This window comes from Ambystoma mexicanum, chromosome 6q (genome assembly GCF_040938575.1).
Source record: "Ambystoma mexicanum isolate Mex_15411 chromosome 6q, UKY_AmexF1_1, whole genome shotgun sequence".
Classification (NCBI taxonomy): domain Eukaryota; kingdom Metazoa; phylum Chordata; class Amphibia; order Caudata; family Ambystomatidae; genus Ambystoma; species Ambystoma mexicanum.
Genome location: NC_090937.1, coordinates 1,638,878,893 through 1,639,023,071, shown reverse-complemented (window position 1 = coordinate 1,639,023,071; position 144,179 = coordinate 1,638,878,893). Strand labels below are relative to the sequence as shown.

At 44.9% G+C, this 144,179-nt stretch overlaps 2 pseudogenes; one reads left to right on the top strand and one right to left on the bottom strand.

Annotated features, from left to right (window-relative positions):
- Positions 1 to 43,009: 43,009 nt before the first annotated feature.
- LOC138515403 (zinc finger protein 84-like) lies at positions 43,010 to 44,464 on the bottom strand (annotated as a pseudogene).
- A 36,319-nt stretch (positions 44,465 to 80,783) lies between these two features.
- LOC138515402 (uncharacterized) lies at positions 80,784 to 138,929 on the top strand (annotated as a pseudogene).
- The last annotated feature ends 5,250 nt before the right edge of the window (positions 138,930 to 144,179 follow it).

The window sequence follows — 144,179 nt, the reverse complement described above, 5'->3', positions numbered from 1 at the left end:
AATAGGTTTGAGGAAGTATTCACAGACTTCAGTGGGCATGATGTGAGCTCAGAAGCGGGGAAATGATTATTTGTTGATAAATATGTGAGGGGGATAATGACATCCGAAAGTGCGTGGCAAGCAAAAACGTTGGGAGAGGTATTACATATGGCACAATATTATGAGAACAGGGTAAATGCAGAGAAAGAAAAAGAGGCAAAAGATAGAGTAACTTTGAAGACGAGAGTGCTACTTCAGCAAGTAGTGGGACACAACAGAGGGAGGGGGAATGCACAAGGAAGGAGTAATTCAAATATGCATGGAGGACCGTTGGGGCAGAATCAGTGTGCATACTGCAAAGAGGAAGGTCACTGGAGAGCGCAATGCCCACATTTGCAAAATAGAACTGGGGGTGGTCAGAGAAGACAGCACCGGGGGCACCCAGGAACAAATGGACCGAATAGAAATAATATGCCACAGCACCAATGTAACCAAGGAGGTCAGAATCAAGCTCAGCATCAGAACACTACCAACCAGAGTCAGGGCCAGAGTAACCAACAACATGGGAATACCCAGAATGGGGGAGCTAGAGGAAGGAATGGGAACATTTTTGATACACAACAAAATGCGTATTACAGCAATAGCAGTAATTACACATCAGACGATGTGTTATTCCCTCAATAGGACAGCCCAAGACAGGGGTCGGAACAAGTGTCTATTCCCGTGAATCAGAAAGGACCCTATGTAGAGATGAGAGTCGGGGATACAGAGCACCGTTTTCTTTAGATACGGGAGCGCAGAAGTGTTCAATAGATCATCACTTGGTTCCAGATATACCTCTGTCAGAGCAAAAGAATATTTCTGTAGGGTTCACAGGTATACCAGTAATTAACCCAGTGTCATAATCAGCCCCAGTAACAGTAGGTCCAATCACTGAGCATTGTCCATTTCTCTTAACAGATAATTGTGGAGAAAACCTTTGGGATTGAATTTATTGAAAAAACTAGGTGCAGTTATTCATTGCACTTCCGATGGTGTGTTTTTTTACAATTTGGCCGCAAGATGCAAAGGTGTCTGAATTTATGTCTAAACCCTTGCCAGGAGAGTTGAGTTAGGTGCCAATATGTATATGGGCAATAAATGACAATGAGAAAAGTAAAAGTGAGAGCCAGTAAAAGTGATTTTGAAAGAAGGGGTCACGCTGCCGCGTATTCCACAGTACAGAATTTCAGCTGACGGAGAGCAAGGATTGAAAAGGATTGTTTCAGATTTGGTGAAATTAGGAGTAATTGAGGAAATTGCAGGTAGTACATGCAACAGCCCCATTCTTCCGGTATACAAGAAAGGAGATAACGAGGTATCCTATCGTTTCATAATTGATCTGCGCGCGTTAAATAAGTGCCAGATGTCACCACCATTTTGACAAGGATACCTGCATCAGCAGAATACTTTAGCGTGATTGACTTAAAGAATGCTTTCTTTAGCATTCCAGTGAGCAAGGACAGTAGATATTTGTTTGCGTTCACTTTAGCAGGACGGTCATTCACATTCACGTGCATTCCACAAGGATACACAGAAAGTCCGAGTATTTACAGCAGGGCATTGAAGGAACAAATAGATATGCTAGAGCTACCAACAGGTTGTTTATTGCTACAACATATGGACGATCTGTTGATCGCTGCAGACACAGAGAAGATTTATAAAGAAAGTACCATTTTAGTATTAACACACTTAGCAGTGCATGGCCACAAAGCCAGCTTGAAAAAATTTCAGTATTGTCGAAAGGAGGTGGCGTATTTGGGTTACTTACTTTCGAAAGAAGGGAGAAGACTAACGCCAGAGCGAATAGAGAGCATTTCTGGTATGTGTGCAAATGATGAGGTAACCAGGCAAGTAAAATGCAGCTTTATTGTCTACTTTCTGACAGCGTATTGTGAGACCCCCACCACATCAACATCCAGGGTCCAACTGATAATAAGTTAACCAACAACAGTATCATACAATAACATTCTACAGTTATGACATAACGAGAGATCCAATATAGAACATCACAGTGTAATTGCAGGCACTGACATAAGCTGCAGATGTTGCTGCAGCAACAAGTAAACATTAATATACACAACTTATATACAACAGTATGCCTATTCCAAAAACACAGAAAGGAGTCAGAACCATAATAGGCATGGCTTCTTATTGCCGGCAGTGGATTGGAAACTTGGTTTCCAATTGGTGAAACCACTGGTGGCATTGACGAAAAAGGATGCTGTGATGCCTTTGCAGTGGAATGAAGAATGTCAGAGAGCATTTGAGTTGTTGAAAATTGGATTATGTTCTGCTCCAGTTTTGGGCACACCAAATTATGAGAAGATTTTTAGACTGTTTGTGAGCGAGAGTGAAGGATGTGCATTGGCAGTTTTGACACAGGAACAAGGTGGAAGAAATAGGCCGTGCGGCTATTTTTCTTCCGTGCTGGACCCTGTAGCGCACTGCCACGATGTTTGCGAGCTGTTGCAGCGGCCGCTGCGTCAGTGAAACAAATGGAAGGGATGGTATTGGGGCACACTTTCATTTTGATGGTGCCACATGCCATAGACGTTCTACTAAATAGAACACAGACGCAACAGCTCACCTCTGCTAGACTGACTAGATATGAAATCATCTTATTCGCGCCCCGTATCCAAATTATGAGGTGTAGCACTTTGAATCCAGCAGAATTAATGCCACTGCCCACAGAAGAACTTGGTGACAACGAATCACATTCCCCATGATTGCTTTTATGGTTACTGAGGAAGAAACAAAGGAGAGAGTTGTTTCAAGTGACACCCCACAGAAAGAGCCAGATGGAGAGTTATTTTGTGACGGCTCCTGTTTTAAATTACCTGATGGCACATCAACTGCCGCCTACGTTATCACTACCCTAGAGAGTGTTGTAGAAAGCAAAAGAATCCCCTACAACTCGGCACAAGCCGCAGAAAGAATAGCCTTGACCAGAACCTGTGAGATTTCTGAGAATTTAAACGTGAACATATATACTGATAGCCAGTATGCCTTTGGCGTGGTTCATAACTTTGGCCGACTCTGGGCTGAGAGGGGTTTCTTGATATCACATGGGGCCAGAATCAAACATGGCCCTTTGATTGTACGATTGCTGTCTGCACTCACGTTTCCAAAGCACCTAGCAATAGTGAAATGCGAGGCGCATAAAAGAGTGACATATAAGGTGGGAGAGGAAAACGCATTTGCCGACAGGATTGCGAAACAAACTGCCACTGATTTAAATACCAAAATGATGACAGTACAGTCTGAGGAAGTGCCTTGCATGATAGAAGATGGGATGGCCACTGTCAAAGAAATGCTGGCCGAAGCTACTGCCGATGAGATACAAGGGTGGGCTGAGGGCTCTGCTGAATTAGATTTGGAGGGTTGTTGGGTGGACAAGAGAACTAAAAACTGGATGTTGCCCAATTCCTCTGTAAATGCAATGGTCACAATGGCCCACAGCCCTACCCACATATGTGCCAAGAAAATAATCCAGCATCTAGCTACGGTATGGGAGAATGTAAACATAAAAGAGAATGCAGAGAGGTTGGTCCAGAACTTCATCACGTGCTTACAGCACAATGCAGGAAAGGGAACGGTGACTCCGACAGGAGGTTTTGGCCCTCCCTCTATGCCTTTTGAGGTAATCCATTTTGATTTCATAGAAATGGAGCGATGCCACAACTTGAAATATTTTCTAGTGGTAATATGTGCATTCAGCAAATGGGTGGATGCATATCCTTTAAAGGACTGCACGGCAATGAGCACGGCAAAAGTAATGCTAAAGGAATATTTTTCCCGGTTCGGCCTGCCCCGTGTCATATGGTCAGATACCGGTCCACATTTTGTGGGCGCAGTGACATTACAGATATATGTGCAGGTCTCCAGATGGATAAGAGATTCCATAGTTCGAGACATCCGAGTTCGGCCGGTCTTATTAGACGCCATAATGGAATCTTAAAATCTAAGATCAGTAAGATATGTGCAGGAAGCAAGTTGAGTTGGGTGGACGCATTACCATTAGCGCTATTGTGCATGAAAGAACCAGACGACCAGAAAGAAACAGCAGCTACAGAATCGAAAGACACTGTTGCCAGTCTCTTACTGCAGAATCTGCCTAATCTTGAAGTGAAGCTCGAAGTGAAGCCTGGATGGATTGCTATAAAGGAGAAAGGGCAAAGAGTGCCCCAACGTTGGCCAGCTGAATCTGCATCACTGCGGGCCGACACAAAGCATGTAGCACTTTGGCGCCCACCAGCATCTGGCATTGTGCCACAGCCTGAAATGAAATCTGCATCACCGCTGCGGCACCCACAGCCACTTGTTATTGCGCCACAAGACTCCGAGTTTGAGTCTGGGAGTGCACCGGCACTATTCATTGACCACACTGTACCAGGAGCTAAACGGTACAATCTGCGGCTTCGAAAGAAGGAGTGATCAAATCTGCATTTCATTGATCTTTCATCATTGCCTCTGGTTCCCATCACGGTTGGAGATGGAACTGGAGGTCTAGAGGAGAGAAGCGTGAGAGTTGTGCAAATCGGGCAACTCAAGACTTGCGGATCCTCGGTGCGATCATAAAAATCCATGTGTCCGGAACCCGAGTGAACAAGCGGGGCGCACATGGTACAAAGGCAATTGATAAACTGCTCTGGAGTTCTTTTGAGCAACATGCGAATGCATAATGATCTTGCCTAAACGAGTAAGCAATCCAGGCTGCTAAGCATTGGCAGAATGAACTGTTGACATTTGTCAAACTTGTTGACATTCGGACGAGTGCCACAAAGAGAGATATTCACAACGACCACTGCGGAAGAAGAAGGGCTGTGAAAAAGAGAATGCCAGAACCAGCTTTAGCCTCCTCCTGCACCGCAGCTGATAACAAATTAGGTATAAAGACTGAAAAGTTAGAAAAAACACATTGTTGAAAAACTGTATGCTGATCTTAACGATAGTTATGTGTGTTATGAGTATGTTAGCACCAATAATGACAGCGTTGATACTATGGTACGTGGAAGCAACGCACCCATTGAATATGCTCTTGCCGGTAATTAATATCTCCACCACTGAAAGCCCGGTTCATGTAATTACTTACACCTTGTCCCCAATGGAGGAGAGGCACAGAGAGGGATATGGGAATAATACCGTATTGCTCATAATGAACATAACACATGCAATTTTGAAGAGAAATAATTGCTGGGTATGCGCCCATTTACCGCAGCATGCTGGGAAGGGAATAGGTTGGTATGTGCAGCCATTACCATTACGTTCTGCATGCAGTGCATCACTGAGTGCATTATTTTATGGGAAATGGAATAAGAGTAATACGGGTCAATTAGATAAAACAAACATGAATGAATTTGAGGAAATAATTATGAGACCCGTAAACTGTTCTATATTTCATAAAGCATGAATGATAATCCAAAAACCTACGCCTAAACCTGTATGACGAAATAGATTGTCTCCACCATCCAAAACATCAGTAATCATGTTTCGTGTTAGAGCAGAAGAAAGTAAAGATGCAATGCCCCCTTCCTATACAGTGAATTATAGCCCACAAACTGTCCCTTTTTGCCTAAAGAAGAAAGGCTCCTATTCAGTAGGAACGTTTACTGGTTGCATGAATACAGCAGTTCTCAAAAGAGAAGCAGAACCAGTGTATGAAGGTGATCCCGTTTATTTTATATGCGGAGAAAAAGCATATCCCTGGTTAGCCAGAAACTGGGGAGGCACATGTTATTTGGGTCTACTGTTCCCAGGAGTGTTCCTCTTGGAGACAGCAGATGTAGCTAGGCTATCCAGATCTAGGCTGCGAAGAAGTACAGAAGGTGCTTTGATTACAGAAGACTTAGCAAAATCATTAGTACCATTTTTGGCCCAAGCAATAAATTCCTATAACATAAGGCAACTGTCCAGAATATTAGAGAATACAATAAACATAACAACAGTTATACTATACAACATGACGCTAGAAAAGAAGGGGATTAGATTAATGACATTGCAAAATAGAATGGCTCTTGATGTAATCCTGATTCATAGTGGGGGGGGGTTTGCAAAATCGTGGGATCAGCGTGCTGTGTATTCGTAAATGGCTCCTCCCCTACGATATTTGAAGCGATAAGAAAGTTACATGTCCTGAGTTCTGAACTCCATACCATGAATGGGAACTGGGAGTCAGGGTCCTGGTTCTGGGAGATATTACGTGCATGGGGATGGAAGTTAATTGGAATACTAGTAGTAGTGTTTGGAATATTTATGACTTGCTGATGTTGCATACACTGTCTGCCCCTAGTTTGCACTGAGATAAGTGAAGAGTGTATGCATATGGTAACCCAAAAACAAACATATGGCCAAGATCATAAAGTTACTCATGAAATGAAAACAATAGAAGAATTCATGGCCATAAATATTGGTGAGAATGAAGATGCATATAGTGGCATGCAAGATTCAGGTTCAAATTCAAATTCAGATACTTCAGACACATCATCAGAGGAGGATGCAATCTATGCATAAGGCGTTTGGCAATTTGCCAAAAGGAGGAGTTTGTCAGTCTAGAAAAATAGATATCTATCACGACCAATGGCAATGTATCATATTGGCCGACGACCAACCGTCTCATGCACTAAACGTCAGAAATACAGACTCATAAGTTTGACCAATGTGTGGTCATTTTGATTTAGCTAGAATCGACATTTTGTTCTCAAACGTTCGCTCATTGCTTTTTGTTCAAAACTGCTTAGCCGAAAGCTTATTCTGCTTATTCTGCTTATTCTGCTTCACTGATTACTTTGTTGTTCAAAGCGAAAGAGGAAGGCCGCGAGGCTTAGAGTTATTAATTGAAACATAACGTAGGCAGCCCCAGAGAGGAATGCCCAATCCCCTCCCGCATATAGCCATGGAGGAGAGCACCACGGCATTTAATAATTTCACTGATGCCAGCCAGTCTCGTTAATATGGTAGAAATGCTAGAAAGAAACAGCTAAAGGCTTGAATTATGCTTTTCTTGTGGCCCCCCTTTCCTAAACCCAGCAGAGCGTGCTGACACCCAGGACACGAATGGCAAATAGGAGATGGCAAGGCCTGGAATGCAACTCTTCCCCCGTATGCAGCTTGAATGCAAGAACAGAAGCACTGTGTTCTGTTCAACAAAGAAATATGTCTCTAGACTCGCAATGTTGCATATTGTCGCTAAAATAGATGTTTGAAGGTGTCATATTCGTCAAAATTGTCAGTCATCAGACCAAGTTGAAAGAAACTGTACAATAAGCGTAATGAACATGTCATGACTGATTGCAGGATGTCCATTTTGTATATGTGTAACTGATGTACGTTATTTGCTCTCTTGCGTCCCACGAGGTCTGGAGACACACGTCGCGGGGCATGAGACCGAGTTGGCCAACTGAGACTATTTGCTTTGCAATAAACCCTAGCTTTTGGGAATACAACCTCGTGGCTGGTGTGTCAGTTTGTGTGTGGTGATTTGCCTTGTTTCCACTACGTGAGGGTCCCCTAGGCCCCCATAAATGGTTAAAAAGCAAAGCCTCCACCATTCTCCCAATGAACATCAACTCAACCACACACAAGATGAAACTTGCACACCAAATGCTGAAACTCTAAACATTTTGTGTAAAAGTCCATAAAGTACACGTTGGTCCTGTGGAAGAAAATGTGAAAGATATTTCACTGTTCAAAAATGACATTTCTGTCATGTCAAACAATAAAACAATGGGAACTAATCTCTACAGAGCCCACCTTAAATACAGTCACATCTGCCAAACTTCAAGCTAGATACGTCCTTGATAACCTCTCAAGAACAGGCCTCAAATGATATTTGAATCCAAACAAATAATTCCAAACATCCAGTCCACCCTCTCATCCTTTCCTTCTCCTCCTTCTACTCTCTCCTCTACCTACGGTCCGCCTATGGCCATCTCTCCTCCCTCTTTCTCTTCCTGTCCTCTGTTCTCCTCTGACGAGGTTTGTACACAAGACTGATCTATTAAAGTCTCGTCAAAACAGGTTCTTTCCTGTTTTCCAAAACCATCAAGGACCACATTGACACCCTCGCTCCTGCCCTAGCTGACTTCTGCAACCACTCCTTCACCACTGGAGCCTTTCCTTCCCCCCTGAAGCACTCTCTTGTGCCCCCTCTTCTCAAGAAACACTCATCCGACCCCTCCTCTTGGCTAACTATGTACCGATTTCCATCACTCATTTTATTGCATCACAGAGTGTAAATCATGTGTGTCCGGTGTCCAGCGCATCCCACACAGGCTCTTACGTTATTAACCGATGACCCGTCATGGCGGTCACAATCGATTGTCACTCCCGGGAACCCCGCCTTCACCCGCATCCATCTGCTTGGTCACCCACAGCGGACACTAGCAAGCTCTTAACATCCCCTATGGCCAGTGGGACACCTGTAGTGTTTTTCTCAAAGGCATATATCCATTTCCCCGTCCCTCCCAACAGTGGAGGCAGTGCTTTTAACAAATTAGTTTTCTCCATCAACGCCGACGGTACATAGTGGGGCCTTCCCTCTCCTTTGTATATGAGGGGCATCTGTAACTTTGTCTTCTCCTTTGTCTTACTCACATTTACTCCTTTCTTTTTTGTCAGTACCATGTTCCCTACCCTACTCCTGAGTCTCCCCTGTCATCTCTCCCTTAGTGGCTCTCCTTCCTACGGCTCCCTTCGCTGTGGCAGTGGCAAGCCTGCTGCAGCCACTCCTTATTCATACTCCTCTATATCGCTTCAGCACTCCTCTTTTCCCTGTCAGATGCTACACTCCCTTGTTCGTCACTTGCTTTGTCACTCCTTTGATATACACATAGTACTTTTGTTAAGATGGAAGAAGAAGTCTTCTGACTTCCACTCGACCTCTCTGTTAAACTGGAGGGATTCTTTGATGGAGCTGGCAATGGTGTTTCCCCACCCCCTGGCAACATTTGACTCCTATCACACAGCGTCCTCAGCCTTGTTAACTCTGTTTGGGTGGTGGTCAGTTGTCGTTCTAAATCCCTAAATAAACCTGCAATGTTTACTGGTGGCACGCATGTGGGACCATGCAAACCTGTACGATCATAATGAGCCGGGGGTGCTGCTGCGGGTGTTAAGGATACGCTTGGCTGAGGTAAATACGATAGGTCACTATACCCTTCAGAAGGCCTCGTTAGAGGTGGGTACAATTTTTTGGGCTCCCCACCCTTGCTTACTTCCCCCCCTACGGTCGGACCAGATACAGCCTCATGTATTGCTTCCTTTACTGCATTAGCTGCCGGAGGTATTTCTTCAAACATCCTCCACAGATCTAGTACCTCCCTTCTATTTTGAAGTTGTTTCCATTTGTATTTGGCTAACAGATATGTTGTCATGACATCTAGTACCCTTTTATCAAACAACCCTCCTTCTGGCCACACTTGGGACAACCCCCCCTTAATCTCAGTAAGCCACTAATCATGGTACTTTTTTATATTTTCACTGTACAGAGGGTGGTGGTGTCAAATATGCATTAAATGTGCATTTGTTCCCATGATTTTGTCCTGCTCACTGCTCGTGTCTTTGTGGTAATAGCACTAAAATTGCATCAACCGACCTTCGGATGTTTACAACATTCCATCAAAAAAGGTATATATCACAGTTCTAAACCCTTTCACTCACACCTTGCTCAATTTGAAACACTTCATGGATATGATCAAAACAAATATAACATAAAAACCATTTAACGGACACATCTAAACGAACTGACATACTTTCACTAACAACAATAAACACAAAACAAATATCTACAACACCTTATTTTTTAACCCTTCCCTCTTATGGTACTGTTGAATTCTTTCATCTCATTCACCCTTCACCTTCACCTCTCCCTGGGCCCCTTCTGGGCCAACCTCTAAAAGAGTTGGTCACACAAGAAAAAGAGTTTTCTAATATTTCCTGAGTCTACTCAATAAACAAGACTCCTACGTGTTATCCTTTTTTATTTTCACTTATATCCTGCACTGGTCGAGACAATGCTACATGGTGCTGCCTTCCACCCCTTTCAGAGCTATTCTCTTTTTATACCGTTACCTCTTCAAAAACCTATTTGTCATATAAGAAAAGAGGAAAAAAAGCACACTAGTTAACACTCATGCACTCCCATGCACACTTAATCTGACTCCCAGGCCGTTCCCTCACCATTAAACTTATACCTTTTTTACCCCTTTAACTTCCCCTCCTTTAGGTTTCTCACAACCAATAATCACGGGTCCGAGGTGATCCGAGAGCCTCAGTTCACTGTCTATCCACAATCAGGGTGTTACCCCCAATCAAGCCATGGCCGGCTCTGGCGAGCAGTCGGGTATTTGCAAAAAGCCAGAACCCTTGGAACCTCTCTGGTGCGCACGCTCTGTTGGTCAGCCGTAGGTGGCACTCGTCTTGATGGGGGCATCCCGGATCTCGCCGCACTTCCCTGGGGGTCTCGTCGGGCACCGCAATCAAGTAGCCGGAGTCACCAAGTGAAGGTGGTCATTCCCCAAAATCAATTATAGACAAATAATAAAGGACACACCCCAGTAGGGAATGAGACCAGCAGAAAGGTTGTGAGCAAAGTAAAGTCTTTATACAGATAAATGCATGCAGAGGACTCTGCTGCCTCGAGAGCGCTCTGACCAACAATAAAGAATTCAGTACATTATATGCTTTAGAATCATCACAATGCATGAGGATTGTTGGAAGTCGTTGATACATTATGGCGATATATGGGCTGGCTCCACACGATAGGCTGGTGCAGTGCTGTTACTTCAAGCAGCACGTGGTCAGCTGGTTCATCTGGGTGGTGTGAAGGTCGGGTCGGTTCCACAAGAAGAGGTCACTCTATCTAATCTATGCTACATACCATCCCCAAACACTCGATGAATATTACAGAATATAAACTATGCGCTAAAATTGGGGATACTGAAGAAGGGAGGCCACACCGATAAAGTAAGTACTTAGTTTAATAAACGGAGCTCGCCGGTCGCCCTCCTCACTCCGAGCTCACATTCGTTTTTTCCTCAACTGCCACTGTCCGCTGCGGTCGCGCGACTCTCGCTCTAAAGATAGCACGAGAGCACGCGCGACCGCCACGATACAGCTTAACATTCTCTACACATCTTCCCCCTCAAACAGGGCAAATATGTTTTAAATAATGCTCATAACAGTAATGTAAAAACTTAACAACACTTCAGAAAAGTTCATCAGAAAAATTGTCTGAACTGGGCAGAATAGAAAGTCAACAATAATGCACAGCTTGCACATGACCTGAGAAACCTCAGTGTTCATTTACATAATGAACATCTTACACATGACGTGAGCAACTTCAGTGTCAAGTTTCGTAATCCCTCATCCACACCGGCTTAGACCTAGCCCTATGTGAAGAATCTTCTTTGACCTTTGACCTTTGAAGGTCATCTTCTCTGACCTTTCCACCTGTATTTTCCATGTTTTCATCCGGCACCCCTCCTTTCATCTTTTCATTCAAATTAGAATTATCCTCCTCCACATTTCTCAACTGTTCCTCACATTTACTCCTTTCCCCATCACCCGCTCTCGCCAACCTTCCTTTCTACCAAACTTCACCATCTTCCAGAACGACCACATTACTTTTTACTGCACATATCTTCTTCGGACCCAGAAATCTACTTTCCACACACTTGTTCACTAGTCTAGGATTTTTGACATATACTTTTTCCTCAACCTTCCATTCACATTCTTTCACTCTCATCCTGTCGTCAAACAGTTCCTTATTTCTTTCCTGACTCAATGCAATTAGTTTCATAATATGATTCCAATCAACATTAACCACTTTGGCCATTCCTAGCCATCCTGGACAAAGCCTTGTCCCAGGCTCCCTTCCCTTCATCGAAACAAATGGAGATACTCCCGTCACAGAATGTGGCGTAGTGACATAATTCCATGTCAACATCCTTAATACTTCCCTCCATGGTTGCCTCGATTTCAAGGCCATCTGCAGGCCCCCTTTTATGTACCTGTTTATTCTTTCAACAAGTCCATTGGCTTTAGGATTATACAGAGCAATCCTTGTGTGTTTTATACTGTATCCCGCAAGAAACTTTTTCATTGCCCCAGACACAAATTGCACCCCATTATCTGACACAATTTCAACCGGCACCCCCTCCTTAAGAAACACTTTTTCCAAGAATCCAATTAACTCCCTTGCCGTGACCTCCTTTACAGCTTCCCACTCAAACCATTTGGAATGAAAATCCACTACGACAAACACAAACTTCAAGCCTTCTCCCAGACCCACTACAGGACCCATTATGTCCACTGCTAACTTGCTCCACGGCTGGTCCGGTACCACATTTGGAATCATTGGAGCCTCCCTCACCACTCTGCATTTGTCACTCATTTGACAAATTATACAATCCTTGACATACCTTTCCGCACACCTGTCAATTCCCGGCCACCAATAATTCTGCCTCAATTTCCTCTTCATAGCCGCTTCTCCAGGATGCCCCTGATGAGCCAGGTCAACTAGTACCGACCTAAGGGAATGTTGAGGAACAATACACCTCCCTCTCCTTGACCTATCCTCACATAGATTTAACTCATTTTTTACTTCCCACCAAGTATTAAATTTACAATCCAAGTTTTTTTTTTCTGGCCATCCCCTCACCGTCCAACTTTTGACTATCTTGAGATCATCATCAGAATTTTCTTCTCTTGCCCATTCCTCCTTACTGACCGCACTTTGTAACTCCGCTACTACTGACTCCTTCTCTGTCTCTCTGTCCTCCATAGGTTCACCCCTGAGAGGTAGTCTGGAAAGGCAGTCTGCCACAACATTCCGCTTCCCTGGCAAGTAGCTCACATCAAAGTTAAAGTTTTGGAGCCCCAGACCCCACCTGCTTATTCTTGGAGAACCCATGGCCCATCTGCCACTCTCAAACATCTGAACCATGGGTTTGTGGTCCGACCTGACAACAAATCTTCTTCCCCACAAGAAGAACTTAAAATGATTTACTGCCCAAAACATTGCCAACGTTTCTCTTTCAATAACTGAATATTTGCTCTCTGCCCCTCTCAGCGTCCTAGACGCAAATGCTATCATTCTCTCAGTATTTTCTCTGTTGTACTGCACTAACGTCGCACCCAGTCCCAACATGCTTGCATCTACTACCAAAACAGTTTTGTCCTTAGGGTCAAATCTACCTATGGATGGTGCCTCACCCACTGCTTGCTTAATGCACTCAAAAGCCACATCACATTCTGCAGACCATTCAAACTTCACTCCTTTTTTGAATAACATTCTGAGGGGAACTCATACTTTGGCAAAATCCTTTACAAACCTATGATAATATTCGGCCAAACCTAAAAATTATTTCACTTGCTCTTTATCTTTGGGTACAGGTGCACATCTCACTGCTTCCACCAAATTTTTTTTAGGCCTCACCCCTTGCTCATCTATCTCATGCCCCAGATACTCCACACTGTGTACCGCAATCTTACACTTGCTCCTCTTCACCGTCAGCCCTGCCACACTCAATCTGCTTAACACTTGTCTCAACACCTCATCATGTTCTTCAGTAGAACTAGCATATATCAACACATCGTCCTGGAGCACAATAATGTTCTTTACTCCACTCAACACCGTCTCCATGACCCTTTGGAATACGGCTGCGGCGGACGCAAGCCCAAATGGCATCCTGCAGTATTTGAATGAACCAAACACCGTGATAAATGCTGTCAGGTGTTGACAATCCTCCTTCAGCGGAATCTGATGGTAAGCTTGTGAGAGCTTTTTTCTCTGGCCAATAACCGAAAACACTTTTTTCTCTGATCAATAACCGAAAACACTTTGGCATTGTTCAGTACTGATAGCTGGTCACCTATTATTGGTAGAGGATGTCTATCCATTAATATGTCCTTGTTCAGATCTCTCAGATCCACACATAGCCTAATATCTCCATTGGCTTTAGCTGCTACTACTACCGGCGATAGCCATTCCGAACTTTCACTCTTCTCTATTACTCCCCTTTGGAGTAACGACTCCACTTCCTCTTTGAGTTTCTCATTTAATCCGTGAGGTACCGGCCTCACCCTGTGCACTTTCAGAGTGGTCCCTGCTTTTGTTGAATTTCATGTTCAAAACCCTTCAACATCCCTAGTTCCTCCTGAGACACCATAGGATACTCTTTTTCCCATTTATCCTTCAGTTCAGCTACATCAACTGGTCTCTCCGCGTTCGCCTGTATTCTAATTCCCAACTTCCACTGTTCTTCCCATCCTAGAAGTGAAGAACCTTCTTGGGTGACATACACCTCTGCTTCGCAACTCCTCCCTTTATACTTGATGGAAGCCTGGAACATCCCTATAATTCCAATTCTAACGTTTCCATACGCATACGGTTCTATGTTGTGCTTCTTCAATTGTGTCACGTCTCCTTGCATGCAACTCAGGAATGTCACCTTTGACATCAATGTCCATGGTGAGCAACTGTCCACCTTCATTGTCACCACCCTTCCATCGACCATGAATACATCTGTAGGCGCACCTTCCTTGCTTGAGACCTCTGTTACTTCCAGTACATGCTTTGTTTGGTTGCTCTTTCCCATTTCCAGATCCTCACCTTGTTCAGCCATTCTTCCACTTGCTTCAATGCTCTGCACTGTCCCTGATTCACGACAAACTCTCGCGAAATGCCCTTTCTTTTTGCATTTTAGACACAAGATATTTCGGGCTGGACAAAACATGCTTGTGGAAATATGACGGTTACTACCACACTTGTAGCACTTAACTTCCTTGTTGGAGACCCCCTTGCGAAATCCCTTCACAGCAGCCACTTCTCCTTCCGACTTGTCTCCCTTCATAGTGGTCATATATTTATGGGTCTGTTCCATACTCCTTGCCATGTCTATGGCCGACTCCAGCGATGCATCTTTAGATAGTAGCCTCTCTTGTATCTTTAAGTTTTTGTGCAACAAACTAATTGGTCCCTTATAAGAGAGTCAGTGAGCAGCCCAAATTCACACGTATGACTAAGAGGCCTCAACGCTGCAATGAAGTTCTCCACCGGCTCTTGTGGATCTTGTACTCTTTGGAAGAACTTGTGTCTCTCAAATGTTATATTTTTCTTGGCTTCGAAATGAACTTCCAACTTCTTTTCTGCCATGGAATATTAGTCCACTTCTCCCTGGCCTTGCTCTGGAAGATCAGGTAAACCATCATAGACACTTCTGCCTTCGGTTCCCAAATTGTGCAGCAGGATCGCCTCTTTTCTCGCTGCTGCAAACTTATCTCCTCCAATTGCAATCAGGTACGTGTCAAACAACTTCTTCCACCTATCCCACCTTATAGGTGGAGCACCAGGTTCTGACAGGAACGGTGGCGGGGGTGACATACTAGCCGCAGCCATTTTCTTGCAAATAGTGGCTTATTCACCCCAATTATCCCCACTTGTGTTACTGTGCCCTTATCTCCAATCCTATTCACTGTTGTTATCTTTTTCTCCTACTATTTGTCAGTCTTATATGTTTAAACTTTCTTAAGCACAGGTTCACTGTATTCCTTTGAAGCACAGTCTTGTGTAAAGTCTATGCAGATACTTTACTGTCCTCTGGGAGGCAGTCTCCCTGTGAACACTGCAAAGACTTGAATGTCCTCTAGGGGCTCACCGCTGCTGCAGCTTTAATGTCCTGGACACACTCCCCTCTTATGATGGCTCTCATTGGCTCTGAATTTCCCTCAACTGTACCTCCTCCCTGGCTGTGCCCCCAGCCCCCCTCTCCCTGCTCCTCACCTTCGTGTCCAATGAGAGGGGGAGTGGTCGGCACCCACCAGGAGAAACAGCCTTTTCTTGTGTGGCCGCTCGAGTGAGAGTGGGGAGAACGTCCCCCTGCAGCGCCACGCTCCGAGGCGCCGCGGATACAGTTCCTCTTCAGGCCCCCACCTCTCCACAGGCTTCTTCCTGTCCCCGGACCTGTTCTCCGTGCTACAAACGGCGCGTTCCGTGTAAAGGGAATCGTCGCCGGGCTCCACGGCAAGCTCCGTGTGCCCCCTCGTCGCCACTTGAAGAAGGGAGGCCACACCAATAAAGTAAGTACTTAGTTTAATAAACGGAGCTCGCCGGTCGCCCTCCTCACTCCGGGCTCACATTCGTTTTTTCTTCAACTGCCGCTGTCCGCTGCGGTCGCGCGACTCTCGCTCTAAAGATAGCACGAGAGCACGCGCGACCGCCGCGAGACAGCTTGACATTCTCTACAGATACCTATGAATTGTAAATACTTATTTACACACTCCCTCCTCAGGCCTTTGTAGTGACAGGTTTGGGGTCTTGCCCTCCAGGTGCTCTATCAGCGGCTTGATCTAGGATTTATTTGCCCTGGCTCCGCAGCGCTTGAATAAGGGGATTGATAGGTGTTGGTTTTAGGCGGGATATATGATCAAATGAGCCCAAGTTATATTGGGGGCACTTTAGGGTGGTCAGTGGGGAAGGGTCACACTTCTGCTACATCAAAGAAACCATGGAGGGGCAAAAGGTTGAACCAGCAGTAACTTCCAGAGGTGGGGGTGAGAGGAGCAGGAGCAGATTTGTGAGGACGGTTGGGTCACAATTGAAATTTACCCCTGGTCACACACAGGGCAATGAGCTCAGAGGAAGGATAAAGAATACAGTTTCTGTATGCAACAATTTGCCCCACAACACCCGTGAGAAAGAAGCCTAAATGGCACAGACACGGGAGGAGGAGGTGGAGGCTATCTGTGTGCGTGGAGCACAGCGTTGCAAAAGGGAGAGGAGGCTTTGCAGGGCTTGGGATGCGGCCTAGTCCAAAATGGAGTCTAGTTATGCACAAAATTGAGTCCTAATGTGTCTTGCAGGAGCCCCGCCTCCTCTGTAAGCAGGGAAGGGCAAGGAGGACGTCTCCCCACTATTGCATGAGTATTAAGTCTCTTTTGTGCTGAATGTGCAGGGGGGGCAATTCGACCCTTCCTCCCTTACAGGTGCAAGGGAGGAGCTCGGGAGCAGAGCCACAAACAAATGGATAGGAGAACAGATACTACTGAAACTGCAAGGGAAAACAGATGGAGAGGCATAAGGGGTGACAAAGGCAATGGAGGGGCTGAAGAGAAGCAGCGAAGCATCAGAGTGGGTAGAGATAATGGATGAGAAGTACAAGAGAGAGAAGGAACGAGATTAGAAACGAGAGGAGAAACGAGAAAGAGAGGGAGAGAGAGAGAGGGAGAGAGAGAGAGAGGAGAAGGAGAGGAGAAGAGTAGAGAGATTGAAAAGGGAGGATAGGGAACAAAGAAAGGAGGGGGAGAAGGAGCGCATGGAAAGGGAACGAGAGGAGAGGATCAAAAGACACCTCAAGGAAAGGAAGAGTGGGACAGAAAGACAAGGAAAGTGGAAGAGATCGAATGGTGGAGAGGAGTAGCAGAGCGGGAAAAATTCAAGTTAGCTGAGTGGGAACAGAGGAATTTACAGTTGGATAGGCTGGCAAGGGAACGAGTGCGCAGGGAGGAGGATGAGTGAGCAATAAGTGCGGTGAAGACACAAGGAGCTCTAGACAGAGGAGGCAACAGACTTGAGTAGGACAGAAGAAAAGAACCAGACAGCACAAGCTCACGAGGCAGGAGCACAGTATAAAGGGAAGGAGCAGGACTGGGGGCCTGGTGAGGAGGAAGCAGGAATGACTTGAGAGACAACAACCTCAGCACAAAGTCTAACACAGACTTGACACCGAGGAGACTGAGTTTCACAGATGATTTTTGTAGTAACATAGACACAGGATCTGACAACGAGGACAGATACAGTGGGAACGAGAGGGGGGAACAGTTCCGATCCCAGTCCATGGGGGCAGTGACAGACAAGTGAGTGTTTTAGGAGTTTAGGACGTACACAGGGGAAGAAGGAAGGGGCAGCTCATGAGAGCAGGCACGGCGAGCGAATGACTTGCACACTTTACATGACACCACTACATTTATCGATAGGCTTAGAGACCTCCCAGGATGAAGGTAAGGGGAGACAGCAATGGCTTGTTCAAGGGGACGGTTGACAAGGTGATATGACGATAACATCAGAGTACCCATACTAGAACCAATAGATGTATGCGCAGGCATCGGGAGAGAGAGAGAGGACAGGCAGGTCAGACTGACTAGGAGAACGCACAAGGAGGAGGCAGTTTTCACACAGATGCCCTTATTACAGAGGGGAGGGGTGTGTCCTCAGTATGTACCATGGAAGCATACAGACAAGGAGGATGTGAAGTGTAGGCTAACATCGATGAGTGCAGGGGCTGAGAAGTGGATCTATTAGATTGATAATATGACAGCGGGACATGGGTTATCCATGGAAGCCGTAAAGGGACTCCTAGTTTCAATCCTAGGAGATGCTTCTGATGACATATGGAAAAGGGCAGGGTTCCCAGGGGTGACAACACGGAACACAGCACACAACTGGTCACCATTTGCAAACTGCAGGGCAGCAGTATGGTTAGCACTGCGGACACAGTACCCAAACACATCAGACAGTGGGGCGATTACGTCTCGGAAAATGAGGGAAGACGAAGACCCTGTGCAGTACATTCACGAGTTTCAAGAGCTTTGGCACCTTGAAACTCGAGAGCCGTGGGACAAAACAGTGGCAATTTTTTATCACATATTAGTACAAGGGCTGCCAGAACCTGTCCAGAAATGTTTAAGGAAATTGGTAGGGATGGAAGCAAAGGGGTGGCCAGAGATACGGCTCATGATAGTACATCATTGTAGGCTATGGCAGGAGAAAAGTAAAAAGAGGGACGAGGACAGGAATATAGATGAAGCAAAACTAGTATAGAAAAAACTGTCAAAGTATGCAATGGAGGGGGCGGTCTTGACCAGCCCCACCCCACAGGCACCACAGCCGCAGCAGCAGCTACAACCACAGCAGTCTGCACCGCCCATGGTGGGAGGGTTCAAGGGCGTGGCCCACAGAAAGAGTTCCGAGGAAGGGGGTCTAACAAGGGGGGCGCAGCTTCAGAACACAGATGCATCACAACCAAGCGGGATTTCCAGTTTTTTTTTCTTTTCTCAAGGATATGGGCAACAGATGCAGAAACACCCAGGGGATTTCTGTGGGCAAGTAGGACACATTTCAAAGAGTGTGCAGGTACAGATGGATGCAACAAAATTGGTGAATGCAGGGCCAGCAGCCCTATCAAGGGGCTCAGGGCGATTACTTTGCACAAGACCAACAACAACAAGGACAGGTGCAGGACACATATCAGAAGATCCCACAAGCGCAATCTCCACAAGCACAAGTGCAGGTACCACAGATGCCAGCAGCGCAGTACGTGCACACACCACAGATTTGAGGGAACACACCCAATTGGCACAGATACAGAACAATGATGCAGCAGCACAAGCAGACTCATTTTTATGTTATGTTATGTTATGATATGTTATTTGGCATTTATATAGCACTCTATATATCATTGATATCACCTCAAAGTGCTGGTAGATGGAACGCCCTTGGGAACCGTAGTCCGGGTCGGTTGAGAGAGTAAGGTGTCGTAGGGTGCTTGGGTGCACCAATTATGTGGGCAGCCAATGCAATTGCCTAATGGTAACTGCAGTTTACCGTTAGGTGTGGTGGTATTTGGTAGCAGTTGAATGCCTGCAGTCTGGATGATGGACACCAAGACTGGGGTCTGGCTGCGTTAGGCCTGTGTAGGACACTTATGTGTGCAGCTAGGCCATTTTTTGTTGGCTATAGTTGCGTTTTATTAGAATGATGAGGTGTTCATGGGGTAATGTTCGTATGTGGGCATCTAAACTGAAATTGATCGAGGGGTGTAGCTGCACTCTAATTGTGTGTTGCTTTTGAATAGAGAGTAAGCATAGTGATATTGGAGGTGAGTGTTTGGATGGAGTTATAATCTATGGAGCTTGTTATTCTTGATTTCAAGTATGTGATTGTTTAATAGTGACTTTATAGCGTATTGAGTGGTGTCATTGCTTGGGATATCCTTGAGCAATTGTCATCGGATTGCAGGTCTTAGTCGCCTCAGATAGTCATAGCTGGGAGTGCGGAAAGAGTCACGTTTTTAGAGATTTTCGGAAGGTCATATAGTCTTGGGTGTCTCGAATATGTGGGGGAGGGAGATCCACAGAGTTGTGGCCAATGTTGAGAAGGCGGATCCTCTGAGCCTGACAGAGTTAGAGGTTGGAATCACTAGAAAGAGGGCAGTGCTTGATCTTAGGGTGCGAGATGGGTGGTAGGGTTTTATCTTCTCTTGTAGGTACTTTGGGCCGTTCTTGTGCACTGCTCGTGAGTGATGCATACGGTCTTGAAGGTGGCTCTTCGTCCAACTGGGAGCCAGTGGATGGTTCAGAGAGTGGGTGAGATGTGGACTCTGTGTCCCAGGGCAAGGAGCAGTTTTGCTGCAGCATTTTGGGCTCTTTGGAGTTTGCCGAGTTGGTATGCCGGTGTTCCCAGGTATAGGGAGTTGGCATAGTCCAGTCTCAACATCAAAACAGATATAATTTCAGCAAGTCTGTTTGGGTAGGAGAGGTAGGAAAAAATGCATCTGAGAAGTTTGAGTGGTAGTAACAGCATTTTGACACGTTATTGATCTGACGGGGAGAGTTAGGCCTGAGTACATAGTGCAGCCTAGGTTTTTTACTATTTCGTGGGAGGAGGGGGGCCGAGGGAGGGGGGGCATGGGAGCAGATGTGGGAGAAGGGCAGTATTGCCTCACACCATGATTTTGGTTTTATCAGGGTTCAAAAGTAGGCATTTTTTTGTCATCCTTTGGTCAATATCATGGAGACAAGCTTCAAGGTCAGGTTGAGGGTTGGTGCTTGTCTTGGGGATTCTTAGGATAATATGTGTATCATTCGCGTAGTTGTAATAGAATAGGTTGTGCGTGCGGATGATTCCTGGTAGAGTGGTTAGATAGAGGTTGTAAAGTAGCGTAGATAGATATGCGCCTTGGGGTACTCCGGTGTTTACCGAGTGAGCAGTTGAGACAAAAGGGAAGAGGAAAGTTATTTTATTCCTATTGCAGGAGAAGGAGGCAATCCATTTGAGAGCAGTGCCACGGATTCCTAGGGAGTGGAGGCGGTCAAGGAGAACTGAATAGTTAACCATGTCAAAGGCTGCAGAGAGATCGAGGACAATCAGTGCTGCGCAGCCCTCAGAGTCTGCACTGACCTTGAGATCATCCCAGATCGAGATCAGAGTGGTTTCTGTTCCATATCATGGTCTGAATCCTGATTGTGAGGGTTCAAGGAGATTGTTGGATTCTACAAAAGAGTTGAGCTGGGAGTATGCAGTCCGGTCAATGAGTTTCCCAGGAAGCCTGCTGTTGGAGATTGCGCTATAATTCTTAGGGTCAAGGGGGTCAAAGGATGCCTTTTTTAGAAGTGGTTTGACATGTGCTATTTTGAAGGCTTCAAGGAAGATGGCAGAGGTGAGGGAGTCGTTTAGTCTCTCGCATGTTCTCCTGCACAGGTAGAAGAGAATATTTCTTTCAGGACAGCGGCGGGGCAGATGTCGAGGAGTGACCCGCACGGTTTACTGGCTGATAGTAAGTCAAGGAACTCATCTCTGGAGATGGGTTTGAAGGAGTCACAAATAGGTAAAGAGGACTTCGGGGCAATGGGAACAGGAGTGGTCGGTGAAGGGAAGGGAGAGAGCAAGGACAGTTTAATTTTATGGGTTGCCATCCTGTCAATTACGGTGTTGAAGAAATAAAGGAGAGGGAGTCACAGAGTGATTGTGTGGGGGTGGATTGAGCAGAGGTGCACGTGGGTTTCACCAATTCCGAAATAATCAGGTGGAGTTCTTTGCTGCGGTTGCCACAGTTGAGAATTAGTTTATTGTAATAGGCTTTTTTGGCCTTTTGGATTTCGGATTTGTAATTACGGTGGTGCAGGGCGAACATGGATCTGCTGAGATCGGTTTTAGATTCTAGCCATTTGCATTCAAGAGAGTTATTTTGTTTTTTGACATCACTCAGGTGGGTGTGAACCATTTGGGGATGGTCCTTTGTGTGAGGGTGCGGGGCGCGAGGGGGTGAGAGGAATTAGTGAGTCATTAAGCCAGGAGTTGAAGGCATCAGTGATTAAGGATTTGTCACAGGGCAGCGTAGCAGGGGGGTGGAGAAGCAGGGCTTCGGCTAGGTTGGGAGGACCTTCAATTTGTTCCAGCATTTGTGATCAGGGGTGGGTGCCGGGAGAGGTGTAGGAGGAGGGGCAGGAGTGTGGATAGAGAAAGGGATAGCAAAGTTGTCGGACCAGATGAGTGATTTGGGACAGGATATATGAACCAGATCATGGGAGATGAAAATTGCATCAAGAGTGTGCCCACCTGAGTGGGTTGGACCAGTGGTATGTTGGGAGAGGTTGAGCACGTCAAGACTATCAATGAGCAGATGAGTCATGGGGCTGGTGTGGGCATATCAAACCAGATATTGAAATCTCCCAGGAAGGTAGGAGAAGGGTGATTTACCTGAATGGTAGGTATAGAGTCACAGAGATTGTTGGCAAAATGTCTGTCATAGCCAGGGGGGCAGTAGATGAGTAGGAAGCTATGGGAGAAAGTTGATGGTAGCAATAGTTTTACCAGAAGGGTTTCACAGGAAGCATTGGATGTCTGGGATTCGACGAGTTAGACAGAGAAATGGGATTTGAAGAGGATTGCCACTCCGCCACCTGGAGGGTCTATTGCGGGGGATAAGCGAGTAGCCAGGGGGAAGGCTGTGTGCGCTACTGGGGCAAAGTCGTTGGAGAACTAGGTTTCGGTGATAAAAATGAGGTTGGGATTGTCAGAGAATAGGCGGTCAAAGATGGCGTGTCTATTTTTTGCTATGGAGCGGGCATTAAAAAGGATGCATGTGACTTTCTGAGGGGAGGTGGTTTTCGTGATGCCCATCGCAGGTGGAGCTCAGCGGACATGGGTGCCAGACTGGGTGGTTGGTGTGGTAGGATCATTCAGGGTGTTTGAGACCGGTTGAGGTGGGCTAGGGGAGCAGGATGCCTGTGGACTTTGAGTGTTGTGTGAGAGGCTTGCGTCGATGGGGGTTGGGAAGAGTAGGCGGGAGGAGGTGGGAATGTGAGAGATGAGGGGTCGGTTAGGGGGGTTGGGATGGTAGAGAGTGGATTGTTTGAGGTGGGGGTTTAGGCGGGTAGGTTTTGGATTCATCTGGCAGGTGCAGAGGGTTTAGGTGTTTTGGTTGAGTAGTCAAGAGCAAGGGTGTGGATAGTGGGAGAGAGGAGAAGGGAGTGCTTGAGGGTAGAGGGGGAAGAGACTGGGAGGTTGGACTGAAACAGAATAGGTGAGGTGTGGAGGGTCAAGGGAGAGGGTCACTTGTAATTCCGGTATTTTGTGGGTTTTTATGCCATGGGAGTGTGACAGAGGATGGGAGTGGAGGGGGAGGGAGAAGAGGCTACCATTCTAGCAAGGGTGAGATGAGCTACTTTCAGAGACGGGAAGGGATATGAAGGGGGGTCTGTTGGCGGGCGTCGAGTAAGGGTTAAGCGTGAAGGAGAGGGTGGCTTGGGAGGTAGGTTGAGGGGGTGGGGTTTCTCCACTGGGCTGAAGGGGAGGGAGAGGGCAGCATGGGGGATAAGTTGAGAGGGTGGGGAGTTCCTCGGTGGGCACAAGGATGGTGTGGTAGTGGAGGTGGATTTGTGTTGTTTGGTGGGCCAGAGCGCTCCTTTGGTTTGTGAATTCGATAATGGGCGGGGGGTATGAGGTAGTTTTCAACAGATGGCAGTGGCAGAGTGGATGTAGATGTGTTTGGTAGGGATGAGGAATGGGGGGTGAGCGTTAGATGAGGCAGGTGTTTGGCACACCAGATTGCTCCTCTGATCTTAGAGTTGGACGAGGAATGGTGTAGGAGAGTGGGCGGGCGGCGTCTGGGTGTAATGTTGTAAGGGTGTGTTGTAGTTTGCGTCTAGATGGGGGACAAATTGGGGGGTCGTGAAGTTGGGTGCTAGAGTGCAGGTTATGTGCTGTGAGGTACTCTAAAGATGGGTACAATGCAGAGTAACCACATTTTTCTAGGCATGTGACACGGGTCTAAAACACATTTCTCCTAGAGGAGGACGCATGTCCGTATTCGTGCACTGTCACAAAGTGGGATTTCTAGGTGTGAGTCAGTGTACCATTAGCAATTTCTAAGTGTGCCGCATGGCTAAGTAAATCACAGTACTATCTCAGTGGGCACCCTCTAGATGTGAATGAGACCAAAAAAGAACAACTCTAGGTGTGTAGCGCAGGCAAGTACGTCACAGTAATAGCTCAGTGGATATTTTCAAAATGCGAATCAGACAAGAACAATTTTAAGGTGTGTGGTGCAGATAAGTAAATCACAGTGCTATCTCAGTGGGCCCTTTCGATATGTGAGGAAAGCTAACAAGAGCAATTCTAAGTGTGCGGCGGTGTACAGTAATATCACAGTGGGCCCTTCCTAGATGTGAATGTATCTAACAAGGACAGTTTCTAAGTGTGTGGTGCAGGGAAATGAGCCACAGTACTAGCACAGTTTCGCACTCTCATGGTTATGAGTTAAAGCGGTACTAGCAATTTTCAAGAGCGCAGCGCAGGCCAGTACGCCCGGAACTGTTTTAAAGTGGGGTGGCAAGGTGGTGCTTAGTCTTAGTACTTTTAGCCTGGCCAACAATGTTCTGAGGGTAGGTAGAGTGACAGGGCCTCCGGAGTAGAGTGATTGTTCTACTCCACACCCAGGCCACACCTACCTTGGTGGTTGCTGATGGTTGACGGCTGGCCACTGGCTTCCCCTGCTGACACCTGCAGACACTATCTGGAACCACCTCTGTGGGAGCCACCCTTTACCTTGGGGTCCTTAGCCGCAAGGGTTACACCGGCAGAGGGCTGCCCTGGGAAGGCCAGTACTATCAGGGGAGGGGGATGGGCTCAGAGGTGGGAGGAGGGAGCGAAGGCGAAGGAGATACACTGATGGGGTCTGGGAGAGAGAGCGCTGCACGCAGAGTGTGTTGGACAAAATGATATTTTGGCAGAAAAACCAAGGCCCAGGAGAGTTTTAACCACAACAACTCACCTGGGAGTGCATGTGGGAAATAGGCAAAATTCCAGCAATACCAGCGACTAGGCCAGGCAACAAGCGCAATAACAGCCTATCAGGGGAGGGGGCCGGGCTTGGAGGTGGGAGGAGGAAGGGAAGGCGAAGGAGATACAAGGGGTTGGGGAGAGAGAGCGCTGCACTGGTGACAGTTCCCACCAGATAACTAGGAGGAGTTACCATGGTGGGGAGAAACCTGTGTACAGGGAATGAGATGTCTCTGTAGCCTCACTAGGACAGCCCACAGATGAACTTTATGTGTCCCATCCTGTCGATCACACTCAACCCTGCATAGGAATCTCACATAGGGGTGGCGATCGGTGACAACACTTTTTCCTTTCTTGTTCACACAGGGGCAACTGGGTCCTGCTCTAGGAAAGGAGCATTAACGTTGTCCGGGAATGACATGAACACTCAAGGATTCTCTGGGACTTGTGAAGTGGTTATTTTCACAGACAACATCTCACTTTCTATAGGAGATCACGATCTATCACTGCCTTTAGTTTACTCTCGACAGACACCTGTAAACATAATGGGATGAGACATTAGGAGCGACTGAACATGGCCATCTCATTTACAGACAAGGGAATAGTGTGCTCCACACCAGGAATACACATGCATAATGTAAGAAAGATAGTCCAAGCACATTGTGGATGCAAGGTACAGAGGGGGGTGCCAGTGGACGCCGGAATGTCCACTGCACAGTAAAAATTCATCCAAAGAGTGTAAAAAGAGGCGGGGTCATAGGAATGGGAGGGAATGGGAGGAAAAGCCCATTGATTTCACTTTGCGATGGGCGTTAAATGGGTGGGACACATAGTCAAACTAGCATATATCCATCCACATATGCCAGCCTGTATTGAAAAGCATTACAACAAACCCGCATTCAAGCTCTTATTTTAATGACAATAGTTTTGGCTTTATAGCTATCGCTTTCAGTGCCATGTAATAGCCGAAACTAAAAATGGGGTCCTTTCCTTTCATCCAACCAGCATAGAAATGAAACAAGTTACAGCGCCACTGACTAAGAAGTTACTCTGCCCCACATGACACTTGTCCCGCACTAAAAATGGTGCAGGGAGTGTAGTTTCATGCGAGAATGCTCAGAACAGAGGAAAAGAAAGAAGGAACGATTGAAGAAAAAAGATTTGTCCAAAACTTGGGGCAACTGTACATTTTAAACATTGTGGTTATCTGCAAATGTATTCCTGTCCCTCAGGTACATATAATTCAGTGTGTCACGAAGGAAGACTGAACATGTCCTTTTTTTCTGTTAAAATGTTCCTTTCTTTAAAAGGCATGAATTTTGAGGCTGGCTCTGCACCTACTCTTAGGTGACCATGCATGTATGTCTTGATAGGCTGCCGTTTATGACATGCTATATCTTGTAGGCATGGCCCTTGAAAGTTCATTTTACGCCCCCTTGCTGAACCACTGCATGCTCCAAAAGTGTCTTGTCACTGTGCAGGTCCACCATGTTGTTTTAATGACCTAGGCCATTGCTGTTACACCTGTCATATGAGTAAAAAAGAAAGGTTTTCTTTTACCTTCTTTTGCCTGACTCTATGCCTAGCCCTGTCCCTTTGGGGCAAGACCATTTAGTCAGCATCAGAAAGGTCCTGTTTTTTTGTCAGTCCTTTGACAGATCCATGGAAACTGCCCCGGACAAAACTGCGCATAGCGAGCTCGGGCAAAAAATGGATGCGGTAAGGCATACTGAGGAGCATATGTGCCGCCAAATCTATTGTCACTCGCACTCCAGACCATCTTCCTTGAATTTGGTATCTCCTTGTGCATGGCGAGATGTCCCTTTCAGGGCAAGCTCCTGGAAAAGCTGGGGCCATCTCCCAGCTTAATCTTCACACTGGTTGTCTCCATGACCATCAGTCTGACTTCAGAGCAGCCAGAAGCACGGAAACTGCACTCCTGAACATCCGTGAAGACCTGCTCTCTAACCGTGATTTTAATCTCTCTTCTGCATTTGACACGGTGTACCATACCATCCTGCTCAATCATCTCTGTATTAACCTGGGTATCACTGATCAGGCCCTGGCCTGGTTGACCTCATTCCTCTCTGATCGACCCTGCCAAGCCTAACTTGGTTCCTTCCTTTCCTCTATCTCACTCTCTACCTGTGGTGTTCTCCAGGGGTCTAACCTATCTACATGGCTGTTCAACCAATACCTGGCACCTCTCGTCCACTGCATTGCCGCTCTCTGCTTCAACTTTCAGTGCTATGCAGATGACACTCTGCTCATTTTCAGGCTACCTTCAGCCACCTCTTCTCCTTCTCTCATCTCTGACTGTCTGGCTGCTATTTAGGAGCGGTGTGCCGCCAAATCTTTTCTGCCTTAATGCCAGAAAGACCAAGATTCTCCTCATTGGCATACCTGCACCCTCCTTTCCTGTCACTCTCTGGCCAGCCTCCCTTGGCCCTCTTCCTGCTCCCACCTTTTCTCCTCACATCTCTGACGTCTCTAAGAAATCAAACTACCAACTGCACCTCCTCAGAGGTATTCTTCCTTTCCTCTCCTTCCCCTAGACACTCACTGGGCCTCATTTAGAGGTCGGGAGGTCCGGAATTAACAGTGGCGGTAAACCCGCCGCCACTGTTAATTCTGGACCGCCTGATCCCGAGTCCTGCAGGCGGGAGGTGATGTTCCCGCCAGGTCTGACCTGGCGGGTTTAACACCGCCCGCCTGCAGGCGGACGTGGAAACACCAGCACCATCACGAGACTCAATGAGAATGGGGATTTACCGAATTCCGCCTCTGGAATTCCCAGGACACCAGGGTCATAACGCCCTGGTATTTCCAGGAGTCACGGAGGCGGAATTGTAATACGAGTCAGGCGGTAACCGAGGTGGTAAAACCGCCTGGTTACCGCCGGACTCGTAATGAGGCCCACTGTCTCTAGAGCTCTGGTTCTCTCTAGTCTTTACTACTGCACCAGCCTCTTCCTAAAATGGCATGCTTCTACTCTCTGCCCTCTGCAACTCATCCAGAACAGGACTGTGAGACTTGTCCTTGGCCTCAAGCCCAGGGATCGCACCTCTGCAGCACTGAAATATCTGCATTTGCTCCCAGTGGCTGCAAGTATTAAGTTCAATACCCTCTGCATTGTCCACAAAGCCTTTTGGGGCATGGGGCCGCAATACCTCCAAGTCTCTCTTCGCAAATACCTTCCTACTTGAGCTCTTCGCTCCTCCACCTCCAACTCCCTCAGGGACAGTCACTTCTCAAAGCAGCGAGTTGGTGGTAGATCTCTTTCTTCGACTGAGGCCTCCCTCTGGAACAGCTCTGGAACAGCCTCCCTGCCTCTCTGAAACTTGAGGAGAACCATCTGCGATTCCAGAAGCACCTCAAGACCTTCCTCTTTGTTGTCACCTGGCTACCCTCTGATTCCGGGCACAGGTCTCTACCTGCCCAGTTGCACACCCGCACTGCCTCCTGGCAACCCTTGCACTTGGGTCTGTATCTGTAACCCTACAGTCCCCTTATCTGTACTTTTGGACACCTGCTGTCTGCACTTACCCTTGCACCTGCCACCTGCTCACCGCACTTCTTGGTATTGTTTTGATCCCATGTACAGCACTGCCCTCTCCCCTTTCCCCTGGCACTATTCCCCTACCCGTTCCCCGCACTTGCGCGATCTGATTGTCACTTGGCCTAGTAAGATTGTTGTCTCTGTCCTCCCTCTGTTCCCACTTTCTTGCCTCGTCGCGCCTTGGAACACTTGTGTATAGGTGCGTTACAAATGCCATATCATATGGGTATCTCCAAAATGTGTCTCCTGTTCTGGCCAAAAGAAAAATATTGCTGCAAGGTGCCTTAACATTTCTCCCAGATCTGGCCAGAAGAACCTCTTACAAATGGGACCAAAAAGAAAACCCTTTTGAAAAGACATGAAAAGTGAAACACGTTGCAAATTTCAATTGTGTCACCATTTCCTTGAATCACATTGGAAAAGAGAGTGCCGTCCCTTCGGAACATGATGCCAGACAATATAGATACTACCTCAGGTGCTACTCCCCATCCTGTCCTGAGTAGGAGACGGTTGCTTCGTTGGACCTTTTCGTTCGTTCCTCTCTCTTGACATGAATTAAGACCCACAAACACGATGGGCCTCATTCCAAGTATGGCGGTAAGGGATAGCGGCCACCGGTAACGAGACCGGTGGCAGTGATCCCTTACCGCCATACTCCGAGTTGCCTTTGCGCCCTCGCCCTTAACGCCTGCTTTGAGCAGGTGTTAAAGTCAAGGGCGCAAAGGGGCCTCCAAGCCAATAACGGTGACCGTAATGAACGGTCACCGTTATTTGCATCTTCCCCATTCCCATTGAGCCCTATGGGGGCTCATTTGGGAATGGGGAAGAGCCTTGGTGAATGGGGAATTCCACCATCCACCAAGGCGCTGCCGGTTCGGGTACGGCGTCAACCAAGGCGTTAATAGTGCCATTGGTTAGCGCCGTACTCGGAATGAGGCCCGATATCTGATCGCACCACAATCCAGCACTGTCTCTCAGACGTGCCTAGGGCGAAGATCTTCGCCATAAGAAAACAACTGACGTTGGCAGTACAAATTAGGGTTCTTTCCTACAGTCCTCTGCAGGAGCACTCGCAGGGAACAGCAAACAAGCCGCCTACATCCCAACATTCTGTGTAATCACCATCATCACACACAACTCTCCTGACTTCACCATTGTTGTGGAGCCTGCAGGGGGCACAGAGCTCCCAACAAACTCTGAGTCTCCATTTGCTCTGAGCCCCGCAGCGTTGTGCTCAGCTCTCAGGCATCCCACAACCAACTCTCTGGCTCCTTCACCGCACTTCACCCTGGTAAGGTCCACACACACGGAAAAGGCTCTAGATAGTAGCCAGATCACCCAAAAGCAAACAGGTGCCCTGACCTTCATGGCAGACAGTGCTAACTGACGGCTGTCATGGCAGCACTTATCACATCTCACAGGCATGAAGTTCACCTTCATTGTTCACTCCCAGAATCTTTCAGTGCCAGTGGCCAGGTGCTGTAAGGTGGCCCCACTAGTGCCAGGTCTTCTAACTACTACCAGCAGTTTACTGCAGTAGTCAAGAAATGTCAAGCTGGCCCCAGTGGGCAATACTATTCCAGTGGCCAAATGACTGTAAGGTGGCCCCACTGGTGGCCAAAATTCTTAAAGGTGGCCCCACTGATGTTCCAACCTAAACATACAGTCAAATCCCGCCTTCAGCTGCCCCCTTCCTGCCTTGTAACTGCTATTGAGCCTTGGGACAGGGGTCAGCTCACCTCTGGCCCGGGGGCGTTGGATGTCCCCGCCTTGGTCTCAACATCTTCCTTCCTTGCTTCTAGGCACTAATGACTCTGTACAGCTGCAACTTTCTTGCCCTTCTCTCAAGCCAGCTTGTCGCCAGTGTTGCAGGGTGAAATGAAAGTCTGATACTGCAGGTAAGGGAAGTGAACTTCTTTACTAAGTTCCAGTGACAAGGTATATACATCAGGTAAGTCCAAGGGTAAGTAAGTAGGAAGGTACACAGGAGACATCCACCGGCCTCCTCACTCACAGGCTGCTTCACTCCAACTGAGCTTACAGGGGCACTCACCCCAAAACATTCCACAGGCATAACATTCCATCATGCATTCTCTCAGGAAAGCATTCATGCAGGACCAAGGCAGGGAACACAAGACACAACAGGTACCTAGATTAGCTCCTAACTACCCTGTGCGCCGTGAGCTCACGTTGGGATTTGCGGCAGAAGGACTGGTTCTTGTGACAGGGTTACAATGGGTAGGAGTTTGGTTCAATGTTCATGCTGGTTTGACCCGTCATATCATGACATGTATGATGATCAGCAATGCCTGGGTGTCTACCGCCTGGGTAAAGCAGGCAAAGAAGTTCTTTAGGTCTATCTAATGGTACAGTCTATTTTACCAACCCAAGCTCTCTAGACTCAAAGAATTATCAGCAACTGAAGAATACTCTGATTAACTTCCAGGCCATCGAACGTAAACATAATGAACTGCAAACACCTTTCGATAGAGGTTATGCACGTGTGTCCTCAAGCCATGTTCCTAATATCTATGGTGGGGGTAAGTAGAAAAACTAGCTGTGTCTAATCACTGATGCTAAACCTAACCGCCTACCCTTGAGACGAGTAACAGTCAATTGGTTTAATTCCCAATCAATGGTTGAAAAATGCTGTTTAATGTGTTATTCACCAAGGGATGATTTAATGCTCTTTCATTTGTTTTGGCAAGCATATGTCTATATTAGAAAATTACACCGAGCCCAATCTTAAAGCAGGCAGGATGTAAACAGTGTCTCCCTTCTCTTTGTTTCCCATTGAGGGATGAACAACCTGCTATCGGTTGGTCATTGTTATGCTATGTCATGTTCCACAGGCCTTACATGTGTTCTGCCAGGAATTCTAATCATGAACGATGCCTTGTGACAGTGATGTGATGCTGACGGAATGTAATATTGACGTCAGAGATGGTTTTCTAAGGTTTTACATGTATTTCTTTAATGGATATGTAATTGCGAAATACACCTTGATGTACTGAACTTCTCAATCACATCTCCTTTCACAGGTACATTAGCGCCACAGCCACTCCTTACACTACCTTACCTACATACCTGCCATACAGATACACACACTCAATCTGCAGAGCAACTTTCACTCCTATGTCAAGACCTCACCTGCTCCACCACTAGTCTCCACAAGCTGCCACTCCCTTCTTCTCCTTGCTGGTCGCTCAGTAATCTTCCACAACCAACCTCACCGGAAACATCCACACTTCCTGCTTTCTGTCTCCTGCTTATACCACCCCCTCCCCTCTATTGTGATTGGGTGTCTTTCCCTAGTGAACAAGCGGTGTGTATCTGTAGCAATACTTTCTTCAGGTGGGCCTGCCACGCAACAAAGATGGCCTGATGAGGCCCATTTTAGAATTTGTGTCCAAGGACCCGTTCAAGAGGGGTCTCAGGGGAAGTCTGTCTGGGAGGGTGGGGATGGCTCCCTGTTATGTCCCTGGTGGTCAAGGCAGTCCTGGTGGGCTGCTGCCTGCATGATAGTGTTCCTTCGTGCCACCGCAGAGCCACGCTGCCTTTATGAGGTCACTAATTTCCTCTCTGCAGGTGCTAAAATGAATTCCACTTTCAGTGGTTTCTACCTCTTTCCCCAAAGGAGAGTATCTTTTATTCAAGACAAATTGAGCTTTTTTTCTATCTGTCTGCTTGATTTATCTGGGAGCTCTGCTCGTAGAAAAGTCCTAGGCAGTCGAAATGCAAAATTTAGCTTTATCCAGCTGTCAATTAAAAATAGAAAGAATTGATTGATTCTGTAAGTTTGCTGTGTCTCTACTTCCTATTCTTTACATATTATACCATTCTTCTCTTGCAGGCTGTCCCTTTAATGCTAGGCGGAAAGGGCCCATCTCAGGATATTTACATGTGCATACTATTGACAACAGATATAGGTCTTTTATCTCAGACACTGGTCTCTGCCTTAAATGAGTAGCAAGTATAACAAGTGGATATATTATAATAGGTCATTATTAAAAAACAATCACTCAATCTCTTAAGGTCTGATAAACATCTCAATCAACCGAAACCAGAACACACCTTAGGTGGATGCAGCTTCTTACAATAAGAAACTCTACAATGGTTTCCAATTGTATCTTAGTCTTTTGAAATATGTGTTCTTTGTATTTGGAACACTGAAAAATGTAATGCTGCACAAGCGTGCTGTCATGTGTTGTCTCCACTCTTAACAGGTAGATCTAATCTGAATCATGTTCAGTGAGTTGGTCTTAGTCAAGAATGAAAAGTAGGCCTCTTTCTGTGTGCCTGTAAAGCTATTCTTGGCATTGCAAACCATCCTGCTTAACATTGCTCCGTATAGCTCTACACTTTATGTCATAACAAATAGAACTTCTCAATGCTAACAATGCCCCCTGTATTCTCACTAGGAACTCTAAAATATGCTAACAACGGCTCCTGTCTTCTCACTGGGAACTCTAAAAAATGCTAACAATGCCCCCTGTATTGTCACTAGGAAATCTAGAAAATGCTAACAAGGCCCCCTGTATTCTCACTAGGAACTCTAATCCTGTCTTCTCACTAGGAACTCTTAAAAATGCTAACAATGCCCCCTGTATTGTCACTAGGAACTCTAGAAAATGCTAACAATGCCCCATGTATTCTCACTAGGAACTCTAAAATGCTAACAATGCCCCCCGTATTCTCACTAGGAACTCTAAAAAATGCTAACAATGGCCCCTGTATTCTCACTAGGAGCTCTAAAAAATGCTAACAACGCCCCCTGTATTCTCACTAGGAACTTTAAAATGCTAATAATGCCCCATGTATTCTCACTAGGAATTCTAAAAAATGCTAACAATGCCCCCTGGATTCTCACTAGGACCTCTAAAAAATGCTAACAATGCCCCCTGTATTCTCACTAGGAGCTCTAGAAAATGCTAACAACGCCCCTTGTATTCTCACTAGAAGCTCTAGAAAATGCTAACAATGCCCCATGTATTCTCACTAGGAACTCTAAAATGCTAACAACGACCCCTGTATTCTCACTAGGAACTCTAAAATGCTAACAATGCCCCCTGTATTCTCACTAGGAACTCTAAAAAATGCTAACAACGCCCCCTGTATTCTCACTAGGAGCTCTAGAAAATGCTAACAACGCCCCCTGTATCCTCACTAGGAACTCTAAAATGCTAACAATGCCCCCTGTATTCTCACTAGGAACTCTAAAAAATTCTACCAATGCCCCCTGTATTCTCACTAGGAGTTCTAAAAAATGCTAACAAAGCCCCCTGTATTCTCACTAGGAGCTCTAGAAAATGCTAACAATGCCCCATGTATTCTCACTAGGAACTCTAAAAAATGCTAATAATGCCCCATGTATTCTCACTAGGAACTCTATAAAATGCTAACAATGCCCCCTGTATTCTCACTAGGAGCTCTAGAAAATGCTAACAATGCCCCATGTATTCTCACTAGGAACTCTAAAAAATGCTAACAATGCCCCCTGGATTCTCACTAGGAACTCTAAAAAATGCTAACAATGCCCCCTGTATTCTCACTAGGAGCTCTAAAAATGCTAACAACACCCCCTGTATTCTCTCTAGGAGCTCTAGAAAATGTTAACAATGCCCCATGTATTCTCACTAGGAACTCTAAAAAATGCTAACAATGCCCCCTGTATTCTCACTAGGAACTCTAAAATATGCTAACAATGCCGGCTGTATTCTCAATAGGAGCTCTAAACAATGCTAACAACGCCCCCTGTATTCTCACTAGGAGCTCTAGAAAATGCTAACAATCCCCCATGTTTTCTCACTAGGAACTCTAAAATGCTAACAATGTCCCCTGTATTGTCACTAGGAGCTCTAAAATGCTTTCCCTTGTATGCCTTTCGTGGCACCTCTTTCAATAATGTTAACTCATAATTTAATTTCAAAAGCACATGTATGTTTCTTAAAAGATAATTAAAAAATAATTAGATTCTGTTTTTGTCTTGGCTGGCTCATACCTAGGCCTTCAGTTGCAGTTTTGGGTATTTCAGCTTTCTCAAGATTTGCTAAGGTTCTTCAGATCATCTGGGAATCTTCTATTAGCTCTGCTAAGGTTCTTCAGATCATCTGGGTGCCTTCCCTGTGCTCTGCTAAGTTACCTCAGATCATCTGAGGTCCTTCTCTGTGCTTGGCTAAGGTTATTCATATCATCTGGGCACCTTCTCTGTGCTCTGCTAAGGTACATCAGATCATCTGGGAACCTTCTCTGTGCTCTGCTAAGGATCTTCAGATCATCTTGGAACCTTCTCCGTGCTCTGCTAAGGTTCTCCAGATCATCTGGGAATCTTCTATGTACTCTGTCAAGGTTCTTCAGATCATCTGGGAATCTTCTATGTGCTCTGCTAAGGGTCTTCAGATCATTTGGGAACCTCTCTCTGCTCTGCTGAGGTTCTTCTGGTCATCTGGTCACCTTCTCTATGCTCTGCTAAGGTTCTTCCGATCATCTGGGCACCTTCTCTGTGCTCAGCTAAGGTTCTTCAGATCCTCTTTGAATCTTCTATGTGCTCTGATAGGTTCTTCAGATCATCTGGGCACCTTCTCTGTGCTCGGCTAAGGTTCTTCAGATCATCTGGGAACCTTCTCTGTGCTCTGCTCATTTGGGCACCTTCTCTGTGCTCTGCTAAGGTACTTCATATCATCTGGGAACCTTCTCTGTCATCGGCTAAGGTTCTTCAGATCATCTACACACCTTGTCTGTGGTCTGCTTAGGGTCTTCAGATCATCTGGGAACCTTCTCTTTGCTCTGCTAAGGTTCTTCAGATCATTTGGGAATCTTCTATGCACTCTGCTAAGGTTCTTCAGATCATCTGGTTACCTTATCTGTGTATAATCTGGGAACCTTCTCTGTAATCGGCTAAGGTTCTTCAGATCATCTGGGCACCTTGTCTGTGGTTTGCTAAGGTTCTTCAGATCATTTGGGCACCTTCTCTGTGCTCTGCTAAGATTATTTCTTCAGATCATCTGGGAACCTTCTCTGTGCTCTGCTACGGTTCTTCCGTTTACTTGGGCACCTTCTCTGTGCTCTGCTAAGGTACTTCATATCATCTGGGAACCTTCTCTGTGATCGGCTAAGGTTCTTTATATCATCTGGGCACCTTGTCTGTGGTCTACTAAGGGTCTTCAGATCATCTGGGAACCTTCTCTGTGCTCTGCTAAGGTTCTTCAGATCCTCTTGAATCTTCTATGTCCTATGCTAAGGTTCTTCAGATCATCTGGGCACCTTCCCGAGCTCTGTTAAGGTTCCTCAGATCATCTGAGCACCTTCCCAATGCTGTTCATGTCTGACTGGTGGTGGGGCAGCACCTTGTCATTTTTCTTAGGTTGTTCTGAGGCTGCTGTCTCATAAACTGATCTTGTGCCCCCTTTATATACTATTTTTGAAGCTCATTGAATATAATCTCCAGTACCAATTGCTGATGCTTACATTTCTTCATCGGTCCCCAACGTAGTTTCCAAATCTTGGTTACCAATTGGTCATATTTGTTTATTAAACAATGTCCCTAAGTAATTGGGTCTCATATTACCTCATCAAAATCCTGGCATTATTCCAGTGTCCTATGCATTGTTAGTTATTTTATTGTATAACAAATGTCCCTATATTAATTGGGTCCTAATTGGCCGATTGCGCCTGCGCCCTTTCTGCTCCTTTTGTGTTTCAATTTGTTGCAAACCTCACTTGTCTCGTAGCCCTGTGCGGTATATGTAACCGAGTCTGCCTACTACTCACCCAATTTGACCTGCAGCCTTGCGCTGGAGCATTTAACCTAACATGTAACAGCTTGATTTGTCCGATAGCCTTACGTTATTCATGTATGCTTATCTTTCCCATATCTTATCTGACTTGACCTGCTGCATCATGCTGGAAACTTAACCTTACCTGACTTAATCATATTGTATCTGACCTGCAGCCGTGTACCTTTACCCTACCCGCTATGGCTACGTCACACCTATCTTTAACATTCTTGTTTGCTTACACAACCGAATGTGTCCGATATGCTGCTGGAGGTTGCCCCCATACCATGAGGTGAGGTGCCCCAGTCTGTTTAATTCTTACCAATTTGCCCTATATGCTGCTTGAGGCTGCCCCCGTACCACGAGGAAAAACCATGAGTTGAGGCTCCTTAGTCTGTGTAATTCATACCAATTTGTCCTATAAACTGCTTAAGGCTGCCCCGGTACCACATGTTGAGGCTATCCAGTCTGTGTAATTCTTACCAATTTTTCCCATATGCTGCTTGAGGCTGCCCTGTACCATGAGGTGAGGCTCCTTAGTCTGTGTAATTCTAATCAATTTGTCCTGTAGACAGCTTGAGGCTGCCCCCGGTACCATGATGTTAGGCGGCCCAGTCTGTGTAATTCTAATCAATTTGTCCCATATGCTGCTTGAGGCTGCCCTCTGTTAGATTTATTTAGGGGTTATATCTATTATGTTGTGGTATTTTTTGTGGGGTGTAAACCTCGGGTATTTTTATAGTGGTGAGATTAATTTCAGAAAACGGACTAATAATTATATCACTAGGATCACTAACAATAAACAAATACTGGACTTAATACACTCTGAATAGATAGCTCATGCCTTCCTGTGGTATCTTATGTACAATACCACATTATGCTCTTTTGGCTGAGTTTCAGCAAATGTAAAGCATGCAATTGAAATACAACACATTCATTCAACCTCTCTAAATAAGAAAATTCACTACGGCTACTTTACTTTGAAATATTTCTTACTGCACGTCTGTATCTCTCTATGCATGTAAAATAAAAGGGACTGAGTGCAGAATAAATATAATGAGAACAAATTACTTTTTTAAGCTTTATCATAAAATAGAATTAATCAAGTTACACAGAGTGACACTTATGCCCACATTGTATTTCACCAAGCAAGTACGTTTCTCTTGCAATGGCTTTCAGCGCTCTATCTGTGCAAAGCTCTGCCAATTGACCTCGGCTTCATAACAAAATTTACCATGGTAAATGTGGGGTGTGTATCTGTAGCAATACTTTGTTCATGTGTGCCTGCCAAGCACCACAAAAGGCCTGATGAGGCCCATTTTGGAATTTGTGTCCGGGGACCCGTTCAAGAGGGGTCTCAGGGTAAGTCTGTCTGGGAAGGTGGGTATGGCTCCCTGTTATGTCCCTGGATGTCAAGGCAGTCCTGGGCAGCTGGTACCCACATGATGAACTTAACTATCTAATCTACATAGTATCATTCACTTCACCAGCACCTCAATTAACCTCATATTTACCTAAATCTGTTGGCGATATTCCTGACTCAGCTTGGCAGTGAAATCTTCCCCAGCCTTTCTGCTTGCCCCACACAGGGTGAACCCAGATAAGGATTCTTGAGACTGCAGTTTTTTTAAGGATTGCCAACCCGGGAGAGAGACAGCCTCAATTTCAGCCTCAGCCCAGCAGACAGTCGGCTTTCAAGCACCGGACTCTGTCCGCTCAGCAACCAGCACTTCTGCCTCTTTCGTCCATCAGTGCCAGAAGAGGAATGCACCACAACTCTGCCTCAAAACCCTTTTTATGAAACCCCCTGTCAATCACGAGCACCTCCCCTTGTCCAGCTCATCCCACTAAGAATCACAGGAACTGCATTTCTTATTGTGCTAACTGCATTGCTGAAGATTGCGCTTCCTTCTCCAAAACAAAGCCATGTTTTTAGCAGAACGGATCTTCACATTTTTCAGTTTACCACACAGTGCAGATTCAGCCTGCACGTTTAAGGTTCATTTTTCTTTCTCATTTCCAGAGCATTATGCATTGGCTCAATCTGCATCCAGTTTATTTCAGCAAGGACTAATTTGCACTGAATGTTACTATGGGATTCAGGTATATGTTAAATGGGGTTGGGTTAATGTGTATGCTAGATTATGTTAGTATTATATTTCAGTGCAGTTCAGTCCATTGTCAAGTTCAGTTCAATTCCTACTTCCTACTACCTGTTCAGTCAAGTGATCAATTCCTACTTGCGGCTCTCCAGCCTGTGTAATTCTAACCAAATTGATATATATATGCGGCCTGAGGGGTCCCCCATACCATGAGGTGAGGCTCTCCAGTCTGTGTAATTCTTACCAATGTGTCCTATAAGCTGCCCGAGGTTGCCACCGTGCTATGAGGTGAGGCTCTCCAGTCTGTGTTATTCTTACCTATTTGTCCTATATGCTGCCTGAGGTTGACCCTGTACCATGTGGTGTGGCTCTCCACTCTGTGTAATTCTTACCAATTTGTAGTAAATGCTGCCTGAGGTTTCCCCCGTGCCATGAGGTGAGGCTCTCCAGTCTGTGTTATTCTTACCTATTTGTCCTATAGGCTGCTTGAGGTTGCCCCCATACCATGAGGTGAGGCTCCTCAGTCAGTGTAATCCTTACCAATTTGTCCTACATGCTGCCTGAGGTTGACCCCGTACCATGAGGTGTGGCTCTCCAGTCTGTGTAATTCTTACCAATTTGTAGTAAATGCTGCCTGAGGTTGCCCCGTACTATGAGGTGAGGCTCTCCAGTCTGTGTAATCTTACCAATTTGACCCGTATGCTGCTAGAGGCTGCCCCCGGTACCAGGATGTTAGGCTCCTCAGTCTGTGTAATTCTTACCAATGTGTTTTATATGCTGCCTGAGGGTGTCCCCGTACCATGAGGTGAGGCTCTCGTGTCTGTGTAGTCATACCTATTTGTCCTATATGCTGCCTAATGTAGCCCCCTTCATCCTGAGGTTAGGCTTTCCAGTCTGTGTATACACGCCAATTATATCTGAAACCATATGTGTCTTCTTGCACTTCTTCACCTATGCACCTTGCACTTTCTTTTAAAAGCACCTACATGCCTCAAGGCTTTGTGTGCTGAAATAAATGCAAACAAAAAATGTAAATAAAATATCACCACATCAGACACTTGACGTTATTCAGACCACCCGACCATTAGCAGAGACTCCATGTTACTTTGCGGGAATATGGGGAATTGCAGAAATAGCATGCACCAGGGAGCTACTTGGGGGTGCAGTAGCACCTTGTAAAGTCTTGGAACAGGCAGTCCCATGCCACACTGCTGTACATTTGTTTTCTCGGGGCCAGGGTGTGTCTTCTTAGTGTAGTTGGCTGCAGCCCAAGATTGTATTTGCTCTTAGTGCACTCTGTCCTCCTTGCACCATGGGATCCGACCCCCTAATGAGACAATTAAGGTGAGTGGTTAAGTCTTTCTTACACGCTAAGCTAACTCTAACTTTCTTCTGAACTATTCTCTACATTCCTTAACTGTGCTTGTGGCCACCAAGAAGAGCAAGGCATGGACATCCCTATCAATCAAACGTGAACAATCTGGAGAGCCAATCTTATAGGGGGTGGAAGGGGTGGGGCAACACATCCCTCTGTATAGGTTTTAATGATGTCCCATGGAAATAAAGGTTCTACAGTTTTACTCCAAAACAATAACTACCAAGCCCAAACAAGCATCTGGAGCCTATTGGCCCCACACCCTGGGCAACCTATAGAACTTTAAGGGTTGTCTTGCTACAAACCTTAAACCCCAGCACAATACCTCAAAGATGTGTCCACAACCAACCATGTTACACATAACATACAATTCAGTGGATTAAAAGTCAAGCATCTATACTCTCTGCATCATCTTTCAATGTTAGATAAGGAGAAACTGACAAGAGTGCCAAAACCACTCTACTTAGTGCGTTTGGATATGGGAGAGGCTTGAGATGTGTGGGAACCCTAGGTGTACCGCTACACCCAGGAAGCGCTTGCCCGCCCGTTGGACATCAGAGAGATCTGCATGTGTCTGACCATCCAAAGTGAGGTTTCAATGATTAAAGGACACATTGAGATGTTGTTCTTAGGCTCAATCCTTCAGCTCGTGGTAAAAATCCTGACATCCATCTGGACCAGTAAAGCCACTAACACTGGCCCATTGCCACCGACTGTCGTGACATTATCAAGTCCTGTCAGAGCAGATAATGTGCCTGTCCTCCGTTCATCAACCTCAGCTGACTGATTAAACACATTGTAGGCGCATTAAAAAAAAACTGGTTTCCCACTAATCAAACCAAGCTGTACTTCAAGAAGGTCAGGCATATATAGGTCCTCATTATAAGTTTGGTGGTCCAGAATTAACGTGACAGTAATTCAATTTACCATCACGTTCGCATATGGGAGGGGGTGCTGACTGATTTCCCTCCAGCAAAGTGTTAAGAGGTAAATCAGGCCTCACCGGCAAAAAACAATTGGTTTTTACTGGCACCAGTAATACCAGCAATTCCCCCCCATGGATTCCTATGGGACACCACGGAGTGGGGGAATTACCATTGGTGCCGGCACCATTAATACCAGCATTTCCCCCCCATGGAGTACTATGGGACACCATGGAATGGGGGAATTACCATTGGTGCCGGCACCAGTAATACCAGCAATTCCCCCCATGGAGTCCCATGGGACACCATGGAATGGGGGAATTACCACCATTGCCGGCAACAGTAATACCAGCAATTCCCCCCCCATGGAGTCCTATGGGACACCATGGAAAGGGGGAATTACCACCATTGCTGGCACCAGTAATATCATAGAAATTCCGGGATATCATGCACCAGTAAAGGTAGGTACGTTTGCCAGTATATCGGGTTACTGGCACACCTACATTGACCACCATTGATAATATTACCTGTGGTTGCAAAACAAATCCAGAAGGGGCCATTAGAGGTGTTTTCCTTAGGACCTGTGGCCGGGGACCAGAGATGTATCTTACTGACTTGGCTACACTTAGTGATTCCCTCAAGCGCACCATGTTCTCCAAGTGGTAGGCGTGGCAGTGCAGCCCAGCCCCAGTTCCCAGGAGGCGTAGTGGGGTGGTTCACCGAATCAGTACACTTTTTATTAATACCAAGTAAGAGAATGTCTGAACACTATATTGTTCTATAAAATTATAATCTTTATATCAGAAATGGAAAAAGAGAAACAGCAATACACACATAAGTAGACTAAATAAAACAAAAGACGCCACAATCTATCAGAAGAGCAACACAGTTTTAAGTAAGAGTTTTTAGAGTAATAAAATGAGTCCTTCTAGAAAAGAAACAATAGCAACAGGTATTTAAAATACTTTTCTGTCTAGGCTGGTAAAGTTTAAGTACAAGTATTGTGAATATTGGTAGTCTTTGGCTGGAACGTTCTCATTTAGTAAAAGTGCCTAAACGTGCAGTTTCTGCAGAAACGGTGGAGGGAAACCCTCAAGAGTCTCTGGGATATGAAGAAAATGCCAGAAGATGAATACTTGCAGGATGAAAAGACCCATCAGTAGTGCCAGAGAGGCAGGAGAGCACTACATAGGACTGAAGACGTAGTTCCGCGGGATGTGGTTCATGGTTCCCAGTGGAGGCAGCTGTGCAAGTTCTTCAGAGACCCCCAACAACCAAAAGCAGGTTAGTCAGAGTTCAGTTTTTCTCACTGAGATTCCATTCATGGACAGATAGCCCTCAAAGTTTAGTTATGCCTCTGTTAAGCTCCCAACATAGTGTAAAAGGGTCTGAGGGTTGCAGGGGTACAAACTGAAGCAGGAGTAGATTAGCCTATCCAGGGTCAGTACCTAAAATATTAAGGCTAGGGGAGAAGGCAGAACCATGGGGCGTGCCACATCCTGTAAGCAGGAACTTTCCTAACAAAGGATGCATGTAGCTGTTTATTTTCCATCCGCCTGCGAGGACTGTAACAAGGATTAGGCTGTGTGCCGATGCTGGCATCCTTTAGACTAAGTATAATGTAATAGACAATTGCATCAAATGCAGCTCAGAGGTCTAGGAGAATATTAGGTGGATCCCACATTCACTGCACTGATGTGGTTTCTCATCTGTGTATGCGTTGTGGTACCAACTACACAGTAGACTACTCATTTAGTGCTAGGACTCTTCTTGGTATGACCATGCCACAGAATATTTAGGGAGGGTCTATAATTACTGATTCAACCATCGTGTATTTTGACATTTTCAAAATGTTGGAGGGCATTAATCTGCCAAGGCCATTAGTTAAAGTGATCCATAGGATGGGTGCCGTAACACAGAATGCAACGTGCCCATTCTAATATTCCAAAAGGGGTGTATTCCAACCCTCAATGATTCAACCATTTGAAATCATCAGCTGCCCGTGAGCTATGGCCTCAGATTTTTGCTAACTAGCCAGACTCATTTCTGTCAGATTAAGAAAGTTTCCATGCCATCTAAAACTTCTTCAACTGCAGCCGAGGTTTCCCCACCTGCATGTCCTTTCTCATTGCAGATGAGAGCATCCTGCCTACTGAACACTTTCCCATATTCTTCACTTGTACATTTTGTCTGGTGTCTAATAAGTTTCCTTTTTTTCGCTGAAGCTTTTTCCACATTGAGTGCACTGATAAGGTTTCCCGCCTGTATGTGTTCTCTGGTGCAGAATTAAAAAAGACATGTGACTGAAGCTTTCCCACATTTAGTGCAATGGTGAGGTTTCCCACCTGTATGCGTCCTCTGGTGGTGAATTAAAGAACCTGTACAGTTGAAGCTTTTCCCACATTCAGTGCATTAATAAGGTTTCTCACCTGAATGGGTTCTCTGGTGGCGAATAAGACTTCCCATTAGATTGAAGCATTTTCCACATTCCGTGCACGGATATGGTTTCCCACCGGAATGAGTTCTCTGGTGGAGAATTAAAGAACACTTACGATTAAAGATTTTTCCACATTCAGTACAATGATGACGTTTCCCACCTGTATGTGCTCTCTGGTGGTGAATCAAAGAACCCTTACAATTGAAGTTTTTGCCACATTCAGTGCACTGGTATGGTTTCTTACCTATATGTGTTCTCTGATGGGGAAGCAAACTTCCCTTTAGAGTGAAGTTTTTCCCACATGCTGTGCAATAATGGGGCTTCTCATCGCTATGTGTTATAAGGTGGTCAATCAAAGAGCCCTTACGAGTGAAGCTGTTCCCACATTCAGGGCACTGATAAGGCTTCCCACCAGTATGGGTCCTCTGATGGCGAATAAGACCTTCCTTCTGGCCAAATCGTTGTCCACATTTAGTGCACTGATGAGGTTTTCACCCGTATTTGTTCTCTGGTGGCAAATAAGCAGTCCCTTCCAACTGAAATGTTTCCCACAATCCATACACCGATGAAGTTTCTCACCAGTATGTGTTCTCTGGTGGAGAGTAAGATGTCCCTTCTGAATAAACCCTTTCCCACATTCAGTACACTGATGAGGTTTCTTACCTGTATGTATTCTCTGATGCCGAATAAAAGAACCAATAAAGTTAAAGCTTTTCCCACATTCAGTGCACTGATAAGGTTTCCCCCCTGTATGTGAGAACTGATGGTTAATAAGACTATGATTGTGACTGAACCTTTTACCACATTCAGTGCACAAATAAGGCTTCTCACCTGTATGTGGTGGCGAATAAGCTGTACCATTCCATTGAAGCTTTTCCCACAATCAGTGCAATGATGAGCTTTCCCACCTGTATGTGCTCTCTGGTGGTCAATCAAAGAACGTTTACGCTTGAAGGTTTTCCCGCATTCATGGCATTGATTAGGTGTCCCACCTGTGTGTGTTCTCTGGTGGTCAATTAAAGAACGTTTACGATTGAAGGTTTTCCCGCATTCATTGCATTGATTAGGTGTCTCACCTGTGTGTGTTCTCTGGTGGCAGGTATGTGTATCATGCACACTGAAGCTACTCCCAAGTTCAATGCACTGATAAGGTTTTTCATCTGTGCTTTCACTTGGGAAACATGTGTATTCTTGGGATGGCAACTTTTCCAACATTGTGCAATGGTAATTGTTCCCACCGGTCTGTAATGTCGGGTGCTCAACAAGAGGACCCTAACCACTGAAACCTTTACCAAACTTAGAGATCTAATGAAGTGTCTCATCTGTAGATGTTTTATGGTTTTAGATACAAATGGCCATTCATATTTATAGCTGCTTTACAAGACCCTTTAAACAAACTACACTTTAATTCAGATTGTGTATAAAATAGCACTCACTTTTGTCCCGTCAGGAAAAATAGAGAAAAAGATTTTGTTTTCAAACATCGTTATTTTGATTAGTTTGTATTTCTTTATATTTTTTGTAGCTCTACGTTGCTGGATGGTGTCACTGACGTGTTGGATGGATTGAAAACAGCAGGTATTCAATGGGCTTCGGAAGCCCAGTTCCTGGATACTAAATACTACTGGACCCCAGACTTGTATCTAAGGTGTAGGGCTATTGCACATTCCATCAACAAAGCTTTGCACTGGGAATGTAATCACAGGGCCTCATTACGACCCTGGCGGAAAGTTACCGCCAGGGCCGTGACTTTACCGCCATGGTGCTAACTACGTTAACGCCATGGCGGTAAGGGGATTTACCGCCCCATTCCGACCTTGGCGGGGCGGTAAATCCCCAATCCCCATTTACCCTTCCCCATTCCCATTTTTGCCCCATAGGGCATAATGGGAGTGGGGAAGGCGTTAATTACGCCACCGTAAATTACGGTGGCGTAATTAACACCAAGTTCCCTTACCGCCATGGTTTTTTACACCCGCTAAAAGCAGGTGTAAAAACCGCCATGGCGGAAAGGGAACTCGTGATTGGCGGTAAGGGGTCGGCGCAGCTAACGATGGCGCTAACCCCTTACCGCCAGGGTCGTAATGAGGCCCTGTTGCTGCATTTCCTGAGGGATCAATCACCTATTGAAATAAAAAGAGATGCACATTATTAGTTTCCACATGTTCACAATCACAGCGGCAATCACATGTAACAGGCAGACTGGTTCTCAGTATTAGTGATATGCATTAATTACTCATACAGTAACTAATAATACTTTGAGGTGCCATCTATTGGGGACAATCACCCTAATGGGTGGTAAAGAAGTAGGGCACCAATGATAAAGTATAATAGAGGTGATACGCAGCAGGAATCGTGAGTTTCATTAATATTTAGAACCTTTTAATATCCAATAACCTGAGCACAATAATCAGATAGGCTGGATGAACATTGGAGGTAGATTTTCTTACTTATTAGGGACTTGCATATATGATTTAACATTTTATTCCTTCAGAAACGACTGATCTAGTACATAGGATTTCACTATTTCTATGTACTAAGTAAAAGGATGGAGTTCACACTAGGTTAACACGTTTTCTTCCCCTCGGTGACAATGACAAAAGCCATGCTGTTACTACATTCAAACACTGACTTTGTACCGATAGATGCAAACACAACATTTTCCCCAAGCCCGGATGGACAGACAAAGCTTGATTATTTATTTTTCCATTTATAAAAACGCATTTAACCCAGTGGCATCAAGGCGCTGTTACATAACAAGTTACTCACAAAGCAAAACATGTACAAAAAATCAGTTTATCAGTTTCATGATCAGCATTTAAGCAAACAGCACATTTCTTTGTTATTTTGGTAAGGTTCAGTATGATTGCTCGTCTCGCAAGTTTGACAGGAGTAAGTTTCATTCTTTGGCTGCGATAGTTGTGAAGCTCGAGCCTCCAGTTTTTGCACATTTAAATTTGGGTTGGATGAGACGGTGTGCATAGGCTGTTTTAGTGGCTCTGGACACATTTTCTTTCAAGATTTTTTGAGAGAAGTAGGGGGGAGCCACGTTGGAGAGACATCTGTGCGCGAGTGACAATGTTTTAAATAGAATCCGCTAGCGAATGTGGAGCAAGTGGGACTTGCTTCTTGCTGAGTTGATATGCTCTAGTTTGGGGATATTGAGAGCTGCATGAAGTCTGAATAAACTGCATCTTCCGGATGTTGTGCTCCGAGGTGCCTGCAAAGAGTGCATTACAATAGTCGAACCTTGATCCAATGATTAGCTCGGGCAATTGTAAGGCAGTAGTCCAGGGATAGGAAAAGTCTGGATGCATTGTTCAATTTTGTAGTGTAGGCGGTAGAGGAGGCAATGGCATTCACTTGTCGAGTGAGCGAGAGAGTAGCATCCAAATAAACTCTCAGTGTCTTCACTGAAGATGAGATAGGGATCGGAATGCAATCAATGTTGGAAGAGGTATATTTGGCATCAAGCTTCTTGATCACCAGCGAGGGACCTATCAGGAGGATCTCGGTCTGTTCATCGTTCAGGCAAAGGCAGTTATGGCCATCCAGGCAGAAACCCGACTGGTGCATACCCAGGATGTGGTTAGCTTCCAGATAATGCTGAATTTGCCGATAAGCTACTCTGTCCAAGATTTTCAGTAGGAAAGGGACCGCTTTAATTGAGCAGTAGTTGGTTGGCCTTGTGAGGTCTAGTGAGGGTTTCTTAATGGGGACTACACCCGTGGAGTAGAAGGTGTTGATAAAGGAGGTGATGAGGGTTGCCAGGACTCTTGAGCAGTCCTTAATCAGGGCCGCTGAACATATGTCCCCTTTGCATCTTGAAGGTTTAATATCCTTTAAGATGGTTTTGACTTCAGCCTCTGAGACATTGGCGAAGCGATACATAGGAAGGTCTAGATGAAGGGCAGGGTTGCTGTCGAAGACTGCTGAGAGGATTTGAGTGTGGATTGCTGGAGGTCAATGTTTGTGAAGGGTGTAATTTTTGACAAGCATAGCATATTGAATATTAGAGGTTTTCTAGTTCCTTGAGGATTGTGAAGATCTCACAGGTGTTGGACTTTGCATTGGCAATTCAGGCATTTCAAGTATGTCAGAGACAGATACATTGGCATTGTTGGCAAAGAGGCAATGTGCATGAGACACCCCCTCACCTTCCAACTATCATCCAATTTGCATTCCTAATTCTTTTTACCAATGCCATACTGCAAAGTATCCATAGTTGATTTGCCAAAGTGAGACCACTTTTACTGTTCTATTCGAAATATCACTGTGTAGTTTTCTGGAAGAGGACAATAAGTTCTATTTATTGTTACAACGTGAATGTAAATGTTCCTGTTACTTGCCAGTTTCCCAATCCCACTCCCATCTTTTTGTGTCTTCAATCTAATCCTATGGACCATGGGTTCCACCTCAGCAAGCCTCTGTAGCCAAGAACTCATTACATTTACACTGAGAAATTAATTCATCATGTCCCAAGGAACTGGTGGGCTTGAATCTCCAGAATTGTTGATTTCACAAGATTCCTGATGATATACTGTTAACATTCCACCCACCTCTGACTCTGGGGGAATCTGCCCTACGTAATCCGTATGATCCATGAAAATGTAACAACGTTGTTTATGATCCATTTTACAGTGAATCTAGAATAAGATTTATGCATGTGTGAATATTATGGCTAGATTGCCACCCCAGGAACTGTCAATTAATTCTAGCTTATTGTATTGGAACATGCCATCACAACAGCATATCAATTTCCCTTTTTGCCTCCCTCTTCTAGAAATTTGAAACAAAATAAAAATAAGTGTGCGCCCTTGATGAGGTGTGTATATAGCTATGAGTTTTGCCTGCCATTGCACCCTCTATCCAGAAAGTGCATGCGGTCGTGGTCAGCTAAAATGTTAACAGGAGCACAGAGGAAAGTTGGCCAGTCAGGCCTTTTTTATTTTTGTGAGCAATGGAAAGATCTGAGTGGATATTGTAGCCCACAGGATGAATCTCTCTGGCACCACACTCAACCGATACATCTCCTTTCTCACTGAAAGGACAGTCTCCACGCACCCTTATTGACCCCACTCCTGTCCTGCAAAGCTTCTCCTTATCTTCAATCTCTGCAACCTGTTTGTTGAATCCCTTGGACAGACTCTTAGCAAACACAGCGTACACGTCCGCCAATACCCAGATGACATACAAATATACTTCCAAATGTCATCCCCTTCACAACTCCACCTCCACACCCTCAAAACCTTTCTCTCCACCATCACCAACTGGATGGCCACCCACTTCTTCAAACTCAACCCGTGATGTGAAAAATCAGAGTGTGTTTCACAGCCTAGTCCCCGGGGTTCCCGTACTCAGGTGGCCAGGGAAAGGCCATCACTTTTGGATCCCGACCCTGGGAGCAGACATGTGAGGGACGATTACCTGAGGGTGATTACCTGAGGGTCTCCTCGGGGAGTGGGGGTGAAGAACCTGATGGTGAGACATGGTATCCCCCTTTTCCCACTGACCATCGAACCCAGAGGTCTTCAAATTGTGTATTGCGCCTCCACAGGGATGGGGGGGCATAGCGAAAGCCCAGCATGAAATGTAAAAATTAAAAAAAATGTATATTTTTTTTTAGATTGTAAAAAACGGGCAGTGACGGCTCACATGGTCGGACTGGAGCATAAAACTGTCTCCTGCACCAATGAAAAAGTGGCCCACAGTTGCAAATGGATATTCATTCCTTTAGTCACAGTCTGTTTGAATATTACCCAAGGGTTTTTCTTTTTGTTCAAATGTAAGCAAATTGTGATATTTAAAGAATATTTATTCAGCAACAATTGTCAAAACTACTAGCTGCATATAGTGAAGTAACTCATCAAAACTGGCCCAAATTATCTGCAAAAGTGGACCATTTTGACTGGCCCACACTAGAATTTTGCATTTTAGGTGCGGGAATTGCCATATTGCTCTATAGGACAGTCCAAGCCTGTTGGCCCATCCTTAATGCGCGAGGGGACATCCATCCAGTGGCCCCTCATGCATTATGGAGGAGCTGAGGAGCCAGGAGGAGCCAGCCAAGTGAAATCCCCAGCTGAGGGATTGCTCCGGGGCTGGCTGAACTGTCAAAGGGAAACAGTGTTTCCCTTTGACTGAAACACTGTTTCCCTTTGACAGGACAGTTCAGTTCCCCAGATGAACATGCTCACCATGCAAGGCCGGGGGTGTTTTGCTTCGCCAGCCTTGCATAGCTCATTGGAAATGTTGGCTGGGGCACTGCATTTCTGTATGTTGCGAAGGGGAGCTCCTGCACCTCCTCGCACATACGGACAGAGTAGCCTGGAGTGGGGTGGTTCAGCACCCACGTGCAGGTCCCTGTAGAGGATACGTTTATGTTCATTTATTTTTTATTTAAATATGTGTATGGATGTGTTGTATGGTGATGGGCGTGTGTGTGTGTATGTGTGTTTTTTTGGGGTTTTTTTTGGTCCATTGTGCTGATTTTGGTGAGTGGGAGGCAGAGGTGGCGGCCAGGGGATAGGAATGATATTTTCTTTTTACTGGATCTCTATCATAGATGTCCAATCAAAAAAACATGCTTTCCCCCATTCCCCCCCAGCGCCTTGCATATACACACAATCATGTTGATTGTGTTAGGCACTGTGGGGTCCATGGGACAGGGATAGTATCTTTTTACTGGACATCTATCAAAGATGGGCAGTAAAAAATATCATGCCTGTCCCCTGGGCCCCCCAGGCGCCAATTGCAAACTGCTCTAAAATGCAAAATGTTAACCCATTGTAGAGGAGGAGCCAAGTACCGCCACTTCAACCACCTCACCTGTATTGCCTATATGTTGGGAGCCAGGATGTGAGACACGTGCGGTACCAGTGAAAATACTGATACCTAAGAGAATCCTGGAGGCAAGGTTCCCATTAAGAAAACCATACCTGCATACAAGAAAATATGATGGCTGTTTGAATGAAATCCGAGAAAGAGCAGAGCAAAATAGACAAGACGAATGGTAACGTCACACAGAGCAGTGTTGATGTAACTAGAACAGATACAGAGACTAGAGAATGCAGATATTCTACACGGCATCAAGAACGTATCAAGGATAAGTGACATCTTGGGATCAGGGTGAAGAAGCTTATGCCATAAAACAAACGGATGAAGAAATCCAGTTAGTTTGCACATGTACATATGCAAAAGAAATGCAAGCAGACAAAGGGCCTCATTACACGGTAAGCGGTAGCCATGGCGCTATTAGCGCCATGGCTACCCCCTTACCGCATTCCAGGTCCGTGTTCCCGGAATAGGGATTTACCGGGTCATTCCGACCTTGGAGGACCCGGTAAATCCCCATTCCGGGAACCATTCCCCATTCCCATTTGAGCCCCGGGCCCACTATTAGCGGGCCCGTTATTAGCTCTGAAGTCCCTCAACAGGTCCCTTCCATAATGCCTGGTAAAACCAGGCGTTAGTGAAGGGACCCGCTAAGGGACCTAGTAGTAGGGTGGTAAGGGATTACCGGCACTGGTGTCCTTACCGGTGCTAGTAATCCCTTACCACCTACCATGTAATGAGGCCCAAAGTATTCTTAAGGCTGGCTTTATAGTGAATAGATTGTGGCATACACCATTATTTACATATATGTATTAAGGATAAACTATGGATGTTTCCACTACGTGTTATATCAGAGTTTGACTACAAAATGGAAGGCCTCCTCTTCAGCGTGGCACAGTAAGAAAAGCACCCAGTGGGTGCTGTGTCAGTATATTTAAAAAGACTAGTAAAGCCAATTTAACTTTACATTCTCTGGGAGATAGTAGTCAGTCCCAGAGAAGGTATTTAAACTTGGGGAAGTCTGAAATACATCCCTGTGTCACTGCACTGAAGGTGCTGTGTGACACACAGTAAAAGATGATGCCTATGGAGTTGGTTTAAAACTCCATAATCAAAGAACACAAAAGTAAAACACACACAAAATACATGGAAGAGTGGGTAAAAGGGCTCACACTCTTCCCAGGTAAAAAAGAAAAATCAAATCCTAGAAATCCAGCAAAGTTGCTGGGGGTCTCAAAAAGTAATGGAAATTAGCACATGTTGAAAATTCTCCCCAACACCAGTGGATTGTCATGAGGCCGCTTTAGAAAGGGAAGGCAGTAGCCGTGGGCTATTGTATCCAGAACCCACGCATCCAAAGTAATGGCTCGCCACTCTTCGAGATGCTGAGACAGCATGCCCCCAACCGGCGAACCGTCGGACATCGCCTCATGACTGTTTTGGAGTGGCTGTGGCAGCGCATGAAGGCATGAATCCAAACCCGACTGAGGGGATTCGCACATGGCATCCTTGCCATCCTGCACGAGAGCAAGGAACCCATCCCTTTATTCCCCCTCGGGAATATGCTCAGCCTCTCGAGAAACACACTCCACAGAGTGTGTGAAAACCTAGCTAAGGCACAAGTGGAGTTGGCTGATTTCAACGCCATACTCCCCACAGAAAATACCTTGCAAGCCCAACCGTTGGAGCGTTTGTTGTCCCTATCCGGAGGGATGGTAGGGTATGCTGCATGCCTCGAGGTGGCCATAGCCTCCTGAACCACCAAACTCTCGCGAGTGGGGTGAGTGGATAAGTAGCTGGGGTCTCTAACGGAAGGGCAGTACTTCTTTATCAAAGATCTGTTAACAGCCGAAAGAGATTCCGGTGACTGCCAAGCAGCTGCCATCCTTTTCTGTAAAGTGAGATGAAAAGGTAACACCGGGTCCGATTACGGACCTTGATCTAAAATGTCCATTAGATCATCTTGTAAAAAGTCTTCAGGAGGCCTGGATCAGCACAGATACTCCGAGACCCTAGCCATGAGCCGCCTGTATGACGGCTCAGCATGAGCCCCAGGTCTGCCAAATTCCACTTCTGGAGAAGTGCTCAACCCACTGGCATCATGAAGGGTTTGCCTGAACTCCTCCAATTGACTGTCTCCAGAAAAGACAGGAGCCACATCATGCTCAACAGGGTCCTCAAAGTCAGACCTTTCTTCCTCTTCATATATGTCGTCCAGAGGAAGGTGAAAACACCATCCTCACAGACTTAGCAGTAGCCTTCCTTGGAGGATCCACCAGATGAGGGAACTCCAATGGTACATTTCGGGCAAAAATCCCACAAGGCGTTGAGGGTGCTGAAGGCTTTGACGCCGAGAGCGTCTACAGCTTTGGCATCGAGAGCGCCGAAGGCGTCGGCACTGGTGCCGACGGTGCCGTAGCCTGATAAGAAGGCAAAGCCTCGACGCCTGAGTCGGATGGACACAGAACCAACCGAGTCGACGCCGGCTTCAATCCCTTAGCAGGTTGCAGCGGTCTTGCTGGGGACGAGGACCTAGACCTGGAAGCACGTCTCTTGCGACTATCTGAAGCCCTGTCCGAACAGGACCTCGAAGGTTCCCGATGCGAGTCGCGTTGCGGACCCGAGCCTGAAAGCGTGCGAGCCATGGTATGAGACCATTCCTTGCCAGCTTCATTAGAAGGAGCGACCGGAACCGTGCCCTACGATTGAAAAATCACCAACATCTGCTCCTTAAAGGCAGCCCATTCCTCCGGAGTCGAGGACTTCGTTGGGGCATGCCACTCTCCTCGCAGCTCCATCCTCCGAGGAGGACAGGGAAGGCGACCGGTGACAGCGATTCCGAGAATGCCACGACGAGGAGGAAGAATGGCGGGAACCACTCCGGGACCGAGAACCCCAGGCCTCCTCCTAACACAGAGAGTCGTCGGTGGACATACCTTTGGATTTCGACTTACATTTACGGGACTTACTGGGTTTAGAACACCTACCTAGCTGAAGTTTCCCCTTACGCTCACGCAAGGCCTTAGCAGTCAGTGACTGGCATTTTGAACAGTCGTCGGTGTTGTAACTCTCGCCCAAGCACCACAAACAAATGCGATGCAGGTCGGTGATCGACATTTTCGACTTGCAGTCCCGGCAAGTCTTGAAGCCAGACCGCAGAGACGGAGGGGTCGAAGAAGAAGACATCTCCACGATGAAACACACGAGGCGTGCCGAGTTCTCGAAGAAAACACGTTTGCAGAAAAAATGGTACTGAGGCTACGGGCACCAAGCGTCCTATTTATAACAACCAGTGATGTCGCCCTCGATGGAGGCATTCGAGGGACATCGACCCGACGTCATCAACACAGGACGCCCTCTGCCGAAAAAGTTTCGGAAGTGCACAGCCAAAGATGTGGAATACTTTGGAGGACACAATCCATTCAAAATAAATGGGGCTGGACTCAAGGCCTGTTATATCCGTTTATATACATGTGAACCCACAGCTGGGAAAAGGCAAGCAAGTGCTTGGCCGGGGAAATAGCTTACAAGGGGTCCAATAGCAGGGAGAGAGGGAGGATATAAAAGTGCGAGGAGACCGGGTAAATGTGGGTTGTTCGGATGAAGTCAAGGGAGGAGTAGGAGGTCCATGAGAGCAGGTGGAGGAAGGATGGCATAACAGAGCACGGAGAGAAATTGTCAGGAGTGTGTTCAAGGTGAGGTATTGGCTGCTAAGAGAAAGTGGTACTTGGGTGTGAGACTGTGTGAAAGAGGAGAAAGTGAGTGAGATTAGGGGTGGGAGGAGGTTATTGAAAAGGGTGACTGGGAGATTAAAAGGTAGGTGAAAGAGGGTGAGTAAAGTGTAGAGTAGTGGAAAAGGAGCATAGTAGTGTAGTGTGGAGTGGAGTGCAGTGGGAGGAGAGTGGAGCATAGCAGAGGAGTAGTAAAGTGGAGTGTGGAGAGTAGTAGAGAGTAAATAGAGGAGAGTGAAGAGGAAAGAGTGGAGGGAGATGGAATACAGTGGGAGGAGAGAGTAGCGGAGCAGAGTAGTAGTAGTGGAGGGGAGTGGAGCGCGATGGAGTGCAGTGGGAGAGGAGTGTAGCGGAGCCAACCAATAGTAGAGAGGAGTGTACAGAGTAGTTGGGAGTACATTACAGAGTACATAGAAGAGAGTGAAGTGGAAAGAGTGGAGTGGAGTGCAGTGGGAGGATAGTGTAGCAGAGCAGAGCAGTAGCAGAGGGGAGTGTAGGGGAGATTAAATAGAGGAGAGTCAAGTGGAAAGAGTGGAGTCAGATGGGTGCAGTGGGAGGAGAGTGTAGCAGAGCACAGCAGCAGTAGAGGGAAGATTAGATATTAGTGGGGGTGTAGTAGAGAGCAAATAGAGGAGAGTGATGTAGGGTGAGATGGAGTGCAGCAGGAAGAGAGTGTAGCGGAGCAGAGCAGTAATAGAGATGAGAGTAGTGGAGAGTGTAGTGGAAAGTGTGGAGTGAGAGGGAGTGCAGTGGGAGAGAATAGTAGTAGATAGTGCAGGTGAGTTGTAGTGAATATCGGAGATGGAGTAGTAGAGAGTAAGCTCGGAGGGTGTGGGTAGGCAGTAGATTGGGCAGAGAGGTACAGTAGAGGGACAGCAGAGGAAGAATTATGTTGAAAGCGGAGTGACATTGGTTGGAGTATCAGGGACGAAGGGGTTACAGAGAGATGAAGGGAAAGTGATATAAGTGTGTGATGAATTGACGTCTGCCCTGCAGGACTACAAGGGTGAGTATAGGCTAAAACACCCACTCAGCCCTCACACGTCTACAAACCAAGAGCCAACACAATCATGAAGTCAAAACAGGTACAGTCAGTGTCTTTTGTGGTAACATGGGCCGAGGGAAGGCTATACTCTTAGGAGCAGTGTGAACGTGGTTCAGTAGCGACAAAAACAGTCCAATCAAGGTTCTATAAAAATATATACACTTTAATTAAACACAACATGTACAATAATAACTAACTAGACAAACACTACACAAAACCCACCCCAGGGGAAAGAGCACATAATAAGCAAAGGTAGTAGGTGCAGCACTTTGGGCAATGAATCAGGGGTGAAAGGCAAGCAAAAGCAACAATCGTCTTGAAAAAAGATATGTACTTTTGTGCATAAATGGTTCAAAGTGACCTAGTTATCTAGGGCTCAGAAATAGACCAACAGGCCAGTTAGCAGTCAATAGCACCTTCTTTGCAGCTCTTGGTGGTTTGACAGCACCAAACCAGACTTCTTGGCACTTCTCTGAAGATCAGAAGGGAGAGAAAAGCAGTACTAGTGGGTCCTGCTTTTTTGAACAGTCCATGAAAAACGTGCTCTGTAGTCTTGGCTCACAGGTTGCTGTGAGACCCAATGTAGGGCTCAGAGAGAAGATGAGTCCTTTTCTCGTGCTCCCAGACATGGGGGTGGCAGGCACACAGCTGCAGTTGTCCCCCAACATGGTGAGGTCCTGGGTACTGCTGTGGCTGGTGGAGAGCAGGTCCTGTTCCAGCAGAAGACCCCCTTAATACCCACCAATGGTCCCTGGGGATGGTTAGGGGACAGAGCTTGCTTCTGCCTTTGGAACACCTGCCTCTTCCTCACAACTGCTGGAATTTAGAATGTACTGCTCTCTCAGCAGGGTCCAACAAAATAGTTCAGTATGGTTGAAGAAGATTTCAAGTGGTGGCAACCTGTTCTTTTATACGCACAAGTCTCCAGGTGATTGGACTAAAGCTAGCCTGCTTTAGACGGCCAATCCTTGCACTTGAAATGATTGGACCATGCCACTATAATATTACACCCAAAGTGCTTCGCTCCAGAGGAAGTGTAGGTCACAAGAAAGAGAAACAAAGTGAATCAAGATGGCAGGACCTTCCAAAACTGTACAGACCCCTCTCTGGCTATCCTAGCTCCGCCGCTCTCTCTCTCGATAGGATCAAAGGCCTTTAGAAGTGCAGTCCCCTGGTGTGAGACCTGGCTCTTTGTGAATAGGTGTGCTTGCTGATTTCTGTTCCCAGGACAGCCACTCCATGGGACGCTGGCCCATGGAGTAGCTGTCCTGGGGGAAAGGGTGTTCCCTACCTTTACAAAGGGACAGATTGTGGTAGGTTGTCCTCCTAGTCCCACACTCTGGGTGTCTTCCTTCTGGCCCGAATCCTTGGGCCCTCTACCGGTTCTTGTCAGCAAAGTGAAAAATCTGGGGGTTATTCTCTCGGCCACTTTGACTATGGACAAACAGGTTACAGCAGTCTAACAAGCTGGTCATTTCCAGCTTAGAGTTCTTAAGCAGGTTCTTCCTCTTATTCCAGCTTCACTGCATCCTCCAGTGGTGGCAGCCATGGTATTTATTATCATGTTTAGATTATTGCAATTCATTGTATCTGGCTCAATCTAAGGGCACATATAACTCTGGTGCTCCGAGCTCTTCATTGGCTTCCGGTGACCAAACGGATTGAATTCAAGGCCCTGTGTATAGTCAATCGTGCCCTGACTGGCCAGGGGGCCGAATATCTGCAAGCTAAATTCGCCCGGTATTGTCCAAGCCGTAACCTCCGATCAGCTTCGGCTGACTGTTTAGTGGTCCCGAGTTTCAAGCAGGCCTGGGTGGGCAATAGGATTGTCTCAGTAGCTGCGGCGGTCTTGTGGAATAATCTCCGCTACTCATGAAGAAAACTGCAAACTATCTTGCCTTTAGAAGGGCTGTCAAAACATACTCATTTCAGACAAACTTAGTTCTGCCACCGCTCCCCCTCCCCTCTCAGCGCCAATATACCTCCAGGTGAGCGATCGCGTAACAAATTGCATTAACATAACATAACAAAGAGCAGTAGTCCCCCAAGGCTAGTCCTTTCAGTGGACAGTGGGGGGCCTAGTCTGGGAGGAATCCTTCCGAGTTCAGCTGCAGAAGGATAATTATTTCCACAGCGCTGACATATGTGTGAAATAAATCTAATTTGGCTGGGATAACCCTGAAAGATGCTGGCCTGCACACCGAATCGTTTTTGGAATAGCGGTGCATAGTGCTGCAAAGACTTGGGTGTCACTGCAGCTGTCAAGAGGGCACCTGTGGCCTCTGAACCTGCTCTATTCCACTGGTAAAGCAGGCGCTGCGAATCAGAACACTAATGCAGCAAGGCACAAGTACACACTATGCTTATGGCGTGGAGCTTATCAAAGGGTAACCCGATTATTAGATTTCCCTTTCAGAGATGGAATTACGCGCATCATTTTATTATTTAATACGAATAAAAAAAACCAGGACTTTCACACTGTTGCCAGATGGCAAATTCATCACACAGTGCACAACAGAAAAGCAGAAGTGGAGCATGGATATCTGAAAGGAACTGTGGTGAACTATTGTGATTTTTGTTCTTGTGGGATCTTGGTTAGGATTAATCTAGATTGTTCTAAGAGGTGAAGGAAGAGAGAGGGTGTTTGTCCTCAGGGCTATCATCAACAGATGGCCAGGTAATTCGATAGTAGGGGTTATCGATCGCTAGTGACATCCTGGAATTCAGGGAACCGCTCAGAATAAACGAGATACAGGGACAGCGATTAGCACGCCTCTCCAACAAATCTTTACTAAAAACCCATGAACCTTCTCTACAGGTTGGTGTGTTCCTGGTGTGCTCCTGCTGGGCCAATGATGAGGAAGAGGTAGACCGCCCAGTGACACCACCAGGCAAGGATCTCAGACCTAGGGAAAAAGGTCCACAATAACACATATGGAAGATCTGTTGAGAGCCCTGCTGGACAGCCAACTGGCTAGAAGCTGTCAACACGCGAAGACTCTTATGACCCCGCAGGGGGCTATTATGGAGGGAGACATAAACAACCGGCTGTACCAACTCTGATTGTTCAGAGACTGGGTAATGGAGAAGATCCCGCTGGGTACCCGAGACCACAGGCTGGCATTATGAGAGATGGGTTTGGCACATTGCCCCACTCCTAACTGGAGAAGCGCGGCTGGCTTTTAGGGCCCTTGTTGCTTCGGTGCATTGTATGATGTTTTCCCATCGGGCTTGAGGGCCTTAAAGGCCTGCTGGGCATCTCCAATTAGGAGTGGGGCAATGTTCCGGGCCTATCTGCCGCAATGTCAGACGGCACTTTTGAAAGATTGGAGTAAGACTGGGAGCATTACAGAATACAACTAAGACATCCATGCTTGTGACAAGAGGCGAGTCCTTGCCAGATGTCCAACAGTGTAAAATGCACACAACTCAGACTAAGTGAAGTCCTTCCTGCTCCACTAACCAACTCCATTTAATTTGCATTTTTAGAGTTTAATTACACCCTAGCCAATGCCCACATATTTAGCCTTTTTGCCCTCAACCATGGCTCTCCCCAGAAATAAAAAAATAAATAAAAGAGTAACGCTCCCATAATACTGGCAACAAAACAAAAAAACACTCACCCAATACTCTTGACTCTGCAAAATGCAACTATAGAACTGCTTTTATAGCCTCTCTTATTTCCCACCTCCTCACACTCTCCTTAACCCCTGGAGGCTATTCATTCAATAGAGAGAGGGGCATTAGAAGCAGTGAGAGGGGGCATAAGAGATAGTGAGAGGGGGCATAAGAGAGACTGAATGGGGGCATGAGAAGGTCAGAAGAGGCAGTGAGAAAGGGATAGAAGCAGCGATGGAAGAATAGAAGAGAGGGCGAGGAACACCTTGGGCCCAAAAAGAAAATGCATGGGGGAAATTGAAAGTAGAGGCTTAACAGAATGAAGAAGCCAAAAGGAAGTGGGAGAAGAGTGAGGTAAGAGAACCGCTAAAGCAAGAGGCTAAAGAAGCCAACAACCGAAAGACTGGAGGAAGTGAGAGCTTGCCAGAGATGGAGAGATCTTAGATAACAACTTGGAGGGAAATAAAGCAAAGGTATTCCAAAACGAGACAGAGAAAGAACAGATCAAAAACAGAAGAAGAGAGGAGACAAAGGACGGGAAGGAGAGTTGGAGGGCACAGCGTAATAAAAGAAGAGACAGCGCAGAACTTGAGAGTGGAGAGCCTGAACAACGGACACTAAATGGTTGATGAGAGGGTCGATGGAACAGAAGGGACAAGGAACCCTCATGAAGTTTGTTGGTGGGCTAGATGGCCTACATGCATACTGCATTCCCACACCCCCTCATAAAAAAATGTTCTTAAAGAAAAATATAATATGTATAACTTTGTTTTTTTCAGAAGGGAAAGACAACTGTTATTCTTCAAAGACTGAGAAATTGGGCAATAATGCTTTGCAATAACCATGCTAAGAAGAGACCGAAACCCTGGCAGCAAGCACAAAATAAAATCAAGTAATTAGGGGTTAGTCTGGGGGAACGTCACCCCAGATTATTCCTCAGGGAGTGGGGTCTGACACAAACCTCTGGTGAGCAATGAGCTATAAAAGTGATATCACAGTCATAACCTCATAAACTGCAACAGGGACATTAACGAAAGATTAATAATGACCATGTAATAAAGTGCAGAGTTATCTCTGCCATGTTTCAAGCCTGTAACAGTTTCTTGCACAGAACTCTGTGGTGAGCACTCAACTTTCTGAGCCATCTCTTCTTAGTTTACTGATGGGTTGTTGCAGCAATGCAGCCCAGGTTGGGAGGCCTTTTGCACATCTGCTGAGCTTTCACACGCAGTGGGCACACTAGGATGTGGAAGGTTCTAGGTGTTCTTGCTGGCAATTAGATGCTGGCCACATTTCTGTCCACCACCGCAGCAACACTCTTTTCCTGCGGTGACACACCTTTCCTGCAGACAATCCTAACCAGTGCTGCTTCCAACAATGCCGCCTCTCTCCTTTCTAGGGGTCCCCTCAAACCCATGTGTCAAGTGTCTCCTTTGACCCAAGATTCCTCTTTCCTATACCTTGGCCCCTAATCTGTCGGTAGTGGGTGTATGCATGACCTTGCGCTGACCTCCATCATTTACCGGAGTTGATGGACTTATGAAGACCACATAGAGTCTCACCTTCCGGCCATTTACTTTACCCGACTACCTGTCCCTAAACCCGTTTCAAACCACTACACATGCCTGACCTATAGCATTTGACATGCCTTACAGATGCATGGCTATAGTGGAGAATAACCGGAAACCCCATAACTATTGATCATAAGTATTCACAGCACACAGACTCACACTCTTACTTATAGCAATGGTTCTGGTCATATACCCCTTTAGACAAGGGCAAACCTAAACCACTTCATTATTGGCACTCGGGCTAGGTAACCCATCTGATTTCTGTGTCTGGAGTTTGATATAAGCCAGTAAATACAAGGCCCAAACAATTTCGCCTTCACACCTTAGAGGTCAGTGTTAGAAAATGGTGAAGCCATCGCTCATCCACACAACACTGAGACTATATGACCCAGAAGCTGCCTTCACGCACATCTGCATTCCTAGAAGAGACACTGTCCTGATCAAGGCTCTCGTGGGGGCCTTCAGGAGGAAGCTTGCCTGAAAGTGAGGTTTGAGATTGCTTGCAGCCGGCCAACAAACATTCGGAGCAGAGGGAAGTGAGAACCAGGGGTTTTCCTTATCCAACGCGGGGCCTTTTTCTGAACCAAACGTTTGCGCCTCAAATAAACTTTAGCACCCACGAACATTCGTGAGTGAAGTCCCCAGACTGCACCCTCCCCCTGTCTGCCAACTCTAAGATCCTTTTTGCAAATGGGGTCAATGTAGTCACCTAGGCCATAAAAAAGACCTGCCCGAAACTGACCATCGCAGCTTCTGCTGTCTTTCCCCAACCTTGTCAAACTAGTTCTCAGTCACACAGAGTTCAATTGCCCAACCAAGGTTTTCAGCCAGCACAATTCCTAACTTTTCAGAGAAATCTGTGGCAAAACAGAGCTGTATATTCATGCTGCCCAAAACCTATTTCCCTAGAGACCCCCATCTATGTGTACCTATACATGCATGTTCAGGACTACCGCACCCCCTCACACTGATTTTCCCATTGCAAATCTCCCACCTCGCATGCACATGTAGAGCTCCTCGCTGCCTAGTTGTTAAGCGCTATGTGGCCTGACAAACCTATATTGCGTTTATATTGTATCAGCAGTTTTGACATTTACCTTGCTGCGAACATGCAATTTGAAAATGTATCAACTAAAACACAATCAACACTAAACATAATGCCTATCTCACTCTCATTAGCTACACTGATTTAATGCTAAATTGACACATTACGTCAACATCGCTATCACGTTAGCCACCAATATGGCGTGCGCAATTGCGCACTTGAATTGCGCCCTTATCAACTACCACAGCACATGTGACGTAACCCCTTATTACTTTTGTGGGCATGATAGAATGATGTTTTTCACATGAACCCTTGCTGATTCTCCACCTCCTTCTCAAGGTTCTGAGGATGCTATGTGTAATTGTGGGATGCCATGTGTTCTTGTGGGATGACATGTGTCATTTTGGGACACCCATAAGTCAGCAACTACTACCAGCTTTTCAGGATCAAACTCATTGGAGTAAGCCAAGTGCTGGCTCAACATCTGGCACAAAAATTCAAAATATATTTCACCATGGCCAAATAATCACACCTTTAAATGTTTACTGCAGTTGTAGCAGTGGGACGTTTTTTGTGTTTGTTTTTTTGTGACACAAGCACTTTGGAGTCTTTCCACATTCTCTATCTGTGAGTGGGTGGACCCACTTTCAAAACCTTTGTTGACCGTAGAGTGCCGCAGAGTACTGGACTCTGGGCTCAGGATTGCAGCCAGCGATACCCCACTCGCTGGAAACACTTAATGAACAGACGACACGATCCACAGAAGTGCGGGCCATGACTGGAGCAAATTCGGTCTTGTAAATCCAGATTGAAGTCCACCTAGTGACGACAAGGGAGAATTGTATGACCCCTCAACATGATTTAAGTGACTTTAAACTGCTCTCTGATAGAAGCACCTGAATCAAAAGACTCAGAAGTGGAAATAGAAATATCTGAGATCACGAGAGACCTCCAGAATGAGACATTTGAGGAACCATTAAAAACCTCCAAACTCACCCAGAAATCTTCCAAGGGTGATATGAAGCTCACAAACATTGAAAAGAAGATGAGCTTAGAGGGAATAAGTCAAACACAATGGGGAGACCATCAGGACTTGAAAGGATGAGGAAGCAAACGAAGAGGACAGGCCACCTACCTAAAACTCAACCTCAACCCAAAATCATTCAGCCTAAATTAAACAAAAAGTAGCAAAACACTCAAATGCAATTGCGCACAATTAGAAAAAATAACCACCTTCAGCAGACCCCTAAATGTGGGAAAGCGATCCCGTCCTAACGGAGTGAACTTTCAGATGCAGGAATTCTGGAGGGAGTAGAAGATTTAATAGAAGGAGAATTTGAAGATAACGGCAACCCTCAACTACCTGCATTACCCACAAACAGAAATATTGTAAATAGTCACAAACACAATTCAACCCTAAAAAGATGCCTTTTTGGGAAACCCCCCGCCAATGAAGTAGCATCACAGGTCAAGATTTTCAGTGGAAACTTAAAGCCAAATAACAGCACGCAGCCGCCTTCAATAATTCCGGGAAAACAAGGCAATGCAATACTGGTTCCAACGGCCTTAAAACAGGCAAATTAGTCACTAAATCGGAAGAACAAAAGAAACATCAACCAACTAAAATAAAAGACATTTCATGTCAGACTTGGACATCCAATGAGAGAATGCTTGTCATAAATGCAGACCAACTCTTGGAGGGCATAGTAGAGAAAATCAAGACAAACACGAAAGAAAATGTTGATGCGACTCTGATTATAAGCATCCCTACTCAACCACAAACACGCCAGATCCTCTTAACTACTCCTTTATGGAACAAGAGACTGAGTGAGATCCCTCAAACCATAGGAAAAGAAACATCAAATAAGAAACCAGACCTATTTGCCATCATGTCAGCTGTAACAATCGCTTTAGCGCCATTTAGTAAGTTATATGAAGATCTAAACAAGACTTTAAAAGATCACACAACAATGGCAGCACTAATGCACACTAAACTGACATATCTGGAAGGATATATAATGGCCACGGAAGCTTGGAAATCAAATACGAGAGAACAAGGCACCTCTACTCCGGTTACACAGAAAAGAGATCAAGTGACAGAAACGACACAATGCCAAATTACTCAAAGTAAGATAAGTATGCAAACAGTGTACACCCAAACATCAGAAGTTCATAGAACACTAGCTAATACTGAACAACTGATTGCTGAAGACAGGGAAGCTACACCCTTAGTGAAATCTTCAAATAAGCAGTCCAAAAATAAATCACAGAAGTTGACATAAAATACGATGCCGCAAAAACATGCAGTGCCCCTACATACCTATACAAAAAGTGTAAATCCAGCAAAACAAGACCTTAATCAGGAAAAGAAGACAAATGGATGTACGGTGTTAAAAATAAGTGAACAATTACATTTAATACCGGAATTAACACAGTCAGTAAACGTGAAACCAAATTCAAAAGGAAACACGAAAACTGACTCAAAGTGTGATACCGCCCCCTCGCTAAAAGCCCAATCACTAAAAGAAGCCAAAATGGCTCCCCTAAATGAGTACTCTCAATCGGGTCAGGGCCAGAAACAGAAAACAAGAGTTATAAAAGAAACGCGACTGGCGCCATTATTTGAACAGAGGACAATACTACGAGGAATTCAAACATTGGTACCAGCAACAGTACCTTCACCTAATAATACAGGGAAAATAAACATGTCTGTGTCCATCATAGACGAGATGGAAACTTCAATTGACGTAATGGAAGTCAGCCAATACACGATAGAAGAATCAGAATCCGATCTCCCTGAGATACTTCAGCGGAAGCAAAAAGCAGACCCAAACATGCAGAATTTGCTGCGTTTGGAACCTAAGAAAATAGTAACGATAACAGAACCTGACTCTCCAATCTTCCTGACAATGGATGAGAAGCGGCATATGCTCTCGAGAAAACAAGAAGAGGTGCACAACTCCTCTCACGTCAGATATTCACAAGAGCATAGGCCTAACGCAAGAGAGCATAGGCCTAACGCAAGAGATAAAAGAGAACCAGCTCAGAGAAATCAAGAGTCGGGGAGAGGTAGACATAGGGCCTCATCACGACCCAGGCGGTAAGTTACCGCCTGGGCCGTGACTTTACCACCATGGCGTAAACTATGTTTACGCCATGGTGGTTGGCGGACTTACCGCCCCATTCCGACCTTGGCGGGGCGGTAAGTCCCCCATCCCCATTTACCCTTCCCCATTCCCATTTTTGCCCCGTAGGGCATAATGGGAGTGGGGAAGGCGTTAATTACGCCACCGTAAATTACGGTGGCGTAATTAACTCCATGGTCCCTTAGCGCCATGGATTTTAACACCTGCTAAAAGCAGGTGTTAAATACGCCATGGCGCTAAGGGACCTCGTACTCAGGCGGTAAGGGTCGGCGCTGTTTACGGCGCCGTAAACCCCTTACCGCCTGAGTTGTAATGAGGCCCATAGAAGTGGAAAAAACAAAATCATATATAGCGCTCAGATAAACCGTAACGATAGTGCAATCGGAATGATAATCATTCAAGGAATCTTTTACCTGTTAAGGATTTCAATTCCCCCCCGCCCCTCCAAACAAGAGAGAAAAGCGTTTTTGGGAAATTCTACACTTTTTAAAATGAGAGTTGAAAATGACTTTGTGAAACAATGAAAAGTGTGCAAAAATCCTTAAATTGATATAAATTCCTATGGGAGCAACACTACAAAGATTCTAACACACATAAACTACCATATGAGGAACAATACACACTTTGAATCAGAATGGGAGTTTGGAAATACTTTGAAAGGGAGAACACACGTGTAACACTTTTGCAAAAATGTAAATTCTCGCCTAAACTTTACTATGCGATTTTTAATAGAAACGGATCAAATACAAGGTTTTGCAATGCAGTTTTTGCTTGTGGATGTAGCTACGGGTCTTAGGTTTTAACTCAGAGTTGAAATTAAGTCTCTAGCTACATAATTGAAGAAGTTATGCAAGTTTGTATGAGAAATGCGTTTTTTAAAATAAAGGCGCGAAAATGAAAACAGAAATCAGTTTTTACAAAGACAATTATGCTCTAAACTAGGGTATTCAGGCTGGTTACCAGTTTGAAACACAGTAAACTCAAGAGTGGTCTGCGGAAACCAACCCCAGCACCTCTGTGTCCGCCTTGGAGGACTCAGTCAGATTACCCGTGGGATGATTTTAAGGGTTTGGGATTTCACAAGACAACAAGGATTTTAAAGAAATTATCACTAGCACAAGAAATCAACGCAAGGTTTCAGACTGGTGTGACACTATCACAAGTTCTTAATTGAAGGAGAGGATGGGTTGAGATTGGGGTAGGACAAGGCAAATATACTATGGGTCACTATGATTCCTGTTTATACTTACAGTCCACTTTCATTTAAGATTGGACCGTCAGGTTCTGGTCATCACGGATCGGGTATACAGGCAGCAAGGCACTTCTGGTGGGATGGTCAGCTGGGCGGTTCTGGTCAATTGGACTGCACCTCAGATTGGATTGGATTGGATTGGCCCTTCTGATCACTTGACACTGTAGATTAAAGGGATGGCGAGTTTCAGCAGGCATGCATTAATGGTAGCAAACAAGACTGGATCAGAATGATTTCCCTTAAGTTTGGGATGGTTCAGGATTTGGGCCTAGCTGAAAAGAGTTCAGCAAATAATGAGGCCTTTACTTGGTAAAGTAATCTGGAACAGGAACAAGATGAAGAATTCTGGAACAGGGCATCACGCGGACATCAGGATGGAGTCAGGAATCAGTGTGTCTGTGTATGGTGAAGTTCCCTTATTTATCATGCCAAGTGACATCACTAAGTTTATGATAGGGGAAGAATTACAATTCACACCCACAAGGCTGTGATAGGTCAAAGCCACTTGCCTTTTTCTGGTTGGAAGACAGAAAGAGCTGTCATATTTTATGATGTGACTTGGGAACTCCCACAGTTATTTGCACCAAAATCTAACTTTCCTACAAATACACATTTCTATAATTATGCCCTCTAATAAAATCGGACACATGCATGACATATTTTGTGGGTTACATTTATTTCCAACTCCCATCTCAGTGAGAGCTGGCTTTGTCGTTCTGTGGAATGTTGTCAATTTTAATCATAAATGTTTGGCCTAACAATTCCTAATTCAGTACATATCTGTGCAATCACCCCTAGGACACGGGTATTCAATATTATATTTGCAGCATCAATAGTCTTGGTACAATTATTCTTTTTGTGTAACTTTTGTTCCTTATGTATTACAGGGTTCAATCAAGTCTTCACAGAAAGAGCGTAAAATTAGATTTACAACTACCAATTTTTAGATTTGTCCTCCTTCATATGGCAAAGTTAAAGGTTTTTAAAGCTTCATTCCAAATAGGCATTTAAACAGCAAATGTCCTTCAGCAGCTTTTTTTACTTTTCTTTCACTGGCAACAGCTGTCAAATTCCTTTGATCAGGGTGGGCTGTCCTCTTCCTTGAGAGGGAAGCTTCCGGCCCCTCCACTGAAGGGATGAGTGTTCAGCCTGCCATTGTCTTTGGCTGGGCCACAGGCGAATGTCTAATGAGTTCTTTGTACTGAGTATGCGAGAACCTTCCAGCAGCAATTAGTCCTTTCCAGTCAGTGGCGAGGTGGCCGTCAGCCCAGAATTAAATATTTTAATTAAATCAAGACTGGGTTTGACTTTAAGTTACCTACATCTTTCATTACAACATATAGGTGAACACAGTTTATAGGGGATTTTGACATTTAAAGAATTAGGCCTTTCAACAAAAACATGCTTTTAAACAGGCGATTTTGCACTTCCTTTCTGAAAAAGCACATAAAACTGAGTCCTTTACATCAGATTTTCCTCTGCAGCACATACATCTTATTCAGCACCAGTTCTTTCTTTGAGTGCTGGAATTTGTCTGCAGTCTGGATGTATGTATCCAGCCCTTGCTTGGAGTGTTCTCTGCACAGCTGAAATTGTTACATGTTGCCATTTTTAGCCAGTTTTTCCCCGTGGAACGGAAAACAATGTTGCTGGGCTGGTTTTTCATGAGATACATTTCTTAGCTGCTGTCAGTCAATGAGGCCCGGCTCCTCTGAGCCACCTGGATGATCTGTAACCCTTTTAATTTCAATGATTTACTGGAAAATAAATGGATCTAGCGCCAAAACAGCACTTTAAGGTTGCAACGCTGTATTTTAAAAGGCATTTTCATTTTTTTAGCGCAATTCTGCGGCCTTGCTTCATGTTGAATGGATCAGAGCCCACTGGTATGCTCCTGCAGTGAGAATTCTGTTTTCACCCCCACTTTGATTGTCTGGCAGGGGTGTGCAGCCTTTTGTAGTTGTAGTCCACACACCGTTTTGCAGATGTTTGCGCACACAGGGGTTAGCGCATTCATGTTTAGCTGTTTCTTTCCCCATTTCTAAAGTGGTGCAGTGGGGCACATTGGCATGGGTGAAAATATCCCACATTCCCGTATCCAAGAATCGAGGCCCTAGACAAACAAAAAGGGACTCAACGCCACTAAACCACATAAAACGATCAAGTAGGACTCTCAAACTGGAAAGAATACTGGATCAAGGAGACGAATTAATTCTCAACAGAAAAACAACAATGGATCTGCTCCAATCTATTCCGACCCTCAGACAACTTCGGACGGATGACATAGACATCATTGAATTTGGTGACAGACGCCAGATGGATAGTATATACCTACATATTACTTCTCCAGTGGTGAAGTCAATGTTACTGAAAGCAGCTGAGAATTTACAAATGTTAGGTTATGATATAAAGGAAACCAAGCCGGAAGAACGAGAACATGAGAGACGAAGATCCCCGGAAAGAACTGAGAGTCGCTATCCATCACCAAAAACTCAAGCATTTAATTACAGAGAGATGTAAAATTCAAGAAAAAGAGAAAGTGGTTGACGAAAATCACCAACTGAATTAGAATCACAATGCCACTGGAATACTGAAAGAGACACAAACAAGGCACCTCCTCCAAATATTCTGGCCAAAGACCGAAGGGGTCCGATAACAGAGCCAGATCTCATTCAAGAGAGAACGAAGGTTATGAATCTGTAGTGGACACTGATCGAATACCACACGGACCCCTACCAAATTAAAAATAACAAATGATCAGACTCAATCGAGTAATCGTTGTGAAACAAAAACAAATTCCTTCTTAAAAGGTCTAAAAGAAAAGGAACAAAGAAGGTGGGCATGGATCCCGGAAACTTTAGCAAATCAGTGCAGAATGTATCCATCAAAGCCAGTGTACCATCGTCAGGGGCAAGGGATTAATGGAGTCGAAAGCCAAACACCCCAAAATGTATAAACTCTGGGATCTTGGAATACGTGCGGCTCCATCCATTTGACAATCCCCGGTGATGTAAACTTGAAAATTTTGATCTACTCTGCCTACAAGAGACATGACTAATGAAAAGCCTGACTTTGGATGGATATGAAAATGCAACCTCGCCAGCTGTAAAAGGCCAAAAAGGGCGGCCTACTTCAAGACTGTTAACAGCTATATGCTCAGGAAGCGATCTACATCTCCAAAAAGTGCTTCTCTCAAATACATTTATACTAGCCTCTTTGGTGACTTGGAACCATTCAGAGCTATCAGCCACAAACAACAAGGTAGATCTGATGCTGATAATTAACACCTACTGGAATCCAAAAGCACAATCAGACAGAAAATTCCTGAATGAAATTAAAAAGAGTCATTGACGAGATGAGCACAGAAAACGAAATCACCCATATCATAATTGCAGGGATTTAAACGCGACCTGCACAGATATCGGTGTAGAAGAAAGGAAAGAAATAAACAAAAAGAAGAAGAAAAACACAACTCAAGTGGTAAATAAAACAGGATCAGCCACAAGAGGAATCCAATGGACTGAACTAATGGATTCCAGAGACCTCCATAACCTACATTCAATAATTGACAAACAAACCAAACATCCCCATATGGGAACGCGAGGGAAGAGGAGCAACAATTGACTACATATATGTGTGTGTCAAAAGGTTTGCTCTCCCTCATATCATAATTTAAAGTAAAGAGAACATCACACAGTGATCACAACATCTTGATCACTTCATGGAAAGTCCTAAAATCTATGAGAAAGCAAATGGAGCCTCCAATAGAAACCTCTGATAGAAACACTCGATTAAGGCTGACAAAAGAATCAATAAGAGAAATAACAGTGATAGACAGAGAAGGAAGGGTCCCTGATCCATTAAGGGTGGACTATCGGCCTTTATTATCTCCTTATCAACAAACAGAGAAAATCCGGCTCAAGCAATCAAAGAAGCCCTCTCACAAAAACAGCTCACTTTTAGTGGGGAAGAGAAAAGTGGTGCGACAAATAACAAGACGTGCAAAAATAATTCCGTCTATGGAAAATATAGAGAAAGCAAAAACAGCAATTAAAGCCTACAAAAACTGGCTAAAGACTTACCGGACAATATTGTACCAAGAAGACTCAGAAGCAATGCTTCAAGTGGTCTGCAGAAGAAAATCAAAAGACTTCTGGTCGTTAATAACCTCGACATTTCATAGAAATTCTACGACGCATTGCAGAACAATGTAGAACAAAAATGGGCGACATACTTCTCAGACATCTTCCGACAGCCGCCTGGAGATTCTAGCACTTGCCATCAATCATTATCAAAATCTTGGGACATCCAATATAATGACGATCTGAGAAAAATAACTAAGCTTATTTGATCAAGAGCTGCAGCCACTGATGGGATCACACACATTGATTTGAAAAACCATCCAGATGAATGGGTACACTTTATTGCGGGAGTAATTAAAAAATGCGTCACAACACAATCAATTCCAGAATCTTGGAAAACCGCAAATGTAGTACCAATTTTCAAAAAGGGCAAACAAATAACCCAAAGAACTATCGTCCAATAGCTCTTTTGGATGTAAATGGCAAACTCTTTGGCTCCTACCTACTAGATAAGTTCCAAAAATGGGCTAGGCAATCGGACTGTATGGACCCTTACCAAGCAGGGTTTGTTAAAAACCTGGGCATAACAAAAAACATCATGCAGCTAAGTACACCAAAGACAAAAATAATGGAGGGAAGCCTTGAGTGTTCCTGGCCTTCGTTGACCCCCTCAACCGACACCCACAGCACCACAGGGGAAGCAGGAGCGCACAACAGGCCACCAAGAAGAAGAGGGGGCCGCAGGACGGCGATGGAGACCAAGGCACAAACGCACATCTTGGCCTGGCAGACCCCACAGAGAAAAAAGCAGGTCAAAGCTCAGACAGCAGGCTCTATCCAGTAGAACAGAGGGCCCTCTCGGGCAATCGTGGGAATGGTGGCCAGCGGAGCAACCCTCACGCCCAAGCCGGCAAGCCATGAGCTGACGGCCATGCATAGCAACCCCCTCGCCTTCAAGGAGGACACAAGAAGAATGCTAGACACAAACCCATGCCTGGGAACAACCGCCCCGGGCCACCACCCACTTCCAGATTGGCCCAGGTTCATGGTCCCAGGAGAGACAGGGCCACTCCAGATATAGAGTGTGGGAACTGAGGGTTTATGAGCAACCCCCATGCCCAAACAAGTAACCATCGGACCCCAGTTCGTTCCACAAGGGCTCCAGAAGCACAACAGAACCGCTGTACCACACTGCCGCCCGGGGCACAACCACCCTGGGCCGACATCACCCTTAGACATGGGAACCAGGAAAGCCAGGGCCGCCACCTGAAAAAAATCCTTGCCTTAGACTGGGACGCAACTGCCCTGGGCCAACATCACCTCCATACTGAGGACCAGCTCTGTGGTCCCAGTAGAGCCTGGGACACCCCCAACTTGGATGGCCTGTGGAAATCGAAATAATATTGTACCTCCTATCGCATTGTTTTGAATGTATGTTGGCCTACGCCAAGTTGTCTGAAAACATCGTGTACATAGATTCCGCGGCAAGGTCTTGACCTTAATGTATTGTGTAAATCGCCATCTTGGATTTAGCCGCCATTTTAGGTTCTCTTGTAGTGTGGAAGTCACCCTGAACAACAAAATGGAGGCCGAATGACATTTCGAGTGGGATTCTGGCCGTTGCGACCTCCGCACACATGAATAAATAATATGCCCGCAGGCCACTTGTTAGGGTCGCGAACTGAGACCTTGTCCTATCCCTGACCTATGTGTAAATGAACAACTGTATCAGCGGAACTGATCAAAATGCATACATTATGGGATTGACCTGGCTACGAACCATAGGTTTGGTTCTGAGAATGGTTAACTTGCGAGGGGGTTGGCCAGAGCTGGATAAAAAGTATAAAAACCCGAGTATCCCATGTTCGGTCTCTCACACTAACACGGCGAACTACCGTTGATGGTTCGTCCTGTTACTCTGAGGGCCGAATAGCTATCCGTATGTCAAATGACTTTTGGTAATTGTTGTATCTTTGAATAAAGCGCTTTGTATGTCCTTTGTAACCTTGTTGGTGTGTTTCCTTTGGGCTTCCCGGCCTCATATCAATTTTTCTGTTTCCACAGGCCCCCACAACTGACACCCATAGCTCAGCAGGGAGGGCAGGAGCGCAACCGGGCCAAACCCACACAGAACCCTGCTCAGCAGGGAACCACAAGAGTAGCCGTAGTGAGCAGACGATCCGCCGCTTTGCAGGGGGCGTACGCCTCACAGGAGAGAAGAACGTGGCTTCCCGAAGCTATGTTTATTTGTTTGTTTGTTTGTTTGTTTGTTTGTTTATTTGGTATAGCGCAAAACCAAACCCAAAGGGTAGCTGGGCGCAGACATTACAAGGATACTTGAGAACTTGGTTACAGGAAATTACAGTTATGCAGTTCAATTCGAAGCAGAGTACCTGTACAAAACTGAGTACGAAGATACAGTTAAAGCTAGTTGACCAGAAACCAATTGACATAGTTACAATCATCAGGGGTCTCTGGAGCGTGTGGCAAGGCGAGGGGTCCTAGTAAGGGGAGGAGGTCGAGCTACATGTCATTGGAACGTATCCAGGTAAGGACCTTCCGCCTGAAGCTAGGGTAATGGTGGTCCATTCTGAGATCTAGAGGGAGTTTGTTCCAAGTTTGTGCAGCTATGACCGGAAAGCTGGAGCCGCCAGCTGTACTCTTTTTGTATCTGGGCACCACTAAGGTGTAAGCATTAGTTATTCTTGTGGGGCGGTTTGAGATTCTCTTGTTGACTCTATTTACCAGGTAAGGGGGAGCTATGTTGTTGAGACATTTGGAAGTGAGAGAGAGGATTTTGAGGGCAATCCTGTCTTTAATTTTTGGAGGTGGAGATATGAGCTCTATTAGGAATATTTAGATCTACTCTATTAGCGTTATTTTGGAGTGTTTGGAGTTTATCAAGAATGTACTTGTTAGATCCTGCATATAGAGCATTACAGTAATCCAACCTGGATATGATGAGTGCGTTGGCTAGTGTGATGCAGCTAGTCTCAGTTAGGAATGGTCTGCATGCTCGGATCAGTTTACAAGTATATGCAGTGGAAGATGCTAAGGAATTAGTTTGTTTCTTAAAGGTGAGCGCTGAGTCAAGATAGACCCCAAGGGTTTTGACTGCAGGCATCACTTTGATGACATTGTTGTCAATGTTGAATGAGGCATAGTTCGGGTCAAGTTTTTTGATCGCCATCTCTGAGCCAAGGATCAGTAACTCAGGTTCGTCATCATTCAGTCAGAGGCCGTGAGATGCCATCCATGCCTGAATGAGGAGATATATCTTGTTTACTAAAGCCGTGTCTTCCAAGAAGTTGCCCGAAAGGGGGATGAGGATCTGAGTGTCATCTGCGTAGTTGGTGTAGATGACACACAGTCTGTCCAACTTGTCAAACAAAGGTTTAGTAAAGATGTTGTACATCATAGGAGATACACATGATCCTTGAGGGACACCGCAGGAAACTTGTGTGGGATCAGCGGCTGCTAAAGGGGAGAAGACTCTCATTGTCCGGTTTGCAAGGAAGGATTGTACCCAGCTTATGGCATCACTTAAAGAATGGGCGGTGGAGCTAAGGTGATTGCATAAGACTGCATGATCTACCAGGTCGAAGGCCACAGATAGGTCAAGGAGGAGTAGCATAGCTGATTTGCCATTGTCCTTCAACTCGTCAATATGGGTCTTAAGGTCAATCAGGGCTGTTTCAGTGCCATGAAGGGGACAGAAGCTGGATTGACGTGAGCCTAGTAAGTTGTTGGTTTCTAAGTAGTCCTGAATTTGCAGGTAAGCTACTCTGTCAATGATTTTAAGTAGAAATGGGACGGTGGTGATGGGTCTGTAGTTTGTCGGTATTGCGGGGTCAAGTGTCTGTTTCTTTTGCAAGGGAAGCACCCAAGATTGTTTTAGGTTATTAGGCACTGGGTTGGACTTAAAGGATGCATTGATGAGTTTAGAGATGAAGGGAGCTAGGTCTCTAGCTGCATCTTTTGTGATTTGGGCAGGGCAGTTGTCTCCTTTACAATTAAAAGGCTTTAGAGAGAGTATGATTTTTTCTGTCTCTTATATGGTTATTTCTTTGAAACTAAAGGGGTGAGGGGTGTTGTTAGGCTGGTTTAGAGGAAGCTGTGACCGAGGTGTAGACTCCATTGGCAGGAGCAGGGAAGCTTTTTTATTGGCAATTTTCGTTTGGAGCAAGCTAATTTTACCCACCAGGGCATTTTGTATATTAGTGCACGAGAGCTTATTTTTAGGAATGTTATCAGTCGGGGGTATGGGTGATTCCATTTCACGGAGGATGGAGAATAGTTCCTTGGTATCTGATTTAGCCTTGGATATTCTATCATTAAAGGTATTCTTTTTAGTGCTTATGATTTCCTTTTTGTACTGTTTGGCGAGAGTGGCTAATTTAATTTTGTTCTGCTCGGTGGGCGAATGTCGCCAAATTGACTGCAACTTTCTTTTTTGAATTCTGAGGTCTTTCAACTGTGGTGTGACCAAGTTGTTCAGATGAGAGAGTTGTTTGCTTTTACGGATTTTGGTAGGAGCAATCAAGTCAAGTGCCTTAATCATCGTACTGTTGTAGGCTTCGACAAGTGATGTCGGGTCTGTGATATTGTCTAGGTTGTCGAGAGTTGGGAGGAGGTGAGGTAAGAGTTGTTCTGCTGTGATATCTTTTTTACTTCTGGTGGGGAGTGGCAGGGCCATAAGTATTGGTTTGGGTCGGATAAGGTCAAGTGAGGCAGAGAATACAATTAAATAGTGGTCAGTGCAAGATTGCGGCATTATATTGGTGATGCTAATGTTGCAATTCCGATCGGCAACCCAGTCTAAGGTCCTACCTTTAGAATGAGTACGGGTGGAGACTTTTTGTGTCAGGCCATAATCATTCAGTAATGAAGCAACAGATAGGGCATGTTTGTCATTATAGTCATTAAAGCCAAGGTTAAAGTCTCCCAATAGTAGAATTTGAGCGTGGTCTTTTGTATTATTGGTTAGGATACTAGTTAGGTTGTCTTCAAAGGATCCTAGTGGTCCAGGTGGTCTGTAGATGACATACATGGTAACGGTACGGTTACAAGAAAGGTGGAGTTTAGCAGTAAGGAGTTCACATGATTGAAATAGCAAGGTAGGAGCTAATCTGATGGGTATGATGGATTTGTGAATGATGGCGAGGCCATCTCCTCTGGTATTGGGTCTGTCGACTCTTAGTAGTTGGTAGCCATCAGGTATTGCTAGCATGATGGCAGGGCCAGCCGCCTCATGAAGCCAGGTTTCGGTTATGACCAGTAGGTCTAGGTTCTCATTGGTTAAAGTGTCAGAGATCTCTGTAGCGTGGGCTACCATGGATCTAGCATTGACGAGTGACCCAGTTAGTGATAGGGTGCTAGTTGGTATGGTAGTGGGGAGTTGTTTATTTTTAGTTAGGGTGACTCTTTGTGATGGTGACTGGTTAGTTGCTGTGAGGACAGGGAGCAGAGGGGTAGACTTGAGGTATTGTGAGCGTTTGTTTGCTAGATCGACAAAGCCTCTATAGGTGTGGTAGGATGATGGTTCATGGAGACGGGACAGTCTTGCCCTCAGTCTCATGTTTCTATCCTTAGGAGGGTATGAGGCAGCGGATGCAAGTGCCATGGTGGTGAGGAGGCTCAGTACAAGGTGTAATGTCTGGTATTGAGTGATTTTCATTATGGTCGTGGGCATTTAGGTGCTGGTGATATGCTCAAGGAAGGAGGCTGAAGAACTGCCCAGGGAATACCTGCCGGAGTCAAGAACAAGGAAAAACTATTGTGGCACGTGTCGTGTTCTTCTTGCTGATAGATTTTATACATCAGCTGTGATTTTTGAATACAGAGGCTTGAGCCACATTATTCCATCTTCTCGGGTTGAGTATGTAGTCGTGGGTTAGGATTCTTCTTGGTCTTGTGCACTTGTCACAGTAGGGCTGGTTTCACAGGGTCTTCGCCGTGATGGGCCGTGGGTAGCGGTTGAAGGAGTTTGCAGTGGTGGCAGTGAGTCTTCTGATCAGAGGGGTGGCAGGCTCTTATGCCCGGAGGCAGGACTACAAAAGTAGAAAATGAAAAGGCAGTTTTGTAGGAGGTGGTCATCTCAATGACTAGTACTGGGATGAGGAAGAGGGACGTGGAGGTAATGGCAAGAAAAACATCAAATGGATGAGAAGAGTGGGACACGTTTTATTGGAGTGAAAACTTTCAAGAGTGATCACAGAGGAGGAGACAGAGAACTAGTTCTTCGGAAAGTGGAGGAGAGGAGTATCTGCAAATAAATAAAAACGCCATGCTGGGTCTCCACACAGATCCTTGCCCACATTTTCTATTTATTTTGTATTTATTATTATTTATCTGCTCTCCTCTGCTCCGCACTTTCCACTCTCCCCCTTCCATGCACTTTTTCCCTTTTCCCATTCCCATGCACGTGCACGTTCTCAATGTCACTGGGCCTGGTAAGATCGTTGTTGTTGTTGTGATGTGTTCTCCCCTGTTCCCCTCCCTTGCCTAGTCTCGCTCTGAAACACTTGTGTACGAGCGCTTTACAAATAAAATATCATATCATATCACGAGATGGCTGTCTTTTTGGAGTAAAATGTATAATACTGCACGGGGCTAATGTCTGTTTAAATGAAGACCAATTTTTTTCCGGATACTTTGTGTGAACTATTATGGGTGCTATTGCATACTTACCAACATTCTGTGACCAACAAGATGTAGGATTTTTCAAGTTTGAAAAATAATACTTCCCATAACAATGACATCACAGGAAAATACAAAACATACAAACAGCACAACATGGAAAGATGTTAAAATGTTAAAAATTTCTAATTCTGAATGCTAATACCAAATTGTCAGCAGATGCTGTGTGATGGTGTTACCCTCTGCCACTTGCTTTCACTGCTGGTTCACCTAAGGGCTGTACTGGCAAGAGTGCAGGAGAGAGTCACGTAGCTGACAGGTCAGTGGATTGGTCTGAGCCCAATCAAAATAATCACCTACCAGTCCACTGTACACACAGACTAATGTGTTGCATGCTTTGTCCTGGGCTGGTCTCAAGCAGTCTGACTTGGAATCACATAAATTACTTGCCACTGTAAAAAGCAGTAGGATCTGTCACTGAAATCTGTAGGCGGTAGGGCTGCTTCAAAAGCAGTAGGCTACTGCCTAAATCTGTAGGGTTGGTGTTAGGTTTATAAGTTCTCACTGTAGTTTAGTTCATTGCATTGCTATGTTCCTAATGATGTGTATACATTCTGAGAATCTCCAGACTGCAGGATTAATTCAGAATGTATACACAGAGTGTTGTGTTTGAAATACGGGCAGTTTATTCCGAGCATCCTAGGCTTTGGGTGTGTCTGCTGCTTGCTGTTATTTTACTTGAAATAAACTCAACTTTATTCTTATCCCAGCTTTGAACATTACTTAACATTGGTGACGAGGAAGCCCCGCATGCCCATTCAGCCTCGGTCTCCTCACCCGTCCTCATTTCAGGACCCGACGCCCAGACACCAAGGCCGAACAGCAGACCTCGCAGCCGTACCTCTGCAGTGCCACTCCTCCCTGCCCCGGGAGTACTGAGCGGCGCGAACAAACCGCGGCCCAGCTGCAGCGCTGCAACCCTTCATCCCCTGCGGATCAAGCAGCAGCCGCTGCGTCGACCCATTGCCAGGTCAGAGGGTGCAACCGCAATTGGGGGAGGAGGTTCCACGTCAGCGGAAGGCTCCGCATATCATAACATTGCGCAGCCCATTACACGCACATTTTGGGACCCGCCCACGTCATCACGTGCGTGGAGGCAGACTCTGCTGTAATGGCTCTGCATTTGTTTACTCTCAAAAGTGCTGCTCATTGTTACTTGGCAACTTGGCAACGCGCTCACAGAGGCGGGAGGCAGCAATTGCATGTGTTCCTTTATGACTTCCTGGAGAATGTTGCAATGAGTGTTCCCATTACGTTCCACGCTAAGAGCATTGAATTCTGAGGTGGCCCATTGTGATGTCACAAGGGAATGTTAAATGTGCTTTCCCATTACATTCCACACAAGGGGCATTGAACTCAGAAGAGACCCATTGTGATGCAACAGTAACCTCTCGCTTGTGCACTCCAGCAAACAAAGTGCCCTATTGACTTAGCAGTTCAGAGCCATCTCCATTGTGAACAATATATACAGTCTAAGAGTGCGTCCACGATCTCAATAGTGCTGAATCACTGGCTCAGGCACCTCATTGGTTGTTAAAATTGACGACATGGCTGCAGCAATTCCTCCTCCAGCTCCCTTTCTTTCCTAACCAGGACGGCCTCCCGTGAGATGGGACAGATGGGTCAAGATGTTCGAGAATTATATTGAGGCCATTGGAGGTGACAGGTACAGCTCTGCCAGGAAAAAGGCACTACTTTTACACAATTTAGGGCCTGAAGGGCGCATTGTGTTCAATGGGCTCACGCATGGTGCAGAGGAAGGCGCTGGTGATGCTAATGAATACGTCATAGCTTTGAATAAGATTGCAGACCATTTCGAGCCCAAGAAGAACGTAACGTTCGAGAGGCACAAGTTCTTTCAGCGTGCACAGGAGAGTGCAGAATCAGTGGAGTCGTATGTGGCATCCCTAAGGACACTGAGCCACACGTGTGACTTTGGCAATCTCACTGATTACCTTATCAGAGATCAATTAGTGCGGTGTACCAATAGTCTTAGAGTTCAGGAAAAGCTGCTTGCCAAGGATGTCTCTTTAGAACAAGCAGTAGAATTGACATGCAGTATTGAGCAAACCTCGCAATATATGAAAGTTATGAAAATCGACAAACAGTCCGTGCAGAGTGCAGCACAAGGTGTGTGTGCAGTGATGCCAAGAAGGACGACAACAACCAGGAAGGAGTGGTGGAACCAGAAGTGTTCTAGGTGTGGCAATTCCAGGCACTCGGTGAACTTTCCTTCTTGCCCGGCAAGATTGGCAGAATGCTACAGATGCAAGCGCAAGGGCCACTTCGCGAATATGTGCAAAGATTTGTCTGTAAATTGTGTGCAACAGAGAGACACCGAACACCAAGCTACCACCCAACCCTTGCATAGAAATCCAGAGGAACCATCTGTTCACGAGAAGAATACTAGACACGTGTTCCAAATTGATGCCGTGTCCGGCGATGCCAAGGGACCGACTGACCATTTCTTGATCGATGGGTGTCACATCAAAATGAAGGTGGATTTGTGTTCGCCTTGGACCATAATATCGGAAGATACTTTCAAAACAGTTCTAGGCAGAACTTCTGATATCCTTGTTCCTTCTGGTGTCCAACCCTGCGGCTGTGGGAATTCGGACTTTACTTTGACTGGGGAGTTTTACAGCAAGGTATTGTATAAAGGAAGAGACTGTTCCGCAAAAATATTGGTTGCAAGGAAGGGAGCATCACTCCTAGGCAGGGAGGAACAAAGGAAATTGGGTGTCCACATTCAGGCCAATGCTGCAGAGCCCGTAACAATTGCAGAACTAGAAGACAGATGGTCCAAGGAATTTCCTGAGGTCTTCACTTCGAATCTGGGAAGATTGAACAACTTCGAGCACAACATAAAACTGAAAGCGAATTCACAACCGGTGGTGCTCAAAGTAAGACCAGTGCCATTAAAATTGCGCCAGCAACTTCACAAAGAACTTGAGAGTCTGATCCAGAAAGGGGTGATTGAGCATGTTGAAGGGACTGAATGGCTCTCCCATGTTGTACTTGTCACGAAAAGCAACGGGAATTTGAGACTCTGCGTCGATCTTAGAGATCTTAACCAGAAAATTTTCATCGAAAGGCATCCACTACCCATAATATCAGAGACTCTTGCCACCCTCGGGGAACCTAGTTGGTTCTCAGTAATAGATCTATCTGCAGTTTATAATCAAGTGCCCTTATTGGACAGCTGTCAGCATGTAACTGCATTTGTAACATCAGAAGGCACCTTTAAGTACTTATGAATGCCCTTTGGATTAGCATCGGCCGCCTCAGTATTCCAGAGGGTCATGGAGGAAGTGCTCCGGAGTCTTAAAAATGTCACTGTATTTCAGGACGATATATTGATTTACACTAAGTCAGAGACTGAACATGATGAGGTATTGAGAAATGTATTGCAAAGGTTGAAAATGTCGGGTCTTACTGTGCAAAGGGAAAAATGTCGCATTGCCCTCAGGGAAGTTGAGTACTTAGGACATAAAGTGTCTGGTCATGGTCTGTCACCAAAAGCCAATTTAGTGCAGAACATTTGTGGGGTACCCGCGCCTACTGATAAAGACCAACTCAGATCCTTCATGGGTATAGCGGAGTTCTACCAAAAGTTTGTAGAAAAATTTGCCACTATCTCATCGCCCTTAAGAAATTTATTAAAAAAGGGAGTATGTTTCAAATGGTCTGCTGAGTGCCAGAAGGCATTTTCTGCAATAAAAAAAGGCATCTCAGGAGCTCCCTCTTTGCATGGTTTTGTAAGTGGTAGAAAGACAGTGCTCACCATAGATGGCAGTTTAACAGGTTTGGGGGCTTCACTGTGCCAACTAGACTCGGGGAAATAATCACATGTGATCGTTTTCGCTTCAATGCCCCTAAGAGGAGCTGAGCGTAATTACTCAGTAATAGAAAGGGACGCAATGGCTGTTTATTGGGCCACTTTGCATTTCAATTTTTTTCTTTGGGGACAAGAGTTAATAAAGTCCGATCACAAGCCACTGGTACAACTGAGTAGTTGTGACTGGGCAAATGGCTCCCCAAGGGTCGCTAGATGGATGGTGGGATTGCAAGGTTATAATTTCAAGATCATCCACATTCCAGGCAAAGATAATGTTGTTGCTGATTGCTTGTCTAGGCTTCCTATGGAACACTCTGAAAACATATCAGGAATGGTAAATGAAGAAGACATGACTATTTCTGATATGACAGCGTGTGCTGTGGGAAAAGAGGAATGGCTAGAAGCGGATGCATGTGATACTTTTCTCACCAGAGTAAAGGAGTGGACAATAAATGGATTGCCCAGCAGAGATGTTTTGGACAGGAATTTTGATCGGCTATATGAGGTCAGGCTAGAATTAAGTTTGTCTGAAGATGGAGTGAAACTAAGAAGGGGGTCCAAGATAATTCCTCCTTCAAGCATTAGAGCCTGTTTAGTGGACTTAGCTCATCAAGGTCACCTAGGGTTGAATGGTACCAAAAGATTGTTGAGACAATCATATTGGTGGCCTGCCATGGACAGTATGGTGGAGAAGAAGGTGCGTAATTGTAATGAATGTGGAAAAGCAGACAAAGTGGAAATCGTCAGAGAGGTACCTCTCAGTCATGTTCAAGTTCCATGTGAACCCTGGAAAAAACTAGCCGTTGACATAATTGGCCCTGTACAAGGTTTGGGTGATGGATTCAGGTTTATGGTTGTGTTAGTAGATTATCACACCAAATGGTTAGAATGGAAAGCCCTAAGGGAGGCCACGACCAATGAACTGATCACATTTTTAAAAGTTTTCCATAGAGGTTTTCCTACAGAAATTATAAAAAGATAATGGGGTGCAGTTCTGCTCTCAAAAGATTAAATAATTTCTGGCACGGTATGGGATCAAACACTTGAGAACCGCTCTATACCATCCCAGGGCAAATGGGTTAGTGGAAAGAGCCAATAGATTTATGAAGGGGGGTATTCAATTGGCACTTAATTCTAGTCTTGAATGGTCAGAACTTTTAATTGAAATGGTGTGGAATTTTCGCATCACTCCACACTCCATAACCAAAGTGTCGCCGTTCGTGTCATTGAAAGGTCGGCAACCAGCTACCAGACTGTGCCCAGGATGGCTAGAGGCATCTGGTTGTTTAGAGGTAGACAGACAAAAAGTAATTAATTTAATTCATGACGCCCAGAATGAATACAGACAAAGATTCAATACCAATTTTAATGTAAAAGATGTGATGTTGTCTGTAGGAGATTCAGTGTTGATTAAAAATCCACGCTTTGGTGTAAAATGCAAAGAAAGTAAGTTTATAGGTCCAAAGAGAGTGAAAGCTATACGAGGCAGTGTGGTCATACTTAAGGGGGGTGAATGCTGGTCAAAGGCTAGACTGGTTAAAACACATCCAATTATAGCAGTGAAAACATAATGAGAGATAATGTGAATTGTGAAACCCAAGGAGAACAGGAGGAAATGTATCACAATCACAATCAGACAATGATGTTCCAGAAGACACAGAGTCCGGCAGCGAAAATCACTGCAAAAGAGTAAAGAGACTGCCAGATCGCTTAAAGGGCTATTATCTTGAATAGTTATAGCAAAATATTTGTTCACGTGTAAGGAGGGAGGTGTGTTAGGTTTATAAATTCTAACTTTAGTTTAGTTCATTGCATTGCTATGTTCCTAATGATGTGTATACATTCTGAGAATCCCCAGACTGCAGGATTCCTTCAGAATGTATACACAGAGTGTTGTGTTTGAAATACGGGCAGTTTATTCCGAACATCCTAGGCTTTGGGTGTGTCTGCTGCTTGCTGTTATTTTACTTGAAATGAACTCACGTTTATTCTTATCCCGGCTTTGAACATTACTTGACTGTTGGCAAGTATGCTATTGATGCACATCTAGGGGTCTTGTATCAACAGCCTTCTTAAGAGTCATGTAATATCACTCTGTTAAGGTTTCTTTATACCTTTAATGTGTGCTTGACCGGTGCCACAGGGGTCGCCCTGTAATCGCAGGTGCCGTCCCAGCACGAGCCTTCAGCTGGAACCGGTGCTCGCTGTGAAGGGCACGCAGACATTTAGAGAGGGTTGCACAACGATGGCATAGCTCTCAACCATTTGTGTTGCAAAGGCGGGTGAAATCGCCCGATTTTGTTTTTGGTGGGTGAGACGCCCATTGGAATGAATGGGCGTGCAGGAGGCTTGGCGGGTGAGTCAGCCGTTTACAAGGCAGGTGACACCCGCCAAAAGCGTGTGAGTTGAGAGCTATGCGATGGGCTCTGATCTGCTGGTATACATGCATCATTCCCTAAACATGGCGCGAGTGTTCAGGCTGGAATCAGCATTTACAAGTTGCGCACTTTAATTGGCTTCAGAGCCCCGGCCAGGGGTTGGATTCCGGGTTCGCGGACTGGCCTCCCCTCCTGAGCCCTCCGCTTTGTGATTGGTCGGTCTCGTGCAGCGCGTGCGCGGGACCGAGCACGCTGGTATTCGGTTTCACTACAAGGAGCGTCGCGCGTCAAAGCGGCGCTCTGCCTCCGCGGGATCGTGCACAGCGTGCCGCGTCACGTGAGCAATAGCGAAACTGGAAGCCAATCACACGCGTGTATCTTGCCTCTTTGGGCTGAGGAGCTTGCGTCTGCGGGCTCGTGCACAGACGCAGCGTCACGTAAGTGAAAGCGAAACTGGAAGCCATTCACACGCGGGTTGCGCAATCTCGCCTCTTTCATGAGCTTGCGCCCGCGGGCTAGCGCACAGCACGCCGCGTCACGTGAGTGAAAGCGAAACTGGAAGCCAATCACGCGCGTGTTACGCAATCTCGTCCCTTTAAGAAGAGGAGCAATGGCCGCCTTTCTTGGGTTTCTTGGTTTGGCTAGTCCTATTGATCGTGGCACTCACGAGGTTTGGAAAGCCCCGGGCGACTTAACGGACGGTCTGTGCACTACACTTTATGCTACGTCATTCAGTCGCTTGAGGTACTTTCCACTTTTTTATTGCAGTAGTACACCAAGCTCTCAACTCACACGCCTTGTAAAGAGCGGGTTTGCGCGCCCATTCATTTCAATGGGCCTCTCACCTGCCAAAAACAAAATCGCCTGTTTTCACCCGCTTTTGTGACAGACATGGTTGAGTTATACGCATGGTTCCAGACTCTCTGGCATCGGTTGTAATATAGGTTTTGAACTTTTAAATGTGATCACATTTTTTTCGATGCTCTTTTATTCTTTTGTTTTATTTTTAATTCTTTATTTATATATTGCAATACAAATAAATAATTAAAAAAATAAAAGCACAATATCACGTGCTGCGTCGAAAATACATTGTGCTTTTATGTAAGATGAATTCCTGACTGAGGTCTGGTCAGTAATATGTTGCACACATAGGCAGTGCTTTAAGGGGTGTGGCCCAAGTACGTGTATTAGGATACGTCCCCTTGCTTAAATGGGTGGGAGGTCAGTGCACTGCTAATAACTTTAGTGCCCCCAGCCTATAAAAGGAGGGTCTGGCTGCACCAAAGGTGTGACCCCAGTGTGCAGACGCAACAGGAAGCACTTTCATTCATGGAGCCGTGAGGTTAAAAACCATGTGTTCCTTGAGTGAAGGGTCTGCCTGCTGCTGATGACTCTTTATTCAGAAACCGGAGGATGGCTGCAGCACATTTGATGGCTTTTTAGATATTCTGGCTATCTGATTTAACATCATAATCTGGGATAGTTGAATTTCCATATTTGGGGCTTCAGCGCTTACAATAACACCATCTGACTTCCATTATTGGTTGTTCACTGTTTGCAGTTTTGCAAACAACATCTCTAGTCAGGGCCATTTTGATCAGTTGCCTATTTAAAAGGCAATTCACATATTTCCACAAGGCTTGTTTTTGAAGATACGCAGGATATTCTTGGTCTTTTTAGCTTCAAGAGCTTTCCTGTATTTTTGCCGCAGATGAATTGGAATAGAGGGTGGACATACCATACAAGCCGTTGCCACAGACTCGGCTGACATTCTGTTACAGTCATACGGGTGATGGATTGGTTTGAGGGGGCAATACAATTGTGACAATTTCAGGAACCACATTTTTTGTAGTGGGTCAATGCGGTGCGTTTACTTGAGGGGGCGCAACACGTGTCACTTGGGCTGGAACTGTCAAAACCTCTTCAACTGATACTTCATTACACGTTCTTTCATGGTCATTACCATATACAGATGGAACTCCATGGAGCACAATCAATATTTTCAAATGTCCTTTTTTTTTTAGTAGGCAACCTTTGTACTGTGAAAGAGGTGCTGAACATCCTTTGGGGGCACCATGCAAATTTACTATAAAATGATCAGTGATGCGGCTCTGTGACACAGAAGAATGGGGTTTCTCCTCTCGAGGACACTAACAGGACTAGGTGGGACTGGAGTTCGGAATACCAGCACACGTGGAGGCTTAAGAGCCTTTGCTCAGAGACCAATATAACGGCAAATTAATAGCCAAAAGCATCTCTTGATCATTTTGTGGGGCCAGATTTGTGTGTCGAGACTGAGCCATCCTTTTGATACTCCACAGATCGTACATGGGCCACCAGGAGGGGTATAGTAAATGTTTCTATAAGTTAATACTGTAGAGACAAATACAAATTGTCTAATATTGGTCACTGGTTTTATAGTCGGATAGCTCTGAGTTATACCCCAACGGCTGAGTGAATACTCAAGCAGGGGGTAAAAAGGAAGTAATGATCCCATCTGGACATCCGTGTCACTCACGCGCAGGGTAAACTACACTGCTTAACTGCTACTACACTCTGCCACACGTTTGTTTCGCGCTGTAGGCAGGATTATATCCCCGCAGGCATAATGGCTGAACACCGAGCCGACCGCTCCTAGGCTGGTAAGTAGATTCCTGCACACTTGAGTGGGCCAGGCAGAAACGTTTGATTGTTGTACACTGTGTTTCCAGCAGTATCACAATAACACGAGGGAGAAACCAAAAGCAGAGTTGTCTGCTTAACTGCTTCTACAGTCTGCCACACTCTCACTCTAAATGAGTACAGCATGGGAATGTACCTGTTAATAGAATCGGGCAATAATGCATAATCGATTGAAAGGATAATGAATACAACTATTGGTTAAGACACAACTAGCAGCAAACTAACCTGGCACGTTTGCTGCTGGTGAAGATGGGGAAAATAATGAATCGTTCCACGTCTCATTTACCTAAAGGCTGGCACTTTAGTAGTTGGTTATCCTGGAATCATCCAGGTCCAACTGGTTGTCAAATGTGTTCTGGTGCTTAGGAATACAGTTAGTGACCTGGCATCCCTGGTGCCCAGGACAGTGATGTAGTCACTGGATCTCATGCTCAGTGTCTGCTGGCTGTCACATATGGCCCCAATAACTCGTTGGTTGAAGCTATAACAGAGGTGTATCGAAGGTGCTTCCCCTCAATGGATTTGTGAAAATAGGCATGAAGCCAGATGGGGTGTCAACACTATGTGACAGCTGAAAGGGCAGTAAGTGACGCTAGGGCAGTCCCTCTCTATCTCGCCTTCCCACAATCCACCTCCCTAGCCCATGCGTCCATAAACCTGGTTAGTGCCATCCATTATTGACCTGCTATTGCCTAATGTTTGGCTTATTCTAATGAGGTTTCTCTAAAGGCCTGCTTGCTGTCTCCCTCTGGTACTTCCTAACTTTATCTACACTGCCACAGTTTAGTGTACTAATTGGCAATGGTTGTACTCTGTAAGGTTTACTTTGTTCTACGAACAACCACTGTTCCCATGCCCTTCTACTCGACCTGCCTCATCTCCCCCACCAACCTTCTGTGCCTCCGATGTTCCATACCACATGTCTCCTGCCATACTCATGTTAACTCTTCTCCATCTACTCGCACTCTTCTACCACTCCCTCTCCACTCTACTTCTGCTATTCGCTTTACTCCCACACAAATTCTCCTCTATACCACTACTACTCCTCTCACACTACTACCCCACACAACCCCTCCCACACCATTGCTACTTCTCCAACACAACTCCTCCCAGACCACTCCTCTGCCTATTTCTCCCACTCCACAAACACCCTCCCCTTACCCTGTACCGTTCATTCCTTACAATAGCTCCTATTTACTTGCCATGCACACTCTTACTGTTGTACCCTTTTGCTCACTAAGTCCACTTTATCCACTAAACACCTACACTTCTTGGTCCTCCACTGCTGACATCCCCCACGCTTTGTGTGGGCTGGGTTGTATACGAATTGTTCATTTTACAACTGTTGGAATGACAATTGACCTTTTCACAATTGACCGATTGTTAAGGTCAATTGTACCATATATGTGCGGGGATACCCCCTACCCAACGCCAAACCCCCCAACACCCATATATATATATATATATATTACATGGCCACAGTAGTGGCCATGTAGTTATGGTAAAGTTGCTGTTTCCGTAGGAAGAGCACTTTTTGGGCGGCTTATAACTTCGCTCTCCCTGGACGGATCCTCACCAAACTTTGCAAAAAAAGTAGTTGGGTCACTCTGCATTTTTCTGCAAAGTTTGGTGAGGATTCGTCCAGGGGGGGAAAAGTTATAGGGGGGTCCCAAAACTTTTTTTTTCCCATAGACTGAATGGGAAAAAACTTTGCGCACGGCTACAGCCCGAACCGCTGGACGGATTTACACCAAATTTGCGGCAGGAGCGGCGGCCTGGTCCCAAAAGCGTGCTTTTGTAAATTTAGTGTAAATCTGGCCAGGAGTTTTTTAAAAAATGACAAAAATGTAAGGCAAAAAAATTAGTGATATCTGCGTTCGCTTCGCGGACGGACTTCCCTGTTCACTCTGCGGACAGCACCCCGATTGGCCCATGGCCTTGCGTCATATCCGCGGACATGTGACGTGTTCGCTGATTGGACGGCGAGGGGCGTGGAGCACGTCAGATTTTCTGTGGCGCCCGCTATCTTGTTTTCGCAGTCGACCGCGTACAGCGCAGTGAAACGTGGATAAAAAATTGTATTTAGTGCCGTGTGTTGGTGTGTAAGAGTGTTTGGGGAGGGTGGGGGAGTACGAGATAGGTTCAATGTTTTTTTTTTTTATGTGCTAGACCTTTTTGTTGCGTTCGATTTGTCCGCGGAGAACACCGCTGTTCTGACATTTTGTAAATAAACTAAATGGTGGGGTGTTTAGAGGACGGAGTATGTGTCATTTTTGTTAGCAAGGAAGGTAAAAATGAGCTATGAACACTCGCGGTGTACTTAATTGTTCGTAAATACACAAACTGGGGGTGTCCTCAGGACACTGTCCGTATTGTAATCTGTCTAGTTGAATGTGTTCTAAGAACACTCGCAGTGTCCCGAAATGTTTGCAATTACACAAAATGGGGGTGTTCTGAGAACGTTGTTTGTATTGTTTGTTGTCAGGGTGAAAGTGTTTTAAGAGCACTCCTTTTGTTCGCTAATAGTACAATTTCCTAGGGGCGTCAACCGACTTTTTGTCCACTAAAGAAACGATAAATCCGGCTGTGTGCGCCGACATTATGTGATAATCCTATGACTGGCGCTATTGACCTGGCTGACTTGCTTTTGCGACACTAAATCATATCTCCCGCCCCTAAGCCTGATATTATCAAAGCATTCATATTCCCGCCTTTCTCCGTGACGTTACAGGGTGCGTAATGAAACGCGCCCAGTCGTCTCCAGTACTACGCGACTTTACACAGAACCCGGAAGACAACACACATCATGTCACAACACAGCGCGCCACAATTCGGAATATGAAACTGTGATTTAAAAGCAAAGAGCAAGAATGTAAATGTTGTAAAGTACATTTATTTGACATCAAATGTTTAGAGAATATTCAGCAATTTGCATTTGTCTTTGTTGTCGATCCGCAAAAGTTCATGTTGAGACACGCGATGTTCCTTTGCTGTACAGAGAGTGTTAGATCAGCTTACAACTCAATGCGCCACAATTCGGAATATGAAACTGTGGTTTAAAAGTAAACAGCAGGATTGTACATTTGGTAAAGTACATTTATTTCACATGAAATGTTTAGTGAATATTCAGCGATTTGCTATTGTCTCTGCTGTCGATCAGCAAAAGTTTATTTGGAGCCACGCGTTGTTCCTTTGCGGTAGATAGGCTGTTGGTTTATGATAAAAGCAGTAAATGGTCGCTCTGATAATCGGAAGGTTGCTCCAACAACGAGCCATTAGACCACCCTATTGGTTGGTATGTTGTTTGTAGCCGCTAGTACTGCGTAAGGGCATATTGGTCCTTGGCGATTGTCCCATAAAATGGTGAGGGTCATGAAATTGCATATTTGGACTTGCATCTGGCAGTTGAAGACCCCATCCGCTGGAGTCTGTAAATCGTGACATAGACAAAATGGGGCCACGTACCTGTTTTAAAAAACATAAATTAGTCTCACCAGCCGATCTTCATTAAAAATCATAATTTTATTTATTAGGGCGTGAAACTATTTGCTATCGAAGATAGTGCAACAGAGTATGTTAATAATAAAATAATAATATTTTCCCATTCATATAGCGCTAAAAACCGTGAGGTATGTAAGCAGTGCTTATTATTAACCACGGTGTGTGGTGCTCATTTATCGACCATGGAAGGATGAAAGGCTGAGTTTGGCATTGCGGGGATTCAAACTTGCGTTAGCAAGCTGTGCACGGATGTCAAAGCGAGCGCTGTACTCGCTGTGCCACTTGACAGGCTACAGTGAAGTGGCACAGCGAGTAGAGCGCTTGACCGCCTATAGACCGGTTAAATTATTTCTATTAACCCACCCTGTGTCGTCTGCCTTTTTCAGAGCCCTCTAAACGACAGGGGATCAATTCGGCAGTGATAGTGCGCGATAGAAAACATTATGCCACTTTCAACGAACAAGTTCAACTTGAGCGGTCTTTAATGCTACGCTATTGTAATTATATTTGGTATAAAGTAATCTAAAGGGTTACTTACAGTACAATTGCAATTTCCATTGTCTACGAGTGGTGCAGTCCCAAAATACGACTCCGCATGTGCCAACGATCTTTCGTATAGTGATATAGTATATAAAAGTGGTTTCGTTTCAGAAATTTCATCTTTATCTTCTCTTACGTTTTAGCAACACTGCTTCAAGAGAAGTCTTTCATCACAATCTCTGTCTGTCAAGGTCAAAACACAATACAACCTTAGAGTCCGCTTCGTGAGCCTCTCCGGGGCCCGAGAAAAAAATGGAAGCAGCTGACCTTCACTGTGAACGAGCATAAATTCTTACTTTGCAACATTCTGTGTAAAGCCATTTGTAGAAGTTGTGGAAGCAGCTGACCTTCACTGTGAACGGGCATAAATTCTTACTTTGAAACATTTTGTGTAAAGCCATCTGTAGAAGTTGGTTTTTGCACGCCATGTTTGTATATTGTTTGCGTGATATTAAAAAAACTTTGTTAAAGGGACGTTATGGTTAAGTTGCACTACTAAAAACCTATGAAATTCAGTGTAAAAACTTTGTTAAAGGGACGATATGGCTCAAAGTAAAACCGAAAAACTTCCTGAAATTCGCCAGTTATGGTAACATAAGCAACCATAACTCACGCCACCGTGCACTGCTAACACTAACACCCAGGACATCAAAGATGACATCACAAATGTCATTGATGACATCACTGATGACATCACATGGCTGGCTCTCCCTTTTTATCCTTTACTGACATATCAAAGCCACATAGTTTTCTTCAGTAACAGTCAGGAAGTAAAAATTGAAAAGGTACTATATTTGTAGACTTAGGGTCCTGTCACATCATATGAAACATATACATAGCGAAAGATACAGGCTTGAAAGAGAGCAATCCTTTCTGTGCATGAAGATAATCATTATGGTTATCACCACTTTCTCATAGTTTTATTTTTATTACTCTACCTTCCCTCTATATGCTCATATTTGTATACATTATACTCACTCTCCATAGAGTGAATGGGAAAAATGTTTTGCTCACGCATAAAGCCCAAACCGCTGGATGGATTTCCACCAAATTTGGACCAGGAGCAGCGGCTTGGTCCCGAAAGTGTGCTTTTGCAAATTTGGTGAAAATCAGTCCAGTAGTTTTTTTTTAGGTAAAAAATAATTAGTGATATCTGTGTTCGGTTTGCGGATACAATTCCCTGTTCGCTCCGCGGAAAGTGTCCTGATTGGCCAATCTTCTTGCGTGATGTTCGCGGACATGCAAAGTGTTTGCTGATTGGACGGCGTGGAGCGTGAAGCGCGTCAGATTTTTTGGTAGCGCCCGCCATCTTGGATTCGCGGACGTCCCCGGACAGCGCGGTGAAACTTTGTTCAAAATGTGTATTTTGTAGAGTGTGTTGGTGTGTAGGAGTGTATGAGATAGGATGAAAGTTGTGTTTTTTATGTGTTAGACGTTCTTTTTGTGTTCGATTTGTTTGCGGCCATCACGGGTGTTCTGAAATGTTCTAAATAAACTGACTACGGGGTGTTCTAAGGAGTCAATATGTGTCCGTTTTGTTCGCAAGCAAAGTGAAACTGTTCTAAGAACACTCGCGGTGTCCGGGGAGTGTTCGTAGGTGGTGTCCTGAGGACGCTGTCCGTATTCTTCTCTGTCAAGTTGAATGTGTTCTAAGAACACGCGCGGTGTCCTGAAATGTTCGCAAATAAACAAAATGGGGGTGTTCTGAAGACGTTTTTGAGAACACCCCCGGTGTCCTGAAATGGTTGTAGGGGTTGTTCTGAGGACGCTGTCCGTATTGTTATCTGTCAAGTTGAATGTGTTCTAAGAACACTCGCGGTGTCCTGAAATGTTCGCAAATAAACAAAATGGGGGTGTTTTGAAGACGCTTCTAAGAACAGTCGCGTTGTCCGGGGAGTGTTGGTAGGGGGTGTCCTGAGGACGCTGTCCGTATTGTTCTCTGTCAAGTTGAATGTGTCCTAAGAACACTCGCGGTGTCCTGAAATGTTCGCAAATAAACAAAATGGGGGTGTTCTGAAGACGCTTCTAAGAACACTCGCGGTGTCCGGGGAGTGTTCGCAGGGGGTGTCCTGAGGACGCTGTCCGTATTGTTCTCTGTCAAGTTGAATGTGTCCTAAGAACACTCGCGGTGTACTGAAATGTTCGCAAATAAACAAGATGGTGGTGTTCTGAAGAGGCTTCTAAGAACACTCGCGGTGTCCGGCGAGTGTTCGTAGGGGGTGTCCTGAGGACGCTGTCCGTATTGTTCTCTGTCAAGTTGAATGTGTCCTAAGAACACTCGCGGTGTCCTGAAATGTTCGCAAATAAACAAAATGGGGGTGTTCTGAAGACGCTATAAGAACACTTGCGGTGTCCGGGGAGTGTTCGTAGGGGTTGTCCTGAGGACGCTGTCCGTATTGTTCTTTGTCAAGTTGAATGTGTCCTAAGAACACTCGCGGTGTCCTGAAATGTTCGCAAATAAACAAGATGGTGGTGTTCTGAAGACGCTTCTAAGAACACTCCCGGTGTCCGGGGAGTGTTCGTAGGGGGTGTCCTGAGGACGCTGTCCGTATTGTTCTTTGTCAAGTTGAATGTGTTCTAAGAACACTCGCGGTGTCCTGAAATGTTCGCAAATAAACAAGATGGTGGTGTTCTGAAGACGCTTCTAAGAACACTCCCGGTGTCCTGGAATGTTCGTAGGGGGTGCCCTTAGGACGCTGTCTGTATTGTTCATTGTTAAGTTGAAAGTGTTGTAAGAACTATCGCGTTGTTCTGAAATGTTCGTAGGGGGTGTCCTGAAAACGGTGTCCGTATTGTTCGCTGGCAAGTTCAAAGTGTTCTAAGAACACTCACATTGTTCGCGGACATTAAAAGTTTCCCATTGATCATAGTTGAAATGTTTGACTCTATAGATGTGATATGCTGCGGTGGTTGTTGCCAGGGCATAGAGTCTTGCACCCAAGATTGTATGCCCTGGCAACAACCACCGCAGCATATCACATTCATATTTGCTTATAACTTTGGGTGAAAAACAAATGTATAAGGAACAAAGGTATTAGATACTATGGATGTGATATGCTGCTATGGTTGTCCTTATTATTGTATACTTACTGTTTGGTCTAGTAATGGGAGTCCATGTTTTTCTTCTTCATTTCTGTGATAAAAGAAAATAGCATTTTAGTATTAGTATGTGGTAATGACTTATTACATTGTATAAGCAATGTACTTTTTTTCGACCCTCATATTTAGTAGAGTACAAATCAGAGTACTGTGCAATTTGCTCAGTTTCTGTATTTGTTGCTAAAATCATTGGGTCTGTGGGAGAAAAAAACATCCATGTTGGATTAAAAAAAAACCTTTTTTCTGTTATGCTACAGTTTATTTGTTTATTTGTTTTCAGTGTTCACTTGTTGTTTCTGGCTAATGCTTTATACTTTGCTTTGTTGTATTTATTTTGGAGCAGTAACAGATTCTTCATTTGTTTTGATATTATAAAATTTTGGAGCAGTTAGATGCCAATTGGTGTATTCTAACTGTCTATTTTTTTAATATATTTTAGTGGTTTTGATTTATCTATTTGGATATTGTTAAATTTTGGGACAGTTAGATACCAATTGGCGTATTCTAACTGTGTATTTTTTGGCCTAATTTAGTGGTATTCATTTATCTGATTAGTTGTTGTAGAATCGTTGAGCTGTTAGATAGCTTTTGGAGTATTCTAACAGTTTATATTTTTGTAACACAAATTTATTTAAAGGTTTAAATACAGTTTATTTATCAAATTTTGGTATTAAGAACATCGAATAAGCGTTTGTAAGATTTGCTGGTAATCTCTGCTTTAGAGTAATGGTACTATCATTACATTCAAACCATCCACATTTCTTTTTTATATATGCAGTGTAGTGGCCTGAATTGGTTGTGGTTCCTGCGTGGTAGATTATACCTATTGTTGTGAAGGTTTTCTTACCAAGTGATATTTGACCATGTGTGACTCCAGTCAGCTTGCAGTTGTTTTTGGTACCATCTGCATTGTAACGTAGAAGCATTAGTATTACGTATTTACTATGTGTTTGTATAACTAACGTGGAGCGATTATCTGAATTGCAGGTAGAGCATAATCTACCATGGTTTGCATTTTGTACAAGTTGCTGAAATGGAATGGATTCACAATTTGGTATTGATATATATATGAAGCGTTCATTGGGGATTTCTTCTTGTGTCACATTGTTGCAGAGAGTGCATGTATGTTTCCACATGTATGAAATCTGAAAGATTTCATTTATAGGTATGTTTTTGTTTACCAGTACTTGTAGTAAGTACATTAGAAATTCTTGTGGATCTTCCTGTGAGTTTATAGTGAATCTCACCGTTCCAGCACAGTAGTCCAATTGTCGTCTTATTCCAAAAACACTACATGTGTTGTCAGGATTGTTTGCTGCATTTCTGTGAAGTACTAACATTTGCAAACACAATGGGTCTGTACTGTGTGAGTAAATGTTGTCAACAATTGGTGGTAATTGAAATAGAATATTCATTGCTACATTTGCATAGCAACTTACACCAACTATATTTGAGAATTTAAATGGTCAAGGTAGTTCTGTATCTAACTGCTTTTTTTGGAGTTTGTCTTCCTTCTTTAAATAAGTACCTGGTTTACTTTCTCTAATTGATTCTTTTTTGTTTGTGGTACTTGATGAAGTATTAGTTTCTTTTACTCTCTTTGGAGGATTTGCAGTGACGTCCTGTTGCATTTCTGTTTGATTTAGTTTTCTTTTACAACGTTTTAGTTTTTGTGGAACAGAATATGTGTTTAGATGGGGTGTGTAGTGAGCGAAGTCTATTATATTCTAAAATGCAAGGAATATCAGCGTTTAATTTACTTGCATCAAAGTTGATTAGAAATAGACTGTCAAGTGTACCTAAGCGTGATAGTGCTACGTAGCTCATGCCTTCTTTAAAGACTGTGTTACCAATATCTATCATTGCTTTGTCTAGGGTAAGACCTTGTGATTTATGAAGCGTGACTGCGTATGCAAGAGTTAGAGAAAATTGTTCTCTGCGTACATACATATCTTTGAAGAGAAGGAATCTAGCTGTTGAGCGTCCTATCCGTTTTACTTCTGAAAGTTTGTCAATGAGTATATTGACAAACTGAATTTTGTTGTCACGTGGGTATGTTTGAAAGCCAACAACTGTACCCAGTGCTCCATTAACTAGTCCTTGGTCCACGTCAAGGTTACGTTTAAGCATTACTCTGCAATTTAAGGATAATTTTAACATCTTTTCTAAGCCTGCTGTGTTTGAGATTGATTTTTCTAAATATTTATTCTTGTTGTGGCTTGGTCACACATGGGTAGTGTCATACCATGTACATCTAGTTTGTCTGTGGCGCTAATTTCCATTATTGGTTGCATTTCTTTACTTAGCGTGATTTCATTGAATTTGAAACAGCTTGCAAGAGTTGGCATTAACGCCATACAATTGACATTTTTGTGGGCTAATTGTTCCATAACATCTGTAGCACATGCATTATCACCATAAAGTGCATTAATGTGCCGGGTTTTCAATGTTGCTTCTGCTTCTTTAGAAAGTATACCAACTCTCAAACTTTTTAAAATGTTGGCATAAGTTAGATCTGCAGATTGACGCATGTTTTCTGTTAATTCTCTGTATTGGAAATGTTGCCAAAGGTTGACATTTCCAATGCTGCCAACAGTTTTACGGAAGAGTTTGTGCCCTAATGTTTTAAAAATAGGTTCACCTTTTACTGGTGTTAATTGAAGCAGATCTCCAAAAACAATAATGTGTTTTCCTGCAAAGAGCTCTTCATAGTCTGTTTTGAGTACTTCTTGTAATCTGAGGTGAATCAAAGCTAACATCAGGTTGGAGACCATGCTCACTTCATTTATTAGTAGCATTTTCATTTGTTTCAATACTCTGCGTAATTCCATTGCAGCTTCTGCAGAAAGTTTGTAATAGTCTAATTTGTTCTGGTGTTCTACTGGTAATAGTAGTAATGTAAAACCACCTATGTTGTAGGCAGCTAAACCTGTGGGGGCAGTGACAACAGCTGACAGTTTGTTGTTTGTCAATTGTTGAAGGAACTTACTAATGATTTTGATTAGGAATGTTTTGCCAGAACCAGCTTCACCACTGACGTACAGTAGTATAGGTTTATAATTATGGCAGGAACATTCTTTATTTTCATGTTTTACACCATGTGCAATTTGTTTTGTTACTTCTTGAAAAATGCTACTTTGCTCATTGTTTAGTTTTGATTGTAGTATAGTTAAGTCTTCCTTATCTTCATACTGACACATGGTGTTTTCTAATTCTATCATAACTAATTCTGCCTCATTTGTTATTAGTGGTTCTCCCAGTGGTTCTTGGCTTCCTGTTACAGAAGGTTGACTACTGTCAGGAGTATCCTTATCTAGTTGGGCTTGGAGTTCTTCTTCATGTTGCTGTTCATTGTGCAACATTGTTTTGTACTGTGTAAAGTTTACATCAGTTATAGTGCTTTCATTTGCTTTGAAAGCATCCTCATATGAGTCATAGTTATCTAGTAATTGTTCTTCTTTTCTCCATGGTTTGAAGAGTTGTAGCAGGGACATGTAATATACTTCTTTATGTTGAGGAGTCTTCAATGACAATTTGATATGATTAATTAAATTTGGTTTAGTGAGTTTAACTAAGCTGCCTTCACCGTCTGTCACTCTGTATTTACCTTTTTTTTCATCGGGTTTCATATTATTTTTGTATGTGTAGTTTTGGGCTATTTGATATAGACACATGTTTTCCAAAGTATTACTTCTGTTTGGGTAGTATGTGTCCAATAAATTGTTTTTTAAAATGTCTTGGCTGTTGGGTTCATGTTTGGCTATTGTTTCTATATCTTCATATGATTTTAGAACTCTTTTTCTAGATTTAGCTCGACCGAGACTTATATACTATATTTTCAGATTTACCATACAATGAAGTACCAGTTAAACGATCAGCTGCTTCATAAGATCCACATTCTCTATTGGTGAGCATTTTTATGCCCAAGCTGTATAATTTCTGAGATACTGTTTTATCTGATGACAGGTCATTCCAGAGGTCTTGGAGCTCTGTCTTTTCTGCTTTAGTTAAGTATGCTGTGACATATCGTGCAACTGCAGTAGAATTGTCTGCAATGTACTGCACATCTATGTTTGCATTCCATAAGTGGGCAATGATTGCATTATAATCATTGATATATTTTTCTTCTTCTTTTGTTTTTATGTAATATTTATTTTTAGGTGACTTTCCTTTAACAGTATGTCTAACTGAAGACATGAGGATGTTTACTTGACCTGTATTTGTAACTGGTCTAGGGAAACCAAATCGGCATTTGGTGTAGTATTTGCCTTTGTTTTTGTATTTGCGACGACAATATTTTCCACATTTGTGTCTTTGAAATTGTAAAATTTGTGCACGAAGATCACTATTTGTGGCTTCTGATGGAATTTCACAAGTGACATATTTTTCAATAAACTGTAAAACAGTGGCATCCCTGTCTTGACCAAATTTAGGAGCATCTTTAATCTATAAAAGCATGTGGATATGCGGTGCTCATTTGGCTTGGTATTCTTTTCTCCAAAAGAAGTGTTGCACTTCTCCAAGGGGAGGAACAGTTTTATTACAAATAAAATGTAGCATAGCAATGAAGCGATGGTGAAAATATCTTGAAACATTAACAGGATCCAAAGAACAAAGTTCTCCAGGTGTTAGAATATCTATGTTTGTTTTGTTTTTATTTGATATGCGTAGGAAATCATGTAAATCTTCCCATGCATATTCTGCACAACTTAATGTAACAAACCAAGTGGGTGGGCCAAGGTTTCTGATCATACAACGTACATCTCCATGACGTCGAAACCAGTACTCTTTAGTACCACGCATATTTGCTAATAGATTTGTAATATTTGATTGTAAAACCTCATCCTTTTGTTGCACTTTCTCTAATAATTGTTTTGCTGTCATATTTTGAAAGTGTGATCCTGATTTTAATATGTGTGCAACTCCGTAACATAACGTTGCTAGTTCACTTTCAAAGAGTAGGTGGAATATGTATTCCACATTTTGTCTAAATCTGGGATCTTCAGAATACATCCGTAATGAGCGGTATTCTGAAGCTGATATTTGAATAGGTCTATCATCATACCTTCCTCCTTTGCCAGTAGGAAAGAGTAGAGGCAAAGCATGTGCTTCTATACTTTTTTCCCATATTCTGATTGCCGATCCTTTTGTTTGACGCATTTGGTAAGTTTCTAGTACATCTTGTACGGTGTCATTACAGTGCAAAGGATGAATTGTATAATGGTCTAAAGTATTTGATATTGTAGCAGGATCTAGTAGCTCAAATTGAACAGCTTCTTGTGTTTCTTGAATTATTTCAGTTGTATCTTTCAAGTTTTCTTCAATATTAATTTCTTTGTAATATTCATTATTCTCTTTAAGATATTGGAAGGCTTGTCTAACTTTATATAAATCTACCAGCTGTTGCCATATTTTTTTGTGTTTTGTAGGTACTCCATTTACTAATATAATTAAAGATTGCTGCATTGGACGTTGCACTCCTAGAGTATGCACATTTTCTTTTAGATTTAATGGTAAATAAACTACTTTTCCACGAATGCCTTTTACCAATTCAGTGGGAGGTAATTTTGCTGTTTTTGGTTGAAGGCGTATTATTACTTGAAATGGGTGCACTGTTTGAATTATGATGCTCTCATATAAATTAAGTTGTTGTAGAGGTTTTGGTACTGGGTATAATACCAAATTATTTGTGATAGAACGTGAAGGAGTTTGGTTGTTGTCAAGTTTTGTAGTGCAATAACTGCAAAGTATTAAGGGCTCAGTTATTTCATATTTGTTTTCTGCTAGAAGGTAGAGAGCTAATTCAAACCATTTAGAATCTTCATTGTCTTCTATTTTGTATGATAGGTCCACAGTTTTTGTGTTACTTTTATAAAAAATTCTACGGCAACATACACATATATGGTTTGGTACTTCAGCTGATGTACTTTTAAATTTTAGTATTTCTTTTTTGTATGTGTTTAGCAAAAGGTTGCCATGTGTAGAATTGTTGCTTAATTGGTTTAAAGCTATTTCATTCTGTAAAAGGCTTTCACTTCCAAAACATTTTTTCTGGATATAGTGAATTTCTTCAAGTAGGTCTTTTGCTGTACCATGTAGATGGATGTTATTTAACTTTGCTAGTGCTAAAGCAGGACTTTTAGCATAGTACAGTTTATAGACTAGATTTTTATAGTTGAATGATTTGTTGATATCCTTTTCATATCATAGAAAGTGGTTTTACAAGTAGGTCCTGTAATGCAGGCCAATGAATGTCCTTGTAGTCCTGTGTACTTGCGCACTGGACAGGTATCTATATTTTGCAGTAAATTAATTTTGATTTTGTCTTTGCTTTTTACATATTTATTGAGGAATTGGTGTAAAGATTTGAAACATTGTTTGGGAATGTTACACATTGACGTGCATGGCCATTTGTACACTAGACGTTCTGATTCAGTTGAATGGAGGGGTAATTCTAAGTTTAAGTACTTCTTGTTCCATTATGGTATTATTCACTTTTTCATAACCTCGACCACTGTTATTTATGGAAATTGTATTCGTATGCTTTTGTTTGTATGCTTCTTCATTAAAATATGGTTCTGTGCTCATAGTGTGATTCCATTCACCTCCGCAGATACTTAAGAAGTTCTTTCTGTTGACATTTCACTTATTGAGAAGTCTTTTTTGTAATTTAGTTAGTAGTTTTGTTAGTGGTTTCATTTTGTTTAACAGTAAAATAAATACATTTCTTTTGAGAAGAATTGCACTGTCCATCAATGCTTCTAAGATTAATTTCCTACGATAGGTTTTAAGCTTTGAACCTGATTTCTCTCCTGTTTTTATAAGATTTTGAAGGACTTTGTGACGGTATATTTTGGCTAAAATACTTTTCTTGGTATGCTTACTTTGCACTATATTAAAATTTGAAGAAGTAGTTTTATCTGTACTGATAGCTGATTTTCTGTTAATTATTTTTTGGTTTGTTTTACATTTTGATAGAGGAAGCGAAGTTGTTGTACTTGAAACTTCTTGTGTTTCACTAAATGATTGTATTAGCTGTTTTGTTTTAACTTTTTTTTACAAATTCTGCTAGAGATGGATGCTTATGTTGGACACCTTTATTTTCATTTGCTCTAATTTTGCGTTGCTTTCTACGGAGTTGTCTTTTGGTAGGCATTCTTTAGGGTCTGTTGAAAAAAATAAAGAAGATATGGGTTGGGGTGTTCTGGAATGTATGTGTGCTGTGTGCATGAGTGTTTGAGTAAGATGATAAAGATGTATGTAATGGTGTGTGATTGTGCATTGGGAACTAAAACTAGTAGGGATAGGTATTCTTGAATTTATGTGTTACTTAACTGGGGTTCAGATGAAAAAAAAAAGTAAGATAGTGGTGTGGAAAAGTACAAATAGTAAATCTAATGTATACAATTAAAACAGTTGTTTGTTCTATAATATGAAAATTGTAGTGGTTCAGTTGGCTAATTTGTGTGTCCAAAAATAGAAATTTGTGGGCCATTCTGGTTGTAAATCGCTGTTTAAGACATGGACATTTTTGGACAAAATGGTACAAAATCTCTATTTTAAGAAACCAAAATAGCTCGTATTAATGTTATAGTATATTTGATTAATAATAAAATATTATGGTGATATTGTACTTACTTTTTTTTAAATTAACAGGTAACTTCTTAGTTTTTCTTTCTTCTTCGAATTCGGCTGCTTCTTTTCAGGAAACTGGTCTTCACTGCAACTGTAAAAGCTTCAAATTAGTAACTTTGTTTGAATATAGCACTGTTTTTAATTTAGATATTGATTTTTTTAATTGAAATCCTCTGTGCCTTCTGTAAAACCATTAAACTAATTTATTTACATAAAATACATTGCATCAGTTCAGTACATATGATATGTTCTTAATGAACAAATTGTATTGAATGACTAACTGTAGCAAAAATAAAATATCTTTACTATTGTGAAATTTATAATATATTAGCGAATACCACTATTTCTGTAAGTAAACTGTTCTAGATAATAGCGCCTCAATGTCATGTCTAATTTAAAGTAATTAAGTAAATAAATAAATAAAAACAAAAAATATGAAATTGTATAAGTATTTTTATAAAGGTTTAAACATAGATTGTGTTTGCAAGCAATTTTGTTTGAATATATGTAGTCTATATATTTCATTTAAAAATGTTTAGTTTAACATGATTTGAGTGTGTGTGTATAAAAAAAATTAAAAAGTATAAAGGTGTATAAGTGATAGTTGATTTTAGGAAATTGAAAAAAGTACAGTAAATTCATTTTACAGATTTTACAAGGTAAAAGTCTGTTTGAAAATGTGTTCATCTATCATAGCTCTCAACTCACACGCTTTTGGCGGGTGTCACATGCCTTGTAAAGGGCAGACTCACCCGCCAAGCCTCCTGCACGCCCATTCATTCCAATGGCCGTCTCACCCGCCAAAAACAAAATCGGGTGATTTCACCCGCCTGTAAAACAAAAATGGTTGAGAGCTATGTCATCTACTATACAGAAAATATGCATACCTGAAGTTTGTGTTCATGCATATGGATATGCATGGAGCTGCAAGTAAAAATCTTGAAGACTTGTACAGTATTTGTGGTAGATGCTGCTTGCCAATGATATGACCTTTGTACTCCGAGAGATTCAGAGTACATTTGTAGTGCTGATCTATGATGATGCAGTTAGATGTAGAGGTCTTGAATGTGATTGGTGCATGGTCATGTGATTTTTGAGGTACATCCAATGAGGGAATGGCAGAGAGAGTGTAGTGGAAATGGTAGAAGGGCTGTTCATGTTACGATATGTCCGCGGACATGGCGGTAGTTCTCGGACATCGGAAGTTACATCCGGGGATTTTCGGGTTCAGAAGTCATGCAAATGAGAATAAGCACTGAAAGGGATTGGTCAGGAAAGTTTGGTGGGTGCGTTGTGCCAGGAGAGATTTTCTCAGATACTCTTTTTGCTGAGAGAACAAAAGATAGCTATGGCTGTGTGTTTCAGAAAACAGATTGTTTGGATTTTAGGAGATTCATGGATACATTGGTTGAAGGTGCATGCAGAAAGCTGTGGAGTAGCTGTAGATCTTGGATTCCCACATGTGGAAGTACACTGGCATGGAGTACGTGGAATGAAGTGGTTGGACTTGCTACCTCTCTGTGCTACTTTGGAGACAGAGCAACATCCAGACATAATTGTAATTCATTGTGGAGGGAACAGTTTAGGACATGTGACTGGAATTCTTTTGCAATTTGCTATGAAAGAAGGACTGAGGAAGGTTATGGACATGTTTCCTAATTCTCAAGTGATATTTTCACGGATTGCGCAGAGACAAATGTGGCTTCGTTCTTCTTCATTTGGTCCACAAATGGAAAAAGCAAGGCGCAATGTTAATAAGGCTGTTTGTGGCTTCCTAAGAGATTTTGGCATGTCTTCTTTTCACAATGAAAATATTATGTTTTGTAGTACATACATTTTTCGCAGAGATGGAGTCCATCTAACTTATGCTGGCAATCAGATTTTTCTGAGAAATGTACAAAATGCATTGCGACCTTTTTTGGAATTACAACAACGATTTGGAAGTAGATGTTAAGTATTTACAATTCTTGACTTACAAACACACCCAAAGGCTCTTTTCAGAGCCACCACTTCTTTCCAAAGAAAATTACAATGTTTGTGATGGAGTAGTAACCAAATTTTTTTAATGTTCGCGAACTGTCCGCCGACTTCTAAAAAATACAAAGAGCCCTGCTTCATTTATTTTCACTTCTATTTTTTAACTGGGAAAGGCGGCTCTGAAAACAGCCTTATTTTTTTTTGATTTTTGTAATTTTGTATTTTCTTTTGTTTTTCAGACATGACACACTAGGAGAGGAGGGTAAAAGAGGGTAAAGGGGGGACACCAACCACAGGGATAAGAAAGGGCTAGCTGAGAGAGGAAGATGTAGAGTGAGTTTTATTTGGGTAGTGAGCAGGTCTTCTCGTGCTCTGAGACGATAGTCTCAAAAGCACTCCGAAGTCGCTCCCCCCTGCAGAGTACTGTGTCACAGTACATACATACAACTGTGACCCTCGAAAGGTAAGGGTCATCAGCATTCTGTATGGCCTGTGAGGCAGCTTGAGAAAGACGCTGTCCCACAGAGGTGGTCCTTGTGGTGACAGGATCAGAAACAGAGGATGAAGTAGAGGAAATCAACCTGCTACGTTCTTTGCAAGGGACAACCCTGCAAATAGCCCCAGAGTGAAATGACCTCAGGTGTCGCTTCACAGTAGTGGTCCCAAAGCTGTAGTTACCATGCTTCCCGCGACTGAGTATCATTTTGCACTCATTGCAGGTAACATGGTTCGCACAAGCCTTAGGACCATTTCCATGAATGGTAAATAACCGCCACCCCCAAGACTCACGCCTAGTGCGGATAGTAGGGATTTCCTCTACCTCATTCTCATCATACTCTTCTTCCTCCTCCGCATCCTTAGTCCTGTTCCCCTCTTCAGGCCCTTGGGGAGGTGATGGTGGTGGCGGGGGTGGTGGTGGGGCTGAAGCAGGTGCAGCACCAAGTGGCAGTTCAGCAGCCAAGGATGCCATGTCGATGATGGTGTAGTCTGCAGGTGGCAGCAAAAATCACTGTGTTCTGAAGAATAGCCAGAAACACAATGGGAATAAGCTCTTGGGCGTGGTCTTTTATAGGGGTGCTTGTGCGCGGTCCACGGATCGAACGGGCAGATCGAACACAAAAAAAGGATCGGAAAGTTTCAAAAGGTATATAGAAACTCAAGATTGCTATGTGGGACTTGTGGCATGGTGAGATTTTATTGAAAAATATTATGGATTAACTGAAAATGTACTTTTAAATTGTTCGGGGACACGAATGGTGTCCGCATTTCAGGACACACGATGAGCGTGGGCGCGGTCATATGATCTGTTTGTGAACTAGTCTACGAAGGAAGCGCCTGTCCGCAGGACACCAAGTGCACGGAGATTGGTTAGCGCATGCGCATTGATGTCCTACGGACACTGTTCGGGTTCTGAAGTAATTAAAAGTGCGTCACATGTGAAACGAACATTTCAGGACACCACGTGTGTTCTTAGAACAGTTTAAAGTTGGTAGCGAACAGTAAGGACAGACATAGTGTTCTTCAGGACACGTGTAATTTAGTTTATGTACGAACATTTCAGGACACCAATTGTGTTCTTAGAACACTTTCAATAGGGTAGCGAACACTACGAACAGTTGTACTGTTGTTCTGGACACATCATTTTCGTTTATTTACGAACATTTCAGGACACCAATTGTGTTCTTAGGAAAGTTTTAAGTTGATAGCGAACATTACGGACAGATATAGTGTTCTTTAGAACACTTTAATTTTTGTTTCTTTACGAACATTTCAGGACACTACAAGTGTTCTTAGAACATTTTGAACTTGCATGAGAACATTACGGACAGATGTAGTGTCCTCAGGACAGTTACATTTTCGTTTCTTTACGAACATTTCCGAACAACCGCGGTGTCCGTGGACACCTAAATTGGTTTTATTACAAGGAACTGAAAGTAATTACAACACAATATAAGAAAAGTAACTTTATTTCATATATATATACAATTATGACTGGGAAGGTGGGGCAGAAACGGAAACAAAAACAGGAGAATTAGGGATTTCTAGATAACTGGGATCAGTTGAAGAAGGGAAGGAAATCTCATTGAAACGCTTTCGTCCATAGACAAGGTTTGGGGTTAACTGCGTGGGATAGGGTGAGGGGGGACAAGTGCAGGTTGGACAATGGTGTGCTGTTGGGGGTTTAACATAATTTTCCACAAAGTTTTTTAAATCCATAAAATTTTGCATAAGGTCGTCCATTTTTTGATGAATCTGCTGTAGAGTGATATCCTCTGATTGTTGTTGTGAGATGCTTGGAATTTTTGTATGGTCTGTAATAAAAAAAAATGTATATATTAAATGTATACAAAATAATATTTATTAATTGGTTTATATAGTAAAGTGTGTACCATTAGGTGGACTATTTTCTAACATTTCCTCTCGTGGGAAATGCTCCTCTAGCCAGTCGAGAGTACTACACATTTCTGTGAGAAAACAAAAAAGTAATATGTTTTTTTTTCTAATATAGAAAGTTTATAAATATATGAGTAAAAAGAAGTGCACTTACTATGTCTGGTGAGATATGTAATCAGTAGTGTTTACGTCTGGTCTTGCTGTTAGTTGTGGAGCGTCTGTGAGGTAATTATGATGGAAGCCACTTTATCTTCTTTTGATATATTCCTTTTTAAAGCATATTGTATTTACATGAATGGTTAGTGTGTTACATATATGGGTAACATTTTTTTTAAGTATTACTACATATACTTTGTATGTGTGCTGCTTTGTGAATTTGTTAAATAGTCCTATGTTATGATATAACTATTACACATACCTCCCCGGAGTTTTTAGGTGGTGGTACTGTTCTCCGAACATGTCCGCGAACATTAAGTAAGTTCGCGGACATCAAGTTCATAAGAAGAGATCTAGTCAGTTCCATATGACATGTATATAAAGTCAAAGTCATTATTGTTAAGTTGTGCTACTAAAAAACTATGAAATTCAGTGAAAAAACTTTGTTAAAGGGACGTTATGGTTAAGTTGCGCTACTAAAAACCTATGAAATTCAGTGAAAAAAACTTTGTTAAAGGGACGTTATGGTTAAGTTGCGCTACTAAATGATGTCAATGACATTTGTGATGTCATCTTTGATGTCCTGGGTGTTAGTCTTAGCAGTGTACGGTGGCGGCGCGAGTTATGGTTGCTTAGCTTACCATAACTGGCGAATTTCAAGGGTTTTTCGGTTTTACTTGGAACCATAATGTCCCTTTAACAAAGTTTTTTCACTGAATTTCATAGGTTTTTAGTAGCGCAACTTAACCATAACGTCCCTTTAACAAAGTTTTTTTTCACTGAATATATATATATATATATATATATAAAATCAATTGTGACCCTTTAAATTCGGTTAATTGTTCATTCGAACAATTGTAAACAATTTGGGTAATACCGTGGGCTGTACTTCTAGACTGCCTCCTCTGGTGATGGGTCTATTTTCCCTTACCATCCCTCTGCTTTCCCCGACCTGAAGGTGTTCCCTTTGGCAAAAGCATTATTTTTAAAATTATTTTAATGTTCTAGTTTAAAACTTATAAAATAACACATTTCATGAACATGCATAGCATTGTAAAATACACATTTAGTAAAAAACAGACTAAAATCCATCCGTTAAAACATTTCTGAGCCAATGTCTAATCCAAAGATCTGGGTCTGTCAATGCTCAATGGAGATTGTTGCTCTTAGTGTTCGTACAGAATCTCCAAAAGGACCTGGATATATTCCCCCAAGGTCGCCCATGCAAGTTAGCACGTGCTTGGTGGACTCTTAATACATTATTGGAAGACTGTGAATACAGAGCGAAATAATACATCTGTGCAGATTCATCAAATAAGGTTGCAGTTTCTTATGAGCATTTGGGACACATGTGCATATGATATTTAGCTTTGCCAGATGGGAGAAATGTATACCGATCCCATTGTTCAAACATTTTGTTTACTCCTAATAGACCACTTCCCGAGCTGGACAAAATCCCTCTTTGTAGGCGACTAATAACCTATCCCTCTTTGTAGGTGACTAGTAACCTCAAAGCTAAAGCCTCCCCTGCGCCTAGTAAATTTAGAAGTTAACTAAACCACCATCTATGCACAGTAATGCATTCTGTAGTGCCCTGCCTCACCTCAACAACCAGGTATCTGTAGCAGTTGGTGTATTCCACATTGCCTTGTGTGATTGACAATCTGGGTCTTATTATCTTCCGACTCGAGAACAGGATGATCTGGGCTTTCTTCCTCGTAATTTGTTATTTATAACGCGCTTAATACCCACAGGCTTTCATTGCGCTGACCCAGGGATCGAACTTGTGTTTCTCTGCATAGTCTTGATTCCAAGGTGAGCGTGTTGCCCCTGAGCTATCATCCCGAGACACAATAGATAAATGATTAGCTTCAGCGTACTTCCGCCACTTTGGCAATTTTAACTAAGCCAGAGAAGGTGTGGTCGACTATCACAAGATCATCCATGCATACTATATGGCAATATTCAATCTTTGGGGTGCAACCAGCAACTCTGCTCAGACATTTAGGCAGATCAGCCTGGGACAAGTTGGGGAGCCAAGACACAGCCCTGTTTAATCCCTTTGGCTGTGGAAACAGTGCCCGTCAAATACGCCCCGCAAGCCAACTTGACTGGAACTGTATTTTCCGCATTAAAATACTTCAGGGAGTGTAAAATGTAATCTGGGCAGCCTTAGACCAAGTATCCGCAATAGTTCTCCCTACATACTAAATCGAAGGCTGCTTGGAAGTTGACTAATAGTGCATACAACCCAGGATTGTTTTTTGTCCTTGCTCTCTCCGTCAATAAATCAATCAGCCTTATATTGTGGATGATGGATTACCCAGGCCTGATCCACCTGTGGGAATCTGATATTGATGACAATCATTTGACCAACTGCCTCCGGGCAGACACCATCAACCTCTACTGCTAGGATTTAGTCCTCACAGTTGAGTATTGACCCTTCTGGCAGGGAATGAATGTTTAATACCAAGCATCAATCCCCCATAATCTACCCATATCTCCCTTTCTAGCTAGAGTTTGAGTAATGACCAACATAAATGTTTGTCTTAGCCAGGTCTCTTGCAACAGAAATATTTGACATTGCGGCACTAGTTTTAAAGATTTCCTGGAGCCCAGGAGGTGCCTGAATCTTAGAGTGTTCCAGAAAAGGATTGGCCAAATGCATTGATATTGGCTCCTCCCATGTGCACATCAGGGTTTGCTTTATCCACAACCAATTTCAGACCCAAACTCCACAGTTGCGAGTGAATCATCGCTGCTGTGCCACTGTTCCTACAGTGGATGCATGCAACATTAGGATTTATACATTCAAGTGGCTCAACAAATTAGAAATCATCCGTCACCAATACACGCAAGGGAAGGATTTGCTACAAAGCCTGCAAAAAGATGACATGTTAATAACATAACATTTCACCAAGTTTGCCACCTTCAACCTTATTGGAAATGATGCCCATGTTATCGCCTTTAACCAAATCAACCGGATTAGACTATTTAGGAACCACAGGCTTGGTGTGTTCCAGGGTCGAACTACAGTTGGTACTGCCCACCCTGTTGGTTACCGAACTGTCTAAATCCTGTACAGTGTAAGGTTCTCATGGTGGCAAAAGTAAAGACACACAAATGATCAATTCTAGGGTGTTTATTATTCAGGTTAAAAAAAATGCCTAATCTAACCTAAATCTTAGATGGGAGCAAGCTTCGGCCATCAAATGAAAAATATTCAGTTCTTGTGGCATCTGGTCAAAGTAAAAGGGCATATACTACTATTGTCAGTCCTTAACAACTAATATACAAAGAGTGTGGGCTATGGCTTACAATAACAAAAGAAGTGTTCACAAATAAGTCAGAATGGGGTTAGCCAGGGGTCACCCTTCACAACTTTTTGAGCACGGGTCAAGGTGGCACTGAGCTTTCCTAGCACAAGCTGACAGTACCTTTCACGTATTGGGTTATTCGTTGGGTAAATCTCTTTTCACAAACAGTCTCTGCCCCTTGATGACCCGTATCCAATATAACAAATGACAGTTCTTTTCCAATCGTCTTTATGGTGATGTTTATGCACCCCTGGGTCCCCCCTCTGCCGGGCTCAGACCCTTCTCGACAGTTTTGCCTCCCTCTGACGGGTTCACTTACGGCTTTTCTGAATAACATTCTCCTGTTGTTCACAGGTCTTAATGTCTTTTTGAAACAATACATCGTGGTCGTCCCTCCATCGGGTTCACTCTTGTCATCACAGTGTACTTTAGGGCAAATTGCTTTGCCCCTTCCTGTCGGGTTCACTCTTGCCAACCAGAGTTCCTTCTCCATTTTCACTGATCAGGAATTACTTTACTTTACTGTCCTGATGGTCTGCTGGTCAAAGACTTGGCTGTACAGGGGGTTTTGCAAGACCCCTGTATGAACCACTTTGACCTCTTGTTTCCGGCTTTCCTATGTCCTTCTGGTATCAGGTTTCCACACATGCAGGAATCAAGACTTAGAGTGAGCACCCACGTGGTGCCAGACCCCTATACAGCTAGTTTTCCCTTTACATTGAAGTTATTTGAACTCCCCTTCTTTAGCCACTTTGCGACTTTCATTCGACACAGTTCGGTCTGCCCTCCCCTTGACTCACTGGCTGTGCTGAACCGCTTGGCTTCTGTTATATCTGGAGTCAAGGACAGGATCAGGCGTCTTTCTGTCCTTTGTACCAGTGTAGGCATGCTCCATGTTCCGTTGACATCTGCCGCAACACACGGTAGCTATTCGCAGACTTAGAGTTCTTGCATGGACGCATCGCAGGACATGGTCAAAATGGGCAGGGTTGTTTCTCTCCTTGTTGTCCCTTTGGTTCTTGCCGCCTTTCTCCTCATGAATTGTTGTGCTGGGTTAGCGGTCTTGCCATGCGGTCTTCCTTGCTCATATTGTGCTATACCTTTTATCCCTGTGGGGAAGGGAAAGGGCTGTTGGGTGTGTGATTCTGGTCAATTGCCTGACCCTTGTAGTGGGGCATTTTGTGTGTTTTGTGTGAGAAGTGGGGGGGCATCACTTCTGAATGTCCTACAAGGTAGGATGGGGGAAAAGGCATTGAAAGAAGGGGGATACTGCATCTCACACGTGGTGTTTAACTTCCACTCCCAGATAGGGGTGTCACGGTATTAGTTTTATGACGGAACGATCACCTTCTTGCCAATTGACGGTATATCATGGTTATCGCGATATAGCAGGTGGAGTTAACTAATCTTAACAAATATGTTCTAAAAGGTCATACATTGACAGATTTATCACCACAAAAAAAACCAGGCACGTAGGGTCAGAATTGGGCTTTTCAACATACTTTCCACTGAAATGTCTTGCTTTCACCAAACACACGTGTGGAGAGGAGGAGAGGGGGGGTGCCTGCTGCAACTGGCAAAGCAAACTGAATATCTTTTCTTAAGTGGTCATTTAGGCTTTATGCTCCCCCACTGGCTACTGGTGAAGATGAACGTGTTGCCATCTTGATAACCTGCATGCCACCGATCAATGGAGGCTGATGGTAGTATACGCTTGTGCGCATATACACACACACACACACACACACACACACACACACGCATTCTCTTTACGTTACAGCCTTTAGTTTATTTGCGGGCCAAAAGGTGTTCAGTAATCACGGACATGTTACCCTTTGGTATGGCAGCAGAAAATACCCACAGAGATGAGTGAATTTTGCAGTGTGACATATTGTAACGCTCACCTGATTCCCACGGAGGCGCAGGTCTGGCTTTGAGTGCTGGTGCTTCTTCAATGATGAAGCGCAGGACCCTGAAGATGGACAGGAAGGGCCCCTCTACTCTGGCTTCTCTGGCTTGCAGGAATATTCCCCTGTGCGTGAAAAGGGAGTATTACCTACTGACTGAGTTATGCTCAAGCCTCCCACTCTCCTCCAGCCCTCCACGATACCCTTCCACGATTCCCCGTGAAGTCTCACCTTAGGGTCAAGAAGGATGAGCTCTCCATCCTGCTTCTGATGCAGGTGCACGTTGAAACCCAGTTACTTCACTGGATTGAGGATTGATGGGAGTTCAGGTAAGCTTGACTATTCAGGTAAGGCGCTGTAAAAGTTCTGCTGCAAGTTCTAAAGTCCAAGCTTAAAAATAATGTTCATTGTCTTGTTGCAGAATGCCGGAGATATGGCGCCGACCCGAAGTGAAACGTGCAGTTCCAGTAAATGACAGGTAAGTTCCGGATGAGCGCTCGGGTAATGTCTTTGCATTCGCTCATTCAATGTCTTTGTCTTTTTTCCCCATAGTGGCCGGGGTCCGGAAAATGCCTGGAAGCGCCAAGACCCGAAATGAAATGGGAAGGACCCAACAGGTAAGTCTTAGAAGGAAACTGAGCTTTTCCTATTCCTTTCCTTCTCTCACCTTGTTCTTGTCTTTTTCTCTCTAGGCTCTGGGAAGTGGCTGTGGATCCGGATGATCGCTGCTGAAGATGGAGGAGTCCAGGATAGGTGAGTGAAATGCAGCGCTGCAGCGATCGTAGCGAAATGATTTTAAAATGATGTCTTCCTTTTCAGGATCATCGGTGTGATGTCTCCGTGGTGCTGATTTAGCAGGTAAGGTCTTTTGTCTCCCTTTGCAGGTGACCCAGGATGCTGACAGGCGTGGCTGAAGTCCAGATGCAGGAGCTGACACAGTGAGCGTCCAGCTGCGAGGAGCAGAACAACGCGAAGCGTGAGTTGCTGATCGGGTGTGGTTTAAATAGCTTTGGAAGAAGTTCCCAGTGTGTATCCTTCCACCGATCAGGTATGTATCCTTCCCCGACCACACCCGGGTGAAAAGTAGTCCCACAGGTAAAGTAGTTCCATTCAGGCCTCAAGAGGGCCTGGATGTAGCAGCATGGTCTGCATCAGGTAAGTGCACATTAAAACACTTGAACACATGTCTAGCTTTATGAGCCTGGCGCCTAAGGCGCCAGGACAGGGGTCCAACATGAGCCTGGCGCCTAAGGCGCCAGGACTGCGTCCAAAGGGCCCCAGCTGGGGCCCGCTAGCACTCCCCTGGGGGAAATGATGCCTGCCTCTGTGGTTGCTGGGTCGGACCTGGCTCCTTGGAGGTAGGCATCATGACACTTATTATATGTAAATTCAATGATAGAACCTGAGAAATACCCGATTGCCATATGTTTAGAGAACATTATCCATTATAAATATATAAACCCCAAAGCCGCCAACCCAAAGTAGACCCTTTTCCTTCTTGGCACTGTATCTATTCTTCCTATTGCTAACATATTGATTTTGTGTCAGGCACGTGTGGTTTATGGAATGGCATTAAAAATTGCTCCAACTGAAACTACTTGGCTGATGGCACATCCAACAGTGCAAGACCAAGACTGCGCAGCACTTTCTTACTGCAGCCTTTCCAAATCAGATTGAAAAGCACACTTTATGGTATGAACGGTATAACGGTATAAACAATGTGACAGTTATTATTGTTCAATTAAGTTGTTCACGGTATCTATAATGGTATACCGTTATACCGTTACATCCCTACTCCCAGAGGACCCCCTCTTCCACCCAGGTGATCCTCCCTCACTGATCCACCCCCAGAAACTGGATCCAAAAGTGGTGGCCTTGTCCTGGCCATCTGGAGGACAGATCCCCGAAGACTGGTCAAGGAGACAACTTGAAGTTTATCACATGTCACCCAGGACCTCGTCTATACTGTTGCTATCTGCTTCAGCAAACAACTGGTCACGGTCCCAGTATTTTTGGATTGCCTTTTTCTGCGGATATAATTTTCTTTCTGGATTTCTTTGATGCTTTCCCCACTTCTGATCAGTAATATCTGTCCATCTAGCTTGATATTTTCTTGTTACTGATTTCACACTTAAGAAGTGCTAATATTCTTTGTTTTCGAGGCAAGTAGATTTTGGAGTCCGACGGTTTGGACTCAGCCCCCTCATCCCCCCTAACATCCCTCGTCCACATCTCGTGTACAAGATCCACCCACTGTCAGTGGAATTTTTAAGAGCTCCCACCTTCAGTTTTTCTGAGGGACAGGGGCTCGCTTGTTATCATAACAAGAGCCTTGGTCCAGGGCAGCAGCAGTGGGGGTTTATTTTGAGCAATATTAGGGTCTTAAATTGTCATGCATTTTGCCACATTAATTTGAAAGGATTTTCATAGCAAATTAGATTGGGTCCATAAATGACTAGATTTCAATAAACTGTTCTACAACATTCGCCTCTTCTAGAGGGCCCATAGTCAGAATGGGGAACAAGATTGGGGGAGACTGTTTGGGCCCCCTCCCTAATTATTACATTTGTTACACGCCCAGACCCTGGGGTATCACGGCGTATCTTTAGCATTGATTTGGGATATTCACTTACATAATTGGTACATAGACTTTTAACATACATAGGATGAAACCATACAGGAATCCTAATTATTTACAAGATCTGGCTCGAACCTCTGTCTTTCTAGACCTAAGGAAGCTGACTAGAACGAAGGAGGCTAACTGAAGTTGGCCTTAGTGTCAGTTTGCTGAAATTGGTCAAATAACCAGGCTTCTTTTTTCTAGCCAGGGAAGGACTCCTCCTTTTTTATGTTTAATGGGAGGGAGTTCCAGTGTTTAGGGGCCATAACGTGGAAGCTGCTACCGCCTGCTCCAGTACTTTTGTAGCGAGGAACCACAAGGAGCGAGTTATTTACTGCTTGTTCACCTACTTCCCCCAGTATGTAAAACAGCGTCACATCCACTGCAGCAATACTCTACTGCAACAAGTAACAAAGATCGAATAGTTATAATATTTTCTAGATTAGAGCTTTCCTCATTCCCCTGACCTCTAGGATATGTTGCATTTTTTTCACTATTGCCATGTCTGGAGATGGCTTGCCTCGGCAGTGGATTCTGCAGGCTTTACATGGTGGGGGGCGCAGATGTAATTTCCCCCTTAGAATTAACCCTCTGTTTGCAGTTTCATGCGCATTGTAGCACTCTGCGGGAACACTGGCTAGTAAACAAATTCAACAAGGGAGGCCTTCCCTTTTGCAGAAGTTAGATCTACTGGCTTTGGTTTTTATTTTGATTGGCATTATTCGTATTTTATCAGTTAGGATCCTCCACCTCCAACGGACTCTTGCTTACTACTTGTAGCATTAGTCACATGATCTTCTTCAGTAAATCTTTGGAGATATATCTCGCTCATACACAAGTGTTTCAGAGCGAACGAGTCAAGGGAGGAGCAAAAACTATCTTAATAGGCCCTGTGACATTGAGAACGCGCAAGTGGAGATGGGAAAGTGCAAGGGGTAGGGGAGAAGAAAGTGCTAAGCAAAGGATAAAACTGGTAGTGCTGCCAGCAGGGTGGCAAGTGCAGGGTGTAACACACAGTCATGGGGTGTCTGATAAGGGCAGGTAGGGTTACAGATACAGACCCAAGTGCAGGGGTTGCCAGCAGGCAGTGCGGGTGAGTAGATGGGTCGGCTGGGACCTGGTCAGAGGGTAATCGGGTGCAGGATACAGAAGACCAGCAGGGGAGGGAAAGAGCGAAGGCGGAAGCAAAGAGGATGGTTTTGAGGTGCTTCCGGAACCGCAGGTGGTTCTCCTCGAGTTTTAGAGGGGCCGGGAGGCTCTTCCAGAGGGAGGCCCCAGCCAAGGAGAGCTCTACCCCCAACTTGTTGCTTGGAGAAGCGACTGACCCTGAGGGAGTTGGAGGAACAAAGAGTTTGAATGGGAAGGTATTTATGGAAGGAGATATGAAGGTATTTTGGACCCAGGCCCCAAAAAGCCTTGTGTACAAAAGGGTCTTGAATATGATCCTTGCAGCCACTGCAAGCCAATTAACAGATTTCAGAGCTGGAGAGATACGATCCCAGGGCTTGAGGAAAAGTCTCAATCCTATTCTGGATGAGTTGCAAAGGGTGGATGGTAGAAGCAGGCAGATTGAGAAAGAGGCTGTTGCAATAGTCCAGCCTAGAGAGAACCAGAGCTAGAGAGACGGAAAGCTTCTCGGGAAAGAGAGGAAAGGCAGAATACCTTTGAGAAGGTTAAGTTGGTAGTTTTGGAGACGCCAGATGTGAGGAGGAGAGTGGAGTCGAAGATGACCCTGAGGTTCTTAGCCTCACAGGTGGGAGCAGAAAGGGGGCCAAGGGAGGCTGGCCAGAGTGACGGGAAAGGTAGATGCAGGTGTGCAGATGAGGAGAATCTGGTGTTAAGGCAGAGCTCATTGGCATCACACCACTCCTGGATTGCAGATAGTCAGATAGTCAGATGAGGGAGGGAGAAGAGGTGGCAGAGGGGAGCCTGAAAATGAGAAGTCACCCGCATAGCACTGAAAGTTGGGGCACAGCGGAATGCGGTGGGTGAGAGGTGCCAGGTATTGGTTGAAAAGCCAGGGAGAAAGGTTACACCACTGGGGACCACCACAGGTAGAGATATGGGAAAGGAAGGACCCAAGTTGGACCTGGGAGGGTCGATCTGAGAGCACCGGTCAGCCAGGCCAGGGCCTGATTGGCAATATTCAGGTTATGAAGGAGACGGTTGAGCAGGATGGCATGGTTGACTATGCCAAAAACAGAAGAGAGCTAAAGTAGGATGAGGACAGAAGAGATGTTAAGTCAGGGTTTAAGAGCAGGTCTTCACGGATGTTCAGGGGAACAGTTTCCATGCTTCTGGCAGCTCAAAAGCCAGACTGATGGTCATGGAGACAACCAACAGAATCTGTGCGCAGATTAAGCTGGGAGATGGCCAGTTTTTCCAGCAGTTTGCCCAGGAAAGGGGTGATGGAGATCAGGCGATAGTTAGCCAGGCAAGAGGTGTCGGCTGTGGGTTTCTTGAGAAGGGGGTGCCCGAGTGCTTCAGAAGGGTGGAGGCAAAGGAGAGGTTACAGAAGTTGGTCAGAGCAGGAGCAAGGGTGTCCATGTGGTCCTTGATGGTTTTGGACGAAAAGGGAAGAACCTGTTAGATTGGACTTGTCTAGAAATGTAAGAGAAAGTGGGGTGGGGGGGTGGCCAGCAGTAGGAGGACCAGAGGTAGGGGAGAGAAGGAGAGGACAGGATGGTGGACCGGATATCCTGGGTTTTGAGATGCAATGAGAGGAAGGGGCCTGGGAGGAGAAATGAGAGTTAGCGACTGCAGCAGGTTTAGCCAGCTCCTTGCAGATTTTAAAGCGTTTGGCAGAGTTGTTAAGAGGCCATTGACGCGGGCTTGGATGTGTTCCTTCTAGTTTGCACAAGGAGCCGGTAATGCCGTTGGTGCAGGCGGCAGGCCAGTTTGTCAGAGGATTACACAAAGCCCGCCATTTCCTCTCAGCCACCCTACACTTGCGTTTAAGAGTAGCCAGGTCGGAGTCATTCCAGGAGTTGCACTTGGCTCTGGGCTTCAAGCAGATCCTCATGACAGGGGCATGAACATCCAGAGTAGCTGGTACATCTGGTAACAATCCTTTAAGCACAAGGGCAGTCACTTGGATTACTCTGCTTCTGTTGCCAGCTAATGCGTGTCCGAATTGATTTTATAACTTCCCGGTCCTGGGGCGGGACTCCAATACCTGGACCAATTAGATGAATGAATATTGTGCCAGCCAGGAAATAAGGATATCGCCATTGTAGAAGGTGCAGCGGGCAGAATTTTCCCTGCACTCACTCCAATGCACACGCAGCTAAACCCTTCCCACTTTCTCCATGCAGGCTTGTTGCCTAATAAAGGTAATGGTGGCCCGGTATAGGCAATGTTCCAGTATGTGCCTCTGGGTTTCCCCAGAAATATAATCCTCTTGGGCTAGTCTGGGTCTGTCCCAACCTTCCTTGGTGTCCTAGGGGGTCAGTTGTGATTTACAGTATCCGCTTGTGTGCGGGTGATCACCGATGCACCTGGGCAGCAACATAATATTTCCCTGAATGTCGTGTCGGCTTGCGTCTCTCTCCTATTTTGGCGGAGCTTCTCAGCATTGACTCAGCTGGGCATGTGCTGCTGGTATATCAGGTAAGCAGCTGATTTGTGTTTGGGGGTTCTCTTCACCCCTCTTTCTTATACATATCTGCAAATGCAAGAACCAGCAATCATTTTGGCAGTGGGGCATTGCATGAAAGGGGTGCTAACTTGGACCCTCTTTTCTACCATTGCCCACTTTCGGGCCAGGACGGCCTCTAGAAGCCTCCTTTCTCCTTGAGCTCCATGTGAAGAGGGTTTCGTGCACAAAGGACTGAACCCTCAGTGAACTGTTCAGTGTGTCTCTATCGCTGCACCATGGATCTCCTTGCCTTCGGGTAGCCAATGGCACGTTTGAATGGGTTAAAGACTGTGTTTGGAATGCAGATGTGAATTAATGTGTAATGACCCCAGTGGGAGGAAAGCGAGTCAACCTCACAATGCAGATTTCTGAATTGCTTGGGGGCACACCCTTTGTAAAAATGAACATTCAAAGTCATAAGGGCAATTCATTCTATGCCGTAATGTTTTACAGATCAACGTACATCCAGCTGTGGGCCACCCACTGCATCACTTTTTGAAATAAATGCGAAAAAGAACTAAACAAGCACACAAGCAATCCCACCGACCAAGGAGTCACGAATCTGGACGTGCTCCCGTTTCAGGTAAGTGTGCCATGCATCAAACTACATTGCCTTGTCTTCAGTTATTTTGTAGTCATTCCTACCCATGTCTGCCTTGTTGCCTCTTAAAGAAAATCATGTTTGCCTCTCCCCAGACTAGCATATAGATTGATGTGCCCTTCGCTGGCCGTTAACCCGCGGACCTCGAGAACTTTTTGCCTACAACCCCCATGGTCTCCCACCTTTGGCTATGCAGGATACGGCAGATGAGGAGTCGTAGGTTCAAACCTCTGCAGGATAGCAAGCTGTGCACATTAGCACAATGCCTGATTTTGAATTTGTATTGGTGCCCTGTGAGGGGGGGTGTGGCAGCCTCCCAGCCAATGGGGAGGCACATAACACGGCATTAACTGACGGTAATCCTGCTGCCTGAAACCTCCTCAGGGCTGGCAGCCGCCATCACCCCTCGCCGGGGAAGCTGGTCCCCCACTCCCCCATCCAGATTCCCTCCCAACACCACATACCTTCTTTCCTGTGGTAAAAGTTCAGTCCCCAGCGTGTCCGCTCCCGTCCTTCGCCAGACCGTCCTGGAGAGAAAGAAGGGACTACATGTAAACTGGCTTCGTTTTCTCTTCCCCTCCAACCATTTTTTGACTTTTCTGTTCCAAACGTGTTTCGGAACATAAAAAAATATTTTAGTACCCTGATATGACAGGGCGGGGTACTATTAGCAATATGCTCCTCACGGGGGAATTACCGAAGTGGTAATGCCCCCCTCCCCCTGCGAGTGGCGTATTGCTTAAATAGTGACCCTGCATCTTTGCATGGTTCTTTGTAGACCTTCGAGTCCCACCACGGGGGCCTTAGCAACATTTACAGCTTGTCTAATAAAATACTTGTGAAACCTCAAAGGCACCTTCAGAGACGAGAAAGCGATTCCTGAAAAGCTGTCAGAAGTTACAATGACCTGCAACTTTATACGTGGATAGTAAGGGAAATTTCATTGACCTCCTAATTCATTTATAATGAGGAGTAATTCTGTAGTTTAAAAATGTTCAGGCTTTAACAATATGCCCAACTGATTTACCCAAACCGTAGGCTAGTTCACATGGAAACCGAGAATGTGTACTGCGACATTGCAACACGGTGAAAAAAACGTCCAAGTTATTCACAAAGGGACGCACAGAAGTAAATGGGGGGTCGGGGGGGGGGCTTTATATATCTCCCCTTTACTGTAAGGGCACCTCATCAAGGTTACGCAGGATAACAGCATGAAATGAACGATTGATTATAGTGGCTGTTACGATGTAATTTCAGAACCAGCTGTTGGTAAGGGTCAGAGAGGGCACCCTGTTTAACAGCTCAATCAACTTCTGTTCAATCTCCATCAAGGCAGTGTGGCTGAGCAGTGAGGCTTAGACTGCAGCAATATGAGGATTGTGTACTGGTGTAGTGAGACACAAATTGGACTGCAAGTATAAAAATACTCTTTCAGTCCCCTACAAACTCTAAGCCTGTAAAATCATTTAAGCGTTACTAAATCAAACGGATATAAATGTGTACATCCACAGTGTAGGGCTATGCACCATTAATTGCATTAGATTAGATGGGGAGGGGGGAGAGGGGTGGCAATGAGGGGCAACACCAAGCTTGTAGGCGTTTGGTTATTTGCCCACCCAATGACTGCCCATGATAATCCCTATTGCTATTCACACTCCTACCCCAGCCCTAAACACCTCCTCCTGGGATCTCTTTGAGCTCCCTTGAATGAAGTCTTGCCATCAAACGTTGCACTTGAAGCAGGGGAGTTGCTAGGTCTGGAAAAGACCCGGGGCTAAGCTGATGTTGGAACTGTTGGGACTGGGGGCTAGCTAGCCTTTTGGCTGTAGCTCCTGAGATTCTATCCAGGGCTACAGCCAAAAGATCAGGGGCTATAGCCCCCTTAGCCCCCCCCCCTAGCAACACCCCTGACTTGAAGTGCCTGCCAGTGTTTTCTGAGAGTTAGTGACTTAATTGGAGTTGTAAAGACGCTACTGGTGGAATATTAATGTCTTAAGCAGCTTTGGCTGCAGCCACTTGATTGATGAGCACTGTGGATTACCTTAACTGAAGTCATGTTAAAAACAAACATTGGCGAAGCCAACAGTTAGAAGTATTAGGCATTTGTCAGCTGCTGCTATTAGATGCCCTGGTACTCGCTCCATTTTGCACCTGCTTCATAAATGGGCAGCTAATAACACCATAGCAGTGCCTATCCAGTGCCTTTCCCATGCTTACACAAAAGCTGTGGCAACTGTTGGCATTGCCAATGCTTGTCTCACTAACGATCACTCACTTTACTTTTAAAACAGCGCAAATAGTTCAGCAATGAATTATGAAACTGTAGGAACGAAAGTGAATGAGAAATTAGTTGTACGCAATGTAGAAAAAGCAATGTCAGGCAATGGAAATTAGTAGTTTGCCTACTTTATTATTATTATTTTTTTTTTAAAAGCCCTAACACTCCCATCTGCACTGTTCAATCTGGCAAGGGCTGTCCATTCATGACTCACAACTGCCCAGCAACTCTATCCCTGGCCGGAGGGTGCATTGTGACTAAGCAGTCACCGCCCTCACATACAGCCAGATGCTCAGACTGCTGTTTGGCCTGGAAAACAAGGTTTTGGCCAGGAATGGGGTTACCGTATGTTGAGATGGATTGAGAGGCCACCCTATTGGAGTGAACCGGGATAAGACACTAGGATTTAGCTATACTTAATCAAGGAAGGTGGCAGCGAGGCTTAGATTTCATGAAATGTGGTGGCAGCATTATGGTACAATGAGAAACGCACAGATCACGCAAATAAATCAAAGTAGACAGTCAGTATACACATACACTATTTATTAGGACTGAATATACTCTGTGATGACAATAACTGGTAAATATTACTACCTACTATTGTCCACATATATCCATTCGCTAAAGAACACCAGCACTTTAATTTTGAACAGTTGGAAAGAAGTCTGTTATGAAACATGGTAAAATGGGAAGGTATTGGAAAAGTAAGTGTCCTCTGTTGGGCGAGTATGCCAAGTGCCCTGAAGTGCTCAAGTCATGAATCCTTTGTAGGGAGTCGAGTCTTAAGTGAAGAGAAAGTAGTGGCAAAGACCACAGTTGAAGTAAACCTTTTCACTGGAGAAAAGAACAATATTACTAACAATATGGAAAATTACAAAGATTAGGGGACTTCGCACAATCCCGCCATTCTAGGGGAAGCCCAGGGAGGGCTGTCTCTGCCTGGTCTTGATTTGCAGCAAAGGCGAGTTCGGTCAGGACTTTGCACCTGTAGAAGCATAAGGCAGGAGGAGTGTGGACACAGCTATGCAGGCTCTTCCCACCTTACTCTGAATACTCTATAAAGCACCACTAGGGTTCCTAGATTTGCTGAGGCAGAAACTTCTTTTCTTTCTTTTTCAAATTGTAGTGAATTGTTGTATATAACTTCACAGCATACATTTTAACAAGACAATTCATACAATATAACCTAATACAAACATTGATGCATTAAACTTAACTTGCAAGTATTAACACTGTCGATCTATTCAATTCTAAAACATGAGGTCCGTTATTATAGACCTTTAACAGTAAAAGCTAAAAGTAAAATTTGCGTTTTCAACAAATGTAAGTACTTCCAATATGGATCTAGCAACTGAGTAACGCTATACCGCATCCCCATGGTATTTCATCAGCAGTAACAAAATGATAGTCGTTCAAGGATCTAAAGTGTTAGTCTAATGCCGTAATTTCACAAGAAAGAACGAGATGTTTAGTGTCGCGTGTCAATGACTTTTTTATACAAATACTGCAAAAATTCGTCCTAGGACCAGCAATTTCTAATGTTAACTAGTTGCATTTGAATTTTAAGCCCTCCTGCATGGGGAAGAAGCTCATGTTCTCTTTTTAGGAAATTGGGAACTCATTTGGTCGACTGTCTTGCACCAGTCCAGTTCATATTGTTACATGAGACGGATGATCGATTCCTTCCATCGGATCTAGCCCTAGTTTACTCAAGGCTGAAAGCATTCTATTTTAAAATTATTCAGAGAATTGATGGGTTTGTTTTCCAATGAGATGCAAATCGACTCCATCAATGAGTTGATTGGGGGAGATGAGATCTTACGAAAAGCATAATTTGGTCCAAAGCACTACCATGACCAAAAATGTCAGGCCAAACACATGCCTGATTATATAATAGGGGAGTTGGAGCGGGAGTCCAAGGCCACGTTTCCAAATGGTGCCCTGCAATGAATGTAGGTACTGACCCATATTAGCCAACATGATCTCCATGCCATATACCAATGCATGAGCCATATTCACTAAATAAAACTGCGAAAAGAAATCTGGGTGAATCTGCACAGAGTGGAACGGATCCTTTGAATTGGGCTATCAAAGGGAGCGAATAATAGCCGTCTGAGGATCGTTATTAGCAATGATGAAGCCCAGATATTTTATACTTTGCATGTTCTAGGCAAGCAGTACTGGCTGACTAAGGCATTGTTTTAGGTTTGCATTTGCTGGTGAAAATGACAATTTGACTTATTCGCATTGGCAAGGAGGTTATTCTCCTCAGCAGAACAAGAAAAAGGGATAAGCTTCCTTTGCAATCCCACAAGGGTCAAGTCAAAGAACATGACCTCAGCAAAGGTTAGCCTGTGTAAGGGGCCAGTCCTAGCTGGGAATGAGTTCAAAGAATCCCATAGAGGCTCAAAATCATTAAGGGGGCGTTATGGTTAATTTGCAGTAATAGACCTATGAAATTCAGTGAAAAAACTGTTAAAGGGACGTTATGGTTACAAGTAAAGCTGAAAACCCCCTGAGATTCGCCAGTTATGGTAAGCTAAACAACCATAACTCGCACCACCACCCTGCACTGCTAAGAATAACACCCGTGACGAGAGAAACCACTGCTGTAATCAAGGAGAATGAGAAACACGGCCCCCTACCTTAGAAATAACACACATGCAACATTTTCCCCTGTCCACCTGCCCCTCATATTAGTGTTTGTTGCCTCTTCCCTCATTTCCCTCCCTACCTTTTGTTTTTGGCTCTCCTGCCAAAAAAAATGCATCCAAAAACAACAAAAGAAATGTTTTTAGGAACCACCTTTCAGTTAAACGGAGCTAAAAAAAAACGTATAGACGCGCTACTTTACATTTCTCAGTAAAGTACATGGACTCAATAAGATTTTCCAACATTTCCATTTGCATTTTGTTATGCTAATGGGAATATTGTGGCGTTTATTTCCCTCCCCCCCTCCCTCACCTTTTCCAGGTACTGGAACGGTGGCAGCCCACCAAGTTATAAGCCCAAGTGAAGCGAGGGTGGATAACGAGGTCTCCGGACCATTACTCCCACCCCCCATTCCAGCCCCTGCAATGGGGACGAAGGCCATTAGCACTCTAGGTTCCCAAAAACCTTTCCAAGGTGGCCACATTGGAAAGGGAAGGCAGGGTTCCGTACAGGGCCCCTCTTTGCTTTCCATGGCAGCCTGCAGAAGGCGAAAAGAGAACCCTATGACCACATCAATTTTTTTGTTTTTTTTGTAACTACATTATGACACTTGTCAAAAAATAAAACACCGGCACATTTGCAAAACCATGCTTTCAGGTCCTTGCCAATGTTCCTTACTTACATTGAACTAGAGGGTAACTACATCAGAGACAGTGAGAAGATAGCAAGAGTGTACAGTAAAATAGAATCATGGATGCAGCAGAATTGGATGCGTCTCAATGACTCCAAAACAGAACTCTTGATTTTTGGAACTAATAAAAAGCCAAGCTAGGAGACGAGTATGACTTTATCCATACATGAAGCAAACATCCATCTAATCAAGGTAAGACCCTAGGAAGGATGGTCAATGACTCGGTCAGCTCAGAGGGGCAAGTTCACGGCATGATGAGGGCCATTCGACCTTACCTGAATGAGGCTAACATAGCCACAGTCGCTAGGGCAATGGTTTTAACCAGATTGGACTATGGTAATGCCTTATTGTTAGGAGCCACCAAAAAAGATATGGCAAGATGCCAAGTTATTGAAAACGACGCAGTGCGGATTGTGAAGGGACTTAGAGTACCATGTGACCACGGCAAGAAGAGCTCTGCATTGGCTCAAGGAGGAGGAGAGGGTGAACTTTAAAGCTATAACCATAGTTCACAGGTGCTTGTTCGGTCACTCCCCAATACCTAAAGAACCAATTTGTGTCTTACACTCCTCGGACATCTACACTCAGCAGGTAAAGGCTTCTCAGAGTGCCAAAACAGAATTTAAAGGAAGGCCTGGGACTATCTTTTGTCCTATTGCCGGCTCAACAGTGGAATAGTCTCCACATTAAGCTGAGACTAGAAGAAAATATTCTTTGCTTTAGGAAAGGTTTGAAGACCCACCTCTTTAGGTGAATTTGCAGAAATGGGAAATCAGTTTTGTTCAAGCCAGCATAGGATTGGTGATAGCCATTAGTTTTTAGTTTGTATTGTTTTATGTCAAGCGCACTGATGCCTTCGGGCTTCTGCGCTATATAAGATTATACATACATACACAAGTTTGCTGGAAATCCACCCACGTTCAATTTTTTTCAAGTGTCAAATGTATGCACATACAATAGTCGTATAACTTAGCCCACACTTGACAAAACCCATTCTGACTTTATGAAAACTTTATCTAGATCTATAATCTTTTTGCAAACCTTGTAGATTTGTCAAATGCACCTCATTCATAAGCCTTTATTTTGGGACACCCCTCTAATTTTGCCCCCTCTTGACAGAATCCCACCAGACTTTGCAAACTCATTCGGAATTGGGTCAGGAATAAAATTGCAAAATTTCATGCAGTTTCATTAAAGGTGTAATGCGCTCAACATTATTGTCCCAAGCGTTTGGGAATGTGTATTTAAGTGTACGTTGATCGATCGTAAAAACGTTTCCCATGCACCTTACTGAGGTTTTTCTCACTTTTACATATGCGAAGCAGGGCGCGGCCATTTAGTGCTAATCTTATCCATTGCTGCATCACCCTAAGCTCAAGTGCATCTTTGACACTAAATCATAGACCCCAGCCCTGAAGCTGAAACACCATTCTTAGCGATATTTTCTGCCTATATCCGTGATGCTACTGTGCAGCGTAGCCAAAACGCAGCCAATCGTCACCTACGTCCAGAACCCGGAATATCAAGACACATCCTTTCACAGTACAGCGCGTCCCCATTCTGAATACAAAACACGATCTTTAAAGGAAACTGCAATACTCTGCAATTTAGAATGTGCTTTTATTTCACAATAAACAAAGCTGTAATGATAACTATCCTTGTACTTATCCGTAATATGCCAATTACTGCTACCATGACTGCACTCTGTAACTAAGCTCATGCAAGTAACAGTGCCTCAATGACCCTGGACTGCAGGTGCGCTATATAAATTTAAATAAATGTGTGATCACTCTATTACTAACTTTATTAATCGTTTCCTCGTTTCGCATAGTGTGCAGCCCAAGCACAAAGAATTGCTCACTCACCCACCCAAGGCCATCTCCCCTCACCTCCCGCCATGGCCCGCCAGGACTAGTTGGTGCACGAGCGGCACAGCCTCACCACCCCTCATCCTGCTGGACCCGCTTCAAGTATTCACCTCCCCCATGTCCAAGACCGCCATGTTAGACCAAATGAATTATTTACAACCTGGTCCTAAAGCCCACCGCCTCAAGGGGCCAGAGGTACACCCTCGCTGATCCAGTAGTACTGAGGTTCACCCCAAGTTAATGGGCCTCGGAGAGCAGATATTCAGCCCTGTACTAACACATCATAAAGTAATTCTTCACTACATCTAACGAGACCAGAGTGACTGTGCAGCTCACCCCATGCTCTGAGACCAGACACGACACCCGGTCAACAGGTCAGAAGTAACAGTGCCCTGATGTATTGGTGAAGCTTCACACTATATGCATTTCCCCTGTGTCCTATTATCCATTAGAGTAACACATTGCAGGATTTACAGGACAACTGGAATCATCTAAATGGATGAATGTGTGTGTGGCCACAAGGGCAGAATGTCAGGGCAATCATCCATCAACGACACTGACCGCGCCTGGCCTGCCAGCCCCACCACGATATGCCCAGCTGACCCATCTGCCCCACGTTGGCACCACGCAGATGTCCACCAATAATGGAGCAGCTTGTCACTACTGCACCTATAGTTAGTCGACGCTACCCAATCCCCAAGACTATGTGCCCCTTATAGTATGTAGGTTTCATGACGAAGTTTTGTAATAAATAAGACTGTCTTTGCTATTGTCAGACGGAGCGTTCTCGGAGCTTGCAGAGTCCTTTGCATGCCCTATTTGATTAGATAAAGAACTTTTTACATTTACCCGCACTTGGTCTTGGCCTCATTCCCTCTCAGGGGGTGTCTATTATTGCCTCACATTGCGGGGAGGGTAATGCCTTTTAGGGACGCTTGCTTTCAAGTAGTACAACCCAGTGTCAGGGTTGGTTTTCTCCCCGGCACCCCATTACTTTTCCAATAAATTATTTAACTCTTCGAATCCAAAGAGGAGTGCACTGAGGCAACTAGTGTATAAAATAATGCATGCTCTACAAATAGTGTTACTGTACACCCCATTGTTATACTTGAAGATTTTCAATTGCGAATGCAGCAGTCGCTAGAGATTGTTCACAAGGGTAATGTCCTAACACCTCCTTCCAATAAACAAAGTTGACAAGCTAACCCTACCTCCTATAACACCTATCCACTGTGCCTCTTCCTCTGAGACTCCCCTTCTCTACTTCCTTACCTCATCAACTGAACATTGCACTCGAATGTCTGTTTGCAACAAAACCTCCTTTATTACAGACTACTTTCACTCCCGCTCTTCTCCCCTAGACCTTCTTGCTATCACTGCAACCTGGGTTTATCCAATTGACCCTGCCACTCTGACAGCTGTGCACGACTCCAAATTATCCTTTGTTCACTCTCCTCGACTGACTGGCAGATGTGAAGGCATCGGACATCTATTCTCTTCCTACCTAGCTCTCCAATGCCATGTCCTGTCCCAACTCTTTGGAATTCACCATCTCTACTATTGCTCTGCCTCACTCAGTTGTCACCATCTCCTATATCGCTCTCCTGGTCCCACTGGACCATTCTTTGTTTATCTTGGGCAACTGCTTGATTCTCCTCCACTAAACATAATCTCATTCCCTTAGGTGACTTTCACCTTGCCTCTCCAACCACTTCGGTCTCATCCACTAATACTACTGTCACTCCATCCATATCTGATTCCCTCAATTGTTATACGACATCTCCTTTCTATCCTCTGACCTTTCATCTTGCTTAACCTATTACTAAAATGAAACGTAAGGATTCTGCCATGCCCCCACTTTTCTCCAACCTACAGTTCTCACTCTCCTCCTTCACACCCGATGCCTCTTCCACCAATACTGCCTTCTCCAGCTTCCAATCCCTACTATGACTTTCTCATCTCATTTCCCTCTGCTTACTTTCACCCTTAACTCTCGGCATCCTCCACTATGGGTCACCCCATTAATATGCTAGCTCCACAGAGAGATGGGTCAGCTACTGCGTAAATGGCAACATACCCACTCTCATGAGGACCTGCATCTCTACCTTTCTGCCCTGAACACTCTCAAGTCCACTCTTGATGGAACTGAAAGGGATTTCTCCCTAACACTCATTGCCTCACTCCAACCATCCTCTCTGGCTATAGGGCTCCCTAAACGCACTTCCTGTCTATGGCTATCAACTCCACTCACAGCTAATGACCTAGCTGAATACTTTGCTGCAAAGATTTCCAAAATTAGAGCCCCTCTCCTGTCCTTCCTCCTACATTTTACACTCCGCCTACACTACCGTCATTTTCTGCCTTCATCTCCCACTTGTGCTATCTCTATTGATGAAGGCGAATACCTTCTGCCCCATCAGACCCTCTTGGTCCTCAGCTAGTCAAGCCCATTGTCCCTATAGTGACCTCTGACCTCGCTGAATCTTCAACCTGTCCTTCTACTTTGCCTGCTTTCCCTCACTTCTCAAAACATCCACGGTCATCCATCTCTTAAAGGCAAGCAGCTCACCTGAACCTGTCGGCTAACTTTCACCCTGTGTCTCTCCTTCTGCACTACTCAACGGTCTTAATTTCTTAGCCATCCATAACCTTCAAGAGCCCCTACAAGCAGGTTTCTGCTCCTGTCACTCAGCGGAAACTGCTTTCGTGAATGTGCCAACTTCATTGCCTCTGCTAAGCACTTCTCCTTGACCCGTCTCCTGCCTTTGAAACTGTCAAACGATTTCCCTAGTCTGTTTTCTTGGGATACACGAGCGTGCCCTTGCCTGTATTGAATCCTACTTTGCACCTCACCAATTCTGTCTCCTGTAGCAACAACTCTCTCAACTCACTCCTCTATCTTTTGGTGTTCCACAAGGCTCTGTCTTGGGTCCACTACTCTTTACACTTTACACTTCTGCTCTTGGGGCACTAATCTCCTCCTTTGGGTTCTCGTACCAACTCTTCGCGGATGACACCCAAATCATTGTCTCTTTTCCTGAACTCTCCTCTGATCTCTCTATCAAAATTTCTAACCATCTCTGCCATTAAATATGTGATGGCTTTGCAGTCTCTGATGAACTCTACCAAAACAGAGGTAGTTTTCTCTGCCAAAAGCGCACTTTATCTCTTACTCTACCTTTTCAGTTCCCACCTGACATTCTCCCCTGCTCTTATTCAGCTAGAAACCTCTGGGTCCTATATGACCCTTACCTCCTAAATGTTAAGAAAATCGGGCACAGTCTTCCTTTCAACACCGCTAAGCATCTCTTAACCACTCTTCACGTCACTAAAATGGACTACTGTGCCAGCATCCTCTTTGGTCTCCCCAACTATGCTTTCTGTTCTCTCTACAAGTTCATGAACTTCACTACCAGGGCACTTTTGAACTACCTCACTTCACACCCCTACTTCCTCATACTGTAACCAGGCTGGATGGTTGATGATTCAAAACCAGGCCAGATTAAGCAGTATATTCCTGGTTCGCAAATCTATCCACGGTAAACCATCAATTCAACTCTACAAGCCTTCTCGTAATCTCTGCCCCCTCAACTACCCTTGTGGCACCTTGGCCTCCCTGGGCATCCTCTCACTTCCGCTCTTTCTCTCTTCTTGCTCCACTTGCATGGTATTCTCTTCCCCCGGACATCTGAGAAACTGTCCACACGGATTTGTTCAAAACCAAACTCACCTCAGAGTTACCTTCTTAACCTACCTCTCATCTGCCTGCTAGCTAACCTTTTTCCCCTCGCCTCTAACCTGCCACTGTCCCAACTACCTCTGCCTCCATTCTCTAGCACTTAACCCATCATGGTCTCATCCCGAGCACAGCTGGCCATACCACCTACCTGCTCTTAAATGTCCAGTCTTAGTTGTCCTTACAATATTTATATCCACTTATTGTCCCCGGTGACTGTTCCATTTACTCCCCTCCACAACCTGGTCAGAATGTCCCTCCTACTCCCCCCCCCCATTGTAAGAAGCTCTCTGCTTCCAGTAAAATCTGATTTATATATTTTACATCTTTTTGTGATCAAAAGAGCATTGTGCATTTATATAAATACAACTCTGGCTTTCACAGTTAAAGGGCTTTTTGAACACATGGCGCCATTGCACAACCGTGCTTCCACTAATTCTGATATTTCCTTGGTACCATAAATCGCCAGCACTGGAAATTGCTGGTTACCACAAGTCTGCTGACCACTGCCTACCAGACGGCCCTACCCATGGAGACCCGTTGCCTCCACCACTTTATCGCCCTAATCTGTTAGTTCTGTGTGGCTATTTTCCTGCTTCGCTCTGCTGCCACGATTCTTTTGCCCTGTTGTGATCTTCCTCCAGTCCACTGTCTGGTTTCCTTGGGGCATAATATACCATTTTTGGGAAAGGTACTGGGGTTGTAAGAACACTACAGTGGTGAATGATGCTGTTTAAAAGATTTAGAACATATCCTGAACCTTGTGCAGCAATATAGGATTGGCCTTATATATTGTGTACGGATGGAGGGCTGTGGGCCATAGGGGGATGGGTGGTTGGGCAGGTTCGAGCAGTGGACTCGGGAAGAGGACCTGATGCTTGAGGGCAGATTTGAATGCTATGTTACGTTTCATTATGTGCATATAGCGCAATGACACTGCCTAGACAGTTTTCTGTAATTCAAGGTTGAAATTGTGGTGGTGGTCTCTTTATGCGTGGGACATGGACTATCAATGCCAGAGAGCAAATCAGGTAAAATGGCAGAAGCAAGAGTCAGAACGGTGTGGGTGGGGATGGACTGAATGAATCTAGTATATAGGAGGGTGAGCTAGCAGATAAGGGGGCAAATGGGATCAGTAAGGCATAGAGAGCCAGATGGCATAGAAGTGGTGGACGGAGATGGGGCGGAATCGGGAGAAGTATATTTTTGAGTTGCAAGGTTCCAAACTTAGTTTACGGGTGAAGAATAGAGCGTAGGGTGCAGGAGGATCTTCTGTGGTGGAGGTGAACGTTTTGGCAGAGTGGTAGATGGTGGTGGGGTGGTCTTCCTAATGTTGGATCTGTGTTGGGGGAGGTTATAAATTGATGGAGTTTGTTGTGAACCAACGGGCTGCAGATGGGAGCGAGGGGGTGGTCAAGTGGAAGGAGGGGATTGGTTCTAGTGTAGTCTAACTCTGCCTCAGATAAGGTGAGAATGAGCCTCGGAGTGACATACTGGGGCACATGGCAGATCATTCAAAAGACGTGTCGCTGACTCGGAGGTAGGAAGAGAATCCCAAGAAGATATCAGTCCCTTTGGTGAAAAGGTGGTAGGCCAAGGTGGTGGTAGGCTTTCCAAGACATGTGGGGTAGACGATTAGCTGAAGAAACGCCAGCTGCAGTGAGCCCATTGCGAATCTGAGGTCTATATGCTCAAGCGCTGGTGAACTCCTGTATGGATTTATCTTGAGCAAAAGGTATATTTTGGAGGAAGAATGATTGAATATAAATTCCACGTTTTGTCATTTTTCACAAATTAAACTACATTTTCAATGAGACTTCTTACCACGCTAATCAATGATAGGGGAGATGGCACTGTATTCACCTGAGATCAGAAAATAGCATGACATGAGCAGATCCTTTTATCCCACTGCAGACCAAAGCCCATATGTTAAACTACAAATATTTTCTTAAACAGATTCGGGAATTTTCCAGGATTGTGTTTGCCTCCTCATTTATAAGAGAAACTCACTCATAATGTGCAAACCTGTCCAAAAATGTGAATCTTGATAATGCGAGCAGATATCCATGATGCTATCACACTAATTGAAAGCTCTTCTTGGACCAGAAATATAGAATGAGGGAACACTGCCCTAGAAGGACACAGAGCCAGACAGGTTTGAGAGTTCATACTGGCCTTTGTTTCAAAAAGGCCCGTCAAACAAATTGATTGGAACTCCTTGTTTTTCTTTTTTTCCAGATCCTTGTGACGGGCAGTCGATGCACCATTCCATTCGTCCAGGTACGTCTTGTTACTTAAAATTTCCAATTAATTTATTGCATTGACCTGTTCAGTTACCCCAGACCTCCCCTGGATCTGATAATAACCAAGTAAAGACTAGTTATTTTACTTTCTTATGAATATTTCATTTACAGAGATTCACTGTGTTGCCAGATGGGCCCGAATACAGGTGATATCATTGTGCGGCAATAAGGTCTGTCATATAAAGGCTTACAGGGTTCTGTGTCCTCTCTGGCGTAACCCCTAGGCCATCACGTCACCCCTGACGCCACCTGACTCAATAGACGTTGCCCACCCATCTCCTCCCTGCCATCCTATACACCTGTACTTCTCCTCTGAGCCCCTCTGTATATGCGCTCATTTAATCATCTGTACTGTTGTAAAGTGCTCCGTTGCTTCTTGTAGCGAGGTCTGCGCTCAATAAATAACATAGTAGCAATGTGTTTTAATCAACACTTACTCATCAACTTTCATTTGAATGTCTGTCGGACGGACACATGTTTAAAGCAGGGGCCCGCCATCCACCCACCCTCCGGCCCTACCCTCCTACCCCTCTGCACATTAATATGCAAATACGTAGGACTATGCTGGCCATGCGAGCAACAGGAGTCTCGTTAAATGTCACCGAGGTAAGTGTAGTTGGAAAGATCACAGATTACCCCACTTTGGAATACACACATTTTAGAGGGCTCGGATCTTGCTGATAAACGATCTGCAATACACTGACACTTTTGGAGGTTTCAGGATCTAACAAAGTCTTCCTTTCTAAGATGGAGAAAGTAAGACGGCACATCTATGCATCTAAAACTGCAACTGTCGTCTCCTCACTAAAACATAAAGCTTGTCCGTCTTTAGCCCCCCCTCTCTACCAAGGATATTGCTAACATTCTAGCTTCATTAAAACCTACCTCACACAAGGACCACGCTATCCACCATCATTAGCCTTCAAGTCATAAGCAAAATCATTGACCAAAGGGTGGCTCACATACTAAATGACTGGATCGACCAAAGGGTGGCTCGCATGCTAAATGACTGGATCGACCAAAGGGTGGCTCGCATGCTAAATGACTGGATCGACCAAAGGGTGGCTCGCATACTAAATGACTGGATCGACCAAAGGGGGGCTCACATACTAAATGACTGGATCGACCAAGGGGTGGCTCACATACTAAATGACTGGATCGACCAAAGGGTGGCTCACATACTAAATGACTGGAAATGACTGGATCGACCAAAGGGTGGCTCACATGCTAAATGACTGGATCGACCAAAGGGTGGCTCACATACTAAATGACTGGATCGACCAAAGGGTGGCTCACATGCTAAATGACTGGATCGACCAAAGGGTGGCTCACATACTAAATGACTGGATCGACCAAAGGGTGGCTCACATACTAAATGACTGGAAATGACTGGATCGACCAAAGGGTGGCTCACATGCTAAATGACTGGATCGACCAAAGGGTGGCTCACATACTAAATGACTGGATCGACCAAAGGGTGGCTCACATGCTAAATGACTGGATCGACCAAAGGGTGGCTCACATACTAAATGACTGGATCGACCAAAGGGTGGCTCACATAGTAAATGACTGGATCGACCAAAGGGTGGCTCACATAGTAAATGACTGGATCGACCAAAGGGTGGCTCACATAGTAAATGACTGGATCGACCAAAGGGTGGCTCACATAGTAAATGACTGGATCGACCAAAGGGTGGCTCACATACTAAATGACTGGATCGACCAAAGGGTGGCTCACATACTAAATGACTGGAAATGACTGGATCGACCAAAGGGTGGCTCACATAGTAAATGACTGGATCGACCAAAGGGTGGCTCACATAGTAAATGACTGGATCGACCAAAGGGTGGCTCACATAGTAAATGACTGGATCGACCAAAGGGTGGCTCACATACTAAATGACTGGATCGACCAAAGGGTGGCTCACATACTAAATGACTGGATCGACCAAAGGGTGGCTCACATAGTAAATGACTGGATCGACCAAAGGGTGGCTCACATAGTAAATGACTGGATCGACCAAAGGGTGGCTCACATACTAAATGACTGGATCGACCAAAGGGTGGCTCACATACTAAATGACTGGAAATGACTGGATCGACCAAAGGGTGGCTCACATAGTAAATGACTGGATCGACCAAAGGGTGGCTCACATAGTAAATGACTGGATCGACCAAAGGGTGGCTCACATAGTAAATGACTGGATCGACCAAAGGGTGGCCCACATACTAAATGACTGGATCGACCAAAGGGTGGCTCACATACTAAATGACTGGAAATGACTGGATCGACCAAAGGGTGGCTCACATAGTAAATGACTGGATCGACCAAAGGGTGGCTCACATACTAAATGACCGGATTGACCAAAGGGTGGCTCACATACTAAATGACTGGATCGACCAAAGGGTGGCTCACATGCTAAATGACTGGATTGACCAAAGGGTGGCTCACATACTAAATGACTGGATCGACCAAAGGGTGGCTCACATACTAAATGACTGGAAATGACTGGATCGACCAAAGGGTGGCTCACATAGTAAATGACTGGATCGACCAAAGGGTGGCTCACATGCTAAATGACTGGATCGACCAAAGGGTGGCTCACATGCTAAATGACTGGATTGACCAAAGGGTGGCTCACATAGTAAATGACTGGATCGACCAAAGGGTGGCTCACATACTAAATGACTGGATCGACCAAAGGGTGGCTCACATAGTAAATGACTGGATCGACCAAAGGGTGGCTCACATGGTAAATGACTGAATCGACCAAAGGGTGGCTCACATACTAAATGACTGGATCGACCAAAGGGTGGCTCACATAGTAAATGACTGGATCGACCAAGAATCTTTATTCTAGGATTACTTATCTGAACTCGCCTTCCCAAACTTGCTGTTGGTGGTCAGTTTGCCAAGGGGTTCGGGACCTCAACAAGCCATGTGATGTTGGGGACCATGGGTGGCATGGGGGAAGAAAGATGCCCATACACCATGCCATGTGCGGGAGATCAGCCCTAGTCACATTAGAAACTGCTGGCCCTTTAACGGAATCGAGGTGCAGTGGTCCACCTGAGCCAGCAGTTACTCCCACTGTCACAGAAATCACATACAAATCTACAGACAAAAGGAGCACAAACTAAAATAAGACAGGAAATTTGAGAGCCGGTCAGCCAATCATCTCACAAGATCTCCACTCTCATACACTTCCACTCAAATTCAGGGCATCCACGCCAAGTCTGGACCAGGGTGTGGTCAGAAGAGTGGACCACCGGGCAGAGGACCACCGGGGAGAGGGACTGGCCAACCACAAGTCGCATTAGAACTGTAACCATACCCAGAGGTGGGCATTGTCAGCCAGTTCGTCTACTAGCTGCCTTAGGATACGCACCTGAGAGAGGCTAGAAAGTATGGCCAAAGTCTTGAAAGGAAGAATTTGTGGCAGGAGCCTGCAGCAGTCTTGGGAAGGAGCTTATTTGGAGCTGGCGACGAGTGCAGAAGGCAGTGCAGCAGGAGAATTAGGTGGCTGGGTACAGGAGAAGCCAGGAGGAAGCAGGAGGATGTAGAACAGACTCAATAGAACAGAGACTAGACACTAGGGACTGGGGGTTAGGTAGATTCAGTTCATCGGGTCTAAAAATAGACTTCAGTTTGGAAAGGGGGAAAACCAGAAACTGTAATGATAAAAGGTATAATCGCATACTAGTGGGGTTCATTAACAACATGACTACCCTTGAAGGTCTTCTGCATGAGCTTCTCATAAGACACTGGCTGGGCCTGCAAGTTGATGCTCCTTGACAGCATCAAACCAGCACTGTGAGCAGCTACAACCATGATTTAAGGCATTTTCCTCATCGGAACACCAGCTCCCTTCTTTGCCCTCGCTGGCAGCCCATTCTGGGGTCCTCTTCCTGCTTCCTGCTCCTCCATGTGAGGCTAAGTACCTTGGTGTAATCTTCCACTGTCGCCTTCTCTTCTCACATCTCTCTAAGAAGTCCCATCGGCTGCACCTCCTCTGAGGTATTCTTCCTTTCCTTGCTTTCTCCAGCAGCTCACTGTCTCCAGAGCTCGTGTCTCTCGAGGCTGGACTACTGCAACAGCCTCTTTCTAAATCTTCCTGCCTCTACTCTCCATCCTCTGCAACTTATCCAGAACAGGCCTGTGAGACTTGTCCTTGTCTCAAGCCCAGGAATCATATCTCGCCAGCCCTTAAATCTGTTAATTGGCTCCCCGTGGCGGCAAGGATCAAGTCCAAGGCCCTCTGCATTGTCCACAAGGCTTTCTGTGGCCTGGCACTGCACTGTCTACAACTCTTTCTAAGTATCTTCTTTCTTGAGCTCTCTGATCATCCTCCTCCTAATCTGAGGGACAGTCGCTTTTCCAAGCAGTGAGTTGGGGGCAGATCTTTCTTCAGCTGGGGCCTCCCTCTGGAGCAGCCTCCTGCCGCACAAACTTGATCAGAACCATCTCCGATTCCAGAAGCAACTCAAGACCTTCTTCACTTCCACTTTCTCTCTGCCTCTTCCCTGATGACACGTCTGCTCCACTCACTAGTCACCCCCTGAACTGGGCCCAGGTCCCTACCTGTAGAAGGGTGCTAAGCTGATGGCTCTTTACTTGAAAAGCCAAAAAGTCAGTTAGAGGATCCTAGGATGCAAGAAGCTAGATGAAAAGAGACGATGCGCCCCACAAGTTAGGAGGGGCCTCAAGCCCTCATGAATGTGCACTAAGAACTTTCTAGATCATCTGAGGTACTGTGTATCATACTCCACCTCACAGTCGTGCTGTGAAGCTGAACATGTCGAGCACCAAGAAATTGTAAAGGACGAAAGCAAAATTCAGGGAAAAGGTGGTACAACCATCTAGTGCAGCGAGACGCTTAAGAATGTCTAATCTGTTGTTTTACTGGAGCTGGTGCCTCCTGGCACCCATACAGTTGGTCATTGAGCCATTAAAAACCCTGTGAATTAGGCACCACATACGTCTGCACGCTTCCGAACGGAATACAACACCTAGTGTTAACGGTTGAATAGTCATGATATCCCATAGCCGAGGATGTTTTCACCCTCACAGTGAGAGTGGTAATCCCTAGTGAAAGCTGTACATGGGCTTCCCAAGATGATCAAGACTAAGGATCCACCATTTCAAGGGCGGATTTCAGAGTTGCCTCAAATTATGAATTTGGCACCAGAAAATCCCCCCTCCCCCTTGATGGCTGCATTCGCCATGTAGGACGCTTCATGTGAATGTTTAAGAAGGCATTAGAGATTGACCCGCAGCAGAATATATTTGTGCAAAAGAACTATGGTCACAGTAATCCAGGCACATTCCCCAACTACCCTAAATATTCCCTGGTTTAAGAAAATCCAGGGACTGGTGAAGGGAGATGACATGGAACCACTCGCTGAAAATGAACACCTTGGCAATGAGACTTTGCTAATGCAAAGCCCACCCTGTCCAATTACGTGCCCCACTGAAGAGTCGTGGGGGAGGGTGCGCGGGGCTCCTCCTGGGGTGACTACAGAAGCCTTCAAAATTATACTGAGTTTGACAGTGCCCCTTAGGGGCTGCAGGACTATGACACAAGAAGTGCCCTCACTCTTGTAAAGACTCATACTTTTGGGAGGATCAAGTACAGACGGGAATGGGTACCACTTAGCAGCTCAGCACACAATCTCACTGGGCATCTGGGCATGGGTGCACAGACACTAAGGGCAGCCTGCACACGGGTGGTATCTTTCTCTCTGCAGCGTTGACGTCAACGTTTATCATTGTGAGTGTTCTGTGCTGCACGTGTTACTGAATGCCTTGCATGTGTCTTACAAACACTGAGCTGCCCACTAAAGGACACCTGCTACCTGACACAGCAGCCCTATGAAGAGAGCATGACCTGTTGCTGTGCTACTAGTGAACAAAAGTATGTGGGGACCAGAGTAAAGGTTGGGTGGGCGGGGCGGAGCTCAGTATATTGTTCCCTGCCACATGCCCACCTGTAATCACTGTATCCTAAATGCGCCCTCAGTTTAGAACTGATCAGCAGCCACTTGCAATCTTCCTTTCTGCGGCCCTGCTGCAGCTCGACTGTGCTCAGCAATTGCACAACATGCATGCAGGAGGCATGTCCTATGAATCCTACACGGGGGTCTTGTTTCAACATCACTCTCTAGAGATCCCCCCAAGCCTCCAAGTAGGGTTAATGATTTTACCAAAATTGAAATTTTACAGCATATGACCCCTTCGTATCCCAGTGCAGGTGGTGCCCTGGCTGCCTAGATTTTCCTTATTTTAGAAAAAAACCTCTTCAGAGAACTTATGTCGCTGGTAACTTTGCCATTTCCACGCAGACATCCAAGGTTCGTTCAGAGAAGATCTGCAAAAAGCAACAGGGAGCCAAAACCTAGTGCAAATACACATCCCATTTGCTTGCGTAGTGCATTCTTTTACTGCCCAGAAAATCGTGCGCAATTCAAATGCGCCAAAGCCTCAGCAGAGCTCTCCTCCTAAGAGTTGTAATTTGGAGATATTGCTTGCATCTGACTTGACATCACCTTTTAAATGCAAATGCAGAGTAGCATCAAGAAAGAGTGCCTTGTGCATGTCCCTTAAATCGCAGTGCAAAGGGGATCGGACCCTTTAAACGAGGCTCGTTTGAGAGAGCATGCTATGTGGAACTTGTGCTAACCTTTACAAATATTTTGGTATGAATTAACTCAGCCTCACCCTCTGCTCCCTTCTCACCCATCCCATTCACCAATGAAGTCCCCACCAGACCTCCAGGCAACAAGAGTGATTCATTATCACTGAATGTGGTACTGACACAGGTCTCCTAAAATCCACATGGGTCCTGCTACTTTCTCCTAGGATGCTGGTGCACGTGACTTGTGGTGGACCCTATCTATGCACAACCCTTAAAGAGCAAGAATGTACTTAAAGTGCATACATTATTGCCTAACTTTACTAGAGTGAATGTTACATATACATCTGTGCTTGACGTTGCTTCATTAAAAATATTGCACTGTATTCTTGTCTTATCTCCGGAGGACCAACGTTGACCGTAGGACCTCGACTATGGCCAGATCAACCCTGGAAATGAATTGATCTACTGTGTGCCCACTTACAATTTATAACACTGGCTCAGTTTCTGCTGTCTAGAACCAAATCTTCGGTTCCAAATGTAGGTGATTAAAAAGAATGTGTTTTCCGCGGGTAGCTATTGAGGATGTTTCACTTTCTGCCTAGGCCTTTGGAGGCTACAGCTGTGTTCTTTCTGGGCATTGCAACATCCCACCATGGCCAGCACATTTCCTAGCAACGCCAAAGTCCCACCTATATTGCTGAATGTGAAAACTGGCCTGGAATAACATGTATATGAAAATGTTTCTATTTCACAAAGGTATTGACATTTAGAGGAACAGTATACCCTGTGTAGTAATGTTTCTTTGTTTTAAATCGAACAGATTGTAAAACCACAACTGCAACACAATTTCTAAAACAAAGTATTCACATTGAGAAGGAGAAGAGCAAGCCATCGGTTCACAAACTTCAGCTGCAAAGAAAGGCGTTTGGCAGAGATGGATATCGTCAGATGTGCACTTTTTGCACAAGGAAAAGAACGTATAATGACAAAGTGATCATGCTACTCGGAGCAACGGGGTCCGGAAAAACTACGCTAATCAATGGAATGGTTAACTATATCTTAGGAGTTCAGTGGGAGGATGAATTCCGTTTCAAACTTATTGATGAAGATACCAGTCGATCGCAAGCAGAGAGTCAAACGTCGTCAATCACTTCGTATCACCTCATCCATCAAGAAGGCTTTCAGATACCGTACAGCCTCACCCTGATAGACACTCCAGGATTTGGGGATACGAAGGGTATAGACCGAGACAGGTTTCTCATTGAGCAAATCAGAGAGTTCTTTTCCACGCCAGACTGTGTGGATCATATCGATGCAGTGTGCTTCGTAGCACAGTCATCACTCGCTCGTCTCACCCACTCGCAGAGATATATATTCGATATTCGATTCTATACTTTCTATTTTTGGTAAAGATATTGCAGACAACATTCTCCTACTGGTCACCTTTGCAGATGGTCAGAAGCCCCCCGTGTTGGAAGCAATCCGAGTCGCAGAGATGCTGTGTCCTATGGACAACGGTACCCCTGTTCATTTTAACTTTAACAACTCGGCCCTGTTTGCTTATAATGGTGTTGATGGTGCTATGGCTATGGCAGAAGAGGATGGTAACTTTTACAAGATGTTCTGGAAAATGGGTGTAAAAAGCCTGAACAACTTTTTCATGGCATTGAGCAAGCTGGAAACAAAAAGTTTGCGCTTAACCATGGAAGTTCTAGAAGAGCGCAAGCCCCAGATCAGAGCTGGCCTGACCAAGCAAGAGGAGATCAGGAAAACCAAGGCAGTCTTGGAGCAGAACAGGGACAAGATGAAAGCAAATGAGAACTTCGAAAATGAAGTGCCGATAACTGTATCAAAAAAAGTAAAAGTATTTGGTTTTATAACCAACTGTCAGAAGTGTCATCACACCTGCCACTACCCATGTAGAATTCCTGATGATAGGGAGAAGCACAACTGTTCGGCAATGGGTAGAAATGGGAGATGCCGCATTTGTCCAGTCCATTGCATATGGCATGTTCACTTCAATCAGAAATAGAAATGGATTTATGAAACAGAGTTTGAAAGGGGAACCTACCATGCGCTAAGAGACAACTACAGGGAAGCCCACGGAGAGGTCATGACAGCTGAATGGATCTTCCAGCAGCTAAATGCGGAACTGGCTGGCGTAGAGGAGAAAGTTGTTAATCTCATAGAAGAGTTGTCCACGTGTATATAGAGACTGGAATATAGAGAATAAAGAGACTGGAAGAAATCGCCCTCAAACCAAACCCACTCTCAACGCCGGAGTACATCGACCTACTGATTATCTCCGAAAAGGAGGAGGCCAAGCCTGGCTACATGGAGCGCATTCAGTCATTGCTGTCCATGAAGGAGCGCGCCGTGCTGATATCCAACGTGTCCAGCAGGAATGACCTGCTGACCAATGCACAGGTGCTACCCTGCCCTGAGAAAGAAGCAACAGTGTCTTGTTTTCGTGTTGTTGATATTAGAAGTTGGATTGTTAATACATAGGTTTTTCAGGGCTCTGCTTCCACCCCTTATCCACTTGCATAGGATAAACTAGTGCACAGAACTAGCCCAGGCAAAGACTATCGGGTGGTTTTTCTTATGGAATAATTACATTGTACTTTAATTTCTGCATCTTTTTGAGGTGGATTATGGTATTTCTATTGGCTGGCAATTTGGCTGGAGGGGGCTGGTGTCTGACTCCATTACCAGACCACCGTCCCACCACTCACCTGGGCAGAGGAACTCGAGGCATGACTCGGAACTGAGAAAATGTCAAATACATTGTCCTAGCGCACTCTCGCCCACCCACATCATGCAAGTCCTTGTGCATATGTGCCGATGTACGGTTCTGCTCTAGGTGCAGATGTCTGATGCCCATTTCATGGATCTCAGATTTGGGACTCTTGACTGTATGAGTAGATCATTCCATGTCCATTTTGTGGCGTGTTTATTTTTCCTGGGTATGCCTACTTCTGGTGTCCTGCAGATGGTTTTCCTGGGTATGCCTACTTCTGGTGTCCTGCAGATGGGTTTCCTGGGTATACCTGCTTCTGGTGTCCTGCAGAGGTTTTTCCTGGGTATACCTGCTTCTGGTGTCCTGCAGATGGGTTTCCTGGGTATACCTGCTTCTGGTGTCCTGCAGATGGTTTTTCTGGGTATGCCTACTTCTGGTGTCCTGCATATGGTTTTTCTGGGTATGCCTACTTCTGGTGTCCTGCAGATGTTTTTCCTGGGTATGCCTACTTCTGGTGTCCTGCAGATGTTTTTCCTGGGTATGCCTACTTCTGGTGTCCTGCAGATGTTTTTCCTGGGTATGCCTACTTCTGGTGTCCTGCAGATGGTTTTCCTGAGTATGCCTGCTTCTGGTGTCCTGCAGATGGGTTTCCTGGGTATACCTGCTTCTGGTGTCCTGCAGAGGTTTTTCCTGGGTATACCTGCTTCTGGTGTCCTGCAGATGGTTTTCCTGGGTATAACTGCTTCTGGTGTCCTGCAGAGGTTTTTCCTGGGTATGCCTGCTTCTGGTGTCCTGCAGATGGGTTTCCTGGGTATACCTGCTTCTGGTGTCCTGCAGATGTTTTTCCTGGGTATACCTACTTCTGGTGTCCTGCAGATGGTTTTCCTGGGTATGCCTGCTTCTGGTGTCCTGCAGATGGTTTTCCTGGGTATACCTGCTTCTGGTGTCCTGCAGAGGTTTTTCCTGGGTATGCCTGCTTCTGGTGTCCTGCAGATGGTTTTCCTGGGTATACCTGCTTCTGGTGTCCTGCAGATGTTTTTCCTGGGTATACCTACTTCTGGTGTCCTGCAGATGGTTTTCCTGGGTATACCTGCTTCTGGTGTCCTGCATATGGTGTTCCTGGGTATGCCTGCTTCTGGTGTCCTGCAGATGGTTTTCCTGGGTATACCTGATTCTGGTGTCCTGCAGATGGTTTTCCTGGGTATGCCTACTTCTGGTGTCCTGCAGAGGTTTTTCCTGGGTATACCTGCTTCTGGTGTCCTGCAGATGGTTTTCCTGGGTATGCCTACTTCTGGTGTCCTGCAGATGGTTTTCCTGGGTATGCCTACTTCTGGTGTCCTGCAGATGGTTTTCCTGGGTATACCTGCTTCTGGTGTCCTGCAGATGTTTTTCCTGGGTATGCCTACTTCTGGTGTCCTGCAGAGGTTTTTCCGGGGTATACCTGCTTCTGGTGTCCTGCAGATGGTTTTCCTGGGTATGCCTACTTCTGGTGTCCTGCAGATGGTGTTCCTGGGTATGCCTACTTCTGGTGTCCTGCATATGGTTTTCCTGGGTATGCCTACTTCTGGTGTCCTGCAGATGGTTTTCCTGGGTATGCCTACTTCTGGTGTCCTGCAGATGGGTTTCCTGGGTATACCTGCTTCTGGTGTCCTGCAGAGGTTTTTCCTGGGTATACCTGCTTCTGGCGTCCTGCAGATGGTTTTTCTGGGTATGCCTGCTTCGGGTGTCCTGCAGATGGTTTTCCTGGGTATGCCTACTTCTGGTGTCCTGCAGATGGTTTTCCTGGGTATGCCTGCTTCTGGTGTCCTGCAGATGGGTTTCCTGGGTATACCTGCTTCTGGTGTCCTGCAGAGGTTTTTCCTGGGTATACCTGCTTCTGGTGTCCTGCAGATGGTTTTCCTGGGTATACCTGCTTCTGGTGTCCTGCAGAGGTTTTTCCTGGGTATGCCTGCTTCTGGTGTCCTGCAGATGGGTTTCCTGGGTATACCTGCTTCTGGTGTCCTGCAGATGTTTTTCCTGGGTATACCTACTTCTGGTGTCCTGCAGATGGTTTTCCTGGGTATGCCTGCTTCTGGTGTCCTGCAGATGGGTTTCCTGGGTATACCTGCTTCTCGTGTCCTGCAGAGGTTTTTCCTGGGTATGCCTGCTTCTGGTGTCCTGCAGATGGGTTTCCTGGGTATACCTGCTTCTGGTGTCCTGCAGATGTTTTTCCTGGGTATACCTACTTCTGGTGTCCTGCAGATGGTGTTCCTGGGTATGCCTACTTCTGGTGTCCTGCATATGGTTTTCCTGGGTATGCCTACTTCTGGTGTCCTGCAGATGGTTTTCCTGGGTATGCCTACTTCTGGTGTCCTGCAGATGGGTTTCCTGGGTATACCTGCTTCTGGTGTCCTGCAGAGGTTTTTCCTGGGTATACCTGCTTCTGGCGTCCTGCAGATGGTTTTTCTGGGTATGCCTGCTTCGGGTGTCCTGCAGATGGTTTTCCTGGGTATGCCTACTTCTGGTGTCCTGCAGATGGTTTTCCTGGGTATGCCTGCTTCTGGTGTCCTGCAGATGGGTTTCCTGGGTATACCTGCTTCTGGTGTCCTGCAGAGGTTTTTCCTGGGTATACCTGCTTCTGGTGTCCTGCAGATGGTTTTCCTGGGTATACCTGCTTCTGGTGTCCTGCAGAGGTTTTTCCTGGGTATGCCTGCTTCTGGTGTCCTGCAGATGGGTTTCCTGGGTATACCTGCTTCTGGTGTCCTGCAGATGTTTTTCCTGGGTATACCTACTTCTGGTGTCCTGCAGATGGTTTTCCTGGGTATGCCTGCTTCTGGTGTCCTGCAGATGGGTTTCCTGGGTATACCTGCTTCTCGTGTCCTGCAGAGGTTTTTCCTGGGTATGCCTGCTTCTGGTGTCCTGCAGATGGGTTTCCTGGGTATACCTGCTTCTGGTGTCCTGCAGATGTTTTTCCTGGGTATACCTACTTCTGGTGTCCTGCAGATGGTTTTCCTGGGTATACCTGCTTCTGGTGTCCTGCATATGGTGTTCCTGGGTATGCCTGCTTCTGGTGTCCTGCAGATGGTTTTCCTGGGTATACCTGCTTCTGGTGTCCTGCAGATGGTTTTCCTGGGTATGCCTACTTCTGGTGTCCTGCAGAGGTTTTTCCTGGGTATACCTGCTTCTGGTGTCCTGCAGATGGTTTTCCTGGGTATGCCTACTTCTGGTGTCCTGCAGATGGTTTTCCTGGGTATGCCTACTTCTGGTGTCCTGCAGATGGTTTTCCTGGGTATACCTGCTTCTGGTGTCCTGCAGATGTTTTTCCTGGGTATGCCTACTTCTGGTGTCCTGCAGAGGTTTTTCCTGGGTATACCTGCTTCTGGTGTCCTGCAGATGGTTTTCCTGGGTATGCCTACTTCTGGTGTCCTGCAGATGGTGTTCCTGGGTATGCCTACTTCTGGTGTCCTGCATATGGTTTTCCTGGGTATGCCTACTTCTGGTGTCCTGCAGATGGTTTTTCTGGGTATGCCTACTTCTGGTGTCCTGCCGATGGTTTTCCTGGTTATGCCTGCTTCTGGTGTCCTGCAGATGGTTTTCCTGGTTATACCTGCTTCTGGTGTCCTGCAGATGGTTTTCCTGGGTATACCTGCTTCTGGTGTCCTGCAGATGGTTTTCCTGGGTATGCCTACTTCTGGTGTCCTGCAGAGGTTTTTCCTGGGTATACCTGCTTCTGGTGTCCTGCAGATGGTTTTCCTGGGTATGCCTACTTCTGGTGTCCTGCAGATGGTGTTCCTGGGTATGCCTACTTCTGGTGTCCTGCATATGGTTTTCCTGGGTATGCCTACTTCTGGTGTCCTGCAGATGGTTTTTCTGGGTATGCCTACTTCTGGTGTCCTGCCGATGGTTTTCCTGGTTATGCCTGCTTCCGGTGTCCTGCAGATGGTTTTCCTGGTTATACCTGCTTCTGGTGTCCTGCATATGGTTTTCCTGGTTATACCTGCTTCTGGTGTCCTGCAGATGGTGTTCCTGGGTATGCCTACTTCTGGTGTCCTGCCGATGGTTTTCCTGGGTATGCCTGCTTCTGGTGTCCTGCAGATGGTTTTCCTGGGTATGCCTGCTTCTGGTGTCCTGCCGATGGTTTTCCTGGGTATACCTGCTTCTGGTGTCCTGCAGAGGTTTTTCCTGGGTATACCTGCTTCTGGTGTCCTGCAGAGGTTTTTCCTGGGTATACCTGCTTCTGGTGTCCTGCAGATGGGTTTCCTGGGTATACCTGCTTCTGGTGTCCTGCAGTTGGTTTTTCTGGGTATGCCTACTTCTGGTGTCCTGCAGATGGTTTTCCTGGGTATGCCTACTTCTGGTGTCCTGCCGATGGTTTTCCTGGGTATGCCTACTTCTGGTGTTCTGCAGATGGTGTTCCTGGGTATGCCTACTTCTGGTGTCCTGCAGATGGTTTTCCTGGGTATGCCTACTTCTGGTGTCCTGCAGATGGTTTTTCTGGGTATGCCTACTTCTGGTGTCCTGCAGATGGTTTTCCTGGGTATGCCTACTTCTGGTGTCCTGCCGATGGTTTTCCTGGGTATACCTGCTTCTGGTGTCCTGCAGATGGTTTTCCTGGGTATACCTGCTTCTGGTGTCCTGCAGATGTTTTTCCTGGGTATGCCTGCTTCTGGTGTCCTGCAGATGGTTTTCCTGGGTATACCTGCTTCTGGTGTCCTGCAGATGGTTTTCCTGGGTATACCTGCT